Source organism: Staurois parvus, unplaced genomic scaffold (assembly GCF_062004578.1).
Source record: "Staurois parvus isolate SC_StPar_1 unplaced genomic scaffold, SC_StPar_1.0 ptg000088l, whole genome shotgun sequence".
NCBI lineage: Eukaryota > Metazoa > Chordata > Amphibia > Anura > Ranidae > Staurois > Staurois parvus.
Window position 1 is genome coordinate 1,244,787 of NW_028317884.1, and position 144,179 is coordinate 1,388,965.

Here is a 144,179-nt window from a genome sequence, read left to right on the forward strand (position 1 = left end):
TTTTCTGACTCCAATGTATGTGGGAAATGCGTGTTGCCTGGCTGTGCAGGACTATAAGGGGACCCAAATCATCAGCAACTCCTACAAGGGAAGTGCTACACTTGCATTGTCCATTTTTGATTGATGGGTGAAATTTAAGTAGCATTACCCCAGTAGGAGCAGTAGATTAGCATGGGTCCTCTGCTCTTTGCCTCGACCTATCTCAAAAAATCTCAGACCCTCCAACACACCAGTTTGAGCACAAGTGACTAGGTTGTACAAACAGACAATATCACAGGACATCACTGAAGGTAATACTTAGTACCCAGTAGTAGCTCTATATGAAAGAAAACAGGCACCACACCAGGTAGTAAAGGCAAACAATAAATTGGTAATAAGGCAAGCATAAAGTGAATTAAAAATGATAACACAATTTAGCATACAAAGTGATTAACAGTAAGGACTAGGTATAAGATGACATTTTGCATCCAGATCACCATAGACAGTAGCAAGGCCACTTCAAGTGCAGCAGTGAACAGTAGTAAAGTTTAATCTACCGAATTCTGGAACTATAATGCATGAGCAAATTTATGGTGTTGATGTTAGTCCTAGACCGACTGGGTATGCGTTATCCAAAAAAAGGATGGTAGCGGAAGGAGCAGAGGAACAAAGGGACCTGCAGAATAATTATTACAGGAGGGGCATTCCTTTGAGATGTTCTTCTGCCAGCTATCATTGGGTTTCTTTGCTACTCATTGGTGTACTTAAGGACAGTCCAAGTTAACTTGCATGCAGTATAGGTACAGTATAGGTATGGTATAGTCTCAGCACGGGTGCAAAGTAGATGTTGTTCAGATGTATCAAAAGTTCAGTATAATGCAGTATAGGGTTGCTGTAGGTGCAGTCTAGGTTTGGAAATTGTGCAGTATGGGTGTGGTATAGATTGTGTATTTAGTGTCCTGCTCTCAGGGGCTCAGTCCCTGCTAGCAGTATCAGCAATGGGTGAATAGTCCTTTCACCAGTCCACGGGATGAAGAAGGGGAGACCCCCTCAGTTTCTCTCTGAAAGCCTCCAGTGATCAGCGATGAGAAGCAGAAGGTGAGTGGACACTCCAGTCTCTCTGTGGTAGCACAGCAGTGGTGCTGATACTGTGATGTGGGCAGTGCTGTACTGCCCTCGGGTGTCCTCGCTCCCAGTCTCAGCCTCAGATCTCTCCCGGTATGGTCTCCAGCTGGCTGGTGAATTTCCAGACAGAGGTGCTTTCTCTCTTACTAACTCTGTGCCAAGTGGAAGAGCTTTACTGGGCAGTTTAATAAAAATCCTCTCTGCACTCCTACAGCACCACACACGTTTGGGTCTATAGTGTAACCATCATAATGTAACCATTAATATGGCTACCATCTCAAACTACATCTCCCAAGATTCTCAGAGCTCCGCATAGAAGTCTATGGGCTTGCTTGGCTTTAGCTCTCCCCCTGCTGGCCAGAGCAAGATAGTGCAGCATAACATCAGTATCTCAGTAGAGGGAGAAAAGAATTAAGGATGATGTCTCGATTTCCATAGTGCTGTAGCCCAACACCTGGCTACATTTATCATTTATTAAGCATTGAGTGATTTAGTGATTGGGTGACAAACAAAACTAGCTATTAGGTGAGCAGTGTGGCCTACTGCACTAAATTCATACCAGGAAAAGCAGACCCACTCAACAGCCAGGCATTGCAAACTGAGTCACTTTAAATTAAAAACTTTCCTGTTATCTTGGAATTTACCTATAAATATCTTCTGATATTACAAGGAATTCTCAGTCCTCTTATGGTTACCGTGGAAACAGTTTGAAATTTAACATTTATATTTATTGAATTTCTTGTGCTTTTTCTTAACCTCTGCATCTTTTGCCTTCTGTGTCCTCCTAGCATATATCGAAGTGTTGAAAAACTTTATGTCTTATGAAGCAGATAGTTGGGTCATGTACAGAGTCAGCCATATTTAATATTTTACAAAGTACTGAAGTGACCTGTAAAGTAACCTTGTAAAATTTGGTATACAGAAGCATAGCAGGCTTCTCCCAGTTTGTGCTGATATAATTTACCAAAAGTGCACATATGTAAATGGAATAAAAAATCGATAATAACCATAGAAAGGATACAAATTTATTGTGTATGTGTCCCAGAGAACATAAAGATATACAAGTCTTGTATTAGCGTACATGAGTCCTCAGCCAATGGGCTTCAGATGTGTAGAACACTGTAGTCAATCCTATGTCACAAGTAACTGGTAAGGAGGCAAACAAGGAAAGTTCCAATAAGTAGTAGACCATTGTACCTCAAACAGTAAGCAGCCACTTACATGGTCTCCAAACTGCAGCCCTGGGGCTGTATGTAGTCCTTTGCTTGCCTTTATCTGGCCCTCGAGGCACTATTCCTTCCACTGACACCAACAATGGGGCATAATTCTTGCAACTGACACCAATGATGGGGCACTATTTCTCCCAATGACACCAATATGGGGCACTATTCCTTCCACTAACACCAATGATGGGGCACTATTCCTCCCACTGACCCCAACAGTGGGGCACTATTACTCCCACTGACACCAATGATGGGATACTAGTCCTCCCACTGACACCAACTATTTGTCCCCCTAATACCAAAGATAGGGCTTTGCTGACTTCCACTGGGCTCTCCTAAAATGTGAATGACCATAAACTGGCCCTTTTTTTAGAAAGCTTGGAGACTTCTGGTGTAGCGGAAAGAAGACCAAACCTCTCAGCCTGGTGGCCAATCCAGGAGGGGAGGCAAATGCACAGCTAAAGGGGAGCGCTCTCTAGTGCCAGTGCCAGTAGACCAACCACTGCACAGGTGCCGGTGATTGAAGAACCGCCGGAAGTGCATCATCACTAACACCTTACATCACTTATTGGAGACCAGGAGTGTCCCAAAGTCTCCATAGCAACGCATTTCAAAGAAGTAAGAAAGTTAAAGGGGCCTGCACCTACATGGAGGGCACTCTGCTACAATTTTGTATTTAGGATTTTTTTCTATATTGGGATGCTAGCTGATACTGTATGCTAACTAATGCATACCTCCAAACTTTCTGAGATGAAAAGAAGGGCACATCTTTCAGCACAAATCATGTAAGTAAAGGACACACCCCTTCCAGGCCCTCCAAATACGTGAAGCATAAAAAAATAAGATGCAAAAAATGGCTGAGTATACCCACAGGGGCCTTTTCCCCACTTTACCTACATACTGGCTTTTAAAAAACAACAAATGTTATTTGAAATAGAGTACAGCTGAGGAGGAAATAAAGAGTGGGATTTGGTTCCAAAAGAGAAACAGTTCTTTCAAATGAGCAACAGTTGGATGTTAGGCTGACACAAGAGCTCTAGTTAAAGCAGATCTAAACTAGTCACTAAAATCTTAAATGTGTTAACATTTTACTATAACTTCAAAGCTGTTTACAATCTATTAAAATCTGCAGCTTAAAAATAAAAACAGTAAATGGTGATCCTGACATGAAGGTCCTTGTTCCAGTGCTTCCTTTTATAGGATAACAACTGTCTCTCAGCTGTTCTCTTGCATTGTTACCCAGTCACATATGCTGCTGGTGCTGACACAGAATGCACAAGCATGGCCCACCCATGTCACTGTAGCGCCCTCTAGATTTAGCTATATAGGCTTTATTGTTTTTTAGGACAAAGGCTGGGTAGCAGCCTGGGATGAGTCTGCCTGGGGGAGAGTTTACCTCAGGATAGGCTGAGAGGCTCTACAGGTCAGGGCAGCCGAGCCCTCCCACCCTTCTAGAAACAGGAGGAACTTTCTAGAAGAGGGGTAGAGGAGGGAAGAAAGCCTAGATTTGCATGTTTAAGGGAACTTGATGAAGGGCCAGTGCCCACCAGCGCTGTTCAGGCGTAAACTGATGTCCTAGAACAGCCGGCCCTCAAGCCATGGCAGCCCCACCTGGAAGGAGTCTAGCTGTGACGAAATCTTGTCCTTAGGAGAGCCAGCGGGGAGTATCAGTAGTGGAGGGATAGACTCGGATTCGCCCAGACTTCTGGAGGCAGACTATTAGGAATGGTCCCCAGACAGCACAGAAGAGGAGTGGGACTGGCGAGAGACCTCGGAGGACTTAGTCTCACTGACGGGACTGTCAGGAAGTTTCCACACCCCACACTTAGCTGGAAGTTTGAGGAGGACAGAGTCAGTTCAGTTAGATCCTTGGGCTAGGACCAGAGCCAAAATTGCTTCCCTAAAAAGATGGATTCTTAGCTCCCCATGGTCTTGTGTACAGCCTGAACAGGGCAGAAAAAGAGAGCTCCCCAGATTCTCCCATTTGTAAAGGGAGGTACAGAGAAGGGTGGCTCTGGAATGGGAATAGACTATCCATACATCCCATAGGACATTATGGACTTCATCGAGTAATCCAGGTCACGGTGGGCAGATGACCTGGTCTGGGACTATATGTATGTCCCCAGAACTGTAAGGGGGCCTCATGACAAAGAGGCCTGGATCAGGTTCCAGCACATTAAAGAGGAATGGAGCAGGGGCCATCTATAAAGACAGGTGGTGGTCGTTAAAGCTGGACAGCCTAGCTGCAGTTACTCCATAGCTTTCCAGAAGCTTAATGGCACAATGGTCTGGCTGCCTAGCCCCTGGAAGTACTGCTGAAACATGGCTGACGCAGGATTTCAGCCCAGCAGATCCTGTTGTTCTATTTCTTTTTGGACTAGGACAGATTCCTGTGTTCTTTACTTTTTCCCAGTGTGCTGATTGAAGGGGGGGAGTTGGGATGCCGTCTAGCATTACTACTTCATTAGGAGGGGCTGCTCCTTAAGTCCTTTGCTTAAGGACACTGTTTGACAGAAAAGAGACATTATTATTATTGTACAGTATTTATATAGCGCCAACAGTTTGCTCAGCGCTGTACATTATAATGGGAGACAGTACACGAGACAGTACAGTAACAATACAATACAATACTCCTTGGAGCTTACAATCTAGGAGGGAAGGGAGAGTGGTACAGGACGAAATAGCTGTGGGGGATGGAGTGGTGGGAAGAGCGGAGGAGATCAGCAATTAGGTGAGGGCGGGGTAGGCTTCTCTGAAGAGGTGGGTTTTCAGGGTGCGCCTAAAGGTGAGGAGGGTAGGTGACAGTCTGATGGATTGGGGTAGTGAGTTCCAGAGGATGGGGGAAGCCCTGGAGAAGTCCTGGAGACGAGCATGGGAGGAGGAGACCAGGGAACTGGAGAGTAGGAGGTCTTGTGAGGAGCGAAGAGTGCGTTTTGGGTGGTAGATGGATATCAGGTCAGTGATGTAGTTTGGGGCAGTGTTATGAATAGCTTTGTACGTCAATGTTAATATTTTGAATTTTATGCATTGGGCAATCGGAAGCCAGTGGAGGGATTGGCAGAGGGGGGTGGCGGATACGGAGCAGTTGGTAAGGTGGATGACTCTGGCCGCAGAATTCAGGATAGACTGAAGCGGGGATAGCCTGTGTTGGGGTAGGCCGGCAAGGAGGGAGTTGCAGTAGTCAAGTCGTGATATGATAAGGGAGTGAATGAGTTGCTTTGTAGTTTCTGGAGTTAGGAACGTGCGTATTTTGGAGATGTTGCGGAGGTGGAGTCTGCATGAATTTGTCAGCGATTGGATCTGGGGCTGGAAAGACAGATTGGAGTCTAGAATGACACCTAGTACTCCGGCTTGCGGGGTGGGGCAGATGGTGGCGTTGTTGGTCATGATGGAGAGGTCAGGGGGGGGGGGCACAGGCTGGGGGGAAAACTAGGTTTTGGCAAGGTTTAATTTGAGGAAGTGGAGTGACATCCAGTCTGATATGTCGTTCAGAAGGCTAGTAATTCGGGCGGAGACTGAAGGAGTGAGGCGAGGGGTAGAGAGATAGATTTGAGTGTCATCGGCATAGAGATGGTAGTTGAAGCCATGGGAGTGTATCAGTTGACCAAGGGAGGAGGTGTAGATGGAGAAGAGAAGGGGCCCGAGGACAGAACCTTGGGGGACCCCAACAGAGAGGGGGAGTGAGGGGGAGGTGGCAGCGTTATAGGTAACACTGAAGGAGCGTTGAGATAGATAGGAAGAGAGCCAGGATAGAGCCAAGTCTCTGAGACCAAAAGAGTATAGTTTTTTGAGGAGGGGGTGATCGACCGTGTCGAAAGCCGCAGAGAGGTCGAGGAGTAGTAGCACTGAGTAGTGGCCATTGGCTTTTTTGTTTAGCAGGTCGTTGGTGAGTTTGAGTAGGGCGGTTTTGGTGGAGTGTAGGGGACAGAAGCCAGATTGTAGGGGATCAAGGAGGTTGTTGTCGGTGAGGTGGGAGCTTAGGCGATTATAGGCTAAGCGCTCAAGGAGTTTGGATGAAAATGGCAGCAGGGAGATGGGTCTAAGTTTGTTTAGGTCGGTGGGATACAGGGAGGACTTTTTAAGTATGGGAGTGATGTGCGTGTGCTTCAGAGGGGAGGGGAATGTGCCAGTAGAGAGGGAGAGATTAAAGATGTGAGTAAGGAAGCGTAGGATAGAGGAGGAGGGTGATCGTAGGAGTTGTGTGGGGATAGGGTCAAGGGGGCAGGTGGTAAGGCGAGCTTCAGAGAAGACCTTAGTGACCTCTTCAGTGGTAGCAGGGTCGAAGGAGTGGAGTGTTGAGGGGGTTTTAGCGTGAGGAATGTTGGGCGGGGTGGAGGTCTGGACAGTGGTGAGGTCGAAGGAGAGGAGTGTTGAGGGGGTTTTCGTGTGAGGGATGCTAGGTGGGGCGGAAGTCTGAGCAGTGGTGATGTCCATGCGAATTGCGTCGATCTTGCTTTGGAAGTGGTTAGCAATCTCGTGGGCGGTGAGTGGGGTACTGAGTGGAGGCGAGGGCGGAGAGAGCAGAGAGTTGAAGCTGGAGGAGAGGGTATTGATGAGGGTTACAGAGTAGGCTTGCTTGGCAGTGTGGAGGGAGGAAGTGTAGGTGAGGAAGGCGGATTTATATTGGGTGAACGCTTGTTGGGATCTGGTTTTGCGCCATAGTCGCTCTAGCGCGCGACTGCATCGCTTGAGGTTTTTGGTATGGTCATTCTGTCAGGGTTAAATGGGTCGGGGTCTAATGTTTCGTGTGGTTAGGGGTGCTAAGGAGTCAAGAGTGGCTGACAGCGAGTTGTTATAGACAGTAGTGGCCAGGTCAGGGCAGGACAGGGGAAGGATACTGTCGTAAATTTGGTCAGCAGAGTGGAAGGGGGCTGGGTTCAGGTTGCGGAGGTTTCGGCTGGTGATGGTTTGATGTTTGGAGGGGTAGGTGTAAGAGGACGAGGAGACGGAGAAGGTGATGAGGTTGTGGTCAGAGAGGGGAAAAGGGGTGTTTGTGAGGTTGTGGGGGGTGCAGAGGTGAGAGAAAACAAGATCCAGGGTGTTCCCGTCGGAGTGGGTGGTGGACTGTATGCACTGTGCGAGTGCAAAAGAAGAGGTTAGGTGGAGGAGTTGGGATGTGGCCGGGCTATTGATGTTGGTAGGGATTTTGAAATCTCCAAGGATGATGGTGGGCAGCTCGGAGGAGAGAAAGAAGGGTAACCAGGTGGAGAAGTCATCGAGGAAGCGGGATACGGGTCCAGGGGGCCGATAGATTACTGCGATCCTCAGGGGGATTGGAGAGAATAGTCCGATGCAGTGGGCCTCGAAGGAGGAGAAGGATAGAGAGGGAGAGTTTGGGAGGACTTGGAAGATCCATTATTCTGAAGTGCCTATATAGCTAAAACTAGGAATGTGATGTCTCCTTTTCTCTGTTTTTTCTTCCCCTGTTCTGCAGGTATCTGAGGATGGCTGTCTCCCCTGCACAAAAACAAGAAGATTGCTTACTGTTATTAAGGGTTTCCCTTAAGGGGGAGGGCTTCATATTTATTTGAATGCACTTGTACATATATTGCTCTGTGTTTGTTTCCTGCCATTAGCTAAAGGGAGCTGTAGTTAGAGTGTACATATGTTAATATTGAAACTGTAAATATGTAAAGTGTACATATTCTATTTTTTCACTAACATAATTTATTTGTACACATCCCCTTCCAAGTTTGTTCCCTTTTCCCCTCCATTTTTCTATATGGGATGCCCTGCTCCTGTGCACCTGTGCTCTTTCCCAACCATTGAGGATATGGCTGTTTTGTAGTGGGGGGTGGATGTAGCGCCCTCTAGGTTTAGCTAGATAGGCATTGTTGATTTTTTAGACAGAGGCTGGGTAGCAGCCTGGGATGAGTCAGTCTGGGAATGAGGTAGTGAGTTCACCTCAGGACAGGCTGGGAGGCTCTATAGGTCAGGGATTCTGGAGCCCTCCCACCCTTCTAGAAACAGGAGGAACTTTCTTTAAGAGGGGTGGAGGAGGGGAGGAAGCCTAGATTTGCATGTTTAAGGGAACTTGGTAAATCTCCAAGCAGGAGGCCAGGCATGGTGACCAAGGACAACCCCTAAATGTGGCAGATCCTGAGCAGCAGGAGAGGGGAAGATGGACTGAATAAAGGTGCTGGAGTGTGGAGTCTGGGAGGGGGCCCAAGGGAGGGGAGCCTACCTTCAAATTGGTTGCTGAACAGGATGATCTCCACCATGCAAGATCTCTTATGGAGGACATCCTGAGCAGCAAGGTAGGAGCCAGCCCAACTAAAGACCTGAAAGCAGCTACCAACCCACCACTCTGACAGGACAGGACAGTGTGAGTACTCCCCCTGCGAGTATGAGTACACCCCCTGGGCCAGGTAAAGGGAGAAGGCAGTCTGGTGCAAGACCCAACTAGTTCTCATCCAGGACTACTTCATTGTTAGATCTTAAAATCCCTTGCCCAGGGATACCCTCAGTGCAGCTGAGTGAAGAGGAGGATTCATCTGTGGTCTGAGGAGGTACACCAAGGGGATATCATGCTCCTTAACAGAGACAGTTGCTATTTTTTATCCACTTTTTCTTGTACAGTATTATTGCTAAGAAGTTTGTCCTCAAATTTACAGTTCCTTGGGCATCCCATATACCCCTAGACCCCATCCAAGTTGTTAACCCCTTAATAAAAAAAAAACAACTAAAAACCAGCTCAAGGACTGTTTACTGACTCCAAGTGTGCAAGTGTTGCCTGGCCATGCAGAGCTTAGGAGGACCCAAAACAAATCCAGCGGCCATTGAAAGGGTAGTGCTACATCACTTTTAGGTCCCTTTCACACGGTGGGTCAGTTTTTCATGTGGACCTGATCAGATGGTCAATTCTCCCCTATGAAGCAACGAGTGTAAACTAACTTGTGTCCGGTTACCCCCCCCACCCCACCTCCAGTTTGATTTGGTCCGCTAAAAGAAGAGGATCTGTCCTCCTTTGTCTAGGCAGATCAGACTGGAGGACAGTTGGGTGTCAACAGACAGCTGAGTCTACTCCCACCTGCCCGTAGAGCAGAGCGGGCTCTGTCCATGTCCGCTCTGCATAAATTGAGCAGACACGAATGGCGCATCCACTCCCTCTGCTCTGATTAGCAGTGGATCAGTAGACAGATCCCCTGCTGATCTAAACAGAGTCCAACCCTTGTGAAAGCGGCTAATAAAAGTCAGACCAGAGCAAAAAATGTTCAGCTGACGCTGGAAGAAGTGCATGTAGACAAGAAGTGGCTGAATGAAACTGGAGATAAATGCTGGAAAAGATACCAATGGCAGTTGTTTATGATAAATTATGCATCGTTAGGATTTATATCTATTTTAATATAAGATACAGTGTGCATTTTGTGTTTTCTTTTTATGATAGTGAGCTGCAATGGTACTTGCAATAAATATTACAAATCTCTTCTCCGCAGCTGAGAACCAGCCTCTATGAAAAAGAGATGGGGACTAACCGGTGCTCACCGATGGATGAAACTGTATTGTTTGTAATGGCTTGCTTGTTATTTAGATACCAAAGGAGATAATTGTCTAAGTCAGATTGCCTTCTACATTTTGTAAAGTATTCCTGAAATATTTTTTTTCTTTTTTGATAGAAAAGATACAAAAGAATCCTGGCATATAAAGATATAAAGCTTATGAATGAATTTTGTCTTTTCCCTAAAGCTGTTGTCTTTTATCTCTGTTCTGTCGTAACACACTTCATTTCATTTTTCCTCCTGACTCTTCCTCTGGCAGTCCCTCTCTTCCAATCCCTCTAAATAAATGTGACTGCATTTTTACATGACTTTGGAGAGTGTGAAATGAGCTGTGCTGCTTAGGGGGCCCTGAGCAGCCCCTTACTGTGCTCAATCTATAATACGCCTTCCCTCCAAGGCTTCATTGCTTATTCCATTATTTCCACACCTGTCAACCACTGCAAATCTAGAGGGTGACAATGGAGAGAAGTATTTAAATGTGCTCCCTAGAGGATAAAACCCATGGCGTGGTTGTACTGTGTGCTGGCAGCATCACCAGAAAGTCCACCTCCCTCTCAATTATGTTCTCTCTCTCTAAGCATCTATACATGCATTCGTCTGTTGGAGTGCACTTCTGTTGGACAGCTGGAGCCAAAGTATTCTTCACTGTGGTCCAGGGAGACAAGAATGTGAATTTCTACAGGTACCTGTCTGCATCTTTTTTTTTTCTTTCTCATATACTTTTATATAGACAGATCTTTCCAGGAAACTACAACCTCTTGACACAACCACATGGAGTAGGGAAAGGAGATGTTCTTTGATCAGAGAAGATAGTAACCTTCTTATTGTCAGTGATTTGTGTTTTGTAATGTTTTTTTTTCCTTTTTTTCTTTTTTCTTCTTTCTTTTTTCATTTCTTTTTTTTTTTTTTTTTTGTAGCAGAAAAGAGTCATAGGTAGTCTCAGGCTAAATATTCTGATATAAAGTATACATATACATATAGGCTTGCAATTTTGTACAATGTATTTGCAAGTGTTTGATAGTTATTTGATTGGTTGTGTTTTCAAGGATGAGAGTACGATAATGTGAAAACCTTTTTTTTTTTTTTTTTTTAGAAAAGTTGGACATATTCATTCATACTTGTATCTATGTTGTTCAGTTGTAGAAATTCACATTCTGTGGAACATTCAACATGTATTGAAGCAGTGCGTAAAGGATTGTCAATATGTTTAATAGCACATTTCAAAGCGAAGAGGCTGTATATAGATTGCAGTCACCAATAGCAAGCTATCAGCTTTTTCGTAGCTAATCTAAATACTGTAAGCTGTAATATGATTGCTACGGGTTATAGCACTTTATACACTTTTATTACATAAGACAACATTTTTTTATCTGCATCTGCTAAATTAATTAGGAAATGTTTGGTTTCCCTTGTATGGTTGCATTGCTTTCAAATAGTTCCTTCATGTTTTGTGAGTACATATGACAGCATGGTATGGTTTTATTACTGCCTTCAGCCAGACTGAAGAGAACAGGTGATATAGTAAAACTTATGTTGGATGGACGTAAATTATGATTTAATAGCAGAGTTGTTCGTGTCACTGGTGAAAATGCATCATATAAAGCTGTGCCACTCATTTACCTTATGAACGGTTCAGTGGCTTTTGATGGCATAAGTCTTTTATGACATATAATCCACAGTGCAGTTGATTAAAGTGTTACTAAACCGAGGACCCTGCATTCACTAAATCTGGTCTCCCACCTACAATACACAGAGTACGGAAATGCAATTATTTCAGTAAATATAAACTGCTAAATACCTTTTCTCATCAGCAGTTAGAGCAGTCTTGTGATTTCTATCAGTGTCCAGCAGAGCACTGGTTAAAGCTTGTATGAAGAGTTTTCATTCTCTTCTCACTGTCCTATGAGGCTGCACAACCCCTGACCCTCTGTCTGGACAGCGCTGATTGGCCCTGTGCTGATCACACCACATATGGTACACACTACCACATGCAATACACACCAAATTGAGCATGTGCAGCTTGTCCCCAAGGCTCTGTTCTATCAGCAGATGAAATGTGGACAGTAGAAGAATAGGGGGGGGAATCAGAGAAGACAGGGTCAAACAGCATTTTTACTTAATTCAGAATATTAACCCCATAAGTTCCACAATGAGTATAACAAGTATGCTTTACTGCATATACAGATCGATTTTACTGTTTTGGTTTTAGTAACACTTTAACTCTGTGGAATAGAAAGCGTGTGGCTAATGCTCATTTGATTTCCATTGCTGAAGTATTTCTAAGGTTATTGCCCTTGGCTAAAGCTGTCTAGCTGCTAAAGGTAAAGAAGACCTGTCAGTAAATGAACACATATGACGATTAGGAAAGTCACAAGTGCATACTTTTTCCAGATGACCTAAAGCTAAACTCCAGTCAGCCATTAAAATATGTGTTGTGCATCCTCCCACTCCCTTACCCCAGATAGTAGGGGGAAAAACCTTACGTCATCTTAGATAGAGTAAGGTAGGGTATAAAGTATAAGAATGCTTACTTTATTCCCCAACAGTTGGCCATTTTACAAACCCACTGATCTTCTCTGATTATGTGACTGTCCCCTGCCAACATCATCACATACAATGGAGGACCAGCATTGTATGTGAGGACGTTGAGGGCCCACCCAAATTCTGAGTGCTGGATGTCAGGTGAGCAAGGAATAAAGTAAGCTACCTCTATACCTCTACTGCACCCTCCTTAAGGCCCCATTCACACCTCTGCGTAGTGCTCATGCGTGTTTTTCACATTTTTCATGCAACATCATCGGGCAGCTAATTCACTTGAATTGCCTGCCCTATGTGCAACAAAAACACCAGAGAGGCTCTTACACCTTTTGTGGGATGTTTGGCATGGTTATTTTTGCTGCATGTTTTGGTGTGTTTTTAATGCACTGTGTCATGTGACAAAATGTGCATCTGCTAGTCACGTTTGGGGTGCCATTAAGAAATAAATGGCACAGCAAGTGCGATGTGTGTTCTTCACGAGTTCCAGGAATGCAAACAAAAATGCTCGTCTGTGTTTGCATTCCCGGAACTAGGCAAGCATTTTATTCTTACTATCTGGGAAGGGAGGAAGGCACAAGATATCCTTTTTTAAAGGATGGACACAGTTCAGATTTGAAGTACTAAAGCCAATTGCTCAACCTCAGAGCCAGGCAGCTAGCATTTTTAATAGGAGAGGTCTGCAGTGGCAGCTGTATGTTTCTATTCTGACAAACTATAGGCACAAAAGGGAAATGGGACATGACCACCTAGTGACACGTCTATTGGTTGCCTGTCATATATGATTGTACACATAGCTCATTAAAACAGAGGTTTATGTGAGTGAAGTGGGGAGGAGGAGGTAGAAGACAATAGCCTGATACTAGGTCATCTCTGGAGAAATAATAGCATTTGGAGATGTTTTCAAACCTGTCAAATCGATCTTCTTCCCCAGAGTATGGTCAGCCAGGGGACGTCAGTTGTTATCTAATATAGACAGAAATATCCTGATTGAAAAATGATTTCCTTATGTCTATAGCCAGTTTTAGCATGGCAAATCTATGTTGATTTGATTAAAACTTAAGAGCTAAACTACTTGAATGCTTTTGATAGCATGCTACTGAGCTACATAACCTCTAGTTGGCCATGACTTCATTAGCAACACATTGAAATCAGTCACCAAGAAATTAAAGTGGAACTAAGTACAGGAATATTTACCTCTGCTCCAATGGACCAATGTCCATGAGGTCTCTCATCGGCTCTGGAATCTTTTTCCCAGCTTTTTCAAGGTGCCAGTCTTTGTCTGTCTTGATTGACTGGCGCGGGATGACCTCACCCACGTGGAAGAAAAATATATTTGAAATATGTTTTTAAAATATTCTTCCCAAATATTTTGCCATATATTTGAAATGCTACAAATTTGGCCATATTCAATATATTTCAAAATATATTTCAATAAATATATATATATATATATATATATATATATATATACAGGTGAAACTCAAAAAAATTAGAATATTGTGCAAAATTTCATTTATTTCAGTAATGCAACTTAAAAAGTGAAACTAATATATGAGATAGACTCATTACATGCAAAGCAAGATAGTTCAAGCCGTGATTTGTCATAATTATGATGATTATGGCTTACACCTCATGAAAACCCTAAATCCACAATCTCAAAAAATGAGAATATTGTGAAAAGGTGCAATATTCTAGGCTCAAAGCGTCCCACTCTAATCAGCTAATTAAGCCATAACACCTGCAAAGGGTTCCTGAGCCTTTAAATGGTCTCTCAGCCTGGTTCAGTAGGAATCACAATCATGGGAAAGACTGCTGACCTGACAGTTGTGCAGAAAACCATCATCGACACCCTCCATAAGGAGGGAAAGCCTCAAAAGGCAATTGCAAAAGAAGTTAGATGTTCCCAAAGTGCTGTATCAAAGCACATTAATAGAAAGTTATGTGGAAGGGAAAAGTGTGGAAGAAAAAGGTGCACAAGCAGCAGGGATGACCGCAGCCTGGAGAGGATTGTCAGGAAAAGGCCATTCAAAAGTGTTGGGGACTTTCACAAGGAGTGAACTGAGGTTGGAGTCAGTGCATCAAGAGCCACCACACACAGACGGATCCTGGACATGGGCTTCAAATGACAAGCCGCTCCTGAACAACAAACAATGTCAGAAGCTTCTTACCTGGGCTAAAGAAAAACAGACCTGGTCTGTTGCTCAGTGGTCCAAAGTCCTCTTTTCTGATGAGAGCAACTTTTGCATTTGGAAACCAAGGACCCAGAGTATGGAGGAAGAATGGAGAGGCACACACTGCAAGATGCTTGAAGTCCAGTGTGAAGTTTCCACAGTCTGTGTTGATCTGGGGAGCCATGTCATCTGCTGGTGTTGGTCCACTGTGCTTCATTAAGTCCAGGGTCAACGCAGCCGTCTACCAGGAGATTTTGGAGCACTTCATGCTTCCTTCCGCAGACGAGCTTTATGGGGATGCTGACTTCATTTTCCAGCAGGACTTGGCACCTGCCCACACTGCCAAAAGCACCAAAACCTGGTTCAATGACCGTGGGATTACTGTGCTTGATTGGCCAGCAAACTCACCTAACCTGAACCCCATAGAGAATCTATGGGGCATTGCCAAGAGAAAGATGAGAGACATGAGACCGAACAACGCAGAAGAGCTGAAGGCCACTATTGAAGCATCCTGGTCTTCCATAACACCTCAACAGTGCCACAGGCTGATAGCTTCCATGCCACACCGCATTGAGGCAATAATTGCTGCAAAAGGGGCCCAAACCAAGTACTGAGTACATATGCATGCTTATACTTTTCAGAGGTCCGACATTGTTCTATGTACAATCCTTGTTTTATTGATTGCATGTAATATTCTAATTTTCTGAGAGTGTGAATTTGGGGTTTTCATGAGGTGTAAGCCATAATCATCACAATTATGACAAATCACGGCTTGAACTATCTTGCTTTGCATGTAATGAGTCTATCTCATATATTAGTTTCACCTTTTATGTTGCATTACTGAAATAAATGAAATTTTGCACGATATTCTAATTTTTTGAGTTTCACCTGTATATACAGTGAGGAACAGAAGTATCTGAACACCCTGCAATTTTGCAAGTTCTCCCACTTAGAAATCATGGAGGGGTCTGAAATTCACATTGTAGGTGCATTCCCACTCCGAGAGACAGAATTTAAAAAAAAATCAGGAAATTACATTCTATGATTTTTAAAGAATTTATTTGTCTTGCACTGCTGAACATAAGTATTTGAACACCTAAGAAACAGCAAGAATTCTGGCTCTCAAAGACCTGTTACGGTGCCTTTAAAAAGTCCACCTCTACTCCACTCATTAATCTAACATAGTAACACCTGTCTGAGCTCTTTAAAGACACCTGTCCACCCCACAGTCAGTAAGACGCCAACTACTACCATGGGCAAGACCAAAGAGCTGTCAAAAGGCACCGGAAACAAAATTGTGGGCCTCCACAAGGCTGGAAAGGGCTACGGGGCAATTGCCAAGCAGCTTGGTGAAAATAGATCAACTGTTGGAGCAATTGTTAGAAAATGGAAGAGGCTAAAGACAACTGTCAGTCTCCCTCGGACTGGGGCTCCATGCAAGATCTCACGTCGTGGGGTATCACTGATGATAAGAAAGGTGAGGAATCAGCCCAGAACTACAAGGGAGGAGCTGGTCAATGACATGAAGAGAGCTGGGACCACAGTTTAAAAGGTCACTGTCGGTAGAACACTACGCCATCATGGTTTCAAATCATGCATTGCACGGAAGCTTCCCCTGCTCAAGTCATCACATGTCCAGGCCCGTCTGAAGTTTGCCAATGACCATCTGGATGATCCAGAGGAGGCATGGGAGAAAGTCATGTGGTCAGATGAGACCAAAGTAGAACTTTTTGGTCTAAACGTCACTCGTTGTGTTTGGAGGAAAAAGAAGGATGAATTGCATCCCAAGAACACCATCCCTACTGTGAAGCATAGGGGTGGTAACATCATGCTTTGCGGGTGCTTTTCTGCGAAGGGGACAGGACGACTGAAATGTATTAAGGAGAGGATGAATGGGGTCATTTATTGTGAGATTTTGAGCAACAACCTCCTTTCCTCAGTCAGAGCATTGAAGATGGGTCGTGGCTGGGTCTTCCAACATGACAACGACCCGAAGCACACAGCCAGGATAACCAAGGAGTGGCTCTGTAAGAAGCATATCAAGGTTCTAGAGTGGCCTAGCCAGTCTCCAGACCTAAATCCAATAGAACATCTTTGGAGGGAGCTGCAACTCTGTGGTGCTCAGCGACAGCCCTGAAACCTGACAGGTCTAGAGGAGATCTGTGTGGAGTGGGCCAAAATCCCTGTTGCAGTGTGTGCAAACCTGGTCAAGAACTACAGGAAACGTTTGACCTCTGTAATTAGAAACAAAGGCTTCTGTACCAAATATTAACACTGATTTTCTCAGGTGTTCAAATACTTATGTTCAGCAGTGCAAGACAAATAAATTCTTTAAAAATCATACAATGTGATTTCCTGAATTTTTTTTTTAATTCTGTCTCTCAGAGTGGGAATGCACCTACAATGTGAATTTCAGACCCCTCCATGATTTCTAAGTGGGAGAACTTGCAAAATCGCAGGGTGTTCAAATACTTCTGTCCCTCACTGTATTCAGAGTAGGACATGGAGGAGAAAGAAGAAGGAACTCACATAGCGTGTAACCATACAAAATCTTTATTCATCCAAATTCATATAAAAATGCTCGCATTGATAAGTGTCACAGCCAACACTAGCATCTCACGCTTCAAACATCAATGGAAAATGAAACAAACAGGTCTATGTATACTCAGACCGCTTTCCAGTGTGTGGTGGCATCCTTAAGACGTCGGATGACGAGACGCATGGGGCGGGGCCTTGGTAGTGACATCACCACACAAGTGGAAAGATGCTACCATCTATGGACTTTTTATTGCTGTCTGTTTCCTTTTTGCAGATGCTAACAGGGAGTTTAACCTTTCCTTATTCCATCCAGAATTAAAAAAAAAATTTTGGATATCAATACACTTCAACCTTCTTTTTTATGAAGTTGAAGTTGGACTTTAACATTTAAATATAGGCAGAAATAAAGTAACCCCTGTTATGACAATGACATCTGATTCTGAGTGGGGAGAATGGGGATTCATATTGAGTTCAGTGCCATCCTCATTTTTTTCCAAAATCCGCAAGTTAGTGACAAAAAAGTGTTCACACTTAAATCTCTGGACTACGGTAGGTCTTCATAGGATTTAACTCATTTTACAAAAAAATGCATTCAAGTATACAGAACATTTCACAGGACACAGATATCCATCCCTATTCCCATTGCACACGTTCCTGGAAAAGGCTCTAAATACTGGATGTTGCAGCAACCACCAGCTGGAGACTGGATCATGCATGTCAAAGTATAAATATTTGCCAACACACCACGGCTCTTCAGATGTGATGTCTGACGAAGGGGTCCTGCGTGACTCCCAAACATTGCACTCTCTTGTTTATGATGTGATCATACTTCAATAATAAAAAGCTGTTTTGGATGCAATCCAAAGATCCGAAGATGCATGCTGTGCTGTCAAATATTTACACTTTGACAGGACACAAGCCTAGTGTATTTAAACCCCATTAGCAGGGTCCTTAAAGTGGAACTACACCATACCTGAGCACCACAAACCAAAAACGCTATTTAATTAAATTTCAATATTCAAATCAAACTCACCCATCCATCCATGTCTCCATGCTTTATTTTTTTGAGAAATCACTTTGAAAAACACTTCTTTAGCATATCTGGCAATGGCCATCTTATGTAAGAAGGGCAGATGATTCATGTAGCATTTGCTTCCTGGAATCCACCTGAAATTAGCTCAGGCATGTAGACAGGAGGTGGTGCTTAGTTGAGAACCCTTCCTTCTCTCCTGAAGACTCCTGGGATGTATGACAGGATTTGCCTAGGCATGGAAACCAGAAAGTAACTGAACAATTCTAAAAACAAGTTTAAAACAAGTAAATATGATGTACTTTCCTCTCTATTTACTAAAGCTAGCAGCACAGAGGTTAAAAATAGTCAATGTTGATTGAGAGAATGAAGTCCTGCTCTAAAGTATATGTAAACTGTAAAAATAAATTTTTCTTTCTTGCTCCCTTTTGGTCCTTTAAATATACCATTGAAAGTATTTTCTTATAGCTGTCCGACAAAAAAAAAGGACCATTCTGTACTTTCTGCTTCTGAACTGTTATCAGTAGCATTTGTACCTACTATCTCAATGGACTACAAAGCACCTCCTCTTTTATGGAAAAGAGGGAGCCGTGTTTTGTAGTCCTAACACAGTGTTATGTAGTCCTCACACACTCATTGTCCTTGGGTGAGGACATTGACGGCTGTCATCCTAGGACAGGAAGTGAATTAATGGTAGGATTAGCATGGTAAAATAAACAAAAAAATTGCCTGGAAATTAAAAACTAATGCTGTCACCACATTTAAGGACAGGTAAGATATAATTAATACATTTTTTGTTCTATGTTTAGATACAATTTAAGCCTGAGCCTGTTAATAGCCATTGTAAATCTTTATTAAGGCAGTAATCTAATGGAATCAGATCATAAAATGCCTGTATAGTATGTGATTGCACAATACACATCTGTGAGTCTGGTTTTTTGAACCACAGTTAAGCTTCATAAACTTTTCATAATTAGTGCTGTAAAGCAGCTACAATAATAACAAATATTTACACAAATGTACAAGAGAATAAAATAGAATCAGTGTGGAGCAAAACATACCTAGGCTATAATGTCCAGGAGGTAAATTGGTTACATTACATCTCCTAAGGAGAGAAGATCAATATCATGTTTGATGTCTATCAAATCATGATTTCACTCTGTTTATGTTGGTTGTTGCACTGTAAAATGTAGTCATCTGGAAATATTAATATCGTTAGAAAACCTGACACAGAGAGTGTCCGCTGAAATATCATAAACACTTCAGAACCCCTACATAAAACTGCCCAGCTCTCTTGATTAGGCGAGGGTTGACCCAGTAACACCCACTAGAAGGTTCACAAAAACGTCTGCAGTTGGCAGCTGCTCTTTTTCCATCTGAACCATGCCAGAGTGCTAAGAGTAATTTCTGAGTGCCAGTGAGCCTGTCAGTCTTGGCCTTACCTTGAGAGTATTAGACTCTGCACAGGAACTAACAACCAGGCAAGCCTTGTTAAGTACATTTCACTTTTAATCTTGTTTATTTAAAGTTCCACTCACGCTGTCAAGAAATTGCTGTCAAAAAATAAAAGTCAGCAGCTACAAAAACTGTAGCTGCTGACTTTTAAAAAACACACACTCACCTGACCCTCGGTCCCGTGGTGTGTCCCCGGTAGCCCATTTTACTGGCCTACTTCTCTCCCTGGACACTAGCATCTTCAGTGTGGGCACCTGGCTGTGACAGCTTGCGGCTTCACAGCTAGCTACCTACTGCGCATGCACGAGTAGCGCTGCGCTTCCTGAATGGTTCTGTAGTCTTCTGGGACCTGTCACATGTTCCAAAAGACTACGGGGAGGGAAGACACCTTCCACTTCCTGGCGCCTAGGCAATTGGAGCGGAAGTGGGAGCGGAAGTGGGAGCAGATACCTGTCAACTTGGGGTACCCACTCCCCCCCAAAGGTACCAATCCTTAATGGGGAGCAGGAGACTAGTATTTAAAGCAGAACTTTCCCTTTTGGGTGGAGCTCCGCTTTAAGTGCCTGAGTTTGACTTGGTATCAGGCTCTTGGAATCTACTGTACAGTCTGTGCAGCAAAACTCAGAAAGTGGGAGAAAAATTTAGCACAAGGAGCCAGTCAGGTGTGCTTCAATGCAAGGTGTCATACAAATAGGAGGAGAGCAGAGTGACATAGAGATGAGCTTATCAGCCTACTGCTTATCCTTTCACAGTCCAGTCACAGATTGGGGTGGGGATGGAACATGTCAGTGAAAGTAAACCTGAGAAATATTGAGCCCCTTCCTTGCTATACAGGACTCTGCTGTGTCCCCCACTGGCACTCCTGGCTCCCCCCCCACTGGATGCCAAGCAAGCTGCTTGCTCTGGGGGCACTCATGCATGCTCGCTCCTGAGCTGCCTCTGTATGTCCATAAGACTCACAGAACATGGATCAGCCCCGCACCCCGCTCCCTCCTCCAGTCCTTCAGCTTCTGCCTCTAAGCCAGCAGTTCTCAACCTGTGGGTCGCGACCCCTTTGGGGGTCGAACGCCCCTTTCACGGGGGTCGCCTAAGACCATCGGAAAACACATATTTCCGATGGTCTTAGGAACCAAGACACCGCTGTCAAGACACGTGTCAATCACACCTGGGCACGCCCCCATCTCCGTGTAGGGGGATTTAACTCCCTCTGCCTTCGCTGATTGGTAGACCGGTTCGTCCCTGATTGGTCGGGTTTTGTGCCGGAAAGCGCAGCTGTTCGAAGCAGAGGATTAGTGCGGAGATCTCCCGCCGCTCCGATCATTCCGAAGTTTCCCGCCCTGAACGACCCGACCGGCCGACCCCATGAACTGCCTGAACGTGGCCGATGTCATGCCCGGATCACCCAACAAGATCGGGGCAGATCCAGGTTAGTGTCTACCCCATCGTACAGTGGGAGGGGCTCTCATTGTACCCCGCCCCAGATAAATTATTATGGGGGGGCAGATATATAATTTATGGGGGTGATAAATTATTATAGAGGGGGAGAAGGGCAGACAAACTATCATTTGGGGGGGCATTTTTATAGGGATGAGGGGCAGATTATTTGGGGGGGTAATCATCATTATTGGGGGCAGATTTATTTTTATTGAGGTGTTAGGTCATTATAGAGGGGAGTGGAGTATTCATCATTATTGGGGGGCAGATTTATTTTTATGGGGGTGATAGGTCATTATAGAGGGGGGTGGGGTAATCATCATTATTGGGGGGCAGATTTATTTTTATGGGGGTGATAGGTCAGTATAGAGGGGGATGGGTAATCATCATCATTGGGGGCAGATGCATTTTTATGGGGGTGATAGATCATTATAGAGGGGGTGGGGTAATCATCATTATTGGGGGCAGATGTATTTTTATGGGGGTGATAGGTCGTTATGGGGTGGGGTAATCATCATTATTGGGGGCAGATGTATTTTTATGGGGGTGATAGGTCATTATGGGGTGGGGTAATCATCATTATTGGGGGCAGATGTATTTTTATGGGGGTGATAGGTCATTATAGAGGGGGTGGGGTAATCATTATTGGGGGGCAGATGTATTTTTATGGGGGTGATAGGTCTTTATTGAGGGGGTTGGGGTAATTATTAGGGGGCAGATGTATTTTGATGGGGGTGATAGGTCATTATAGAGGGGAGTGGGGTAATCATCATTATTGGAGGCAGATGTATTTTTATGGGGGTGATAAAAATATTTCACAATATATACATATTGTTTTTGTGATTCAATTTGTAACAATGAAAATATATCCTGCATATCAGATATTTACATTACGATTCATAATAATAGCAAAATTACAGTTATGAAGTAGCAACGAAAATAATTTTATGGTTTGGGGTCACCACAACATGAGGAACTGTATTAAAGGGTCGCGGCATTAGGAAGGTTGAGAACCACTGCTCTAAGCCAATGAAATGGAGAAAGCCTAGAGAACCTTGGCTTGCGACCACATTGCAGGATAGTGATAGGGCTCAGTTGAATATAAAGGAGGGCTGGGGGAGTTGGAGCTGTACTCAGAAGGTTTTTTAACCTACGTGCCTAAATTGTATAAACGTAAAAAAAAAACTTCTGCCTTTACAAACACTTTAAGTTTGCTTCAGTTTACTTATTTCAAATCCGCATTATGAAGTATTACATTATTGTAAGATATTTCATCGACATATTTTATTTGAACAAGGGCACATAGCTGCTTTACCTGATAATAAAACCAAACTAATAATCCCCCCCAAAACTTAATGTTTCAAGAAGTGAGCTATGTTTTCATAAATGATTGTTAATAAAATATCTGACCGTGCAACCATTAAATTGAGAATGATTCTTTTTACATGAAATTGTTTGGATTTGTTTACCTTTAATTATAATAGTATTAGTTTGTGTTAGCACAGTAGGACGCATGATTGCATGACTGGACCATGTAAACAAGCTGTGGAGCTGTATATGTCAGACAAGGTAAGCAGTACTGTACACACGCATTGTCTGTGTGACAAGGGGAAATATTAGTGTAGATGTAGACGTACTGACTAGAGTGCAAAGATCAGAGCTGATAGTGATGTTACCCACAGCAGCCAAAAAGCTATTGCTATATTAAAAAAATAATTCTTAATTGAGTTATGACACTTTAAAAATCACAATGCCTGGATAGAAAAATAAGCCTTGAACATTTCGACTTGTAGTCTTTCAGTACTAAATTTTCAGTTTTGACTGGTGCGTACTTTTAAAGGATAAATTGGTACCTCCAGCTCCCACTCAGCCACTACAAAGGTATCACTGTCTTGCAGTTAGCTTTCAAATTTGTGTTTTCATTCCACATTCTAAACACCATTAAAAGAAGTTGTATAATCAGATTGTAAGATCCATTTTCTGTTTTTCAGCACACCCCTGTACACATAACCAGCTCCATAAAGGCATGGTTTCATTAATCTGATGCGGTACTCGAGAGGTCTACATAAAGCTTGGCCTCTAACCTATTCAACACATTTAGGGTGGAATGTAACTATAAAGGAGATTGTACAATCAGATTGTAACCTGTGTGGTGAGCTTAGGACAAATGTACCGTTCCAACCTTGTGGCAACAGTTTGAAGAAGACCCTATTCTCTTCCAGCATGACTGTATCTCTGTACACAAAACAGCTCCACAAAGGCATGGTTTGATGGGTTTGATGTGGAGGAGCTTCTGAGGCTTACATAGAACCTAGACTTCAACCCTATTGGACTCCTTTTGGGGTAAATTGGAATGCCAATTTTTAGCCAGTTCTTTGTTTGATATAAATACCCCACCTCACAAATGCTTTTCTGGCTTCCCACAGATACATTCCAAAATCATATGATAGTAACAAAGGGGAAGGGTAACACCACATGCCCATGGCTTTGGATGTCTAACACGCTCATATACTGTAGGTGTGATGATCAAATGTCTACAGGCTTTTTCAATATAGTATATAGTATGTACACATAGGGCAGTGGTTCTCAAACATTGTTAGCCAAGCCTCCCATTGGAATCAGTTGAATTTTCATTCCCCTCTCTGTCCAACCCATACATATTTTATAACCTAAAAAGTGCAGTTACTCGGCAAGAAGAGAAAGTGTCATTTACTATATAAGCAGTTGCAGTGCACTCAGGGCTGTGGTTAAGGAAGTACCACCTGTCCTCCTGCAAAGGGCCCAATGCGAGCAGGGGGGCCCAGGTAGCTTGGTGAATCAGATGCGGGCGGGGGGATGATCGACAAGGCGTGGGGGGGGGCAATTATTGGAACCGATCCCCTATATGGATCTCTCCTAGTTCTGCTTTAAAGGTAAGAAAAGCATATCCTTCTATAGTGTGCATTTGCCTCAATCCAAAGCACTGAGTGTGATTCCTGTCTGCAGTCTTGTTCCTCTGCTATCTATATGAGTAATTTCTGCCAGGTTATGCTGATTCTAAGGTATGAAAGGGGACAAGGAGGGGGCCTGTAGCACACAGCCTGTGATTGACAGCTTCAGCTGTCCTTGTTTTCCTATATATATTGTATAGAGGGAGGTGTAACCCTTCCCTCAACTCAGGTCTCAAATTACACTCCGCTTCACTCTCTGGGCTGTGCAGTGTGTGACATTAGATCCCTGCCCCCCCCTGCTTCTGGAAGTTTAGAAAAGCTGTATAAATTCTGCACTTTAAATGAATGTAAAAAAAAAGGTTAAAAAGGAGGTTATGATTTATCTCTGTGTATCACCTGGGGCCAGTCACTTCATTGGGTATATGTAAGGGTTTACAACCACTTTAAGAGTGACCATACAAATAGCAATTTATTGGCAAATTTTAATAATTTCTCATTTGCAAAAGCCATTGAACATGTCAAGGAAAGCTACCACCAGTAGTTTCATTTGCTTTGCTGCAATAAAAACTGGTGATGGTAGTTTACTTTGGTCTGTTTGGTCATATTTGTTGAAAGGTGTTTACTTGCCTAAAAAATGTATGTAAGACTAACAAGCTGCTCAAGACATCGGAGGTTAGTCAGAGGTGCAAGCATGTTCCAGCCATCTTCAGGGCAGCAGATTTCTAAAAACCTGCAGATTGCCACATAAACGTCCAAGGGCAGTCAGCATATTTATGTCAATGCAGAGAGAAGGGGAAAGAGGTAAGTGATTTTAGCAAAGGAGCTGAGTGTATGTTCTTATAAAAGGCATCAGGCCATCACCATAGACATCAGATCCTGTTTCATTTGCACCTTATGTCTATGGGATACTTGACAAACCAGATGCAGAAAAGACATTCCGGGTTTTATAGTTAAATTGCTCAGAAAATCTACAAGCATGCTGGTCAATTAATGTTATCACTAAGCCTAAAGAAAGTGTTTGTGTAAGCTGGCAATTCACTGAATCTGTAAAATTATCATTTCACTGCACAGGTGTTTGCAATTGAAAAGAGAGCGCATAGTAAGTGAGATCATTATGTTCAGTTTTTTGTGATCATTTTTGAAGGATTTGCATGTTTTAACTTCTTCTTGTCAACAGTACGCATATATGCGGCCTCTCGGCAGGTGGGCCTTGACACTGAAAAGCTGCATATATGCGTACCAAAATGTAACAAACCTGCGCCAACAGCACACCCTGCATTACTTGCGATCAGGAGCTTTCCGATCATGTGACCACTCTGACAGCCAATCTTGGCAGTCACATGATCAGAAACCCTTAAGGGGTTGACATTAAGAGGTTAACAGTCCATTTCTGTTTTTGACTCCATCAGGTTATGGCACAGAGATCTTCTTGTTATAGGGAGCAGCTTGGAGAACTAAAATGCCTCAATCTAAATCTAATTTGAATGGCACCCAGAGCACAAATACACTATGAGCCAGCCAGTAGTGCAGTGCATCACAACACATGGCATTTTTATTTGGACTTTACAGATTTTCAAAAGGAAAACTAAAAGGAAAACTTTAATTTTTAAACTGATTAAATACATCTATGTTTAAAAAATATTAAATCAAATATTTAAGCACCCATGGTACTTTTTTTTCAAAACATTCTGGGAATTCTAAACAGAGGGAACAGCAATAGCTTTGAGACTGCCTCTCTCTAATTGAAATGCCATCTGCAGTTGCACAGAGTGGGGAGAAGGGGGCGTGCTTCTGTTCATTCAGCTTGTTGAAATGTGGGCCTCATATTACTCTTTTTAACAAATGGGATTTTTTCAGTAATGTAGTTAAGGTTAGCCTGCTGCCCAGCAACTCAACCTGCTGAAAATAGTAAATGTGCTATATTTATATGAAATGTATGGACAAAATATTTTAAGAAAGATCTTTTGTTCTTCCTTTCCTTCAGAGGTCAATGTGCATGAAGCACTTAGTCCGGCTTTGCTGTGCTGTGGATTCTGATCTAGCATGGTGGTTGACACTGGTGTCCGACCATGCTGCTTAGTAGAAGATACAGTGCTTAGCATAAATGAGTATGTCCCTTTTGAAAAGTAAGATTTTAATCAATATCTCCATGAACACAAGAACAGTTTCCAACATTTTGACAAGTGTAATTTTATAGAACATGTGTTTAGCTCATTACATGAAAGTAAGGTTAATAATATAACTTAGATTTCTCAAATTAGTTTATGCAAAAATGAATAAACCCCACAACAAAAACTACTCCATCTAGTATTTTGTATGACCTTCATGATTTGTAAGGACAGCACCAAGTCTTCTAGGCATGGAATGAACAAGTTGACGACATATGGCAACATCTATCTTTTTTCAATCTTCAAGAATGACCTTTTTTTAGAGCCAGGATGCTGGATGGAGAGTGATGCTCAATTTATCTCTTCAGAATTCCCCATAGGTATTCAATTGGGTTCAGATCAGGAGACATACTTGGCCACTGAATCACTTTCACCCTGTTCTTCAGAAATGCAACAATGGCCTTAGATGTGTGTTCTGGATCATTGTCATGTTGGAAAAGTGCACAATGACCAAGGGCATGGAGGGATGGTAGCATCTTCTTTTTCAATATAGAGCAGTACATCTGTGAATTCATGATACCATCAATGAAATGCAGCTCCCCGACACCAGCAGCACTCATGCAGCCCCACAGAAGGACACTGCCACCATCATGTTTCTTTGTAGGCACCATGTATTTTTCTTTGTACTCCTCACCTTTGCGACACCACACAATTTTGAAGCCATCAGTTCCAAAAACATTTATCTTGGTCTCCTCACTCCAGAGTACAGAATCCCAGTAGTCATCTTTTTTTTTAGCATGGGCCTTGGGAAATTCTAGGGGGATTTTTTTGTGCATGGGCTTTATGTAACGTACCTGGTGGTGGAGCCTGATGTGGAGAGAGGGTGTCCTCTTACCACTCCCGTTCGGGACCACTGATAGGGTAGACAGGAAGTAACGAGCTGGGAGGGGCACGGGTGCCTGACGGGTCTGCGGTGACAGCTGGCAGGTGAAGACCCGAAATACCAGGATGCAGGTAGCAGAATGCAGGTGAGCAGGTGCAGCAGAGAGGTGTAGCTGAGATGCAGATGACCGTGTCAGCTGGAAGCCAAGGATAGCCGCAGGCAGTGTAGAATAGTCAGGCAGGCCGGGTCAGGATCGATTGGACGGATCAGGTACGGAGGAGTAGGCAAGCGGATAGTCAAAGGGAGAGCCGGGTCAGTGCAGGTGGAGTTCAATCGTCGTCAGAGTCAGACAGTGGATCACAGGAGTCAAGATACAGGTAACAGGAAGTAGAAGACCAGAAGGCACCATTCTGTTTGTAGCAGGGGTTTAAATAGCCCACCTGTGCACGTCAGCACGTGCACGTGTGCGCAACTGCGACATTCTTCTTCCCTGACACTTTAGGAGAGGCTTCTTTCATAGACGACACCCATGCATGCCATTCCTCTGCAGTGTATGCCATATTGTGCCATGGGAAACAATCACCCTAGTTTGGCTTTCTACTTCTTTAGCTAACTGCAGTGAACTTGCATGGCAATTTTCTTCAACCCTTCTCATCAGAAGACACTCCTGTCTGAGGTGTTATCTTCCGTGAATGGCCTGGATGTCTCTGAGATAGTTGCAGTTCCATCTTTGTTAAATTTTTTTATCACTTTTGCTACAGTATTCTGACTGATAAATAAAGCTTTGTTGATCTTTTTCTAGCCTTCACCTTTCTTGTGTAAAGAAATTATTTTCTTTCCCAGACCTTGTGACATTTCTCTTCCATGTGGTGCCATTGCTCACAGCATGAAATGGGAAAGGGTTCTCTTTGTTAAGTAACACCCTTTTATAATCAACTGTCCGCTGGACACCTGTTTAATGAATAATTAGACTCACCTGTAGTTGAATTCTTGTTAATTAGGATTTTGATGTCTAAAATGTAGCTTTAACCTAAGATTTTCATTTGGGGTGTATTCATTTTTGCAACATGGTTTTTAATGAATTTGTTAGGAAAAATAATTTTTTGTGTGTGCAAATGACCAAATCTTGTTTGCAATCAATGACCCGTATTTGTGGGAGTATTTTGTAGTATAGTGTCACATAGAAAATGTTGATTGAAAGTAAAGTTTTCTGACAAATATGTTGGGGTGTACTTATTTATGCTGAGCGTTGTAAATACATAATTAGTTGTGAGTAGTGAATGACAGACACGCAGAGGAGAGAGAGACTTTCAGCCAATCACAGTGATCACATGACAGGGAAACCCATGTAATGCCTCCTGAGTTACAAAAGCTGAACTCCAGAAATGATTTATACTGCATACTTACACTGGTTCAGTGCATTGTAAGGATGCATATCTTAGTGCTGATGGACTGGTGGAAGAAAATTGGATGAGGTGAAGTTTACGACATTACCAACCCTCCTTTCTGCCTCATTCATTCAGAGAACATGTTTAATTCACCGGAAAAAAAAAATACAACAGCCCCCATAAACAGTCCTCTTTGCAAAGCTGCTTGTGGGGAGCAGTGGTAGTGAACACTCAGAGTCTGGTTGCAGTAAAATGTGAAATTTGCATTGAGCAGCACGCCATTGTTACATTCACCCTAGTGGGAGAGCGCTGCTTAGTGAAATAACTCACAGTCAATGCAGTCAAAGATGTGGCTGAAAAGAGATGCCGACAACACCTGTTTCATAGGGCTAAGCCTGGCCAATGTGGTCCTAAGAGGGGAGGCTCCATTCCAGGATAGCAAGTCCCTAGCCTGTCCCTTCCTGTTCTGGAACCTTTCCTTAGTGCTAGTTACTTTCCATAACAAGCAGGGTCTTTCTCCCTATGCTAGCCACTCACAAAGTGTGCACCAAATCCCAGGGGCAGGGACTTGTTTAGACCTTGCTGACCTATGATGGCCGGCAATGGTCACATGACCGCATTGTAGCCAACCAGAACACTGCTCTATTGACCCAGGAAACCATAAAAAACTGTGTTTCCCCTTGACTTCCTCTCCTGTGGTACCACTCAGGTTGAGCACCACCTACAGTGCAGAAAGCAGACTGCAGCTGCCTACATGCTCTTCTTTGCAATAGTTAAGTAATACAACAAGGTCCTAGGATGTAATTGAGAAGACAAGACTGGGAGAGGCCATGCATGGCCTACAGATATAACATTTAAAAGAATCTCCTTTTTTTAAAATTGGCACAGTGATTTTCAGTCTACCGGGGATGCTTGAATATATGGAAAGGTGAACTTAACCTTTAAGGTAGACCATGCAATAATAATTAAAAATATGTGCTCAATGAAAATGTACTATTTCTTTTAATAGGCATAATGTATGCTAATAAGGGAAGTATAGGTGCTTGCCAGGGGCTCCAGAGTCCATGGGGATTCGGAAAAACTACTCTTTATAGTCAGTCACTTTCAGCTCTGAAAGGCATTTAGCGATGGAAGCCTTTGTGTTCCAGTAAAATCTCATTCACACACGACCTGTTTTCCTGTGCGGGCTTGTGGCCATGCTGTATTGGCTTCAGGGGTTGGCCATAGATGGATAGAAAGTCGAATGAAAAATCGGGTGGGTAGACCAATCACTCAATTTTCATATGGTTAGTGTGTTTACTGCAAAAATCGATTTCTGATTCAAGATTGAAAATAAACAAACACATGTGGTTTTTTTTTTCAAACAACCAATTTTCTATTTCTTTGTAGGTCAGCTGTTTGAAAAAAGAAAAACACGTAAGTGAAATGCAGATGAGAACTAAGGGTAATAGCAGAAATCGGAAAAAAAAATAAGTTTAGTGTTGTAAATGATCGGAAAAATGTTGAAGTTTGCTGGAATTTCTGATACAAGGATTGGGCCATCAAATGTTAGTTCGAAAGAACGTTTTGAAATTTGTTAGAATTTGCATTAGTTTTTCTACTCATCTATGGCCAGCTATACACTTTACCATGCAAGGCACTGTTTTTCCTTTTTTTTTTCCTTTTTTGAAATACTGCAAAGTGACATTTCAATCTTTTCTTAATACCGCAGCTGCTGTGCATAAAACGCGCAGCCAGAGTGAGCGCTCCAGTGCGGTGTGGAAAAATACAGTTATGCTGCATTTTTTCACACCGCATTGCTCTGCACCTGCCTCCTGGGTTCTGATGTGAACAGGGCACATAGAAAACAGTTGTATTCTGAGTGTCAGTGTGGACACCTGCATATTTCTAGTGCAGAAAAATGCAGGTCTTCAAACAAGTGTGGACAAGCACTAAAGGGTTCACAGAAACCAAACATTTATTCACAATGCGTTTGCTCGCTCTTTGCACGTGGAATAGGAAAATGCCTTTGTATACTGAAATTTATGCACGATCCTGTTAAAGTGGCAGAGAGCCTATAAATGGAAAACATTCCAAGGAACAATGAACCATTGCTGGTTACAATATTGATACAGCAACCCCATTCTGGCTGTCCTGCATATGAAACCAAGCCACATTCTACCAATACCTATTATTATACAGGATCTATATAGCGCCAATAGTTTGCACAGCGCTTTACAATATAAGGGAGACAGTACAAATACAATACATTTCAGTACAGAAGGAATAGGAGGGCTCTGCACATGGAACTTCCAATCTTAAGGAAGGGGGAGGTGATACAAAAGGTGATAGCTGCGGGGGATGATCTGGCGGAGGTGATTCAAGTACAGTTCTTAGGTGGAGGTGGGGTAGGCTTCCCTGAAGAAGTGAGTTTTCAAAGATCGCCTAAAGGCAGACAGGGTGGGGGCTGACTGGACATGCTGTGGTAGGGAGTTCCAGAGGATGGGAGAGGCTCTGGAGAAGTCCTGGAAGCGAGCGTGGGAGGAGGTGATGAGGGAGCTAGAGAGGATGATATCATCGATTTGGGCGGTATCTGTGGATGAGGTTGCTGATGTAGCTAGGGGCAGTGTTGTGGATGGCTTTGTAAGTTGTGGTTAGTATGTTGAATTTTATACGTTGAGTTAGTGGAAGCCAGTGAAGAGATCGGCAGAGAGGGGCAACAGTAACAGATCGGTTGGTAAGGTGTATGAGTCTAGCGGCAGCATTCATAATAGACTGAAGGGGGATAGCCTGTGGTAGACCAGTGAGAAGGGAGTTGTAGTAATCGAGGTGGGATATAACTAAGGCGTGGATAAGTTGTTTTGTGGTGTCATTGGTCAGGAGGGGGGGATTTTGGAAATGTTCCTGAAGTCGAGGCGGCAGGATTTAGCCAGTGAGTGGATGTGGGGCCCAAAGGAGAGGTCAGAGTCTAGGATTACGCCTAGCACCCTGGCATGAGGGGAAGGACCAATGGTTGTGCTGTTGATCGTAATGGTAAAGTCGTGAGTGGGGGATCGGGGAGGAGAACATATTACAAGCTCAGTTTTTGAAAGACTGAGTTTAAGGTAGTGATGTGACACAATATTGATAGAGCAACTTCATACTGGCTGTCCTGCGTATGAAACCAAGCCACATTCTACCAATACCTATTATGTCAATTGCATACATTCTCAGCATACAGCATATGTATAATGTACATTCCAGACATTTAATGACATAAATAGTCTGGTGTTATGCCCAGTGCCTCCATAGTATTGATTTCTATAAAGACAGGCCATAGAGGTCACAGTGAAAGGCTTCCAGGTTGTATAATCGCTCCGCTTCAAATGTTGTGTACATCACTTAGCATGACTCAATAAATGGTTATAATGCAATTGTTACAAAAAGAAACAGGTAAATTCAATTTGTTTGCTTAAGACAAGTCATCTTGCATGAGACGGGTCTTTTTTCCTGTGGTAATCCAGTCAGCGGTTCGTCTAATAGGTTGGGGAAGAGAGATGAAGCAGAAAATGGTAATAGCACCCGGGGGCAGGAATAGATGAGGGCTGGATTAACACTCTCCGCTGGAGTGTATGAAATTGTACTCTGAGATTTGTTTGGCTTTGACAGGTGATGTACAGAAGGTGTCCGTCATACTGATGTTATTCCAGCAGACCGTGATAATGCTTGATAATAACTTTTACACCGCACAGGGGTTTTACTGAACAACCGTAAACTGTTAACTTTCTTAACCACTTCATGTCCGGACACTTTCACCCCCTTCCTGTCCAGGCCAATTTTCAGCTTTCAGCACTACCACACTTTGAATTACAATTGCACAGACATGCAACACGGTACCTATATGAATTTTTTAGCATTTTTTTTAGACAGATAAAGCTTTATTATGGTGGTATTTATTCACCACTGAGATTTTTATTTTTTTTGCTATGTAAATGAAAAAGTCCAAATATTTTGAAAAAAAGTGTTTTTCTTATAAAATTTTGCAATAGTATTTCATCATAAATCTTGGCCAAAATTTATTCCGTTATCTTTTTAGTAAAAAAAAAAAAAAAAAAAATTAGTTTATAATCAAAAATTATCATTTTTAAACATTTTTTTTTACATTTTTATTTTTTATATCATTTATTATGTTTTTCCTTTTTTTTTTACATACTGTCACCCTAGCAGTACAGTGTCACCATGGAGATGTGAAATGGGGAAACAGCTTTCATTGTTTGAACACTGATTGAAGTAAATTAAAAACGTTCTGACTGACATTCTGCAGTTTAGCCACAAGATGTCACTGTTTCTAACACAGCCTCAGACTGCATAGCTATTTCTATATTCAATAAAGGGTGGGGTTTTCTCAAGGAGAGTGAACAGGAAGAGAAAAGAGAGGCCATACTGGAGAGCGAGAGAAGGCTGAGTGAGCGGAGAATCCGTTGCCATCCAGCTGTGAAGACTGCCCTCCGTAATCAGAAATCCCATTGAGTAAAGCTGATGGTGTTCAAGACACTAATCCTGTTCAAAGAGGGGTAGATTTGCTGCCAGGAAGCTGATGAGGACAGAGGAGCAAAGCAACATACATTGCTGATAATATCGCATGATTAGTGGAGAGACTTTTGTTCTGTTCAGAGTCATCAGCGGCTGAAATACAGACCCGGGTCGGTAAGAATTGTGCACGCACCTCATTTCAGTGTTGGCGCCTATAAGACTGAGACAGGCCTATAGTTAGTTAGTTAGGGTCTCTGTTTGTGTCAGGCCACAAGTGTTATTACTGATCATTGGAAGGACTCCACAACTTAAAGTGACATTTCACATTGGAGAGCTGATAAAATCCTACAAACTCAAGCCAGACTGGCGTTTTGCTCAGAAGGAATACTCAGGCACGATCTACAGGACCAGTTATGGGAGGGAGAATACTGTAGATTTGTGTAAGATTGTAAACTGTTGTGCTAGCCCATACCATACACCCATACACTGATTCCTGCTCTTTTAGGGTAATAACAGGTAAGGTGTGGCATAAAGGCTGTAAAAGCAATCATTTCTCCTTCTCTCTAGCTGCATTCTTGCAGCCATTGAGAACTACTGTGTGAGCTGTGATTGGTCACAGCTTGTCACATGGTACAAGCCTGTTGTGAATAGCCTTGTACCATGTGACCTCTGTGATCATTTAAATATTTCATACGTAATAAGCAATGATATCACAAGTGACATCTTGCTTACTACTCTGCATGTGATCACTGATTGGCCAATGAGTGATCTCATGAATGGGACCTCGCACAGAGGTCCCGTCCAACGATCGGTGTTCCACTGTGTCCGGAGGACACAGCGGGCACCGGATCACTGTGCTGCATGCTCCCAGGGAGTGCGCACAGCTAGAAAATGCGGGTGCCGTTTATGAACGGCAACCCACCCCTGGAGTGCCACCGTCCTGCCGTTTATAAACAGCAGGCGGACAGCAAGTGGGTTAAAGCTGAATGCCACACAGCTATAAAAGACAGATTAATGCAGCTCTGTATCCATTATCTCATCATTAAATTTTTTTTTTTTTTTAATTTAAGCAGTGTAAGTAACTGAATTTGGCTTGGTATCAGCCTCTTGTATTCCCCGTTACAGCAGTGCTCAAATTGGGAGAGAAAGAAGCCAATCAGCATATGCTGATAAAAGGAGAGAGAGCATAGAGAGAGATCATCAGTGTGCTTTTTCAGCTTTCATTGTCCAGTCACAGGCTGGGGGAGGGACAAGACCTAAAATGTTGCTTAACCACTTGCCCCCTAGACGTTTCACCCCCCTTCCTGACCAGGCCATTTTTTGTGATACGGCAGTGTGTTACTTTAACTGGCAATTGAGCGGTCATGCAACGCTGCACCAATATTAAATTTACATCCTTTTTTCCCACAAATAGAGCTTTCTTTCAGTGGTATTTGATTGCCTGTGCGTTTTTTATTTTTTGCACTATAAACAAAAAAAAAGACTGACAATTTTGATAAAATAAGCTATATGTTTGACTTTTTGCTATTAAACACATCCAGTAAAAATATTTTAAAAAATCTAATTTCGTCATAAATTTAGGCCAAAATGTATTCTGCTACATGTCTTTGCTAAAAAAATCCCAATACATGTAAATTAATTGGTTTACATGAAAGTTATAGCATTTACAAATGGCGGTATATATACTGGATTTTTTTTTTTACTAGTAATGGCGGTGATCAGCGACTTATAGCGGGACTGCATCGGCATTCTGACACTGGGGGGGAACTGACTTGGTGTCACTGACATCCCCAGTGACAACAATACATTGATCAGTGCTGAAAAACACTGTACTAATAGCACTGGGCAGGAAGGGGTTTACATGTGGGGTGATCAAAGTGTTAACTGTGTGCTGTTTTACTATGGGGGCTGTGTGTGTGTTTCACTGTAAGCACACTACTTTGTATGGCTCTGCTATGCAATACAAAGCAGTGTGCAGGAGCTGACAGGGGAGAGATCTGTATTGTTTACATACAGGTCTCTCCCCAGTTGGAATCCAGGTTCTAGCAGGGAATCACTTGCCAGGACCTGGTGATTGACAACCAAGGACGCAAATGGCAGCGTGGGTAGGGTGCACACCCCTCCCACCCGGAACTGCAAAATCACGTATATATATGTGATTTTGCGCACCTGTGCCGCCCTGTAGCAGTATTTCTGCTATAGGGCGGCGTGGAAGTGGTTAAATACAGCAGTGAAAAATCTGGTCTCCTGTCCTGGCAGACAGGACTGCGCTTTGTGACAGAGTTGTGTAGGGCTACATTCACGCTAGCCTGAGCGGTAAAACTCAGTGTTTGACCCTGCAGGCTAGTGCAGTGATAACTCTGGAAGGGAGCCGTGCAATGTGCAATTCAGCACATCACACCACTTGTCTTTTTTCCTATTTCAACTTTATTGGAAGTGTCTCATTGGGGCCAGTTCATTCAAAATGGTGCAATGTGTTTATGTGTGGTGACATAAGGCAGGGGTGTATTTGCTGCAAGGCAAACAAGACATTTGTCTAAGGTGGTAGTTTTCAGGGTAGAAGAGACAAAGTGGCATCTGGTGACTGGGGAGCAGTGGAGGCAGAGGAACAGCAGAAGTTGGGATCCATGAGAGGCAGCTGCAGTGGAGGCAGAGGAACAGCAGGAACTGAGATCGATGTGAGGTGGCTGGATGGTGTCAGACTCTCCTACCTGGTCCTTCTTATGGCTTCAGTGGTGCCCAGCGGATGTCATTCTGTGAGCTGTGCCAGTGAGTGCTGGAACGTAGGAGGACGCCACAGGCTGGGGGCTGCTGGAGGGTATCCGATTGCCCTGCTGGAGGGTGTTCAATTGTCTGGGGGGGCGAAAGCTCTGAGGAAAAGGGCTTGCCTTTAAAACATGTAAGCCAATGTGGATTTACGGACAGCGTTCACCTGGCATGCACACCAATCTGGGTCCTACCCACCATTGGGACTGTGGACTATGAATTTCCATATCATTTTATTTTACCTTGGTTTGTGAATATATATACATTATATATATTTTTAACATTCGTAATGAACTCTCTTGGGGTAATGCACTAGGCCAGTGCGCCTTCTTTTTTCATCCGCCTGCTCTGCTCTGCTCAGCAGGGGATCAGTGGACAGATCCCCTTGTGAGCAAAGCAGATCTACCTCCTGTGAAAGGGGCCTTACATTTCTACTCTGAAAGGGCGGAAATACAACTAACAGCACAAACTCCTGCGTCTGAAAGTGAAAGTTGCAAAGTGGAGATGCAGTTTCATACCTGGTTTTCTGACAGCTCCATTATATATATATATACAGTATCTAGCTTCCCAAGGTAAGGGTCTAAAAAAGATGGAATGGAACGGAATGGGTTAAAGGTGGACAAAAAGGAGGACTTAGTGAAAAAACCTCTTTCCTAACTAAAGAAAGGTTTAGTTGGAGTTGGTTTTAAAGCCACAATCCAGATTCTTGGTCTTCATACAGGATCATTTCCTTTCTTGATATTCTCTAGTGGTGACTGTTCCTCAATGATGCAGAGAAAAGTGCTATTACAATGACTTCAGCACTGCTTTCTGCACCATTGTATGTGAGTGCAGCACACAATGGTAGTGCATCCTTACACTGACTGTACTCATAGGATGTCCTCAGTCCTTGGGCATTATTCAACCTGGAAGACTGAGGACATGTAGTCGCAGAATGAAATTTCTACATGAAGCAGTGCTGGAGCCACAGCTGCTTTTTTATTTAAAGTAAATACTTGGGAACTATTAAATACCCAGAGTTACGCTTTAAGGTCACTTATTCTAGCTCTAATGCTGTTGATCCAGAAAAAGTAAACTCAAAATCCATGAGAGGTAGCAGTCATCCACACATTTCCTGGATGAATACCTTTATGATTTCTTCAGTGGAGGTTGGATTAATCACCTAGATCCTTTATATAGAATAGGGTTTCCATGGAACCCTAGGGTCCCTCTAGAGGTTGCTTGGGGTTCCTTGAGCAATGAGCAATTTCTGCCTCTCAGATAAGTTCCCACTGACACCATCCATCTTTTTAGCTCTCTGTAAGGGGGTAATTCTACCCAATGATCACATATATAAGGAGCATTCTTCCCACCGATCATCAAATTAATGTGTCATGAATTGTAGATATGGTAATTTTTAGCAGGGGTGCCCTGAGACTGGAAAGTTATTTCAAGGGTCGCTTTCTGTTGAAAAGGTTGAGAAAGTCTGATATAGAAACTTTATCATATGGTCCTCTTGTTGGATGAGATCCCTCCACTACCTGAACTGAATGGACAATCGTGTAGCCATAGAAACAGAATCTGTTGTGGACACAAAAATGTATGGGGGAATGTTAAAACAACGAGCAAGTAATAGATTTGTTTGAACAATTTTACGAAATAGTCCTGAGAAACGGTAATCACTAGGCTGGATTGATAACTCACAGGCACCAGAAGAAAACTAATTATAAAGAAAAGAGATCAGCTAGGGCTATTTATCAGAAGGGTCTTGTCTCTGCACTCTACAGGCCAATCATACATCAAACACGTTACTGTTCATTTGTCATGACTTATGAAAGAAAATCAATGAAGTTTATATAGCAGGTCTTGTTCAGCATTCAATATATTTGCCTTTCATTATGGAACCAATTTCCATACTGACTGATAACAATAAATCTGGAGCGATTGCTTAATAATCCTAAACTTAGTCTTAATCTTAATCGACAGGTATATAGAAAGTGACAAGTGACAGTAAGATGATTGCTTGTTTGCAGTAAAGCATCCTGACCCCTTTGATAAAAAGAGATGTTTCTGTTTAAGATGTTGTGATTTTCAGAATAATCATTTCATACCGAAAAACACTTGTTATTGCAGTAAACTGTCACTTGTTTAACAGCACTAATAAAGCTTGATTTTTTGATTATTTAAAAAGAAAGCAAAGAGCTTTGTCAGTGAGCATATATTTGTATAGCAGTGTTTATTTATTATAGGATTTTAACATGTTATGATAAGATTTTACCAAAAGCTTGCTTTTACATGTTTTTGTTATTGTATTTAATGTAGAGATTAGCCACGAGAGGCAGTTCTCTGTACAGTAGCTCAGTGCCGTTACAATGTCGCTGAAAGACAGCCTGGAAATTGTGCCCAAAAAAGCAAGCAGATGACAAAGGACTACTCACCAGTATTGTTTGCAGATGATCTGTTTCCCATTAATGACATACCATGGCTCCAGATTCTGGGGTGGATCCCGACTATGAAGTTGGCATCTTTCCTTCAGTCCGCTGTCAGCTAAATACGGGTCACAGGAGTGCAGAATTAACTGCACTTCTGTGATCCACATGAGAAGTACAGCCAAAAGAGCTTTGGCTGTACTTCTCCTTTAAATAAACCCTGCTGTCCCAAGATGTCTGCCGCAATAGATCCAACCGGAACGTTGCTCCGTTGACTCAAGAAACCATAGGCATGTTTCCCTTAGACTTCCTCAAGGCATTGGTACCACTCGGATTGAGTGCCACCTACAGTGGAGAAAACAGTCCACACTTACCTTCAAGGGTATGGTATACTATTAGGTATGCTGCTTCCTTATAAGATCAACTACACCATAAGTATAGGGAATCTCACTTCATAATCACCTGCACCTCCTTGTTAGTAAAAGTGCATCTTTCTCAATTGCTGACCATTGGTCCAAAAGTGGAGGATGGGGCATCAAGCTCCATATGTGAAATTTTCAGGTAACCTGAGTTCACTCATCACTGATACTTAGATTACCATACATGGGAGAGTGTACTCCCCACTTATACATCCAGACAGGAAAGCCTTTTGGTCAAAAGCCAAACTTGTCAAACTGCCATCCCAGGCCTGGGGGTGATAAATGAAGGATGGATCATTAGAAATAAAAACAAGAATTGCTGGGGGTTGGTATTTTCTAGGTAAAAACTATTCCTTTTGAACAGCAGGAGTTGTACATGTGTGTTTAAAAAAACACAAAGTGCATCTGAAATGTTCTCTGAAATCTCTGTGCTCTGGTATTTGAGTTTAGGGCACCGGGAGGGGGGGAAAATAAATTACACGATCGGTTAATATCTGAGCGTTGTTGACTGCTATGGCAAAACACTGAGGATGATGGACAAGTGGAAAAAGACAAAGGGTGAAAGATCACAGAAATAGTGTCTATTTAAGCGGCAGCTCGTTCGCTGCCTTGTGTAATTGCACTGGCAGAAATGGCCTATTTAGTCAGAGGACAATGGGACTGATGAGGAGAAATTAGCGCTGCTGCTGTCATGTGCAGGTGAGGAGACGGGAACGCAGGCACTGAAAGCAATACAACAGCAGGAGATTATTATGTTTTGTGCTGGGGGGAGAGCCTATATAAGGGAGCTCATTTTCAGTTCTAGTTCTGACACCTCCTCATAATTTAAATATTTCCTCAGCATTCCCCCCACCATAACTATCAGGTATTTTTAGATCACATTGTCAGATATTATTGTAAATACTACCTGAAATTATTTCTTGCCATGGTTTTAACATATTTACTTAAAGAAACCCTGTTGCTGACAAAAAGTCAAAAAGCACCTGTAAAAAAATAGGGTCAATACTTCTTTGATTTAGTGCCCATTCATGGAATCTTCTCTCTTCTATATCACCTGAAGAAGCTTCAAATGCCAAACCCATCAGGGAGGGTTGGATGCCTGCATTCCAAACCTTGCTCTGGATTTTCTCCTGCCGACCCTTACATCTTTCGAGGACAAAGTGACCAGTGAAAGCGGACAAAGGATCTAACCCTTTTGTATCCTATCAAAGCTGAAAAGAAATTTTGGCTGAAGATACACAACCTCCCCAGTGCTAAACCCAATCTCTAGCTACAAAGCGTCCACCACTCACATCTTCAATTTTCCTACCCCTCCTTGCTGTTAACAACCTTTCAATAACAATGAAAATGCCAGGCAACCCCCTTGCCCAACCCTTTGATTACTTCAAAAAGACTTATCTAAGCAATATTTATTTTTTAGGAATCAAAGGGATACTACCTGGCTCCAGCAAGGTTTCTCAGATAAAAAAGGATCCCCATCAACTGGTTCAAAGCGATTGTCTAACAGCTTAAGGAATATACCAGGAGAGCCACCAAAAGATAAACAGTCCAAAATTCTTTAATTGTTTTTTCGCAACACCAAATAAAACATCCAACATGTTTTGGAGGCCGCATACTCCCCCACAGGGGCGGACTGACCATTTGGAAACTCAGGCACTGACCGAGGACCCAGGGTCAGTAGGGGGCCCCATGAGATGCCCCTGGTACCTTTTTCATAGGCTTTTTTGAGTTTGGGCAAGGACACAGGGGCCCCATGATCCCCTATTGCCCGGGGGCCCCATGAGTTGTCAGTCCGCCCCTGCTCCCCCATCACCAGAACTTAAAGATATGAAAACCTTACTAGACTCAAGGACCACCTTTAGAAAAAACATCTGTATTCAGATGTGTATTAGGAATTCAAAATAAACAGTCAGATTATGGGTGGTGCTTAGGTGCCCTAGTGGGGGACACTAAGAACTACACTCCGTTCACACCAATGTGTTTTTTAATGCTTTTTGCAGAAACGCACTACAGTCCATTTAACATGGTTTCCTATAGAACATGTTCACATCTATACTTTTTTGAGCTCCTGCGTTTTTGGAAAAGGTCAGGAACTTTTTTAAAACAAAAAGCAGCGTTTTTGGTACAATAGAGTTCAGTGGTGAAGCTGCTGTAATGCATGGTAGTGCGTTTTTTGTCACATTTTGTATTTTGTATTTTTATTCTGCCTAGCAACAAAAAAAAAACTCTACAAAAAAAAAAAGAGCTGAACAAAATACGGTAAAAACGTGTCAAAAATACATCAAAAACGTGTGTAGGAAAATACAATACGAACTGTGAAAAGCAGTACAAAATGGACAAAAAGAAAACTGCATAAGGTGTGAAAAGAGCCCAATTGCCTAGGTTCCAGGCAGGAGTTTGTTATCATGCAAATTCAACTCCAGACTCAGAGGTGAGCCGCACTGAACACAATTTAACCCTCCAACAACCCAAGGATAACTGTTAATACTAAGCACTCCAGACTCTACTAAAGTTAGGGACACCAACTCCCTCATGTGCAGCATTTATGAAGTGGTACCCCTGAGCCTGTACCGGCATCCACCAACTCATAAATACCTGTCATTAGTGATGAACACTCCCCTGTTCAGTTCTCAGTCGAACATTCGAACGAAAATTAAACTGCGAACATCTGAGTATGCGGTAAGATACCGTACAGCTACTAAAATACCACACAAGTTATATTATTAAGTCATGCAGTATTTTAGTAGTGAAAACATTCTTTAATATTTCAGCTGTCAGCAGGGTTCCCCGCTGACAGCTGAATGTAAAAAGAATTGCCGGCAATTAAAAAATTAGCAAAAAGAAAAAAGACTTGGGGCCCCCCCCCCCCCCATCCATAACAAGCCCTTCAGGTCTGGTACGGATTTTGAGAGGAACCTTCAAGCCACATTTTTTTAAAAATGGCATGGAGATCACCCCCAATATCCAGACCCTTATCCATGCATGCAGCCCGGCAGGTCAGGTCAGGAAAAGAGGGAGGACAAGTAAGCCCCCCACCTCCTGAACCATACCAGGCCACATGGGGGGGTGTTTTGGAGCAGGGGGGCTCCCAAAAGCACCTTGTCCCCTTGTTGATGGGGACAAGGGACTCTTCCCCACAACCGTGGCCAGTTATTGTGGGGGTCTGCATGTAAGGGGCTTATCAAAATCTGGAAGCCCCCTTTAACAAGGGGGCCCTCAGATCCCAGCCCCTCCCATGTGAATGAGTATGGGGTAAATGGTTTCCCTACTCATTCACACAAAAAAAAAGTGTAGTGAAAAAAATGACAAAAAACAGTCTTTGACAAATCATTTATTAAAAAAAAAAAAAAAGAAGAAAATGCCCCGCGAAGTAGATCTAATGTCAATCAAGACGACACTATCGTCACTACTAACTGCTCAGCTCTCGATGCTAGCTTCCGGCCATCTGACATCTGCACCGGTCCAACAGCTCTTAAATATCTAAGGAATGGGACCATCTGGTGATGTCAACTGGGTGGCCCTGCTCCTTGTGATGTCATTATGCGCTGTGATTGGCCAAAGTATTGCACCTGATCTGTGAAAGGCGCCGCTCCAGGCTGTGGATGGAAGGAAAAAGATCACCCCACCAGTAAGTGAGAAGAGAGGAGCATGAATCCGAGTGATTCCAGTGTCAGCCAATACATGTGAGTGGATGGACTCTGCTCAACCAACCCCAGGAGTCCAGTGTTAAGGAATGCTAAGGAATGGCCTCAGCTGCCGTTCTGACCATGCCCTCTGACACATTTCGCCCCAGTGGGCAGGGAGAAACGCATCTGAGGGCTTAGCCATAATGGCGGCTGAGGCCATTCCTTAACATTGGACTCCTGGGGTCGTTTGAGCAGCGTCCATCTCTTCACTTATTTTGGCCATGCACCGTCAGAGTGCAGTGCATTGTGGGGCAGGAGAACAGCCCGCCAAATGCCCTTACTGTTCATATGTTTGCTGAGCACATGAACAGGTGATTTTTTCTTTTTAAGTCCGCAAGCGTGCAACTATAACGAAAAAACCCGTAAGTGTTCACAAAAAAAGTGCAAGTGCAAAACACCACACGAAAAAGTGCACTTAGGGGTGTGCTGTGTCCTACCCCTAAAGGGGCTTAGACCGCTTACCCTGATCCCCCGGGGCACGAAGCTCCTGACGGGGACAAGGTTCCCAATTGGTCCTCCTGGCCAAAAGGCCTGGTGGACCACCGTTCCCTATGCCCAGCCGAAGCCAGACATCCAGTACTAGGCAAGGGGGCTCTCCCGAAGAAAAGCCCCCTAGGGATCAGGGGAGGAAGGAACCAAAAGGCCACACATCCTCCCCCTAGACTTCAGGGTAGGCCCGAGGACCCACACCCTCCATCCGTGAAAAACACACACATAAGAGCAGAAAAAGTGACAAACGTGGGAGTGCATAATAAATAATAGTAAAGAAAAAATAAAAAAGTGGTACCGTGCCGAATTGTGCACAGACCAAGCCCTGAGGCCCGTAGCAAAAATTGCCCTGGACTTAGCCAAAAGACCTGGTCCTTAGGGCGCTGTGCAAAAAGAGGTGAAAAACAGTGGCTATGTGTCATCTTCACACCGTGGGGTCCCACACCCAAGTGTTACTAGTGACACCCCTGAGAGCGTCTTCCCCAGGGGGCACTGAGTTTGCGGACTTTTTGCGTCCCCAGCCCCAGGCCAGACCAAGGTAGATCCGTCCAAATCAGGAGGTACTGGGTCTTTCCAGTCTTCCCAGAGGAATTACTCCCAAGGCCCCAGAACGAATCATGGCGCTTCCTGGTTTCTGTCCCTCCGGTACTAGCCTTCCGGACCCCCATCATACCAGTGAGGGTACTATACAACAACCATCCCCGCAAAGCTAGAATGGTCGGGAGCACCCCCACTGGACACTGATAAGAACAGATACTACACTTGATCTTAGCCAAAAGGCCGAGAAGACATCAAGCCCAACATCACCTGTCATCTCACTTCCAGTGACATGTCCAACTCTTGCTATTGGATGCAGGGAATGCAATTCACTCATAGCTACATGCTTGTTCTCTTCCCAGGAGTCCCTGTACATAACTTTCTCTCCTGTGATCTCAAGATAATTCCCTAAATATGCCATGCTGCAGATCTGCTCCCAGTATGTGGGGAACAGGTTGTTAGTGAAGCGGCCAGGCATAACACCCCTTCACTACCAGAGTAACTGTCACCCTACACCAAATCACCCATTCTCTGGCTGGTTGGTTGCTTTAAGCAATGATACATACATGGTTGTCCCCAGCAATGGCAATATAGCCTACACGAGACAGCAAAGACCTGTTCTTTAGATACACCATGTAATGCACCACTTAGAGGGAGACTTCAAACCAGGCATTTAAAGGAACACAAACTGTCTTTATTGAAGAAATGCAAACATACATGAACAGTTCTTGTAAAGCAATTTCTCAAATAAAGTCCTGTACAGAGGTGTTCTAGTGCCCACTAGGTAATTATACTTGAGTAAAAGCAAAGTCCATAGTCCTTTAGAAGCAAGTGACCATTAAGGCAAATAATCCACATTAGGTAGCAAAGAGCCCATAGAGTCCATGGTTGGCAATAATCCACAGAATGCAATAAGTTCATGACTGGTACCAAGTGTTCAGCAAGAGTCCTCAAGTTTTCAGCTCCTCAGGGAACCTTGACTGGCTCCCTAACTGGGGCTCAGTCCAGCAGCATAACAGCCTATATTTTAGCAGTATATCAGCAACCTTCTCTCTCTCTAAGAAGCCCTGAAGTTTCCACATTTATATCGGATAACCTGCAGGGGGCAATGGATTTCAGAGTTTTGGCGGAAAAACTTGGCCAGCAATATTAACCCCTTCCTCTCAGATCCATCCACCTAACAGGCCATCCTTAGGACACCGTGCACACATAAACATTGTAATATTTTCAGTGGAAAGACAGGAGGCTTGACCTAACTGCCATATATGAGTCAACCCAGAAAAAAACATTAACCATTTGGAAGCACCTGCTTAAAAGATTTTGCCAGTGATAGTGGATAACCTTTCAGTTAGATAGTCTGGGAGAAGTGATAGGCTGATGGGCTCATCCCTCTAATTTCTCCTCCTGTTGGCAAGTTCTTTGTTAGAACATTTGCATGCAGCACCACTGATTGACCCCCAACTACCCCTCTCTCTTTCAGTCCAAGTGCTGCTGTATTGGATTCCAAATAAAATTCAGGTACCTCCACTAGTCCCTTCTAACAATGAAAAGCGTGATTTATTTTTTTAATACCTACCTGGAGCTCAGCTTTCAGCACTCCCAAGAACTGATTAGAATGGAAAGGTTGTATAAATAACACTGTTTGCCTGGAATGGCTCTGCAAGAATCTTAACTTGAACACATTCATAAGCATATCTTAAAATACCTTCAAAAGAACACGGAATGATTTTATAGAGCTTTTAGTTCTCAGTTATGTTTTCTTTGTCCTCTGTAGGATGTGGCAGCTTTACTGGGGTACCAACCAAAAGCATCATTTGTATGTATGACTAAATCAGTGACAGATCGTGTCACCAAACTTGACCTGCAAGTTTGGGTGAGGTGATACAAACTTTAAAATATATCGACTGATTATTTATATGTTAATGTACTGTGCACTCAGCCTCGGGGTAACATTAAATGGATAAAGCTCTGGTCCTGGCAGAAACCAGACGTAAATTAAGGAAATTACAATGCTATTAACAAGTATGCAATTAATAACGCTGAATTTCATAAAGGCAGTGAAAATTCATTCAACGAATTTACTTTATAAATTACATTGACACAAAATATAATGACTTTGCCACAATAAATTATATATTTCTTTTAAATATTTCCCCTTACTTTAGGAATAAAATGTAATGTACATGCATTTTTAATGAGCTGCAGGAAATGTGCGCAATATATTTTGGTGTCAGTGTATTATGGTTTTTTATATAAGTTACATACATTTTCCAAAGAAAAAGACATCTTGTGTCTTAATGTAGTAATTAATATTTTCCAGTACAGTTATCTGCTAGAATGTAAATCCACATTTGCTAAGGAAAAGATATTCTTTTCTAGGTAAGCATGACTGATGGCTTTGTCAGTTTTGTGACTCTTGTTGTCTGACCCCAAATAATGACTAGTACTGTGTGGTATGGGTTTTAACTTGGCCACAGAAGCGCTTTATTCATAATAATTAGCAAATCCATAAATTACTGTCAACAAATAGCCATATCAGAATAAATAATATACACGTTGTAACAACTATTGGCAAGAGCAGGAGGACTTTGGATGTCCCTTTGCCTAAAAGCTTGACTGGCATTGACAGTGTTGACTGTGTTGATGCGCTTTGGAAAAGTGATCACAAGGGAAATTCTAGTGATCAAGAGCCTTTTTCTTGAAGCATATCTAAATCCAAAGCCAAAAGCATATTATATTGTAGTTTACGATTCTGTAGATGAGGTGCCTGTATGCATATGCATATGTAGGTGCTCTTTTCAGGCTAACTTTGTTTTCACCTAGAAATCCTGTGATTTACTCTCTTCTTGACCCTGAATGGCTACATTTACCCCTCCAGTGTTTTTGCAGAACTTTTTGTAGCCACACAAGCTGGACTTTACCTCCTTGGCGCCGAGCACACACAAATATGCAGCCTAACAGAATGGTCCCGATCGCTACTTGCAGTCGGGAGCTTTCCAATCATGTGACTGCTGTGACAGCCAATCAAGGCGGTCATATGACCCTAAACCCAGCCCAGCCTCCCAGCATCACAAACCCCTTAAAGGACCGGGAGGCACCGGCACCAAGGGGTTAAATATATCTGGTTTTGTTTGTCCCCATTGCATAGAGGCTAATGGGGCAACCAAGATAAGCTTGTTTGTGTCCAGCTCACAGGAAGTAACATGGACACTGCATTTCAACAGGTAAATTCTGTATTTTCTGAATATGTTGCAGCCACCACATCTAAGGACTAGTATGCTGTAATATATTAAGTGTTTGGTTTTGGGTTTAGTTACACGTAAAAGTGGTTGTAAAGGCAGAAGGTTTTTTACCTTACTGTATTCTATGCAGTAAGTTTAAAAAAACCTTCTGCATACAGAGTACCCTACAGCCCCCCTTATACTTATCTGAGCCTGATCTTGATCCAGTGATGTGCACGAGAGCCAAGGTTTTCTCGCTCCTCATTGGCTCAGATACAGCATCAGGCACTATTGGCTTCCACTGCTGTCGATCAGAGTAAGTGATGAGGAGCAGGGGGGTGGGGACAAGTCTTATGGACACAGTGAGCAGGGCTGAGGAGCAAGCATGTATGAGTGCCCCCAGAGCAAGCAGCTTGCTATGGGGATCTTGGCAGGGGGTGGAGCCCAGAGCACAGGCAGGGGACTCATGAAGAGGAGGATCGGGGCTGCTCTATGTAAAACCACAACCACACCAGGCAGTATGACATGTATGTTATTTTAATAAAAATGAAAAAAAAAACAAGCTTTATAATCACTTTAAGGGCTCATGCTAATACAGTGTGCTTTTGACATCAGTTTGAGACGCTTCTGAAATCATTCACAATTTATTGAAAGAACTGCATCAGACCTGCAGTTGACCTTCTTCTGATCTGAATTTCACCTGCTTTTACATCCCCATAAACATGTATGAAGAGAGAAGCAGTTCTGCGCAAAGAAAAGCCTGTTGACACAGGCACTATAAGATGTAGGTGGAACAACTTTTCTCTCCCTTGACCCTACAGGAATGACTTTCCTAGCATATCACAATTCCCATATCTGTGGCTCATCTCTACCATTGGACTGTCAGTTGCCATAAACATTCATCGCTATTAACAGATCAACACTTTCTGGGCCTATTCCCAGTCCCCACATGCACTATATTGCCAAACGTATTGGAACACCCCTCCAAATCATTGAATTCAGGTATTACAATCACCTCCATTGCCACAATTGCATAAAATTAAGCACCTAAGCATGCAGACTACTTTTCCAAACATTTGCGAAAGAATGTGGTATCGTGATAGGTTGCCACCTGTCCAATAAGTCCATCCATGAAATTTCATTGCTACTAAATATTCCACGGTCAACTGTTAGTGGTATTATAATAAAGTGGAAGCAACTGGGAACAACAGCAACTCAGCCACAAAGTGGTAGGCCATGTCACATCACAGAGCGGGGTCAGCGCATGACCAAGCATCCAAGCCTTACATCACCAAGTGCAATGCAAAGCGTCGGATTCAGTGGTGTAAAGAATGCTGCCACTGGATTCTAGAGCAGTGAAGATGCGTTCTCTGGAGTGACCAATCATGCTTCTCTGTCTTGCAATCCCATGGACGTGTCTGGGTTTGGCAGTTGCCAGGAGAATGGTATTTGCCTGACTGCATTGTGCCAAGTGTAAAGTTTGGCAGAGGGGGGATTATGGTGTGGGGTTGTTTTTCAGGGGTTGGGCTTGGCCCCTTAGTTCCAGTGAAGGGAACTCTTAAGGTGTCAGCATACCAAGACATGTTGGACAATTTCATGCTTCCAACTTTGTGGGAAAAGTTTGGAGATGGCTCCTTCCGGTTCCAACATGACTGCGTACCAGTGAAAACAGCAAGGTCCATAAAGACATGAATAAATGAGTTTGGGGTGGGAGCGGAGACTGCAAGCCAGGTCTTCTTGTCCGACATCAGTGCCTGACCTCATAAATGCGCTCCTGGAAGAATGGTCAAACATTCCCATAGACACACTCCTAAACCTTGTGGACAGCCTTCCTAGAAGAGTTGAAGCTGTTATAGCTGCAAAGGGTGGGCCAACTCAGTATTGAACCCTATGGACTAAGACTGGGATGCCATTAAAGTTCATGTGCATGTAAAGGCAGGCGTTCCAATACTTTTGGCCATATAGTGTATTTTCTATTCATTTAGCTTCACCAACTATTTTCAGGTTTATATCTTTCTCTATTCCAGTCAAACTGCTGTGTTTTTTACCATATGCTTTTTTTTAATTATTTGTAAATTGGAGAGTCAGTTTTTGGTTTAATTATTTGTACAATGTTGTAAAGGGAAAAACTGCATCCCTTAAGAATTAAATAAGTCTTGGCATCTTACCATAGATAAAATTCATATTGCAGGGATATCTGTATCTCAGTTCAGATGTCTGCAAAAGAAGTGAGCCAATAAGACAAGTAGGATATTAAATTAATATGGACATTTTCTAGACCAACTGTCATGTGCTTATGTGAGTGTGTCTATGGGCAAATGCAGCTTGCTTTCAGCTATTACTTTGGAAAATATGTTTGTACTTCTTTTCCTTGCCTCACTGTATTAGTTATTACAGATACAAGATCTCTGTGTTTGTCAAGTAATAAGCAGCAATTGCAAGAGGTGTCGAAAAAAACACCTGCCTCTGGGTTACTCCAAGCAGCCAACATTGCTGCTGAGAAATGTGTCTAAATACTGAACAGATACCCAATACAATCAACTAGGCTCATATTTTGACAAAGAAACATTATTTATTTATTTATTAAGTTTATTTAATGATTGATTGATTCAATTATTCATGGACTAGCACCACATAAACATGACAATGCATTATGAGGCGTTATCTTATATCATTAGGTTAAGTATAAAATCCTTTTTTTGCAAGACAATGTATAACATGCTATACATTCTGACCTGATTCATTTAGATTAAAACAAAAGATTTTAAGGATACTCTTCCCTCTTTGTGGGTGATTCTCTCTGTTCATTCCCACAAATATCTTGCTGAAGCCCTGCAGAAGCTGGTGCATCTGGGTATAAGGAAGCTTAGGATTCTTCTCTTCTCACATGTTGCAGAACTCATCAACAGGTCCATTCATAGGAAGTGAACTTCAAGAGAACCTGAACATAAAGGCTTTACCCAAACAAGGCAGTGAGAGGGCAAAGAACTAGTCACCAGTATTGCTTGTAAGCTTCTTTCAGCCAGCCATTGCTCTACTACTGTCAATGCCTTATTTTGTACTTTGCCGTTGTGTGGAGGCAGCCATCATGATAGAGGCAGGGATTTGCATGCTTAAAGGGGATTTAAGCGGCTTTGAACAAGGCATGGTTGTTGGTGCCAGATGGGCTGGTCTGAGTATTTAAAAAACTGCTGATCTACCGGGATTTTCATGCACAACAATTTCTAGGGTTTACAGAGAATGGTCCAAAAAAGAGAAAATATCCAGTGATTCCATGCCCCTCCTGTCAACTTACTAGGCTCTCCTGTCCAAGAGCTCCCTAGATTGAAGGATCAGATGCTGTACAAGCTGGTAACGGCTTGTCAAGAAACAGACAGAAACTGGAAGTGACAAAATCCTTGTCACTTCTGGTTTCTGACATCACAGAATAGGGGTGGGAAATTCTGATCCTTCCACTCTTCCTAGGGAATGCAACCAAACCAGTTGCGTCATTACTGGGCTCCCTGATCAGAAGGGAGACCCTGGTAAAGGCAGCTGTGGCGGGGGGGGGGGGGGACACCTCTTTCACCACTTCTACATTACAGAGACTGGTCAGCTGAAACTTTTGGCAATATTGCGGTCAGGGCTGCTGACAGAAGCCACGGGGTCCCATACAGCAAACCTGACAGGGCCCCACCCGCCCCCCCCAAAAAAAACACAGTTTACTATGCTTCAGCTATGAATGAACACAGTGAGTGATCAGCACTGATTGCTCATTGTGTTTATTCAGGAAAGGAAGGGTCAATTATTAGAACTGATCCCCTGTATGACTCTCTCTACAGCAGCTGAAAGCCAGTGGGAGGGAGTGGAGAAGAAGCCAGCTTTCAGCTACTGCAGAGAGAGCCATACAGGGGATCAGTTCCAGTAACTGCCCCCCCACACTGTGCAGATCACCTTCCTTGCCCATATCCGATTTATATAGCTGCCTGGGCCCCCTGCTGTCCTGGGCCCCGTACAGGAGGACTGGTGGTACCCCCTTATCTACAGCCCTGATTGCAGTATAACCACTAAAACTCTTGGATGTCATCTGACCTCCTGTGGGTGGCAAGTGGTAAAAAAATAAAAAATTACATTTAAAAAAATAAAATGAACCTGTCTGCAAGAAATATGTACCAAAACAACCTCCTGCTGCATAACTTACCTCCAGCGCCCTGCCTGCTGTGCCAAACCCTGAGAAATATCAGGTACATCCATGTATGGGGCTCACATATACAGGTGAAACTCAAAAAATTAGAATATCGTGCAAAAGTTCATTTATTTCAGTAATGCAACTCAAAAGGTAAAACTAATTGTCACGGGCCTCTGCTGTCCCTTCACCCCTCCCTCCCTCCTTGCAGATTCCTCGCATCCTGACAGCCTACATCAAAGGGCTGTGCAGGACGGGAGGAAACGCCCCCTGTGGTGCGGTTAGCAACTTTCCTGCAAAGGGCCGCCAAGGTGTCTCCGTGCACCCCCCGCGGGCATGGCGCGGGCGCAAGGCTTTCCCGCGTTCTGCACCCACCGGAGACAAAGGCCGCACTTCCTCAGCATGGCCCGAGTGAGGGAGGGCGTGCCTCGTTGCCCTGGCAACCCGACCCTAGGCCGGCCGTTGCGGGGAAACCCGGAATCATCCCGCGCTGCTTTTAAAAGGCCGGCACGAGACCAGGCCGCGCTCTCTCTCTCCGTCCTGTTCATCCGCCGCAGCTGTTCCATTGGGAGGTCCGGGTGGGGACCGGGCCTCTGCAGCTATCCCCGCTGAGCACTCTGCATGAGACTCCCCCAAAGGTCAGAACCATCCCAGGCACAGACCCCGCATAGCCAAGACCCTGCCGAGCCCCTGCAAGCCTGCTGTGTCCCTACCTGCTGAAGCCCGCTGTGCCCCTATCGGCTGATCGCTGGGTCCCTGGGAAGCCGCCCCTATCTGCTGATTGCTGGGCATCTGGGAAGCCGCCCTGTCTGCTGATCGCTGGGCCCCTGGGAAGCCATCCTGTCTGCTGATCTCTGGGGCCCTGGGAAGCCGCCCTGTCTGCTGATTACTGGGGCTCAGGGAAGCCGCCCTGTCTGCTGACCACTTTGTACCTGGAAGCTGCCGCTGCTGAACGTCCGCAAGCCACCTACCGCTCTAGAAGCCACCTGCTACTGAACGTCCACAAGTCGCCTACCTCCCTGTAAGCCGCCTGTTGCTGAGCATCAGCAAGTCGCCTACCCCCCCCCAGAAGCCACCTGCTGCTGAGCATCTGCAAGATGCCTAACGTGAGTGTACCAAGAAGCCATGAACTGTCCCTAGTGTGCGCACAGACCACCCTTGTCCTAAACTGTCCCTAGTGTGCGCACGGACCACCCTTGTCCTGAACTGTTCCTAGTGTGCGCTCAGACCACGCGTGTCATGAACTGTCTCTATTGTGCGCACAGAAAACCCTTGTCCTGAACTGTCGCTATTGTGCGCACAGACCACCCGTGTCATGAACTGTCCCTATTGTGCGCTCATACCACTCGTGTCATGAACTGTCCCTATTATGTGCTCAGACCACCCTTGTCATGAGCTGCCCCTATTGCATGCCCAGACTAACCTTACTTGAACAGCCCCATGGCGTGCCCGGAGTATAGCTACCTGGGATGCCCCTGAGTGCTTGAGCCATCGCTACCTGCTGAGTCCCCGTGAGCCTGATGTCCCTAGTACGCTGTGTGGGAGCTGTGTTGATGCCAGACTCCACAACCAAAGTCCCGTTGAGTCCCCATGAGCCTGATGTTGTCCCTAGTACGCTGTGTGGGAGCTGTGTTGAGGCCAGACTCCACAGCCATAGTCCCGTTGAGTCCCTGTGAGCCTGATGTTGTCCCTAGTAAGCTGTGTGGGAGCTGTGTTGAGGCTAGACTCCACAGCCAAGGTCCCATTGAGTCCCCGTGAGCCCGACGTTGTCCCTAGTACGCTGTGTGGGAGCTGTGTTGAGGCCAGACTCCACAGCTAAAGTCCCGTTGAGTCCCCGTGAGCCTGATGTTGTCCCTAGTAAGCTGTGTGGGAGCTGTGTTGAGGCCAGACTCCACAGCTAAAGTCCCGTTGAGTCCCCGTGAGCCAGATGTTGTCCCTAGTAAGCTGTGTGGGAGCTGTGTTGAGGCCAGACTCCACAGCTAAAGTCCCGTTGAGTCCCCGTGAGCCTGATGTTGTCCCTAGTAAGCTGTGTGGGAGCTGTGTTGAGGCCAGACTCCACAGCTAAAGTCCCGTTGAGTCCCCGTGAGCCTGATGTTGTCCCTAGCACACTGTGTGGGAGCTGTGTTGAGGCCAGACTCCACAGCCAAAGTCCCGTTGAGTCACCGTCAGCCGATGTTGTCCCTAGAAAGCTGTGTGGGGGTTGTGCTGAGGTCAGACTCCATCGTCAAGGCCCCGTTGAGTCCCCATGAGCCCGCTTACCGTGGGTGTCCCTTCAAGCCGCATGTCGCAGAGTGCCATGAACTGTCCTAATTGAGTGTCTTTCATAGTTCAATAAAGCTTTGTGTGTTTCCCATCTTCTTTGTGTGTTCTGTCCTACCTACGCTTCCGTCACACTAATATATGAGATAGACTCATTACATGCAAAGCAAGATAGTTCAAGCCTTGCATGTAATGGGTCTATCTCATATATTAGTTTCACCTTTTAAGTTGCATTATTGAAATAAATGAACTTTTGTACGATATTCTAATTTTTCGAGTTTCACCTGTATGGAACTTGGTGGCAATTGCAAGTATCTGTGCTGCATTTTATGCCTGACAGAAGCTTTTTTTTTTATGTGATTTAAAGTCACTTTATGTCTTTGAGCGTGGCTGTTTTGTTAAAACATGAACAGTAGGTAGCTGTGTATGAGCATAAGCATGCACACAAACACACCTACATATTCTTCCACTATAGTCTTTGAGGCTTAGCGTATGCCTTGTTAGTGATTGATGTAGCAATTGTTTTCCCCTGCCTGCTGTAATCAGTGAGCGGAAAAAGAGGCTGTCATGGGAAACGCAGAAAATTCTGTTTAGACTATTTAACCAGCCAGGCCAGCCTGCATGGCCCCATAATCCTTCAAGTAAATATTTACATGGTGACAATTATCAGTCGCATAATATGGTTGAAGGAGCTTAACTTCCTTCTCTGCTAAGAGCGCAGTTTTAAAAACAAATTTTTAATCTCTAAGCACTACTCTGATTATTAGTAGCTTGCAGAGTAAATTGATCACTTACATCATTTCCAGCAACGTTGAGCGCTGCACTGTCCATAGTCTATACAATCCTTGCAAGCCAGGCAACCAGGTTTACATGACAATTCCAGCTAGAGAAAGGTAGCAGAGGCAGATGCCAAGGGTGCAGTGAAGATAAGGAGAATATTGGGATAAAAAGTATCTAAATGTGCATTTGATGAAAAGAAATCTGGTTTTTACAAAGCTTACCAGAGTCGTTGGAAAAATCGAAAGCAAAGACAGAAATTGTAATTAAAAAGTAAATAGATGATGTGGTTACTCACAGAAAAATATAATAATGCTTTTAAACACAGACATGATACAATTAAATACTATATATCTGGAAAAAAATGTTCTTTTCTTTCTTACACATATACTGTACATGTGATGATGTATACAGCCTTGTATATGACTTACTTATACAAACTCTCCATACAAAAAAGACTCGTATTAGATTTTTCAGTAAGTGGGCCAAAGTGCGAAGACCTCTTATTATTATAATCATTATTACATCGAGTTTATATAGCGCCAAAGGGTTTGCTCAGTGCTGTACAATAGAGGGGGGGGGGGGCAATACATGAAACAGTACAGCAACAACAAACAGCACACAAGGGGTTAGAGGGCCCTACTCTTTCGAGCTTACAATCTAGGAGATACATATATATATATATAGAGAGAGAGAGAGAGAGAGAGAGCGCTCCTCCCGTATGAGCCACAGGAATACTATCCAGATTTTCTCACAAACTTCGCCCTGCAGTCAGACACACAGGTTCATTCACACGCTTCTTTAATGGTTAGTCTAGGGTGTTGTCACGATCGCGGCGTCAGACCCCAGACCTTCTCACCAAACTCGTGACCAAAGGACTAGCCGATCTAAAACTGCAATGTCACGTGCGTAACAATGCCACACCCAGCTGCACCCTGCACAACGATTTTCCAGCTAATTGGACCACAATCAATGTACCGGCAGCCTGAGCGATGGTTACTGGGTCAGGTTAATTACGCAATTAACCCTTCACACTGCCACCACCTCCTTTTTGTACAGAGAAAGAGGAAACTCGGCGATATCAGCTAAAACACTACAATGGTTGAGATAATCGTCTGCATAATACGGTCACCGCAGGCCGATTATGCAGAGGGTTAAACAAACACAGTAGCGTTCTCTTTATAGGCAGGAATTCGTAAATTGCAATAAGCGCTATAGAAACAGTTCAACACTTTCAGAAGGAAAGATTTATTACTAAAAGGTCAAACGGGTGCAATAACAATATTTACAGAAAAAGATGTAACTAACATATATATATAAATATACAGAGACCAACAGCACAGCAAAGAGATATCAGAGAGAAGTGAAAGGGTTAAAGTACTTGCCAAAGTCCTGGGTTAGCAGATCTAAGTTTCAGAGCGAAAGGGCATGAGTCTCCCCAGGTGGTACTGATGTTAAAATGGGAAAAGTCTTCAACTTACTCTTCTTAGGCTTGACAGCCTAATTTGTAGTTCCCCAGCAGGGGGTGTCTCTAAAGTCAAGGACCAATACCCCGTTTAGGGCATGGAGGTCTGGGCGTGGACATAAACTAGAGCCAAAATCTCGTGTAGTTCATATTTTGGCTCAGAACTTTTCCTATGCACAAGTGACATTCCACCCGCGGGTAGATGATTATGCAGACACGTCTGAGGATTGATTAGATATGAATTATGAAATTATACACTGAATACGAGATCTATTTTTCGGCTTTCCTATGTATTCGAGACAAGGCGAGTGACCCATCAAATTGTTCATCTTGTCTTACCCAATCTGACGATATGTCCGATTTTTATGTAAGTCTCTCATATTCCAAGATATGGGACATAGGGGAAAAATGGATTTTGAAAAGTGTTTATCTGATTCGTGGTTCTTTGGAATGCCTTGAACTCCTGGGAAAGCTCCGTTATCTTTATACGAGGTGTTAAATGGCACAGGTTGCTCAGACAGCCAGGCACCTTGCTTAGAGAGGTGTTCTATAGCTCTGGGCTCCCTGCCGTGCTCTAGCCTGCCTGTGACCCTTCCAACACACATATGTCCCTGTGGATTAACAGAGAGGAAAGGGGGAAAAATGAGGGACAACATGGAGACTCTTAACAAAATGGAGGACTGCGTCAGTCTCTGGTGCGCACGTTTGCGACAGGTGTTGCTTTGTGTTTTGTTTTTTTGGAGAACTTGTAGAGGGTTGAGGAAATTAGGTGGGGTACTCCAAAGACAAGAACTACATACACTTGACAACATAGGTAAGGTATTCTTCAAGACAAGCTATAATGAAGTATGTGCTTGTAGCAAACAGTAGAATTCATCTTTAAAGTAGTAGTAATAGTTAACTATAACTTCCTTCCTTATAATCACGAGAGTAGAATTCCATTAATTAAAATATTATGTGGACAAAGCTCTTCAGGACACAAGCCAATGTCCCCTTTAACTAGATCTACAACTGACTCTCTAGCACCAGAGGGGTGGCAAAAGCACAAAGTTCCCCAAGATCTTTCAGAAGTGTCTGTACTCACACAAGGTCCAAGGACAGCTGGTTGCCTCCAACCAACTTCCAACCAGATCATCAGCGGACAACCCTCTTCCCCCTCGGTCAGTTCTCTTTAGTTCCAGGACCTCAGCATCCAGGCCCTCAGGTCGCCTACCTGAGGCCTCACGACAGCATAGAAGCATTGCCTGGAAGGGCAGCGTGCCCCTTTCAGGCTGGATTAGTCCTTTCCAAGAAGCTACCCCAAGCTCACTGAGCTCATTGAATATATACAGTCCCCCAGCATGCCATCAGAGCTGGACTCTATGGGATACGCCTGGGGTGTATCAATATTCATACTGCCATCTGCATATTTCCACAACATCCAGAAACTTCTCAAGCTCTCTGGGTGTAGAGGGAGCTATCAGACCAGCATCAACTGAACGCACTGAAAAGACCTGACTAGCAGAAAGCAGCTTCACTGAGTACAGTGAGCAAACTGATTCTACTTAATAAACAATCACAGCCACACTCACTACAGTATGGTAACTAACTTTACCTATCAAAACACATAATAATTCTATCTGTCTAAACAGAGCAGTGTGCTTTACAGTGAAGCAGACCCCCGTATCCTAGTAAAACATTCCCAGAACACAGTTAACACTTTGATCAGCCCCAAATGTTAACCCCTTCCTGCCCAGTACCATTAATACAGTGTCAGTGCTTATCACTGTATTGGTGTCACTGGGGATGTCAGTGACACCAAGTCTGTCCCCCCCCCAGTGTCAGAATGTCTTCCGCAGTCCTGCTATATTATTATTATTATATTAATATATATATATAAGATATATTATTATATAAGTCGCTGATCGCCGTGACCACCATTTTAAATGCTATAACTTTCATGTAAACCAATTCATTTACACATATTGGGATTTTTTTTTTAGCAAAGACATGTCGCAGAATATATTTTGGCCTAAATTTATGATGAAATTAGTTTTTTTTTAATTTTTTTTTACTGGACATGTTGAACTTCTTCCGCACCGCCCTATAGTGGAAATACTGCTACAGGGCAGCACGGGTGCGCAAAATATATATATATACGTGATTTGTGCTCCCGCTGTTTTTGCGCTCCTCCCAGATAGCGTCAGATTGCCCGTCAGTACACCAGTAATCACATTTAACCCCTTGATTGCCAGGAACACGCTCACATACACAATAAACCTCCATTGTTAGTATAGTGTCCACACGGATTAATATGTTTGATCAGATCAGCACTATACCAGCGTTCACATTAGTATAGTGTCCCCAAATTGCAGTATTAGCGGGATAAGCCCCGGCACCTGCCAGAACCTGCGTTTAGCCCCTACGCTTATCCCACCTTCTCCCTCAGCAAAAGCAGTGGCAGTAGATCACTGTCACTTGACACATTGCACACAAAACCGCAGTGTCTGCAGAATCAGGCCTGCTAGCACTTGCCGGTAAATTGTTTTGTAGCGATTCAAGCAGTCCCTGACAGATAGCTCAGACGAAGAGGTCTATGCTAAGGCATACCCAGCCCCATTCCCAGGTTGCTGAGATGTTCCAAATGCATGATGACTCTCATATGCAGCAGAGTGCCAGTACTAGTGCCGCATTACCTTTTGGTGAACTGGCGAGTACCAGCAGCCTAGCACATCCTGGTCTTTCACATACCAGCACTGCAGTATCACTTGGTGACGTGGCAAGTTCCATAAGTGCAGTACAAGCTAGTGTGGTGGCGAGCACAAGTAGTGTCCAGCAGCCACCCAGAATTCACACACAGGCCGTAGAGCCCATAGTGTCCTTCTGGATGTGCTTGCAAATCTTGATTGGTAGCCCACAAATTCTTCAGCACCAGTATTTCCCCCATTCACTTCCCAACCCAGAATTCAAGTGGAAACAGCATATTTAACTCCTCCCCTTGATTTTTTTGAGCTGTTTTTCACAGAAGATCTGTATGCATTGATTGTGGATCACAGCAATTTATATGCACAACAATTTATCGCCACCAACCCAAATTCAAACCTTGCCAGACCATTCACATGGAAACCCATTACGGTTTCCGAATTTAAATTTTTTTGGGGGCCTAACCCTCAACATGGGCATTACTAAGAAAAATGAATTGTGGTTGTATTGGTCCACAGACTCGATTCATCATATGCTGTGTTCTCTGCTGTCATGGCCAGGCATAGATATGAGAGTATAATGCGTTTTATGAATTTAAATGACAACACACTCTGTCGTCCTCGGTGTGACCCTAAATTTGACCGCCTCTACAAAATTCGGCCCCTCGTAAATCACCTTAACCAAAAATTTGCAGATGTCTATACTCCCCAGCAAAACACCTGAATTGATGAGTCCCTCATTAATTTTTCTGGCCTCCTTGCATTCAAACAATTTCTTTCCAGCAAGCGTGCCAGATATGGGGTCAAGATGTAGAAGACCTGTGAGAGGGCAATAGGCTATACATATAAGTTTCGAATTTAACAGGGAAAAGATAGTCACGTGAAGCCCCCCGGATGCCCAGACTATATGGGGAGCAGTGGCAAGATAGTGACTTTTTTTATTCAAGCGTGCTACTATTTAGATATTTGTACAATCTTGGACCAGCGACATGCTGGTACATCCGTGGACTTTGAATGGTTATACTAGGATGATGACTGCAGCAGCAGGCATCATCCTGGTATTGTTTTTTTCAGCCGGCGATCAGCTTTTATGTAAAAGCAATCATAGTGGCTGGCTAATTAGCTGCAGGATTGCTTTTACAAGCAGCGGGAGAAGATGACCCCCTCCCCCGCTGCCTTCCACGGCCTTCTCAGGCAGTCCCGTGCCATCTGAACCTGAGAATGCAGCCAGTGTTTCTGCCAGCTGACCATAGAGCTGATTGGAGACTAGAATGGTGCCAATCATCTCTATAGTTTAAGAAATAGGAAGCTATGAGCATTTCATCACTTCAGTTTTGCAGGATATAAACAGCGCCATTTGTAAATTGGGAAAGCATCTGATCACATCGATCTTGGTGAGATTAGATAATGTAAGGGCAGAGGAGTGATCTAGAGTCTGATAGACCCCAAATTTCTCAAAAAAGAATATACTGTATGACAATGCCCATTGAAGTTATAGAGGATATTTTTATTCCCTGTGATAGCACTAAAAGTGATTAAAAATAAATACATTTATGATGAAATTTTAGTTTTGGGATTTTTTTTTGTTTATAGCGCGAAAAATTAAAACCGCACAGGTGATCAAATACCACCCAAAAGAAAGCTCTATTTTTGTGAAAAAAGGACATCAATTTAATTTATGTACCGTATTGCATGACCGCGCAATTGTCAGTTAAACTAGTGCAACGCTGTATAGCAAAAAAATGACGTAAATTGCAATATGTATACCATAGTTTGTAGACGCTGTAACTTTCACACAAAGCAATCAATACACATTTATTGGGATTTTTTTTACCAAAAACATGTAGCAGAATACATGTTGGTCTAAATTTATGACTAACTTTGAGTTTACTATATATTTTTTATAGTCGAAACTAAAAAATTAATGTTTTTTTTTTCAAAATTTTTGGTCTTTTTTTGTTTATAGCGCAAAAAAAAGTGCACAGGTGATCAAATACCACCAAAAGTAAGCTCTATTTGTGTGAAAAAAGGACGTAAATTTTGTTTGGGTACAACATTGCATGACTGCGCAATTACCAGTTGAAATATTGCAGTGCCAAATAGCAAAAAGAGGCCTCGTCAGGAAGGGGGGGGGGGTAAATCCTCTGGATGGCAAGTTGTTAAAGAACCCCTGAGAGTGTTTTTTTTTCCTAACCCATCAAATATTATTTTTCCTGAACAGATAGGTCTCCGTGTAAAGGTGAAAAAAGATGTAGAAATTTGAAATAGAAAGGAAACTCATATACTATTATTAGAATAAACCCACACAGTTTTCAGACATAGCACATTTTTAATAGCTGCTTCAGTTCAAAACTCTGTATTCACAATGCTAAATAAGTCTTATGCTGATGGTTTTAAAAGATCCACAACAATCTGTCTATTCTAGCTCTGAGTGAAAGCATCAGTTGATATATTTCGGCCAACTGGAAATCCATCAAAACATAGGTAGAACCACCTCCATGCATGTATAGGTGTTCTGAAATTCAAAATAAATCAGGGCTTAGTGCTGAAAATTAAAGAGTATGTAAACCTTATTTAGTCTTCCTTGGGCTTTTATATGTGCACTTGAAAGTTTTTTTGTAATATCTATTTAAAAGCTTCTGTAGCACCCTTCTAGTTAGTCAGGGGGAGCTAGCTAGTTTTCTTAGAGAGAAAGGATGGATAGCAGCCTGGGCATGAATCAGCCTGGGTGTGAGTCAGCCAGGGCATCTTAAGTCAGGGATGAGGGCTCTGCAGATCAGCAACCTGATACCTCCTCCTGCTCTAGAGACTTGAGAAGTTTCTAGAAGGCAGTAGGTGGTAGTGATAAGGGGCTGATCTGCACACTTAAAGTGTTACTAAACCCAGGTACCTGCATTCACTATATCTGGTCTCCAACAGTACACAGAACATGGAAATGTAATTATTTTATTAAATATAAACTGCTAAATACCTTTTCTGATCAGCAGTTAGAGCAGTCTTGTGACTTCTATCAGTGTTCAGCAGAGCACTGGTTAAAGCTTGTAGGAGGGGTTTTCTCTAGGAGTTTGCAGAACCCCTGACCTCTGTCTGGGCAGTGCTGATTGGCTCTGTGCTGTCACATACACTATCCCAAGATAAAAAAAACCTCTCTAGCAATATACACCAAATTGAGCATTTGCAGTGTCTCCACACAATATGTCTTATCAGGAGATAAGAGGGGAGCACTGGAAGAAGGGGAGGATCAGAGAAGTCTGGATCAAACAGCCTTTTTACACAATGCAGAGGATTAACCCCTTAGGTTCCACAGTGAGTATAACAAGCATGCTTTACTGCATATACAGACTGATTTTACTGTTAACACTTTAAGGGACTCTGGCTAATCCCCAAGCAGGAAGTTTGGCATGGGGCCGGGGCAGCCCTTAAGTGTGACTGAGCCTGCTTAGCAGCAGGAGAGTTTGAGTGGAAGATGGAATTCCTAGTTAACCATGAGCTCTATCTATGTTGTGGAGAAGAGGACAGGAAAAGCCCTCAGTAAATCTGCCCTAGAATGACAAGCATGGCTTCCTTCATAGATACAGTGGGATGAATCAGTATTGTCAGCCTAGGAAGGGAGGTGAGTTACTGGCATAATCATTAGCTGAATAAAAAGGAACAATGTCTAAAATGAAATGACTACAGCCACAATACTGACAGGCTGATGAGATGCAAAATATTACTTTTTTGGGTTTACATACACTTTAACAATGTTAGAACGTGAAACAATATACAGTATACGTATATATTTTATATACACAAATATGTAACAGGTACTATTATAGGCAGCAGTAAACTATGCATGACACAGGGACATGAAGAAACAGTCTAAGCAGGTTGTCCCTGCATTTTATTCAGCAAGGTGGCAAACAAACATAGTTTCAATGACGGGTCTTTGTACAAGCCCATAGCATAAAACAAACAAAACACCTACAGCTTCTAACTAAACAGTTCCTAACTGTTACCTAAAACAAACAAGCAGCACTTGAACCTTTTTAGAGTTCTCTCTGCACTCTTTTCATCCAAAAGTGGGTTCTCACAGCAGAGATAGACGGAGGACCCTAATCATCAGTCAGTTCACATATATAAAGGCCTGTAGCTGGCTGAGACTAATTACAAGGTCTGGTCACCAGATAAAGACAGACCTAGGAATGAAGGCCTATTTCCACCCAAAACTCTATGAAACCTCCAGACTCCAGGACTTAGAACATGACTTATTAGCATTCTAAAAAAACAATATGCAAAATGTGTGTTTTCACCATATAAGTCAAAAACCCTGGAGTCCCTCGCCATATGTAGGTGAGAAACCTCGGTGACATATACAACATCCACAATCCTGCCAGCCAGTGCCTCACAATATGTATGAGGATATTCCGTTTGGTGTACATTATTAAAATACATGCATATATCATTAGAAAAATAGAGGTATCCATCACTTACTTAGAAACACATATATACTAAAATGATTTTACTAAACCTCCTAGCATGGACTCATGTATGTTTGTATGTTCACAATACTATTTCCACTATGTTGTTCTAATATTTTTTATATAAACCTCATTCTTTACATTTAATTATGCATTGCAACACCTCATATATATTAGGATCTCTTCTAATTAATATTGTTTCATTCACTACCACATAGAGGAACATTATTGATGGCCACTTCAACACTATTTGCACAATCCCAATGTCTATTTTCACAATGAGCATTTCAAATCAGTAGTCCGGTCATATTTCTGATGAATGATGATTTTTTTTGATAAAATAGAATTATTCTACCAAAACACTCAAGCACGCTGGTTCAGTTCTTGTTTATCCTTGTACAATGTGTTATATAGTCTTCCAAGAAACTTTAGGAGTCTATTTCGTAAATAATCAGATGGAAGACTGGGTGTAAAAATAAGCACATATATGTAATAATTCCACAGGGAGTGTGGTATAGACATTATGTGCAAACAAGATAGCCATTTCCAATATGCACGCAATCACTCCTATATGCTATAAACATTCATATGGTCCATTGTAAATTCCACCATACCATCATTAACAGGTCATTTCCCTGGAGTGTGACACTTAGGTATAGGTACTGTGTGCATCTAAGATAAACACTTCAAGGATGCACAAAATAACTCCTATATGGAGTAAACGTTCAGGTGGTCTATTGTTATTACTACAACTCCGTTATACACAGGCCACTTCCCTGGAGTAGTGGTATAGGTATTGTGTGCATCCAAGATAAACACTTCAAGCAAGCACACAGTAACTCCTACATGGCGTAAATAATGAAGTGGTTCTTTGTTATTACTATTACTACCACATCATCATACACAGGCCGTTTCCCTAGGGTCGGACACCTCACTACAACATTCTTCAAGTATAAGCAATCCAATTCAGATCAGATCAGGTGCTATCGGCAAAAAAGGGAAACTATGACAGACTGTATGTTGGCACCAAACACTACAGCTACACACCTGCTGGTAGTTGTAGCCCTTCACCATCTTGTGCCAAATCCTTTGCCATAGGCCTGCTTATGACATCCCTGGCCATAGGCCTTAATAATTAAGAATAAAGAAATGTTCACACAAAAAATATATTTCAGCACCTTACTGTAGCTTTTCAAAGATTGCTGTGGCTTCTAACATTACATTGACATACTGACAGAACTATTTGGCACTGAACATCATACACGGGAGCAAAGATTCTGTAGCTGTAATTTGAGTGCCAAACACCAGCACCTATTTTGTAAGCCATCTTGCCTTTGCACCTCCTCTTTTCTTGTGAGCACCACAGAGTTGGGACCACTTCCCCACATATATCAAGTTCATAGCACTCAGCTTCCATTACTGAGTAGGAATCAAGGTGCACCCATTACTAAACCAGTCTCTCCCACTGTCCCATTCTATAGCTCCACTCAGCCAGGCGGATGATACTCTCACTCCCAGGTATACTAATACTCACTTTACAGGACTCTAAGCCTGACTTAAAAGGCCTTTTGCATCCTTCTCACAGCCCACAGCAGACTGTAAAAGAGTCGGGGTGACTACAGCTGGTTCTTCTGGGTGTTGAACTACCTCATCTGGCATTGCAGTCCTGTTCAGGACCTTAGGCAGTAGCTGACCACACCTAAATTACTCTGGAGTGTTTGGCTCCCATGCCCCATCTCTGTAGGCCCCTCCCATCCAGGAATGTATATAGACACTAACTCCATCCACTAGAGCAGCGGTTCTCAACCTGGGGGTCGCGACCCCTTTGGGGGTCGAACGACCATTTCCCAGGGGTCGCCTAAGACCATCGGAAAACACATATTTCCGATGGTCTTAGGAACCGAGACACCGCTCCTCTGACTCAGTCGATGTGTGGGCGGGATGACACGCTGCCCTGTCACCTGGCCACACCTCCGGGATCCCTCAACAACTCCGCCTCCTCGCTGCTGATTGGCCACCGGAACTGTAGCTCAGGAGAGGCACACAGGCGGCCAATCACCGGCGAGGAGGTGGAGCTTGGAGAGGAGGAGCCGAGCGGCAGCGCGCGTAGATCTAAGAAGATCGAGGGAACTGCCGGAGTAAGTGAAGAGGAGAGCGGCCAGAGAAGGAAGACAGCTGACAGGTAAGAGAGAGAGCGAGCCCAGGCTGGAGCAGGGGTCAGCAAGGTAAGTATCATTGGTGTCAGTGGGAGGAATAGTGCCCCATCATTTGTGTGACTAATACCAACAATGGGGCACTATTTCTCCCACTGACACCAATGATGGGGCACTATTTCCTCCCCCCCCCGCACTGACACCAATGATGGGGCACTATTCCTCCCCCCCACTGACACCAACGATGGGGCACTATTCCTCCCCCCCACTGACACCAACGATGGGGCACTATTCCTCCCCCCCACTGACACCAACGATGGGGCACTATTCCTCCCCCCACTGACACCAAGAATGGGGCACTATTCCTCCCCCCACTGACACCAACGATGGGGCACTATTTCCCCCCCTGACCCCAAAGATGGGGCACTATTTCCCCCTCCACCACACTGACATCAATGATGGGGCACTATTCCTCCCACTGACACCAATGATGGGGCACTATTCCTCCCACTGACACCAATGATGGGGCACTATTCCCCCCACTGACACCAATGATGGGGCACTATTCCCCCCACTGACACCAATGATGGGGCACTATTCCCCCCACTGACATCAATGATGGGGCACTATTCCTCCCCCCACCGACACCAACGATGGGGCACTATTCCCCCCCCTGACCCCAAAGATGGGGCACTATTTCCCCCTCCACCACACTGACATCAATGATGGGGCACTATTCCTCCCACTGACACCAATGATGGGGCACTATTCCTCCCACTGACACCAATGATGGGGCACTATTCCTCCCACTGACACCAATGATGGGGCACTATTCCCCCCACTGACACCAATGATGGGGCACTATTCCCCCCACTGACACCAATGATGGGGCACTATTCCCCCCACTGACACCAGTGATGGGGCACTATTCCCCCCACTGACACCAACGATGGGGCACTATTCCCCCCACTGACACCAACGATGGGGCACTATTCCCCCCACTGACACCAACGATGGGGCACTATTCCCCCCACTGACACCAACGATGGGGCACTATTCCCCCACTGACACCAACGATGGGGCACTATTCCCCCCACTGACACCAACGATGGGGCACTATTCCCCCCACTGACACCAACGATGGGGCACTATTCCCCCCACTGACACCAACGATGGGGCACTATTCCCCCCACTGACACCAACGATGGGGCACTATTCCCCCCACTGACACCAACGATGGGGCACTATTCCCCCCACTGACACCAACGATAGGGCACTATTCCCCCCACTGACACCAACGATGGGGCACTATTCCCCCCACTGACACCAACGATGGGGCACTATTCCCCCCACTGACACCAACGATGGGGCACTATTCCTCCCACTGACACCAACGATGGGGCACTATTCCTCCCACTGACACCAACGATGGGGCACTATTCATCCCACTGACATCAGTGATGGGGCACTACTCCTTCCACTGACACCAATGATGTGGCACTAGTCCTCCCACTGCAAAATTACAGTTATGAAGTAGCAACGAAAATAATTTTATGGTTGGGGGTCACCACAACATGAGGAACTGTATTAAGGGGTCGCGGCATTAGAAAGGTTGAGAACCACTGCACTAGAGAAAGGTTTACTCTAAAAGCGCCTAACACCCAATTACATAATTTGTTTTATCACACAGCACCACCTAGTGGCAGCCAAGCTAACTGCACCTGCAAGCATTCCGTGATAAATTAATGCAGCAAATAGCAATGCTGATAGATAATGGTGTGACATGGAACATTTCTTCCAGTACAATGAGATCACTCTCACATTCACAGGTTCATCTGATCTGAACCCTTTTAGGAGTTCTCTCTGCACTCTTTGCAACCAGTAGTGGGTTCTCACAACAGAGATAGACAGAGGACCCTAATCATCAGTCAGTTCACATATATAAAGGCCTGTAGGTGGCTGAGACTAATTACAAGGTCTGGTCACCAGATAAAGACAGACCTAAGAATGAAGGCCTATTTCCACCCAAAACTCTATGAAACCTCCAGACTCCAGGACTTAGAACATAAACTTATTGGCATTCTAAAAAAACAATATGCAAAATGTGTGCTTTCACTATGTAAGTCATTATTTATTTAGGTCACCAGTCATTGTGTTTGTATCCACTGGATGCCAATGTCATAGGTCCAACATAATTATCCCGATATGAGGGGCCCACAAAGATATTCAGGTAGCAACGGGATCTTCAAATGCCATGCATTACCCTAATGTGTTTCTTCTTTTTACAGGACTTCGTCATAGGGTCATGGCTGTCTTGCAAAGCAGATGAAACACATTGGGTTAATACAAGGAATCTCAGGCTTTCCTTGCTGCATGAACATATTGTTAATGGGGTACCACACCCCAGGGAAATGGCCTGTGCATGATGCTTTTGTGCATATTGGAGTTGGCTATCTTGGTGGAAAATAATACCTAGAACCAATTCCATGTGGAATTAAAGTTGAACTTATAAAAGATATTAATATAATAAAATATAATATAATATATAGGCATTTGTGGGATGTGAATTGTGGTTTATTAATAAGTTATCTCTGTCGCTCTGCATGAGTCTTGACCCCCTACAACTAAAACACAAAATAACTTAAAAATCAATGTATTATTCTGCCACTCACCATCTCCTGCTATGCCTGGCTTCCGCTTAGAAGGCAAGTGACATAAGGATTTACAACGATACTATTGACATTCGTTAGTGTCTAACAGTTAGACAAGCTAAAAATGTTAGCATTATAATGCCAATATATCAACTAAAGGACAGAATGGTTCTGCAGATGTTTTATTTAGTGCAGCAAACCATGCATCTATAATCTTTAAACTGAACAGTAGGAAATAAGATGCAGTGATTTATTACTGAAGTTTAAGCATACAATCTATATTTTTCCTTCCCTAACTTTTCTATTATGCAAAAGAAAGTTATATATATATATATATATATATGCAGTATATATATATATAAATCTAAACATGGATTGGCATACTAATGTAACACTGATAAATGTTACTGATTTGTCCACAAGATATTATTTAGCCTAGTGAACTGTGACTGATTATAAGTCACCAGGAGCAGTCTGGGTGAAGTAGTTTTGCAAAGGGACTCTGCACACAACTGTTCATGGGCTGCAACTACAAGGTCTATAGGCACCTGAGAGTGGAAGGGACCATATGATAGTAAAAGCCCATAAAGGAGCCTAACAGATGGGGGAACAGCGCCAACCGAGAGACAGAGGGAGCCAATCTATGCTGGGCCAAACCAGGCTGTGTCCAGCAGTACTGTGCCAAGCCATGCTCTGACGAACTGCACCATACCAGAGAGAGAGTGGGTGTGCTGGATATACCAGGAGGCCAAACGTAGTGTGAACACCTGCTTCTAGAGTCGCTGTCCAGGCCATCTCCGCATTTGCTGCAGTCTACTGTATCACTGTATAAAGGGACACTGCCATCATACAAAACACTTGCTGCCATTAGAGAACTACAGGAGGATCGGATGAGAAGGTCTCCGGCTCGTGTTAAAGCTGTAACCACCAGTTAACTCTTTGTGTTAATCCAGTTTGGTCAAAAGGCCATGCTCCATATTGACATTCCCCCTCTTTGCCTTCAAATACTTATTCCACTGGCTGTTGCCTCCACCACTGAGCAGCACCCACCCAAGTCAATTCTAAAACACAATGTCACAAATATTTTGGAATGATGACTTTATTCTGATTTTCATCTGCTTGCTATTGCTTCTTAGTGTTTGTATCCATATACCTCCAACTACCTTCACTTTCTTTACTACCTCAGGGAGTTTACACCTTTGCTGATCCCAAGTTTACCCTAAACTGCTGCTGAGTACCATTGGCTGAGACATCTTTTCGATCCTGCACATCAATGAGAAAAAAAGGGCCCTGACCTAGCCTGCAGAAGCTCAGACTTACTGTTATCGAGTCATTTTATTCCTGGGGGGAAGAACTGTGTTGCAGTCTTTGAACTCAAATTTAAGCCCTAAGCCTAGCCCCTTTGTTTGAGAGCCCTCAAGAGACCTAGTCTGCTACATCTGTATATATACTTTATTGCCAAAAGTATTGGGACACGCCTCCAAATCATTGGATTCAGGTGTTCCAATCACCTCCATGGACACAGGTGTATAAAAGCAAGCACCTAGGCATGTAGACTGCTTCTACAAACATTTGTGAAAGAATGGGTCGCTCTCAGGAGCTCAGTGAATTTAAACATGGTACCGTGATAGGTTGCCACCTGTGCAATAAGTCCATCTGTGAAATTTCCTTACTAATAAATATTCCACGGTCAACTGTTAGTGGTATTATAACAAAGTGGAAGCAACTGGGAACAACAGAAACTCAGCCACGAAGTGGTAGGCCACGTAAAATGACAGAGCAGGGTCAGCACATGGTGTCAACATACCAAGACATTTTGGACAATTTCATGCTCCCAACTTTGTGGGAACAGTTTGGGGATGGCCCCTTCCTGTTCCAACATGCCTGCACACCAGTGAAAAAAGCAAGATCCATAAAGACATGGATGAATGAGTTTGGGGTGGAGGAACTTGACTGGCCTGCTTAGAGTCCTGATCTGAACCTGACAAAACACCTTTGGGATGAATTAGAGCAGAGACTGCGAGCCAGGCCTTCTTTTTTTTTTTTAAATTTAAATATTTATTAATTTTTCAAAGTAATTACAAACACTTTCATCATATTCACGATAAATACACATAACTATTTCTTATTACCTTTCTTTTCCCTCTTAAAACATTTCCATCTTCCCCCCATTACCCCCCCCAAACCACCCACTCTGCATTCTTTCCCAACCTCTCATATAAAACAAGAATATCCTATCCTTCCACCCTCTCTATATCCTTCTACATTTCACTTTTTCACGTTTACTCCAGAGTTTTTAAATTTTTCCCATTTCACATGGTATATCTCCATCTTATCTTCCTGCAGATAGTAGAGCTTCAACATCTTACTAATCCAGTTTATTCTTTCTATCCAACCCTTCTCTTTCGGTACTTCTGTTTTTCTCCAATACTTAGGGATCAGACTTTTTGCGGCATTTAAATAATACTCTAAACCTAAATTCTTATATTTGCTAACTGATATCTCTGAGCTATGTAGCAAACAAATCTCTGGGTCTAACCCAATATTTATCTCAGTTATGATCTCAATTAAATGTACTATTGTTTTCCAGAATACTTGAATTTTTGGACATTCCCACCAGATGTGATACACTGTCCCTAACTCTCCACACCCCCTCCAACACCATGGTGATTTTTCCCCACATATCCTATTTTCAACACTGAGCCAGGCCTTCTCGTCTGACATCAGTGCCTTACCTCACAAATACGCTTCTTGAAGAATGCTCAAACATTCCCATAGACACACTCCTAAAGCTTGTGGACAGTCTTCCCAGATGAGTTGAAGCTGTTATAGCTGCAAAGGGGGGCCAACTCAATATTGAACCCTACGGACTAACACTAGGATGCCATTAAAGTTCATGTGTGTGTAAAGGCAGGCGTCCCAATACTTTTGGCAATATAGTGTACTTTTCTTTAGTCACTTGAGTCGTAACAGTCTCATATGGATCACTATTGTTTATGCTCCAAATATGATAGAGTGGGTTTAACCCCAAGGCTCTCACAATTTGAATAAACTCTGAAGGTTACTATTGTGCTCATGTGCAGTGGTATTGAGGTATCTATCTGCTCCGTTCTATGTGAGTTTATACTGCCAATACAGTCCGCCTGTCTTATCAAAGGGCAATTTTTGTGCATGTGCAGAGAGCTCTTCAACAAGTTATTCTGGCGGTGTCAGTGAAGGTGAGGCCTTGCCTAATGTTAGGAAAAGAAGAGGACCCAAAATTACTAGTGGCTCCTGCGGGGGTAGAGCTATACTAAAAAGAAGGAAATATTTAAATGTATGTCATAAAGATAGAAAATAAAGGCATTTTATTTATAATGATGATAAAAAATATCTATCTCTCTACACTATTTATGCATTTAATTTAGATATCTTTAAAAATGAATTATAGTCAGCAATTGGGCATACTTTGGATATAAGCTGACATATTCAGTTCAAATACATACATATGTAAACCCAGTATTTATCTATAGATCTATCTATCTATCTATCTATCTATCTATCTATCTATCTATCTATCTATAGATCTATCTATCTATCTATCTATCTATCTATCTATCTATCTATCTATCTATCTATCTGTCTGTCTTTAAAATAAACACTCTAATCAGTAATCAGCAACTGCGCAGACTGTAACTGTGGATATAAGCTAACAAATTATGTTTAGGTAATTGTAAACCCAATCTCTAAGGTCTAATTTACACATACAGTCAGGAGGGGGAGGGGCAGTAAAAATAAGTAGCTGAGACAAAGTTTTATGGCCCCCACCTCCCGCTTTAAATTGCTATGGCAGACAAATTGGGATTTACATATGCCATGACCCATTTAAGTGAACGGAGCCGTGCTGCAATTACACAGCAACCACTCTGTAACAAATGCTGTTGTGAGGTGATGGTGCAGGCTTACAATTTAAAAGAGGCAGTGAGGAGACAACATAAACTTGCATTGCCACAATGGACTGCTCTTAGGAGTGTGGCATGAACGTAAAGAGCCGTAAAATTTCATATACAACATATTAACATGTCCTCTGTGGTCATCTGGGCCTCCAATAGAAACTACAACTGGCCATTTTAAAACACATTACAAAAAAGATTAAAAAAGAACAAAAAAACAGTGCTTTCGAAAAAAAAATGGCATTTTGCACATACATTTAAATGTTAGCTAGTTCAAAGAAATAATAACCCTCGTATAAAAATATGAAAGCTCATCAAAAATGAATTTAAGCTAAACAAGGAAAAAAATAACTGAAAATAGGTGCACCGGAGATACACTATATATTTCTTTCAGTTGTTAGCCATTTACTGCATTCAAATCATTAAAAGATGATTTCTAAATGGTTTTACAGGTTGACTTTGGAATACTTTGCAAATTAATAATTGCTTCATTTTGAAAAGAGCTTTCAGGATACTCTACAATTATAGCCCCAGCAACAAATAATGATATCCTATCATGTGGATTAGCAATACTGTTTTCAGTCAGGTGGGTTAGATATTTCCATTAGGAGATGTCAAAATGAGCAATGCTCAGGTCTCCAGTGTCAACTGCTATATTGCTGACCTCAGAAAGATCATTTATCTGACAACTCAGTTTTACAAATCTCTGCAAAGAAAAGGTATTGCCAACCATTGAGAGGGAAGCTATATGTAATGGAGCCCCACATCACTATTGCAGGGCTTGGCACTCCATCCTCCGGGATTTTAAGCATACTAGACACCGCTCACAGCATTCCATCACAGCAGAATTCACTGTACGCAACACATTGGACACAGCACACAGTAGTATGCACCATACCGAGCATACTGGACACAGCACACATCAGCATGCACTATACCCAGCACATTGTACACAGCAACATGCACTATACCTAGCACACTGGACACAGCACACAGTAGTATGCACTATACCCAGCACATTGTACACAGCAACATGCACTATACCTAGCACACTGGACACAGCACACAGCAGCATGCACTATACCTAGCACACTGGACACAGCACACAGCAGCATGCACTACACCCAGCACACCGGACACAGCACACAGCAACATGCGCTACACCCAGCACACCGGACACAGCACACAGCAGCATGCGCTACACCCAGCACACCGGACACAGCACACAGCAGCATGCGCTACACCCAGCACACCGGACACAGCACACAGCAGCATGCGCTACACCCAGCACACCGGACACAGCACACAACAGCATGCGCTACACCCAGCACACCGGACACAGCACACAGCAGCATGCGCTACACCCAGCACACCGGACACAGCACACAACAGCATGCGCTACACCCAGCACACCGGACACAGCACACAGCAGCATGCGCTACACCCAGCACACCGGATAAAGCACACAGCAGCATGCGCTACACCCAGCACACCGGACACAGCACACAGCAGCATGCGCTACACCCAGCACACCAGACACAGCTCACAACAGCATGCGCTACACCCAGCACACCGGACACAGCACACAGCAGCATGCGCTACACCCAGCACACCAGACACAGCTCACAACAGCATGCGCTACACCCAGCACACCGGACACAGCACACGGCAGCATGCGCTACACCCAGCACACCGGACACAGCACACGGCAGCATGCGCTACACCCAGCACACCAGACACAGCACACGGCAGCATGCGCTACACCCAGCACACCGGACACAGCACACGGCAGCATGCGCTACACCCAGCACACCGGACACAGCACACAGCAGCATGCGCTACACCCAGCACACCGGACACAGCACACAGCAGCATGCGCTACACCCAGCACACCGGACACAGCAAACAGCAGCATGCGCTACACCCAGCACACCGGACACAGCAGCATGCGGTACACCCAGCACACCAGATACAGCACACAGCAGCATGCACTACACCCAGCACACAGGACACAGCACACAGCAGCATGCGCTACAACCAGCACACCAGACACAGCACACAGCAGCATGCACTACACCCAGCACATTGTACACAGAAGCATGCACAATACAGTTGTGACCATCAAAGAAGATATCAATAGGACTATGAAAATCTATTTCCTGAGCATGTTCACTGGACTTCTGAAAATGTTCTTTGCACCATTAAAATATCCCTACACCAGTCACACATTCTTGATTGGCTCTGCATGGACAGGCTTGTGCAGTCTTAATGCTTTACCATTTCAGGCACACTGAACAGCCCATTTCGTGTCACAGCGAATATTCACTGGACTTTTGTGAATGGTAAAATATGTCAGCTAGAATCACAAATTGGTCATTAGCTCTGAATAGATTGTCAGGTGATGTCTGTATTATTTCGCACACACAAGAACTGGAAGAGAATAATATGAATGACCTTTCTCAAGATTTGCGTCAGATTGTAAGCATAAGGTGCAATTCAGTCTTTATATTAATAATAATAATATATTATTATATTAAAATCCCAACTGAACTTTTTGTTTAAATCAAATAAATATATTCCAGGTGCATGAAAACAAAAAGTGTGCAAAGTCTTAGGGCTCATGTACACTGCAGCTGATAAGCTCACGTTTAGGAGCTGTTCAGCGTTTTTTTCAGCAGCCCCTGAACTCATTCTAATGTTTTCCTATGTGTCCATAGGAAAACATGCATGCAAATCATTTTCAAGGTACTCAAATTGACAAAACACTGAACACAGGATGTTCCTACCAAGCTTGTCACACATTGTAATGACCAATTCACACCTCAGACCTCTCCCACCCTTGAAAACAAAAGATATGTTAATTACCATTCACACCTCAAATTCCTCATGAAGACCCCCTGCCAGGTGGCCTTAATGACTCACTCCAGCAGACACCTTTCCCACCCTTGGAAACAAAAGAAATGTTAAGGAGCAACTCACACCTAAGCTAATATCACATACTGCTGTCTCTGCTTCTACTCTCTGTATTTCTCTGAAACAGTCTGAAACAAATAGTTTACCACTTTCCAGTGCATTCTGGGCATTTGGGAGGTTCTCCTGTGCTTATCTTTAAAAACGCTTCTAAATGCAAACGCATCAAAACTGACGGTTTTTAACCTGCGTTTACCTGCTGTCAATTTCCAGCGTTCAAACGTGAGTTTATCAGCTGCAGTGTACATGAGCCCTTATAGTTCGTTCTTCTTAGAAAGCAGCCACAGCCTAGTAGAAAGGCCTATTTTTTGATAGCATGCTGAGCAGAGGGACCGTTGCTGCTTCTTTGTGGAAGCAGTGGTCTGTCTACAGAAGTCTGAAATGCCTTCTGTTGAGTCAGAACTAGAACTCTCCATTCGATATTGAGCAAGATTGCACAGCCTTGATCTGGGTTCACATCTGTGCGATGTGCCAGTGCACATGCCTTGCTGGGTGCTTCTCACACACTACTCCATGCATTGCAGAAGGTCAGCCTATTTATTTGAATGGGCTGTCTACCACATCTAAATAGCACTAAAGAAATGAGGAATCCTTTTTTTTATTGTGCCATACCAAAATACATGGTACACTATTATTAAGCATTTTGGCAATTTTTCACACATTTTAGAATGAATAGCATTGCAACGTGCCTGTAAAAAAAATGCATTGAGCACTACTAGAATGCATGCAATTTTGCTTGCGTTCCTGAATTGCAAAAGTTTAAGCGGAGCCCTAATTTTTTTTTTTTTTAAATTAATGAATAACTAGACTAAAGCTTTACCTGTATTATTATACATCGATAGAAGGTTCAGACTTAGATGAAGAGGTCAGGGGCCTTTTATTTCCTAGCTAGGCAGCTACAGAACACAGCAAAATGATGTCGGTATGGTTCAGTGACTAAGCCTAGAAAACCATTGAACTGACTGAAGTAGTGGATATGTTGTTAACATTTTCCTTTCCTGTTCTCACAGTTAGAAAATCTCTTTCTGAGATATTGACAGCCTCTAATGGTTGGAAGCACTTGTTCCGTAGGAAAACACTAAATATCCCTATCCTCACTCAAGCCTTGGCTCCAAGAGGTGGAATTTGACTACAGTATGGTGGTAAAAGTGTAACTAAGGCCAGTCTATTTACACTCAAGTATTTATATATTCTTCACAAGCAGTCAATTAGCCTTAAATAAGCTCTCACTGAACTCTGTAGGTGCAGGCACTATGGAGTGATTAATCCTTAACCGCTTGCCTACCATTATTTGTTTATAAAGGACAAAGTGATAGGCATCTATTTCTGGAGTTCTGTACACAGAACTGCAGAAATCTTCTTTTGGCAGCCAGTGTGTCTACTATTGGCTGTGAACCAAGCCATCATTGGACGGCTTAGCTCAAAAACACAATGTATAGAGCTGAGCCCAGCTGATCCAAGCAGCTCTGTATCTTGTGATTGCTGTAATGACCTGTAGGCAGGTGCATTTTGCTGCTTTTCCACTAGGTAGCTCTGTGCCAGTAGGTAGTTTTTAGGTAGAACCCCCCACAGTGATGTCAGGGGTGTGTCATCACCCATATATAAGCCAGGTGGGGAGGAATAGACACACTTGGCATTGGAGCTAACACCCGACATCTGTGTGGGTGTAGCCAGCACACGTAGGCCCTGGACAGGGCAGGAGTCTTGGTGGAGTGGACCTGTACATAGGAGGAGTCGGCTATAGCCATTCAGTCCCTTATAAAGGTGGGGGTTAGGGCGAATTGTAAAAGGCCTTTTATGCTAGGCTGGAGATCCCTGTGTGAGGCTGATTCTATGGAATTCCAAGGAGGTGACTACAGAGACCACAGTTCTGTGAGTACTAATGACCCCAAGTGGAGGAGAGGCTGAAAGGGAGATGGCTGCTAAAGTGCTGCATATGCTTTCATTTGTAACAACTGCGGATCCTCCACTAAATATGAGTGACTGTGTAATATCAATGTCAAGGTCCTACCTTTCTTCAGAGCTTGTGCATCTCCATGAGCTGGCATCCATCTTGGTTTTCTGCAAAGCATGGTGGGAACCTTTATGCCTTCAGGCTTCTGCGGCTCCTCCTCAGAAGGGTGTGGTTGAGCACATTTAAACCTGCTGTCTGCAAGTGTGCTCTGCACTTGTGTCCTGTATGTTGCCCTGTTGCAAGCTCTTGTGTTGTTCCCATTGCTCTCCTGGTAACCGACTCGGCTTTGACAAGACTATTCTCTGTGTTAACCCTATACCTGACCTCCCGTTGCTGAACCCGGCCCGTGACCTGAGTATTCTTTGCCTACCGTCTAGTACTGTCTGCTCCGTTGTTATTGACCCGGCTTGTCTGACTACTCTACTCGTGTTCCCATCTAGCTCCCACCAGCTGTACGCCATTGGCGGCAGTCGTTATCGCAGCTGGGGTCACTCGGGGGCCGCGACCTGGTCTCAGGCTGCGTCAAGTCCATCCCCACCATCAGGGGCCCTGGTGAAGGGTAGCCTGGGGCTTAGACTCCGCGCCCTGAGGGACTCCGGTCTGTGGGTAGTGGCTATCGTCAGTCGCAGCGTGACCGTACCATAGGCCTGCCTGCCCGTTCCAGCATTCCTGCACTGACAATCAAATGACTCCAGAATGTATTTCCTTGTGAGGTGACTGTAATGCTGTTTCCTGAACAACAGCAGTACAGCAAACTATTTCTTGTATGGACATTTCTTCCTTGGGGATGTAAAGATCTTTGGCCAGGAATGTTGTGTGGAGGTCTTTGGCAAGGAGCAGGACATAAGATAGTGGACATCTTGGCCTGAACTGGAGTGACAGTGTTCTAGCAGGGCTGGCATGGGGGTAGGGACTTGTGCTTTGGTGCCAAAACCAGCCAACCATAAAGCCCCTCTTACAAACCAATCACAGCTATCACAAATGTAAACAGTGTACTGTGTACATTGGGGAGTCACCATTCCTCTTACAACAGAGGAAGGGGAGGAAGAAGGAACTAATCAGTGTCGATCAGTGGCAACAGATATCCAAGGTTTCACCTCCCCTTCTCTTACTGTACATCTGAACTCCATGCCTCTATGTGACCTGTGTATTAACCCTTCCACTTTAGTTATCCTGCACATCTGTATATCAACCCCCTCATCTTCATCCTTCCATTGTATGTGACCTGTATATTAACTCCTTCACCTCCGTCTCCCTCTGTGTATGACCAATATATTTATTGTATTTAGTGCACCATTACTAAGTTCCATGTTTTAACCACATCAATACCAGAATGCTTTTTCATTTACAAAAATTGTGGAGAAACTTAGATCACCTTGGGGTGTCCACTTTCCAAAAAGGGATCATTTTGGGGCTGTTTGTATGTCCTTGCATTTTTGTTTTATACATTTTTTATAATAAAAAGCATAGGAAAGTTTTTCAAGATCTTTTTTGTATGGTAGAAATTTTTAATAAACCCAGCAGGTATTAAATTGCAAAAGAAAGCTCCACCTGTTTGCAGTCATACTGCCCACACGGTTTGGGTCCACTGCTCATTTTGTTAGGAGCGAGGAAAAAGCTTATACTTACCCGATCCTTCATTCCACCAGAAAACGACGCTCCCCCACTGTCCAGCAGTGGATTGTTCCTGATCTATGAAGCCTGCTCTGGGCTTGATGATGTCAGGAAGAGTCTACCACACAAGGCTGCTAGATTGTGGGTGGAGGGGTTAGAAGGAGCTGCAAGGACCGGCCTTGTGCTGGGAGGATCAGAGGATTAGGTAAGTATATCTCCTTTCTCCTCTCCCCTAGACAAAAACAAGCAGTTGACCTGTGCAGTGCGGTTACAGCCCCACTGCATGTTCTTTAGTGATGTGTTTCACAGAAATGTCGGTTGCCAAGCAGACTTCCAGGAAAGGTTTCTCATCAAAGGAGCTGAAAGCAGGAGAGATAAGTATTTATGGTTTTCTTTTGCAGGAATATTAGTGTTACTCAAATGCCACGCATTGTACATACAAACATCTAAGAAAACATTGTGTCAGACTTTACTGGCATGACAAAGAGCACACAATATATAACATAAAAAATGTATTTTATTTCAAATATTAGTACATTAAAACCTATTAATGAGTGCCGCACTTCACCAACCTATGTGCCTTGTATTTAACCTCCCTAGCGGTATGATTATGTCCATATTTCTGTGCTGAAAACTGTAAATTTTTTTGCATGGAAATATGTAGTTTTTTTATTGTAGGCCTGTAATTTTTAGGAATAACTCACTGAAATCTGTCCCAACAGGAGTCTAGTAAACATCCCAGGTATGATAAAATTTGAAACACGAAATCATAAATTATAATATAATAAATAATCATAAAAAATAATAATATAATAATAAATTTAATTCAATAATATAATCAAACCAAGAACACTAAAATTTGAAATATAGCGCCAAGTTCGCACATGACTGAGCTTAGTCGCAAAATCGTTTTCAGTGTCTGATGACGAATTTCCCCACAAATCATTATCACTAAATTCTGTAAGTGCTTCTGATTTGCTATCACTGTATTCTAGCTGGTCTAAAACCGCTTTTGACCTAAAGGAACGCTTTGTGGACGCCATGGACTTCTCAGTTTCCAGGCAGAAAGAAAGGTAAAAATGCAGGCAGGGCACAGGACAAAGCACTAGGGACAAAATGTATGTGAAATGCTTTGAAACAGTAATGTTTTACTATGTGATTTTAGTGTATTAGTGAATGTCACTTTTTAAAATTTTTTAATTTCCGTCCGGTTCCGGCCCCTGTACGTCCCGATGCTCGCAGGGACCAAAACCCGGAAGACGAATGCCGGCATCGGCCAGAGGAGTTGGCCGGGGACGCTGCAGGGGACACATCGTGGGAGCGCAGGACAAGGTAAGTGCAAGAGGGAATCCCAGAGCAATGCTGCAGGGTAATCCCGAGTGTAGCTCGAGGTTACCGCTTTTGGCACTGATAATTAACCCAGAGCTACACTCGGGAATACCGCCAGGGAGGTTAAATTCAATTTACCAAAATTATACATATGAAACAAGTAATACTGAAATTACACCATAAAATTATAATGTGTGTACAAAAAAAGTTCCATCAACAGTCCAAAAAGCCACTTGAAAACTTTTTCCTATACAAAATATTCTTCAACTATGTTATCTATTATTCCCACACCTCTTGTGCCCAAAAATGATATCCTAATGTAGTGACAGATCCCCTCCACCAGATATGCTCTCACCTGGTTTACTATTATTATACAGTATTTATATAGCACCAAAAGGTTTGCTCAGCGCTGTACATTATAGTGGGGGACAGTACATGAGACAATACAGTAACAATACAATACACGAGGGGTTCGAGGGCCCTGCTCTTTCGAGCTTACATTCTAGGAGGGAGAGGATAGTGGTACAGGAGGAAGTGACTGTGGGGAATGGAGTGGTAGGAGGAGTGGAGGAGATCGGCTGTTAGGTGAGGGCGGGGTAGGCTTCCCTGAAGAGATGGGTTTTCAGGGTGCGCCTAAAAGGTGAGGAGGGTAGGTGACAGTCTGATGGATTGGGGTAGTGAGTTCCAGAGGATGGGGGAAGTCCTGGAGAAGTCCTGCAGTCCGGCGTGGGAGGAGGAGACCAGGGAGCTAGAAAGTCGGAGGTCTTGTGAGGACCAAAGAGTACGGGTTGGGTGGTATTTGGGTATCAGGTCGGTGAGGTAGTTTGCAGCAGCGTTATGAATGGCTTTGTATGTGAATGTTAGTAGTTTGAATTTAATGCATTGGGCAATCGGAAGCCAGTGGAGGGAATGACAGAGGGGGGTGGTAGAAGCGGAGCGGTTGGTAAGGTGGAGGAGTCTGGCTGCTGAGTTCAGGATAGACTGAAGCGGGGATAGCCTGTGTTGAGGTAGGCCGGTGAGAAGGGAGTTGCAGTAGTCCAGACGTGAGATAATAAGGGAGTGTACGAGTTGTTTAGTAGAGTCTGGGGTTAGGAATGTACGTATTTTGGAGATGTTGCGGAGGTGGAGCCTGCATGAGTTTGCCAGCGATTGGACATGGGGTTGGAAGGACAGATTTGAGTCTAGAGTGACACCTAGGACTTTGGCTTGCAGGGTGGGACTGATGGTTTATATGACCAAATCGCTAGGTGAGGTCATATATCACTTGTGTCCCTCAGTTAGGACTGATGCTAGTGTCTGTTTTGGATCAGTCTGCACTCCTAAATAGTTCCACCTTTTCACCTTCTCCTTATCGATCCTCCTCAGGCATTCATGTATATGGGAAAAGATCACCAAAACATAGTGCTTATCCTTTTAAAATAATTTCCAGTTTTCCACTCACATTTATAAGGTGTCTAAGCACACCACATTATAGGCCTCGTTTAGTATTAGAAGATACACATCCATCAAAACAGTCTGCAGCTAGCTGTCGTATTACCACATCCAAACACTCTTGAACATTGTGACGTCAAAGCCCTCCCCCCTACGCGTTACGCCACAGGGTCACGTGGCTTCATCAGGGGGAATGATTGGACGACACAGTGCTCCCTCTTATGTAACAGCAAGCACCATTTTCTTGTTGCTCTTTGTTAAGCACTCACCGCCATTTTTCCTTGGCCCGTTACTATACCAAGCACTTACGTCCAATTCTCTCTCACAGATATATATGTGCATACATCGTGAGCGATCCCAACATATAGTGAATACCCATAATACAGGAACATCTATGCATCTAAAAACACTGAACCACTTCCTAGGTCAATAAGAACAATGTTGTGCTCCTTGCATGACTTTGAGAGCAGCTGCACCAAGTATGTGTTTACAATTAGTTCAGGTACATATCTGATTGCCTTGTTCAATAATGTAAACATGGGTCAATGCAGTAGGCTGGCAAACTCATTGTGATAAGGGACCAAAAATCATCAGCTAAAGTCAGTAAATGAGTTTGCCAGTCTGCTGCGTACATCCACTCTCAATAGCCCCATGTACATTACTTCATGTGGTGTTACTAGCTAGTATGACAATCTCCTGTAATGATAATATGCATTTTATAGATATATATATATATATATTTTAGTCTATTTTCCATATGGCTTCTCCCATCTGGTCCTTCTTGATATCCCAGGGCCCGCGCAGGGAGTTTTGTATGTGCCTACTGTTCACAAATACACAAGGTGTGAATAACATACGATTGCTGCAAATACATTTTTGTATGATAAGTAAAACATATTGTAATTAATGTTGTTCTGTTGTACATAGTGACCACTGCTATTTCCTTCATGAATCCTGAAGAAGCAGAAATGAGAAACGCGTTGACCCATGAGAACCCATTTTCACATTATTGAACAAGGCATTACTGACCTAATTGCAAACATATATGTGGTGCAGTTGGTCTCAAATCAGTACAAGAAGCACAAAACTGTTATTATTAACCTATGAAGTAGTTCAGTGTTTTTAACCACTTGCTGCCCATCCACTACTTTTACTGCGGTACTGTGGTAGTTCCAGGTTAGGCGACATACTAGTACAGCGCTCAGCACATGCGCACTGGCGCGCACCCTGATGCAGTCAGTGGCACAACTCCATGACCACTGTGTCCACCAGATCACGGAGCTCGGTACCTGGCCTCTGTGAGCAGCCGGGGTACCATGTGAGCAATATGACTAATCACAGTGATCACATGATTACATGTAAGCAAAACTGTCATGAATGTCTTCCATTCATGACAGCTTGCTTTTTATTGTGATGTTGTGATTGGCCCCACAGCTATCACATGGTACCTGGCATCCTGTACCATGTGATTAGCCGTTCATGACAGTTAAAACTATTGCTTTTAACAATGATCTTCACTATTATAAGTAATAACAGTGTAAGAAAAGAAAATCCCTGATCCCCCCCAGGGTAGCACAGTGTCCATATGGTGTCACTGTATTGCTCTGATGAGTCAAAAACATCAAAAAACTCTCCATGCCTCTTACTAAATGCCTTGGCCTGTCTAATTTCCAAATAAGGGTATTCTGGGAGTATTTGCAATGTCCTAACATTTTAGGGCATCAGGAAATTAGATAGACCATCAGTATATCAGGATTGATCAATTTTCAAATATACTGTATAGTATACTGTATATATACAATTTATTGCCAAAAGTATTGGGACGCTTGCCTTGACAGTTCTTCCAGAAGCTCATTTGTAAGGTCAGGCACTGATGTCGGATTAGAAGGCCTGGATTGCAGTCTCTACTTTAATTCATCCCAAAGCTGTTTTATCAGGTTGAGGTGCAGGCCAGTCAAAGCCCTCCACCCCAAACTCGCTCATTCATGTCTATATGGACCTTGCTTTCTGCACTGGTGCGCAGTCATGTTGGAACAAGAAGGGGCCATCCCCAAACTGTTCCCACAAAGTTGGGAGCATAAAATTGTCCAAAATGTCTTGTTATGATGACTCCTTAAGAGCTCCCTTCACTGGAATTAAAGGGCCAAGCCCAACCCCTGAAAAACAACCCCACACCATAATCCCTCTTCCACCAAACTTTACACTTAGCACAATGCAGTCAGCATTTAGCCACTGTGCTGCCCCATGCATTTGAATTGAATTTTCATGACAAGGTCCATTTAAGTCTGTTTTTCGACCTTGCCTGTATGGGGAACAGTTAATGGTAAGAGTCCATATAATATGAGAACTCTGATTTTTGTCTTTGTGAGGTGTGATCATTTTCCCCAATCATACATCGTACTCTAGAAAAATAGGGTATGTTTACCATCAGTGAAGGACATTGCATTATTGTGTGTACATCCTAACCATTTCAGAACTCAAAAACTGAGCAACATGAAAAGGAGAAAGTCATAGGTTCTTCAGTTTGTACATACTGTAAATGAATAGACTAGTGTTTTTAAGTTGCTGTAGCTTTAACATCATTGGATTTGGTGCGACAAATCGCCACCAGAAAATGTTTTTATGACAGTAGCAAAACTGATGCTCTACTGATAATGATTCAATCAGTAGAGCAAACAGGAACATGAGCTTGTGTTTGCCTATGTCATTTGCATATGCTTCAATAAAAGGGTCTTGCAGAAGCAATGACTGCTCATTCTTTTGGACCATCTCATGTAGTATGCCACAATATTGAATATGGCACATCTCAGAAACAATATCCTAATAAATGATAAAGCACTTTCATGAGTAAAATCAACAGCAAAAACATTGAAAAATGTAGAGAAAATTGCAGCATTAAAGTATATTTGTAAAATATTCAGATATTTCTGTTTTGTGGCTGGAAAGTCAGTCATGGTTTTAAGCCTTAGTTGCATGAAGACCCTTTTTCCATTTCCCCTCCATAATTAAAGATCTTGGCGATAACACTAGTTAAACAAAAGCCTATTGGTGGCAGATAATAACCTAGTTATTTCTGCCATTGAAAATGACCTGCAGTTCAGCATGTTGTATAGAGACTGCTTAGTGCAGAGCAAAATCATTAATCCTAAGCAGCTGAAATGTGGATTTCTTTTAGAATAGGGGAGGATAAAAGATCCTTAAGGATAGTACAATGTTGATTTATGAGTTGTGCTATTTTTACAATGCGATACAGTATATGGAATTCCAAAGTACATTGTCAAGAGATTATAAGAACAATAAAGTTCCAGTCCACTCAAAACCAATATTTAAATTCTGGTGAATAGTGATAAATTCAATCACTCAATAGTTCGCTATGCTGGCTTGGGACTACAGCTGCCAGAGAACCATCTAGAGTTACACATATTGGTAAGGAATTAAAGAGGTTGGCTGTAAGAATGCTGCAAGGCATCAGCAGCTGTGTATTAGAATGTAAATCTGTAAAAAAAACCACCACAATTTAGAGTTGGCAGGTGGGAAAATGGCTGGGTGTGAACCAGCGTTTGGTTCACAGCACAGGTCAGGTTTCTTCATTTTCCATCTTGTCTCAGAAGTATAGGTACCGCTAAGAACCTGAGTCAGCCACTCCCACCCCCTCCCCAGCCCCGTGTTTCAGTGAGCGCTGGAGGGGCAGAGCTCAGAGTCAGCAACTGCCAGTTACTGATCTGTGCTCAGAAAGGAACGAAGAACTGAGTGATCAGCGGTCTTTGATTGCTCAGTTCTCAATGTAGAGCCAACGGGGGACAGCTGCAGCATCAGCTCGATGCTGCAACCATCTAGGTGAGTATGTATCTTTGTTATTTTCATTCTCGCACTTCTCTTTTAAGCTTTGACCTTTGTACAGGGAGTCTCTGCTTTTGCTGCCCCTGTTTGTTCGTCAATGAAATTTGAATCTGGCTAGCTCTTCAGTTCAGAAACCACCTCTTTAAACAAATTAGAGACATTCCCTTCATACTCTCACCAACAAGACGGTGTCACAATTTTTGTTTTTGCTTCCCTTGAAAAAAAAAACCACAAACAAAATGGCTTGTTTTTTTTTTTGGGGGGGGGGGTATTTTGTGTTTTGGGAGTTTATTGTTATTATTTTATGTTGGTAAGGCCTTGATTTCAGGTTATTCTGATTTTGTTTACAGCAAGGCTTCAATTTAGAAAACCTGGGCTGTTGTTTCAACCTTGGTATTTCTGGCTTTTCATTTCTTTGTAGGGTTTTTGGGTATTTATTTCATGGTTTTAGGACATTTTTTTAATTTTGGGTGCTCAAATTGCATCATTCACCTAATACTGGTTATCTATTTTTTTGGACCAGCCTTTTGTTTGCTGTACACTGCTGCTTTGTTTGATGAAAGTAACTGAGGTGGCAGCCTTATTATGCAAGAAAAGGGACAAAGTGCTGATGAGACCGAAGGGTGTGGACCAGTTGATTCTCAACACTTTCAAAGATCAGGTTTTTTCCTTTTCTGTTTTTCTTCAGAGACTGTTGGGAGTCTCACTCATTGATTAAGACATAATTTGTGTCTCTCTGCACTTTAAAATATCTTTGGGGTGATTTGGAAATTTTTTTCTTTTTTACCTCCCTCCAACAGCTCCTACTTAAGCTGCAATGCCAGAGGAGAGGGGTATACACATGTCTCATCTGCAACACTTTGCACCATGGCATTGGCAATACATAATATACAGTAATATGAAAATCTTCCCCCAAAAGCAACATATAGATGTCTGAGAGGGGCAAAAGAGAAGTCACACTTTTTACACAAAAACTCAAAAGTGGATAGGTCTATACATGACCTAAATAGTTACCCCAGCTGTGGTGAAAATTAAGCAGTTTGGTATATTTCCAAGAGTTTATAGGTGAAGGGCCCTATTCCCAGTGCAGTGAGCTAAAGAAAAGGGAAACCCTCGTCAAACTGTGAACACTTAACTCCACTGTGTTCCCTCATCCTTTAAAAAGGGTAAATATTCCCCAGGAGCAAATGTCAAGAACCCCCTTAGAGGTATCAAAAGAGATGGAAATGCTGCCTAGGATCCATCCTTTTCATTTGATCCCAAACCTGTACGTGGCAATAAGGGCAAGGCATATTCAAAAAGAACCTGAGATGCCTGCTAGCATTTTCTTGAAAGGGATCTAGAACTTATCAGTGAGGCCTAAACCTCCAGCAGTAGTAAAGAAGATAGTCTAGGTCCCACCCCTGCCCCACCATAAAAACATAATAAACATAATGCAGATCTTAAAAAAGTACATCTTGGGGATAGAAACTGGAATATAAAAGTGCAGCCATTTTAAGGATATCGATCCTTTTTAACTAGGTTAAAGGTCCTGGTTCCAATCCTCCACACCTTTCTGAACCCTTCGAAGAAGGGTAGGAAAGTTTACTGAGTATAAATCTTCCATCTTAGCTGTTAAAGAAATACCCAAATAAGTGATAAAGTAAGGCTGCCACTGAAAGGGGAAAGAGCTCTCCAGATTCCTTCTATCTGCATCAGGAATCACAGTGGGCAGAATCTCTGATTTGCCTAGATTTATCTTGAAATTAGGAGTTCCTGGAGTCTATCCAGTTCTGCCATGATATTGGGCAAGGAGATAAATGGCTAAGTGATAAAGAAAAAAGGGGACACCCCTATTTGATGCCATTAGTAATCTCCATTACCACTGAAAGACAATTTTTGGTTCTACCCAGGCAGATGGGTTGCTATATAAATCGGATATCCAGGCAAGTATATCGTCACCTAATCCCAGGTACTTAGGGACTTCATCCTCAAAGATCAAATACCTTCCTGGCATCAATTTAACAGGACTTTCATTTAATTTCCTACTCTGTGTCCACACAAGTAGAGCCAAACTGCTAGAAGAGTAAGGCAACAGGTTGTCATACTCTTCTAAAATGGTGTCCTGACAGAAAAATGGATGAACTGTTGCTTTCCAATTACAAGTCCACCACAACATTTGATGTTTTCTTTGTGCCAGCAAAATGAGATAAGAGGGAAGTGACACTAGATCAGGGGTGGGCAAACTTTTTGACTTGAGGGCCGCAATGGGTTCATATATTGGACCCGGGGGCCGGACCAAGAGTAGATGAATTATGTGTATGTGTTATCCATAGTAAGTATAGTAATATTCCCCCATAGTAAGCATAGTAATTAATCCCCCATATAGTAATTCATCCCCCATATAGTAATTCATCCCCATATAGTAATTCATCCCCCATATAGTAATTCATCCCCATATAGTAATTCATCCCCCATAGTAATTCATCCCCCATATAGTAATTCATCCCCCATATAGTAATTCATCCCCCATAGTAATTCATCCCCCATATAGTAATTCATCCCCCATAGTAATTCATCCCCCATAGTAATTCATCCCCCCTATAGTAATTCATCCCCCATAGTAATTCATCCCCCATATAGTAATTCATCCCCCATAGTAATTCATCCCCCATATAGTAATTCATCCCCCCTATAGTAATTCATTCCCCATATGAATTCATCCCCCCATAGTAATTCATTCCCCATATTAATTCATCCCCCATATTAAGTCCCCAAGTCCCACCTGTGTCAATTCACTTACCTTTGCTCCGCGCGTTCCTCTCGCCGTTTCGGTGTAGCATGAAAACCTGTCTCCTATGAGGATCTGTCCCCCTCGACGTATCTGCGCATGTGCCAGTTTCAGGCATTAGCAGCCGATCGGCGATCTCCGGCACATGCGCAGATGCGTCGAGGGGGGGACAGATCCTCATAGGAGACAGATTTTCATGCTTCACCGGTCTTCAGGGCGGACTGTGAGAGGAGCCTAGCTCCGCGGGCCGGATTAAAAGGTCCGCCGGGCCGTATACGGCCCGCGGGCCGTAGTTTGCCCATTGCTGCACTAGATAGTTGAACACTAGCAACTACTATCACCTTTGCAGATATCCTTGATATCTAATAAAATATGACATATCCATTAATACAACACCGACATCCATGGCTGAATTCCTGTGTTCCTTCTGATATAATGGTTTCCAGGACTAATTTAAAAATGATGACAGATAGATTCACAAATTTAGATGTCATTGTTAAAAATAATTATTTACATTAGTAGCATATCTATATTTTGTGTGTTACATTAAATGTGCATGCCATATTTCTTTTAAATTGGATCTTATTTTTTTTATATTTATTAATTGGATTTTATATTTATTTAATCATTTTGCCCATGTAAATATTTTAAAATTGTTAAACTGCTATATGTCTTTGAAGAAAGCATGAAAAGAATGCAATTTTATGCATACTAAGCCAGAAGGCTGGAGTTCCAATATTCCCATGAGATACTTGGGTGATTCAGCTACAACTGTTCTCTCTTAATTGCTCATAGTAGGTGTTGTTTGCTAAAATAGCACGTAGGTAACAATTCTATTGAAAGTGAAAATGAGAGTGAAATGCAGGAAAACCTATAACAGCTCTAGAAATGTATCTCGCACCTACTAATATTAAATTGGATCTGAAAAAGTGAAGATTTGTTGTATTATTGGGAACATCTAGAAATGTCAATTGAACTTAAACCTGGCCATGCATAGTTTTTTTTTTTTTGTTCAGCCAGCAAACTGAACTAAAAAAGACGAACAGTCTCCACCATTGACACAAACAACGTGGACGGAGGAATCCTTCTGCCAGGACATCATATTCTGATAGAGGCACCAGATGTCAGAATACACTGATCAGTAGCTGCACTGATTGGGATGTAGCCACTGCTTGAGCAAAAGTTTCCAACATATTCCTTCAACAGAAGTCAATCAAATGAGTGGAATAGCTCACACACTGACTAAAACTTGTCTGGTTTCTACTAAACCAGCCAAATTTTTATCAGTGTATGGCCAAGTATTATTCTGAAAATCTGCTAATGTTTCTTGTATTCCCCATGAAAAAGAGCAGTCTACAGCTTTATAGCTGTATAGCTGCAGTGTGAGATTACCTAGGGCACTGTTGCTTGTAATTGTTAGTCTCAGGAGATTTTAAGTAAGATTTGGTGATGTCACTAGTACTATTGTGTGGATTTGTGGAGAGGAATTTGCTTTGTGTACATGTTCCTGCTTCTCCTTTATCCAATCAATGGATCCATGCTTTGTCACCGCTGTGCTCCACCCTGTTCACAATATTATGTCATTAGATGTCTGTATACCTGCTGGTGATGTCAGTACACCTGCCAAGAAAGCGGAGCATTTTCTGTGTTATGTTGCATGAATCTTTTTGTGAGTACCAATATTTCTTGCAAAAAATGATGTCCATAATACTACATTATGGAGTTTTGTTCTGTGTTTCCTCCTGAATATTACTTTTGGAAACCTATATTAGCATCTTGAAAATGGAAATAGTCTAATCTAGCCATCAATTCAGAATTTATGCTAAAGCTTTGTATGTCCTCTGTGAAGATGAGTTTTTTTGCTGTAATAAGCGGTTTTGTGTGCAGATGGAGAAGCACTGGATGGATTATTTTGTATTGAGATATCACACACCCGAAGCATGTTTTTTACATGTGGATAGACTCTGTTTTATCACTGATGAATACTGAGCACTGTGGTTCATACTGATTAGATATTACTATGTGTTTGATATAGTAGATGGATTGTTACACAATAACTGTGATTTTATGTATATTTGTTGAATTTATACTTTATAGAGACAATGGAACATGTTTTTGCTGCTATCAAAAGCATCATCAATGTAACAATGCCTGGCTAAGGCTACATTGGAATAGAATTAACTTATGGTCCATGAAGGCCCTTGCAAAGGATGGGGCAAATTTGGATCCCTTTCCCACCCCCTGCACTGCAAGTAGAACACATTCTGTCATACGAAGTAGTTGTTCTTGTGTAAAATGTTCACTAGCCCTCATAAGATAAAGGACTGCATAAAAAAAAGGGACAATATATATGGACTTCATAGGCACATATGCGACATGAAAATAGGCTACAAATTATATAATTTATTTAGAATATCATAAAAACATTCATACATAATACAAAAACCAAAAACCAATACGTCTGTAGAATCACAGATAATGGTGTGTTGGGTTTGAATCAACCCCATCACAGTGGATGTGTACAATAATCTGTAGTGGGAAGGGCATAACAACTCTAGACCATGGCACAGCCTTCCAACTATCGGGGTGCTCCTATTCACCAGAGATTCAGTGCTCTACATGTTTTGCGACCAACTGTCGCTTCTTCAGGAGATATTGTCTACATGAAGGCATAGTAAGCATAGTGAGAAACATGTATACAACTGACAGTTTTGCCATCGGTATAAACATAGAGGTATACATGACTTACTGCAAACTTAAGTGAAAGCTCAAAGCAACATATTTGAACAAAGGAAACCCTAGGATCGGTGACCAGGCAGGTCGATGTGTGGATCTGGGGGCACATAAGGAGCTGAAGCAGGGAGAGGATGGGAGAATTTGATAAGAATATGAGGAACAAAATAACAAATTGTAAGGACCTGGTTGATATAATAAAATATACTAAGGAACGTTATAGAAAACAGAAAAAAATGTGATGTTAGATACAGTATATTAAAAACCTATGTTGGATTGCTGGGAAGCTAGCCTCAATAGAAGAATATTGTAGTGGTGGGTCAGGCGACGCAGATTATTCGGTGGATACCGACCAAGTTCGTCCAACACCTTCCCAGGGAAAACAATTAAATAATGAAGATAATCCAAGGACAAATACCCTAATTTAAACGGGAATTCAATGGAAACAAATTATCATATTACGATTATAATTATTATATAATTATATATTTAGGGATCCTAGATCATTTCTGTTTATTAATAAAAGAGGATTTTACCTGTCGTCTGATATCACACAAAAGAGCAGGCCACACCCCTTATCTTCCATGAAAAATATTCTCCCATATGTATCCATACTGCTATTTATCTGCTCAACCCAGCAGTGTAACTTATGGCCGTAAGTTTCACAATATTGTATAAATAGCAAAAAATAAAAGTTAGAAACGTCTATATATTGGAAGCTGGAGCCTCTGCAAAGGTCCCATTATGGAATATTTACCAGTAAACTTTTCTGCCATATGTGAATGTGCTGTCATGGGGGTCGTCCCAATATCATTTCATCCCAAGCACTCTCCACCGCCACTAGATGGCATGTGAAGTCACTCGGCTTGGCCGTGTCAAAGTGTAAAATGCAAGAACCATTATCTGTGATTCTACAGAAGTATTGGTTTTTGGATTATGTATGAATGTTTTTATAATATTCTAAATAAATTATATAATTTGCAACCTATTTTCATGTCACATATGTGCCTACAAAGCCCATGTATATTTTCCTTTTTTCGTGTCTACAACTTGTTAGGACATGGCACAAATTTCACTACAAGTACCCATGGCTGCCACTCGGTGGTTACAAAACATAGTATATAAAGGACTGCACAGATGTCTTTTTTGTGTTTAATGGGTGTGTATAGACTATTAATGTCCCAGGTTACCAATAATCTCTTTTCAGCAATGTCTGTAACTGTATCAATTGACATAAAAAAATCACCAGTATCTTTGATGTATGCTGTAGTAGTAAGAACTAGGGGAGCTAGTAAACAGTTCAAAAAGAGTAGCAAAAGGGATGAATATCAATACCAAAAATCAGTCCCAATAAGATAGGACAACTCAATTAATGAACCGGGTCCTTGTGGACGGTAAATAAAACACATACAGTGCAGGAACCCGAAGGGTGAAAACCTTGTAGAGGTGGCCATAGGCAGGTTTTTCTTTTTTGCTCAGCCAACAGATTCCTCCATCCTGACAAATAAGTTGGGTGGAGGAATTCCCCAATTGGGACATTGAATTCTGACAGCAGTCTTATTCAACAGAAGTCGATCAAACAATCAACTTCTGTCGACCAGGGACACACTCAATGAAATTTAACTAGTCCCTGCTAAACTAATCCTTACAGATATTTCCTACCAAAAGGGTCTTCAATAGAACTTCCTTTATCTTAGTTTTGTATTTCAATGGTTTTTATTAATTTAGTAAACATTTCAACAAGACTTGAGCAACAAGACACGCCTAGGCAGAGGCTATCAATGGCACATTAAAAAGTAAAGAAACAGTGCTCTAACACCAACAGAGCAAAAGGTGAGCCCACGCAGGTGCTATCAATGGCAAATAAATTACAAAAACAGTGATATAACATGAACAGTAGTTCAAACCAAAGGCAGCTATCCACTGCCTCATAAAAGACCAACAAAAATAGAAAGGAAAGAGGAGTAGAAAAGGAAGAAGCAGACAAGACCATGAGCTGGGGTCCGGGAACGCCAATATCGAACAACATCACAAACCCAGACAAGCCGGGGGGAGCGTAGGAAAAGCATATGTCAACCACAGCTCCCATATTTTAAAAAATGTCTGTTGGGAGTTGTTACAGATACTAGACATGTATTCATTAAGCATCAGAGTGGTCATACGGTCCTGCACATTCTGAAGAGGGACACACGGGTTCTTCCATGCCTGAGCAATTGTTCTCCTTTATCTTAGTTTTAATACCGCAGGTCAGGTCAGGTCACTAGGCAATTACCTATAAACTCGGGAGATCAAGATATGTGTTAATTTTGGATTTTTATGCTGCTGGATCCCAGTTAATTTGCTCAGTTAATTAAAATGGCTCATTCCTGGGTCAATAAATTATGTGGTTATAAAAATCACAACTTTCAAAACAGAGATGGATTTGCTGAAAAACGTAATGTATCAATATTTCTGCAGCAGCATAACTGTATATATGTATATGTGCAGAAATACTATACATTCCCTTTAAAATTCTAGTCTTGAGAAGTCATTATGGAGAAAGCAACAGGATTATTAGGACATAAAAGGAAAAGCCGCACACTAAGGACATTACACTCCATTCACTCAACAGAGCTCATTCCTGCCTGGAGACCATCCCTCTCTATAGGCAACCCCCCCCCCCCTTTCTCAGTGACCAATTATGTCACCTGGCCCTATTCATTTAATGGCCAGGAGTCCCCAGCCATTAAAATAAAAGGGCAGGGGTGGTGTGACATTGGCAGAAATAAATGCCCTATGCAAACTCAAGGAGACTGAATGATATTACTGCAGGTGAATGCCATATGGTAGATTCTTCTGTTGGTCTATGGGAGAATTTTGACACTAATATGGTTATGTATTGTGCTTTATCCATGTAGGTTACAGCCTGTTTCCTCCTGAGACCCCACATTGGGGAGATCTTTTAGCTTGATGTCATGACATATGGCATATGCAATAGAATGTGTGTTCCAGTGGGGGGATATTGGCAACAATAACATTTGATTTACTGACATTGTGTTATCATAAATATAAGTTTTATATTGTATTATTCCGTATAGCACTCCTGAGTTCCTGACTGAACAAAGCTAAATTTACATGGCTATGGAATTTAAAAAATATTATCAGGGCTCCCGGTAAGACCAGAGATGCGTGAACTGACACAGGGAAACGCAGGCTCAAGTATGGTGTAACAATATAATTTATTAAGGGTTATACACAAATATAACACACAAAATAACAAAACAAAACCTCCAACTGATAACGGAATATACACAGATAAGAGCAGTCAGGGCTGGTGAGGTGGAGTGGTCAGGCAGGCCGGGTCAGGAACCATCGGGCAGACAAGACACAAAGGAGTAGGCAGAGCATAGTCAGACGGGCCGGGTCAGGAACAATCATGCAGACAAGGTACCAAAGGAGCAGGCTGGAGAGTGGTCAGGAATAGCCGAGGTCAGGACAGGCGGAGTTCATTTAGGGTCAGGATCAAGCAGAATCAGGAATCAGGCAGGAAGCAGACAGGATGCAGGTACAGGGGCTCATGGGAAACATACACCAAGGCACTGACCTCAGGTCTGGCCATTCCTTAAATACACCTCCTGCAATCAGCCTCAGGTGATGGCTGACTGCAGGAGTGAGCTTCTGGTTGCTGAGAGCACCCGCTGGCCAGCCCTGGTACTGCAGCCCACAAGGCAGGTGAGTCTCACCATCATTGGCAAGTCCATTCCTGACAAATATACTGTATATGTGATGAATAATCTGAATTTATGGAAATAATAGTGGATTTATAGGCAATAGATATGCCTATATTGTCCTAAGCAGGACAATAGCAGATTTGGCTTATCAGAGGTCCTCATATAACATATATTGTTCTATATATGGATGGACATGGAATTATGTGACATCATTTATGGTGATTTTTGATGAAATGTTGTATATTAAACTTGTTAAACTGTTAGCAAAAAAATTAGTATTCAGTGTTGCTAGTTTATAGTGGAGCCAAGAAAGTTACAAAGTATTTTTTCTGTTGGTTTTCAAAGGCATTCAGCTTTAATATCCCTATTTCTTTTGTGATAATTGTGATTATACTTTGCATGTATTTGAAAACATTTATAATGATAATTTTGAAGTAATTTGTGATTTTTTTACAAGCTGTGCCAGTGAATTAATTTAACATATTTCTATTAAACATCTTGGCGTGTTCCCTGTAGATGTCTTTTAATTTTCATTAAAAGTAGATCTCAGTTCACACATTATAGTAAAATATTTATATGTTTTGCTAATAAAGCTAAAAGAGATCTTACTTAATAGGTTGATACGGCTACTCTTGTAGGCATTTTCTGTTACACAATAAAGGAAATGTCCATCCAAAACTAAGCTTTGAATTAAGAGCTTTAAGTAGGGCTTAAAATTAAATTTGGACTTGTGAATATGATTTTAAATATTAATTAGAAATTATTACACATATATTCTAGTGAGCCAAATATTTTCAGTTCTCATTCTGATTTGCAAATCATTTCCTCATCCATCCTTAAAAAATGTAGCAAACTAAATAATGCATTTTAGCAAATACGATTGAATTACGTTGTTATTGTTAGTATTAATTACTCTGTCACTTAAAAAAACAAGAAAACTGCAGAAAATTATCAAGTGCACACACCCAAATGCCAGGCCATTCTGATCAGGCAGCTTGCCTGCTCCGTTCAACCTTCATACACTTATTTTGACTTATCACCGTGATTGGCTACCTCAATGCCTGGAAAGTGAGAGTGGGTGGGAAAATGCTGAAGTCAATTTGAATGGCCCAGTATTTGGGCACAGCAAGTCAATAAGTAGAAGGCTAACTAAAACAAATCTTTTAGCGTGGAGAAGGGTAGAACTTCTGTCACAATTTTATCAGGACTTTTACTTTTAGCTGCTGGAACCTGCTTTTGGTCTTTAGATTTTAAATGTTATAACTTTTAACTTATTCATTCCTGAAACCATACAAAATTTCCACTTTGGGTTATCCTTTTGACATTTTACAACAAGATAACATCTTTAACAACCAGTCTTCTGCACCAGTCAAATTCTATGAACCCTCTAGAGCTCCCTTCATGCCTGTGAGATGCCTACCAGAGCCCTTGTACTTTTCATTATAGTTTATACTCATGTTGTGGGATTAAGTCACCCTTGGATTCAGTGCCTTCTATCTTCATTTTTCAGGTTTTTACCACTGTCTGTGTCCCCACTTGTCGCAAACGTGTGCAACACACAGTGAAGGACGCAGACTCCATTTTGTTAAGAGTATCCATTTCTCCCTTATTCTTCCCTCCCCCTCCCTCTCTGAGAGGAGACATTTGGCCAGCATGTGTGTGTGTGCTGGTTGTGGGTCACTGGCACGCCAAGGTATCTCTGAGCTAGGTGCCTAGCTGTCTGGACGAGCTGTCCCATATCACACCTCGGAAGAGATAAGGCAAGCTTTCTCAGGAGTTGAGAGAGATTCCAACTTAATAAAACCTAACTCAGCTTAGGTGACAGAATCAGATAACCTCTGTTAAAACCATTTTCCCCTATGTCTCATATCTTGGAATATGAGAGACGTACATAAAAACCGAGCATATAGTCAGATGGACGATGAGCAGGCGAACAGTTTGATGGGTCACTCGCCTTGTCTCGGACACACAGGAAAGCAGAAAAATAGATCTCGCAAAACCGTTTAGCATACACTTTCATAATTCATATCTAATCAATCCTCAGACTTGTCTGCATAATAAATCTACCTGCGGGTGGGATGTCACTTGTGCATAGGAAAAGTTATAGGCCAAATATGAGTTACGGGAGATTTTTGCTCTAGTTGAGGCATCCACCCATCTCTCCACGCCCTAAGCGGAGATTGGTCCTTAACTGCAGAGCCTCCCCCTGCTGGGGACTATAAAACAGGCTGTCAGGCCTAAGATAAGTTAAGTTGAAGATGTCTCCCATTTTAACATCAATACCACCTGGGAAGACCCCTGCCTTTTGCTCTGAAACTTGGATCTGCTAACCCAGGACTTTGGCAAGTACCTTAACCCTTTCACCTCTCTCTGATATCTCTTTTCTGTGCTGTTATTCTCTGTATATTTATATATATATCTTAGTTACATCTTTTTTCTGTAAATATTTTTATTGCACCCGTTTGACCTTTTAGTAATAAATCTTTCTTTCTGAAAGTGTTGAACTGTTTTGCAATTTACGAATCCCTGCCTCTAAAGAGAACGCTACTGTTTGTTTAACCCTCTGTATAACAGGCCTGTGTTATGACCATGTTATGCAGTTGATTATTTCAATCATTATAGTGTTATAGCTGATAATGCCGAGTTTCCTCTTTCCCTGTACAAAAAGGAGGTGGTGGCAGTGTGAAGGGTTAATTGCGTAATTAACCTGACCCAGTAACAATTGCTCAGGCTGCCGGTACATCGATTGTGGTCCGTTAGCTGGAAAATCATTGTGCAGGGTGCAGCTGGGTGTGGCATTGTTACGCACGTCACATTGCGGTTTTAGATCGGCTGGTCCTTCGGTCACGAGTTTGGGTGAGAAGGTCTGGGGTCTGACACCACAATCCTTACATATTGGTGGCAGCGACCGTGGGATCGTGACACCACTGGAAAGATTTTTCCTCACTTCCTATGGATTCTCAAGGTCATAAAATATTAGAAATAGAAAAAAGAGTTTTAGCCCTACATAATGTGATCATGGTGGTCATATAGGATGTAATCTGCTCATAATTGTCAGAAAGAATCAACTGTTCTACTGTGTTGGTGTTCAGAAAAATAAAGTCAAACAGTGACCAGATATGTTACCATATGTGATCATAGTGCAAAAAATTCTACACCATGCTCCATCATCATAATAAAGCCATTAGCCATGGTGTCAAATATTGAATGTTACATTTATAACCATACTTTTGTGCCAAATTCAATAAACATTTTGCTGTCGTAGTAGGGACAAAGGGCAATACAATGTTTTCTTTCCATAATCTGTTTAATGATCGCTATTTTTTCATTCAGTTCTAGGTGAAACCAAGGGATGTTTTTGGCAAAAATGGGAACATTAAAGCAAACCAACATGACACAGGTACTTGGCTCAAAGGGGTGGCATTCAAAGAATACGGTTAACCCCATACAGTCTTTCCATGGGACCAGCATCATGATGGACAGCACCAATATTCTGGGAGTTCAGGTGATTCTCATTATGGCATATTCCTTAATTATCCTCTTGGGCCTTGTTGGAAATTCCTTGGTCATTTACATGATTGTAAAATATAAAAACATGAGGACAGTAACAAACTATTTCATAGCCAATTTGGCAGTGGCAGATCTCATGGTAGACAGTCTGTGCCTGCCTTTTACCCTGGTCTACACACTACTGGATGAGTGGAAATTTGGCTTAGTACTTTGTCATCTGTTTCCTTATGCCCAGGCTATGAGTGTGAATGTCTCCACTCTCACTTTGATTGTCATAGCTTTAGATAGATACTGGTGCATCGTTTTCCACCTCAGTAGTCGGATCTCCAAGAAGTTTAGTTTCTTGATTATCACCATCACATGGGTGGCAGCTTCCATCTTTGCTATTCCCCTTGCTATCTTCCGAGAGTATAGATATGAGGATTTACCAACCATCAATCTCACAATAACTGTATGTACAGAGAAGTGGCCCTCAAATAATAATAGGGATGCAGCCATCTACAGTGTGTCAATGCTTCTTCTGCAATACATTCTGCCTTTGGTGGTAATCTGCTACTGCTATATCAGGATCTGGCTGAAGCTAAAGAATCATATAAGCCCTACACCCAGAAGTGAAACACACCAACGAAGAAAAAACACAACTAAGATGTTGGTGATGATGGTGGTTGTATTTGCAGTCTGCTGGCTTCCCTTCCATGTTTTTCAGGTGGCTATAGACCTGGACTGTGGCCTTGTTTTTCAAGAGTACAAGCTTCTCTATTCCATATTTCATGTTATTGCCATGTGCTCTACCTTTGCCAACCCCCTCCTTTATGGATGGATGAATAAGAACTACAGAAATGGATTTCTCTTGTTTTTTGGCTGTAAAGACAAACTGCAAACCAGCCAACCGGATGGGTCGCTGCGAGGCCACTCATATACCTTTCGTGCTACCACTTATCATGGAAGTTTTCGTCATGGTGGAGAAAATGGGCAGCCACCAACACATGTTTAAGTGGTCCATGTTGAAATGTGCTGCATCCAAAAGGCCCTTCCCACATTTAAATATTACACAGTATTTGTATATATAACATATTTTATGGAAAACTGGAACTAAAAGAAACAAAAAGGATAAGTTTTTTTTAACCAAATATTGGCAAATAGGGACACAGTATTTGAAATGTAAATATAATATGATTTCCCTATAATTTAGGTATACTGATATCAAAATGTCACTAGAAGATATTTTGGAAATGTAAAAAATTAAATAAATCTTTATTATTTGTCTCAGCAAAAAAAATTGTAAGAGGCATATTTATAAGGCACTGAATGTGAAATTCACTAAATATTCACTGTGGAATCAGGTACTATAATATTAAAACCCATTCACGAGGAACAGTCACCTGCAAATTCAGATTTATTTCTTCTTTTAAAATAGATCAAGTTGTGTCCAACACAGAATCATGTAAATGCAGATACCTCCAGTACAATATGACAGAAGGTAACTAACTCTGCCTGCAAGAATACATACAAACTCTTAGAATTTAGTTGAAAAATGTGTGCTTTTATAATTAAAATACGGCCATTGAAAAAAAAGAAAAGCACCCTCATACTACATCTAATCTGGTGAATCTCCCCAGTGAATGTGTTTTGTAAATGCAGTAAATGATTTCACTAGTAAATATATGGTGATTGTTCAGTGAATGTCACATTTACTGCTTTATAGGGTTTCAAAGGGATAGGTTTCCATCACTGGAGCCTGTGGGTACTCAAAGTAACACCCTTTAGCTAAGGTCACTTCTTCCACACAGAATAATTTCTTGTTTTACTGGTTCTAGCCTGGTGTATAACGTTGTAGTAAATAGTAAATAAGCTTATATAAAATGATTGCATTTGTTCTGATAGTGGGACAATAATTCTCAGCCAGTTACTAAACAGGGACAAGCTTCCTATTTATCTCTGTTGCCTATATGGATATGCATACTGCATCTAAAGGAAAAACTAATACTGCTTTTAAACTCTATTTAAATAGCAAAAATGTATTGCTGTTCTTTCCATTGGGTCAAAGAGGTATACCTACAGTACTGTATGTGGTTATCTGCGGTGGATTTCATGTTTGCATTGTATAGTTACACCTATTCAGGTCTTAAGTCTTAAAGTGATTAAGCGTTAATTTAAAAAAAATGGTATACTTACCTGCTCTGTGAAATGGGTTTGCACAGAACAGCTGGGATCCTCTTCTTCTGGGTTCCCACACTGGTGCTCCTTGCCCCCCTGCCAAAGGTTCCCATAGTAAGCAGCTTGCTATGAGAGCACCTGTGTGTTCTCGATTCCGAGCCAGGATCTGTGTGTCTATAGACATACAGCACGTGGCATGACCCCACCCCCTGCTCTCTCCCCACTGGCTGTGATTCACAGCAACAGGAGCTAATTGCTCCCACTGCTGCCTTCATGTCAAGTAAAGAGAGAGAGAGAATAGCACCTCTGCTTTTGCTACCAGCAATGGAACAAGATCCGGCTCAGGTAAGTATTTAGGGGAGCTGGGGAGATCCTGTTCAGAGAAGGTTTTTTACCTTAAAGCAGCATAAAACCCAAAAACAAACATTTACTACATTGCAGTTTACCAATTCTTAGATGCAATGGCTGTATGAATTTCATTTTTTGGCTTTCTTCTATTTTCATCTGGCAATTCAGCCAGCAACTCTGCTGTTTTTAGAAATTCGAGTTCCCCAGAAGAATATATCAGCTAACGGATGAGACAATCCATTTACCACTGGCAGGGTTGATTTAAATGATCAGCTTTTATTTATTCATGTAAAACCTTTATCCCAAAAGGAAAAAAAATATTTGCTGTCACTGATTATAACATGAGAGCTGGAGTTTGGCTTCAATGTGTTATTTGTATTCAAATCTGCTAATACATTTAACACTACCATCCCTCCCAAACTGAAAATGCTGCTGTCTGCTGTATCTTGTGCTCATTCATCCAAAGTGGTGTTTCACTAATACAAGAAGTGTGTTACTGGCCAGATCATAAGGTGAAAACAGAGGGAAAAAAGCCAAAGAAAAGATAACTGGTGCAGCCACCAAATCTAATGATTGTAAGCTACAATATAATACATTTTTGGTTTAGGGTTTAATATTGCTTTCAACGTATTATGGCTCTGCTTTATTTGCCTTCAAGAGCTTATAGAAAAAATACTTTTAAAACACTTCAAGTAGAAGTCCAGGCCAAAACTATGCTTAAATCCTCTCACCCCCTTTCTAACTCCTATACTAACTACCCTGTAAAAGGAAGATGCTTATTCTTGGAGGGCTCCAGTCTGGTCATGTGATCTCCCCAGTGGTTGGCTTCCAACCAGTGTTTGGAAAGGAGAGAGCTCTGACAATGGATAGAATGCATAGACTTACTATGGGGCATCCACTGTCAATTGTCCTCCCTCTCCCCTGAAGCCAACTGCTGGGAGAGTGGACTGGAACACCCTGAGAATAAGTATAAGCATAGGAGTTAGAAGTGGGGTGGGAGAAGTTTTAGCTTAGTTAGTTCAAGCCTGGACTTCTACTTTAATGCTCTACCACTGTTGTGAAAAAAATATTTCTATCTATCTATCTATCTATCTATCTATCTATCTATCTATCTATCTAAAATTCTTAACTAATTTTTTAATTAAGAACACAGTAACAATGGTTCAGCACCTACTAAGTAATACTATGCAATATGAATGCAGAAGTGAGTGTACAATGCATAATGTTCAAAAAATAGAAATAAAATATATAGAAAATTGTATTAATTCATACCACAAAATTGAAAATTGTATTAATTCATTGCACAAAAACACTTACAAAAAAGAACCTCGTTAAAAAAAAATTACTCTACATAAGCAGGACCTTATTTTGTTGGTAAGTAGACCAAGCTGTCACAAATATCTGAGACCTATGTATCACAAAACTATCATGTATCAAACAAACACAGATGTATACATACTACCCATCAATTGATGATTAACACTTATTACGAAATCATCCAAAACTATATCACTTAGGCTGGGTTCACATATATGCAGGACTGTGTGTAAATTGAATGCTTTCCCACACCCGCAGCAAAAACTCACTGCTTTTAGCAGATGCGTGGGGTGCCATTAATTCTTCATAGCACCCATGCACCAGAAACTGCAAGGCGTTTTCCTGTGGTGGGAAACTGAGACATATCTTGTAACAATACTGTATATCCATGCAGCACAAGCAAAAAAAAAAAATTAACCACATTACAAGGAGCATCAAAGCTCATCAAAGAAGATCAAAGCAGTATGCACAGAATGTTGAACATTGTTGAGCAAAGTGGTTGCAGCATATGACACAGCATGGACTATAAGCATGTCAATCAACACAGCCAGGCTTAGGCTGGCCATACATTATACAATTATCTTCCAATTTTCTGCCCAATTTCCTTTACATTTACCTTCAACTGTGTAGTGCAATGGCCTGCCTAATTGGATACAACTGAAAGTGTTGTTTAGGTTTGTCCTCCTATTATATGGTTTTTGGTAAATCTAAACCAAAAATCTCCAGATAATTGTATAATGTATGGCCAGCCTTATTGTGCAGTGTAGTATATGCTGTCAGGTGGTGTAGCATGCCCAAAGATTGCATTAGCAAAGCTATCAGCAGGTGCCATGACTGAGACACATCTTGCAGTAATTCTTCAACCTAACCCAGGTAGAAGAACACCTTGCAAAAAGCCAAACCTCGGAGATCAAAAAAGGGGGCATGAAAAGTTCAAGAAAGGCAGTTGAAACATATAGTAAGATGTAATATAAAGAATATCAATCAGCACAACCAGATATGTCATATGTCATACATCTGGTGTCAGACAGTGTAATATACCCAAATGTTCCGTTCATTTCAGTATAAGTAGAATAGCATATACACTATATTGCCAAAAGTATTGGGACGCCTGCCTTTGCATGAACTTTAATGGCACCCCAGTCTTAGTCCATAGGGTTCAATAATGACCCTTTGCAGCTATAACAGCTTCAGCTCTTCTGTGAAGACTGTCCACATGGTTTAGGAGTGTGTCTATGGGAATGTTTGACCATTCTTCCAGAAGTGCATTTGTGATGTCAGGGACTGATGTCAGACGAGAAGGCCTGGCTCGCAGTCACTGTTCTTATTCATCCCAAAGGTGTTCTATCGGGTTGAGGTCAGGATTCTGTGCAGACCAGTCAAGTTCCTCCACCCCAAACCATGTTTTTATGGACCTTGGTTTGTGCACTAGTGCACTAGTGCACAATCGTGTTGGAACAGGAAGGGGCCATCCTCAAACTGTTCCCACAAAGTTGGGAGCATGAAATTGTCCAAAATGTCTTGGTATGGTGATGCCTTAAAAGTTCCCTTCTCTGGAACTAAAGGGCCATAATCCCCCCTTCACCAAACCGTACACTTTGCACAATGCAGTCAGGCAAGTACCGTTCTCTTGACATCCGCCAAACCCAGACATGTCCATCGGATTGCCAGACAGAGAAGCGTTATTCGTCACTCCAGAAAACACATCTCCACTGCTCTAGAGTCTAGTGGCAGTGTGTTTTACCACTGTATCCAACTCTTTGCATTGCACTTGGTGATGTAAGGCTTGGCAGCAGCTGCTCAGACATAGAAACCCATTCCATGAAGCTCTCTACACATCGTTGTTGTGCTAATCTTAAGGCCACACCAAGTTTGGAGGTCTTTAGCTATTGACTCTGCAGACAGTTGGTGACTCCTGCACACTGTGCACTTTAGCTTGCGTTGACCCCACTCTGTCATTTTACGTAGCCTACCCCTTGGTGGCTGAGTTGCTGTTGTTCCCAGTTGCTTCCACCTTGTTATAATACCACTAACAGTTGACCGTGGAATATTTAGTAGCAAGGAAATGTCATGGATGGACTTATTACACAGGTGGCAACCTATCACGGTACCACGCTTGAATTCACTGAGCTCCTGAGAGCAACCCATTCTTTCACAAATGTTTGTTGAAGCAGTCTGCATGCCTAGATGCTTGATTTTATACACCTGTGGCCATGGAGGTGATCGGAACACCTAAATCCAATGATTTGGAGGGGTGGTCCAATACTTTTGGCAATATAGTGTATCTTAGCCATCCATAAGATGAGTAAATGAAGCTGACTCAATACCAGATATAAAGTACTTGTTTCTAGTGGAAGATCTTTTGTTGTGCATTAAACAGCATTCAAACCCCATAGAATGTGGCCATGTATCCTTGTGAATAAAGGCAACACCTTACATTTTTGGACACGCGACAAAAGCTGTCCAATCAGGCCATAGGAAGGCTTTCCACTACCGCCACTATGATCTGTATGTGGCTTTGTTGGTTATGCTACAGATTTGCATAGGCAATAGGCACACTGCACTGTGGACTGCATACGGCTTTGTTTCATATACTGTATATCAGATCCATAGGCAAATGGTACACTGCTGAAAGTGAAAACTCAGCCCTTCCCTCCTCCTTTTTTTTTTAACCCCTGCTTACCTAGGGTTGTCTTTTACACAAATTAAATACTCAGCCATCCAGTGGATCCAGTGTTTTCCCACTGAGATTTTTCTTTGCCTCTGCTCATCCTCTTGCCGCTATGTTCAGGTAGGATGTCATTGGTAGGCACCGGATTTTCAGGGTTCAGCTGGTCAGCCTACCAATGACTGGCTGCTTGACCCCCCCCTTTATTGAATGGTGAGACAATGCCTCCTAGGATATGTGACGTGCATATCCCAGGAGATAAAAGGCGCACAGTGCACGTCATTTGCCTAAACGGCAAGGGTGGCGGCCCAAACAATATTTTTTTAAACGGTAAAGAAAAAGCAACAAAAAAAAACACTATCTAAGAATAGGAAGGGGAGGAGAGAAGATTGCCAAAAGGGTGAAGAGTCACTTTAATGCATTTCACTGAACATGGCTGCTTCCCTTGAAGGGCATGTCTAATTCCATACCTACTTGTTCTGTGACAGGACAGGATGTCTGTGCAGCCAATACCAAGCTCCAGCTCTGTCATAAGAGAGGAAAAGAAGTAAGTCATGTGTTTTCCTTACCAAAAATACTGGACATATCTGTTCACCACAAAAAGGTCAAACATAGCAGAAGGGAAATTAAAGAATGAGTATGTGCTGCTGTAAAAGATGGGCAGTTAAGTTAACCGGTTGCTTTGCACTCCATGGGCACTTTAAAGTAAACCTTTCATAAAAAATACTGAGGTTACCAACTCTAACTTCTCTCTTAAAATGTATGTTAAAGCACTTTTTTAGCCTTGGATAGAGTCGAAAAGGTTAGACTCTCTGTTTTTATTGCTGTGTCCCTGCTGGAGAGATTCACTCTCTCTGTTTGTCCCTTTGGCTGTTATCACGGAAACAGAATATGAGGGAAAATCCAAAAGTTTAGAGCTGTCAACAGAGCCATAATAAATACTCCAATGGTGACAATTGGTCCTGTGACAACTCTTCAACATTGGAATTCCATTGACTTTGGGGAGATCTTCTCTCACTCCATTTTACTCCTTCAGTCCAGGATCTGAAGGTTAAATTACGTAGTGGAAAACAGACAGCGAAAATCATCCTGAAGGGGTTTTAACGTTTCCCTACACTATCTAAAACAACACAAAAAATGTGGCTTTACATACAATTTATCCTACATTTTCTTCCAGTTTCTTTGTAATCTGTGCTCTGAACTGATATCACAATTATTTTCTGTGAGCTACAAAACTCCTCTTCACCATGTAATGGATATGAGGAGGTATTTGGAGCCTAAATAAGGAGATCAACCTAGGGTGGCAAGGGGTTCCCCCATAGTAGTGTTTCGCTGGCAATCGGGTGAAAATAAAAAAAAAATTAAGCCTAAAAAAAGAAAAGCAACGGACTAGTAAGCTTCAATACATACATTTTTTGGATTTAGATATAGTTTAATATTTGAGTTCAGTAATCATCATTTTTTCAGTAAAATAGATTATATTAGACACAGATCGGATGCAAAGTGGATATATGTTTAATACCAGTGAAAGATTTTCCCAAGTACAAGCTTTTCTCATACTTAGGGTGCATAATACAAGGTGTGGTGGAAGCTGTGACATTGCAAGGAACATTTGGTAGCCTATTGCCAGCTCAGGTTCTAAGGCTTGGAATAGCCAAGGGTCTGACAATTGCAATTGAACAAATGCCTGACAGTGCACCAGGGATGGGAACTAGAGACAAGAGAGGGAAGACAGAAAAGGAGGTAGAGGGTATGTTATTGGGGATAACAAACACCCTATTTTTGCAATGGTATGCTTGCAATCCAATAACACTGCAATATAAGGTGTGCCTTGGGTCTTTTAAGAACCTAGCAAAGCCCTTGCTAAGCTAAATAAATTTAACAGCTCCACAAAACAATTTTCAATTAATTTAGTGTTTTTTCAACAAATTGCCAGTAAAATGAAATTGCTTCATTTCCTTGTTTGCCTTGCTCAACCACAAGATTTATTGTGACAATGTACAGCTATGCACAGATAAACAGACATCAAAGAAGAAACCTTGACGCTTTTTGCACAAAGTGCTTAATCAAAAAGATAAGGATAAATCTTATGGTCAAGCAAGACAAACAAGGGAATAAAGTGGTTCATTTTATTAGAACTTTTTTGACTTCACCAATACCAGGAAAGGTCTAAAAGATGTGATTTCTAACACATGGGTTATGTAAAGCTGACTCCCTTGTGACAGAAAAGTGTCTGTCTAACTGAGTATTTACAAAACTAAAAATTACAGGCTTAATTCACGAAGCTAAAACAAAAACATAAAACTTATTTTCACAAAAGTGACAGTTGTTTTCAGCTGTGTCCAATGGGATTTTAAAATTACAGTAAGACGTTCCCATTATTGACCTACCATGCCTTGTTCTGCATTTTGTCACTGTGCGGAGGTGGCCATCTTGGTAGAGGTTGAACTTTGCTTCCTCATGTCAGAGCCTACAGCAAAGACCACAGTAAGCAACAAAGTAGTGCATCACCAAATTTCACAATGATTCTCCTGGGACTAATGCCTTAGATCACTGGTGCCAAAACTCAATTCTTAAAAAACCCCAAACAGGTCATGTTTTAGGAATTTCCCTTAAGCTGGCCATAGATGGATTGAATTTAGAGCAGGAGGGACTTGGGTACAACCATCCTGTTAGATTTTTACCATGCGATTATTGCTGTAGCTATAGCCACTAACAGAAAACTGTGTTCTTCTGGCCGGGAAGGCTCCCTGCGCCCCCCCACTGGCAGAACACAATAGCTCTGCAGAAGGCATTCCCCCATCAACACAGTCAGTGGAGGATTGAGCAATTTTCTTCCATTCCATCTGTGGTGGAAGGAAAAAAAATTGATTAATTGATGGCTTGCCTTAGACATAAAAGCTGTCATAAATTCCAAACCATTGACATTGATTTAAACCTCTGCAATTTGAAGGATACCAAAAAGCATGAACAGGTGAGGGTACTTGAAGACTTTGGTTGGGAAGCACTGGCCTAGGTGGTCTTATACTGCAGATGTACAACTGCTATTTTTCAGGAGGAATTCCAAAAAAAGGTATGTGTTCATTTTTTTTTTATACTATGATATAATGGCAGTGATCAGCGACTTATAGCAGGGCTGTGGGACTGCGGGCATTCTGACTCTGGGTGGGAACTAACTGCCACTGACATCCCCAGTGACACTAAGGCAGTGATCAGTGTTAATAAAAAGCACTGGTACTGTACTAATGACACAGGGAAGGAAGGGGTTAACATCTGGGGCCATCAAAGGGTTAACAGTGTGCTGTGTGTGTTTAACATTGTGTGCTGTGTGCTTTTTTACTTGGGAGACATGCTGCTTTGTATCTCTCTTCTGTGCAGAGAGATATAAAGCAGCATGTCCATGCTGACAGGAGAGAGACCTGTGTTATTTACCAGGGGCAGACTGACCATTTGGAAACTCGGGCAGTGCCCGAGGGCCCGGGGTCAGTAGGGGGCCCCATAAGATGCCCCTGGTACCTTTTTCATAGGCTTTTTTGAGTTTGGGCAAGGACACAGGGGCCCCATGATCCCCTATTGCCCGGGGGCCCCATGAGTTGTCAGCCCACACCTGTTATTTACACACAGGTCTCTCCCGTGCCAGGTTTGCCAATGATCACCGGCTAATTGACATCCCCAGCAGCCAACAGCAGCATGGGTAGGGCGGCACACTCGTGTGCGTCCCCTACCTGGAAATGCAAATCATGAATATATAAGGGATATTGCACAGCCATGCCACCCTGTAGCAGTACATCTGCTATAGGGCAGTGGGCAACCAGTTAACTTTGGATATTATAGAGATATTGTCATTTTCTGTGTGACTATAATGCAATTTCCTCTTCATTGAAAACCTGAAACGTAGAAGCAACTCTTGCTTTCCCTCAGAAAGAGAAAGGGTAGATCCTTTTTTTCTGTATCCTCAAAAGTATACTTAACAGAATCCAGCTCCTGAACTGGCAGATGACTGCACAGAGACCCATACGGATTTTGCGCACAAGTGCAAATAGTTCATAGACCTTGGCTTAAAAAATAGTTGTGGGCCACAGTCATGGGATGCAGGCAAGTATACATCTGAGGCATAGGAAGGTGAGCTGTTTTTGAGTGGGTGCAGTTTGAGGTAAGGTCACATGTGAGGACTGGGCTATTTTAAATTAAGGAGCATTTTGTGTAAAACTGCACTTATCCTTTACATACTATCTGCATCTATGAACCACAACAAGTAGGCAGCCATTTATATAAGCATGATGTCAGAAATCCCTCTGAAACATGCCATTTGACCCCCAAGAAATGCTAGTTACTCAGGCATGGGGGGGTCCTCTGGGCACACATATGAACCTTTTTGCATTTTTTTTTGCACACATTTAGAAAATCATTTTGGGCCTAAATATTAATTTAAACCTCCAAACATGATATATTTTCTGTAAGCAGAGACCCTAGAGAATAAAATTGTTTAAGTTACACAGTATTTGCGTAACTTTGTAAGTGCAAAGTTTCAGTAGAAAATACATTTAGTAAATTTAAGGGCACAACAATGGGCCACACAATACCTTGCTCAATTTTTTTTGTAACAAATAAAACATGAGTTTGTGCATATTAAATGGATACCCAACATGTCCACCATACATTTGTACCAGCAAAACATCAAACTTTTGTACTCTATAAGATCATTCATTTAGTGTTAACCATGAATGGGGGCCATAAAATTTTTGCTCTCACTCTAGCATGTGCGGCAATATGTAACATATGTATCACAAGAGACGCCCCTGACGGCTGTGCTTGAGTGTAATTCTGTTTTTCCTTTTTTTTTTTCCTTTTACTAAAACTTTATTTATATCACATAAGGGACAAAAATTCCCTATGTCATACAATATTTTTAAGACAGGCTCTCTTTAATGAGACATTAGGGGTCTTTTAGACCCCAGATATCTCAACAACCTTCCATTGAAACAAATAGAGCACAGATGGCACTCCATTAACTTCTTCCCTGGCTGCAAGGCTCATTGCAGCAATCCTGGCCCAGCAGAGCCTTGGAAACATGGTGGGGGGGGGGCACTTTGGGGGTTTAGCAGCTTTAAAGCTTTAAAGCTGCTGGGTTACTTTTATTAGAAAGCTGACAGTAGTCATGAGGAGTGTGTGTAGAACCCCTTGCTGCTATTGTCCTAAGACTTACAACAGTGGCAGTAAAAGGGTTGACGAGCTGGCAGGATTCCATGATGATCACTTTGGACCCAAGACAAATGTAATCTATTTTAACTGAAGAAAAATGAAGTGGTCTAAAAAGAGTAATGTCACATTATGATGACAAAATAAATATTAGATGGATTAAAAAGTAGATAAAATATATAACATTCAAAAACTGTATAATGCATAGAATGTATCTTTTCCATATTACAAAGAATAGCTGGAGCACTCAGTAGAAGACATGGGGCAAATGCCCTGGGTGCCATGGTCCAGCAATGTCCATATCCAGACATCATGCAGATCATCTTGCTTCCATGCTTTAAAGTGGTAGTAGAGCCTAACTGTATTTTTAAAAATGTTTCCTTCCCCCTCCTCCTACCTTTCGTACATATCTTGTATTGTAAAAAATCTGTAAACGTACCTATTTTTGATCCACCCTTTTCATGTGATGTAGCAGCTCCAGCTTTTCTGTGTAGGGAGTGCTCCATGACAGCTGTGAACTTTAGGAGCCGTGACATCACCCATAGGCTCCTATGGCCTAGCCGTTGTTGGCTCTCCCTCCTCTCCCCTGCATCAGCTGCTTGCTGAGAGCTGGAGCTTCTGGATCACATGATTTGACCGGATTAAAAATAGGTAAGTACACAGATCATTTTTATACAGGGTGTGCAAGATAGGTAGAAGGAGGGGGAGGAACTTTGTTAGGAATAGTTAGGTTTGGTTTTCACTGCTGCAATCCAATTTTGATTTGATTTTCAGTGCAAATATGCAGTCTGATTTGGTTGTGTTTTGGATGTGGTCCAAAATCACGCTGGAATCGCACCAAAGTAGTACAGGACCCTTTTCCAAAATTGCGCTGTGCTGTGTTGCGTTGATATGAACTGGCACCACTGAAAACAATGTGATTTTCATTGCAATGCAATTTTGTGCAGTTCAAATTGCATCTGAAATCACATTAGTGTGAAATAGGCCTTAGGCTTTTCTTCCACTTTAAGTTGTAGCCATGGAACAAGTATTCAGATAAGGACTTGTTCCAGATCAGTGACTGAGAAAATATCAAAGTCAGACGGTTTGCATAATACCCAGGTAACTAGCATTTTTAGAAGAAGATCAGCATTATCAACCAAAGTATTTGTCTCATGGCAGGTTTCTTCCTAATCTACATGCAAATATTCAAGCAAATTAAAAAGGTATTATTTGAGAAAAAATTGCAGAATTTGCAGTCTTGTCATCTCTACATTTGATGTATAAAATAATTATTTAGAAATATTAAATTATGTATTATGTATACAGTATAATATGTGATAGTTGTCTTTGGCAACAAAGCACTGGGCACATGTAAATTTTAATAAAGCTGACTTTTGCTGACTATTTTTAAGTCTGTATTACTAAATCAAAAAAGCATGGGTCCAAAAAACAACCAGTGGCACAAAGTGAGATATTCTGACAAGAAAAAAAAAGTTGCAACTTGTGACAAATTACCTATTATGTCATAGCTTATAAGAAGTCCTGCCCCACCTATTGCTTGGAACTGGTTAGTACGCAAATGCCCCCCCAGCCCAGTCTTCTCCCACTCTGATCAGTGTCTTTATGGTGAAGTATGTGAATATAGGGTTATCAGCCCGACATTTCTCATTAATGACAAATGCCCCCCAGTCCAGTCTTCTGGCACTCAGTGTCTGAATGGTGAAGTATCTTCACTCTGGGTCATCGGCCTAACATAGCTTGATAGAAAGGCAAATTGCCCCTTGCCTAGTCTTCTCCCAATCCGATCAGTGTCTGAATGTTGAATTATCTCTACTAAGGGCAATTGGACCAACATATCTTATTTGAACTGCAAATGCTTCCCAGCCCAGTCTTCTCCCATTTTGATCAGTGCTTCAGTAGTGAAGTATCTCCACTAAGGGGCATTGTACCAACATATCTTGTTAGAACTGCAAATGCCCCCCAACCCAGTCTTCTCCCACTCTGATCAGTGTCTCAGTAGTGCAGTATCTCCACTTAGGCCCCACAGACAAAAATATCTTGTTAAACCTGCAAATGCTATCCAGCCCAGTTTTCTTCCACTCTAACCAGTGTCTCAATGGTGAATTATCTGCTTAGAGTCATCAGCACAACATATTCTATTTGAACTGCAAATGCTCCCCAGCCCAGTCTTCTTCCACTCTGATCAGTGTCTGAATGGTGAAGTATGTTCACTCAGGGTCATCAGCCCAAACTATATCATTAGAACAGCAAATGCCCCCTAGCCCAGTCTTATTCTGATGCAGGGGAGATATAGCTTATCTCCATCCTGGAGCTGAATATGTCATTAGCACTCACAAGTATGCAAAGGAGCTGTGTGGAGACTGTAATTACGGTGTTCTTTTAGTTTGTCCTTCAATTTCCATTGACAGGTTCACTTTAATAGTGTTGCTACATGGTAAGTCTACCTTGTATATATACCACATATGAACATTCTGAGAGGTCTGATTCCTGGAATGAACCCATACAATATACCTACATCTTTCCTCAACTTGCTAACAGTGTCTGCATGGGGAAGTATGTCCACCCAGGGTCATTGGTGCAACATATCTGATTAGAATGGCAAATGCCCCACATTCCAATCTTCCCCCACTCTGATCAGTGTCAGAATGGTGAAGTATCTCCACTCAGGGCCACCAGACAAACTTATTTTGTTATAAATGCAAATGCCCTCCAGCCCAGTCTTCTTCCACTCTAATCTGTGCCTCAATAGTGAAGTATCCTTGCTTAAGGCCATTGACCTAACATATCTTATTTGAACTGCAAATGCCACCCAGCGCAGTCTTCTCCCACCCTGATCAGTGTCTGAATGGTGAAGTATCTTCACTCAGAGCCAACAACCCAGCATATCCTATTAGAACTGCAAATGCCCACTTGAGCAGTCTTATTCTGATGCATGGGGAGGTATAACTTATCTCCATCCTGGAACTGAATATGTCATTAGTACTCACACGTATGCACAGGAGCTGTGTGGAGCCTGTAATTACTGTGTTCTATTAGTTTGTCCTTCAATTTTCAGTGACAGGTTCACTTTAACAGTGTCGCTAATGTATATATATATATATATGCCACATATGAACATTTTGAAAGGTCTGATTCCTGGAAATGAACCCACACACTACACCTATTCCCTAGACAGATAAGAGGTACAAGTGCACTATCTACAGACAACACCTTTCCTCATCCCGCTGAGCTTAATTATCCACATAGCTGCTGCATGTGGAGAACGCACATAGATTGGCCATGGCTTTTAATACATTGGATAAACAGCTTTGCTGCTCTATTGCACAGCTGTAATCAAAATTTGGCAGTAAAGAAAGAAAATATAAACAGATTTAAAATTACAGTAATTTGCACTACAGGCCATACTTTTAAGAATTATTTTCTTAATGCGCAGTTTAAAGTATATTCAAACCCAATTACTAATTTCTCATTCCAGTTTTAATGTGTTAAAGTAATTTCAAAGTCAAGATTTTTAAATCTGCAGGCTTTATTAAAATAATACCTGGTGATCTTGACATAGAGGTCCTTGGAATGGTGCTGCCCCTATCTCCAATCTGTTCTTCTGCCTTGTCACACTGTCATAAAGGCTTTTGATGGAGAGTGCAAGTGGTCATTTCAGAACACATTACGCAAGCATTATCCACTGTTGTCACCATCAGAAAATATCCAGGCATTGACATGTAGAGATCACTTGAATGCATGTAGATAGAAAGTAGCTGAAAAGAGACTGCAATAGATCAGCATCACTGAGATGCAACAAAGCATTGAAAAAAGGCAAAAAAGTAATTTAAAAAAGTTTATACACAGTACTTTTGGGAACTAAATCCCAGTTAGGGTTTATACTTACTTAACTAACATAATTAGTTATGTATTATGATATATCATCAGGGGCGGACTGACCATTTGGAAACTTGGGCACTACTCGAGGGCCCGGGGTCAGTAGGGGGCCCCAAGAGATGCCCCTTGTACCTTTTTCATAGGCTTTTTTGAGTTTGGGCAAGGACACAGAGGCCCCATGATCCCCTATTGCCCGGGGGCCCCATGAGTTGTCAATCCGCCCCGTATATCATTAACCTTTTCAAAAATATTTTTTTCTTCACAGAGAAATTTCTCTCTTTATTGCTACATACTTTCCAGTTTAAGAAGATTTATTTTTAACTTTTATATAGTCCTTATAAATTGGAGTCATTTTTACTTTCCTGCTTTGACAAGTGTTATTTTTAAAACAAATAATGTTATTATAGATAAAAAGTAATTCAAAAGTTATGTTTCTGGTACACAGCAGGGACAGTTTATTAAATGAATAATTAAAAATAGTTTTTTTTCCATTTTTTTTAAAGCAATGCTAAAAAAAACAAAGAAGAACATACATTTGCGTAAAATAAAATCAGAAAAAAAGAGACTATTCTATATGCCCAAAGGTTTGTGGACAACTGACCATTACACATTTATCTGAGCATCCCATTTCAAAGCCACAGGCAGTTACATGGAGTTGTACACTGTAAATCCCTCTGTTGCAATGGAGCAAAGAAAATCTGACAATGTCTTGTTGGGAACAGAGGATTAATGCCTGCCTGTACAAATCTTTGAATGGGGGAGGCAGATCTTTTACCCAGCTGTCCTCCATTTATACGAGGGGTGTTCAAGTCAAATTGGGACTTTTGAGTTTATATAATAAAAGAACAAATTTCAAGGAGTGGAAACTGCATTTATTTTTCAACATACTCCCCTGCTACATTTATACACTTATCCCAGCGTTTAACTAATGCCTGGAAAGCTTCAGCATAGAAAGATTTGTCAGTACACCTGAACCATCCTAGGACATTCATGAATTGTGTTCACCATTCTCACTGAAAAATGAGTCTCTTGTGCAATTTCACAACAGGTTATGCGTCAATTATCCAGGATCAGGTGTTCCATGCACTGATTGTTCACAAGAATGACTGCTGTGGGCTGGGAACCACCACGGCCAGGATCGTCACTGATGGACATCTTCGAAACATTTATACGTCTTACTGCGGCTGAGCATCTCATCACCCTACTGTGCTAGAAGTCTTCAGTAGATATCTGCGGGTTTTACGCCTTCCTTCACAAGAAACTTTATCACCACACGGTGTTCCATGCATGCACTAACATTGTTGTCTGCCATCTTGAAAAAAAGTCTCTGGACTGGCCTGTGACATATGCGCCTACCAGTAATAGAACACACTTGTCACTTCCTATTGTATGTAGTACTGCCACGCTAGCATCCCATTTTATACCTGTAAAATTTAAAGTCCCTGTTTGACTTGACCGCCCCTCGTGGATCATGTTTCATTCATATATTCTATGAATTGAGGAGCTGGGTGGAAGGAGTGGGCATAGTCACGCACACTTAATGAGTGGCTTTGACAGCTCCTCAGTTATATTACCCCCTGCTGCACTGGACAATTACGGTGATGAGAAAAGGGGGCATCAGAGAAGAAAGATTTCTGATGAACTAAAAGCACAAGGGTCACATCACACTAAAGGTAAATAATGTTTCCTGAGCTTTGTTTGTATTCTTTTTTAGGAATTAAAATGTATGATTGAAACATATCAGTAGCAGCAAATGCAAGGTGAGTGGTTGCAATTAAAGGAGGAGTGTAGATTTTGAAAAAAAACAAGCACACGTACTCACTTCACTCACACCAATGCTGAAGCTGTCCCATGTGGGCTCTAAGAGCGAGAATTGATTGATCACATGACCACTGATCGCTCAGCTCTCAGCCTCCTGGGACCAGAAAGCATTGACTGTCAGTCACTGTTCTCTACTCTTCCAGTGTTCACTGGAGTGCCACACTTCTTTTTTGGGAGCATTTTTTTTAACTATTTCACCCTTTTCTTTCTCCTGTACATCTTAGGTATATGCTGTGTGACCTATTATTAACCATTTTATCTCCCTCCTCTCACTGTATGTGATCTGTAAATAACTGCTTCACCTCCTCCTCCCTCTGTGTCTGACCTGTAATGATACGCTTTATCTAGAGCACTTTCACAAAGCTCCATGTTCTAACCACTTCAATACCAGCATGTTTCTTTAATTCAAAAAAAATGGGAAAAAAATGACATCACATTTGGGTGTATACTTTCCAAAACAATGATAATTTGGGGCAGGGCATCATACTGTTCTGGCAAATGGCCTGGTAATAGAATGGTATTACAGATTATTCAAGTGGATAACAACAAGATACACCTCTATCGAACAACAGGATATGGCTCTAAATTTGGGTTTGATAAAATTCGACTAAGATTCAGCAAATTTTCCCATCACTGTTGGGAATTTCAGTTTAGATTTTGGAGCTATTATTTACACCCATGTGTATACTGTATACAGTATATCAGGCTCCTTGACACTACACAGTACATATGCAACATGACCTTGTCAATGAGAAGTATCATAATATGATTCTGTTACAGTCTGTACAGATACAGGGCACTACGCCTGTAATATGACCAGATAATACTAAGATAATAGCACAGTTCTCTTAAACCTGGCTTTAGACATGTTCGAACGCAACATCATCAACATGGCTTTACCATTATTAGAATTTAGAATTTTAAAAAGCCTGTTGGGAGGATGTATCATACATGCTTAACCAATATTTATCACAAGGCAAAGAATTTAGTACTCTAGAGTAATAGAATTTCTTTATGAGCCACATCCAGCACAAGTCCAAGGACAGGCCTCAAAGACAGTCGCACCTTTATCCGTGAGCACTACTCGACAGATATTCTGTTGGTACAGCTACAAAACAGGTTAACCTCGTCTTTGATCTCCTTTGTAACTTGTGTGCTCAAAGGCAGTGTAGTCTGTTTAAGCTGCCCACCACCTGCCTATTATTGTCTGCTGTTCTTAGGAAAACTTCCCTTTAATTCCTCTCCCAGTAACAGATAAAGAAATGAGGAAATCTCTCCAAAGTGAAGGGAAATCCCTTCTTAGACAGTTGCCACCAGAATAGGTGTCCCCATTGGACAGTTTGGGATTTATTTACTAAAGCTGGAGAGTCCAAAAACAGACTCCCTTCTGCATAGAAACCAATCAGCTTCCAGGTTTCATTGCCAAAGCTTAATTGAACAAGCTGAGGTTAGAAGCTGATTGGTTTCTAGGCAGAAGGGAGTCTGATTTTGGACTCTCCAGCTTTAGTAAATAAACCCCTTTGTGTCATGTTTCACATGACTGTCATGCCTTTAAGTGTTTCTATATTTTGTTTCTGCTGCTCCCTTTCCTTTGGTTTAGTTAATGATGTATAGATAGCCCTCCCCTTTTGCAGAAATATATTGCAGCTCTAGCCTCATGTCATGAACTAGATCACATTATGATCTTTTGACCTATCTAATTTCATTGTAAGATTCTCTCAGTTTATGGAATAAACTTCACAAGATCTACAAGATGTCTTATCGATTGAGTCACTGACTGTGGTATCCAACTGAGGTTGAAGTTATTGCTATCTCATCACTACTGTAAGTTCCAGAGATCACACTATCAATGCTTAGATTGGAGAGACAGAACAGACAGGACAGAAGATCTGTGGAATGCTTCATATGATCCTGGCTAGTCAAAAGATCAGTGAAATGTCTTCATAAGAATCCTTGCTAGCTAGAATACGCAGTGAGATGTTATATGGATACTGGATATAACAGCTATAGAGAGTGCAGCCACCTCTACACAAGTCTGTACATGTCTCCAAGTATATCTCGGCATAACACTCATCAGTGTCAAGACAAATTATTTATCTGAATGTTTTACAACTGCAAGTTTATTCACTGCATCTGTATGCATTACCACATGGCTTGCCTGTGAACTTACAAGAAAGAAAAAGAAAACCTTTCTACAATCATTTTGTTGGAAACCTGAACTCACCCACAGGAAAAGTGATACATTTCTCTGTAAAGTTTCTATCAACCCCTCTCCTTGTTAACATGATGTTCAGGAAAGTAATATACAGTCTGGGGAAACTAATATACTACCACAATCAGAGCTTCATCCAGAGCAGGACTTAGATAAAAGAGAAAAAGGGTTAAGAAATCCAACCTGGAAAGTGCAAGAAAATCTTAATGCTGACAAGTTAGAATTGCTGTCTAATATTAATGACTTATGGTCTAATACTGTTAAATGCATGTCTGCTCTCTCCCAACAATCTCATGAGCCAATACAACTACAGGGCGCTATCCAGCAATTGAATGTTGCTTATGAGAATTATCAAAGACTGTGTGTTAAATATATTGCTCTGTTAAAGCGGTACAACACTCAAAGGTCATTGGAAGAATTAATTAGTTTTGAGGAGCTCAATCTTGAAAGAGACAATTTAGTGGTGCAAAGACAAAGGCAGAAGTGAGAATAAACACAGCTCCATGAATCCAGATCTTATCGCTCTGCGTCTACTAGACGCTCCTCAAGATCTTCCAAATCCCTACAATCAAGGTCTTCTACACTCAGTCAACAACTAATAAAAGCCCGTGCTGATGCTGAAGCTTCTAAAATTCAGGCAGCTTTCGCCCAAAAGAAAGCAGAAATGGAGGCTCAGGCTGCAGAAATGGAGGCTCAGGTCGCACTTAAAAAAGGAGAAATGGAGGCTAAGACAACAGAAATGAAGGCTCAGCCCGCAGAAATGGAGGCTCAGGCCACAGAAATGAAAGCTCAGACCGCACATCAGAAATCAGAGAAAGAAGCTGAAGCCACACGCCAAAAGGCAAAAATTTAAGTTTTGGAAAAACAATGTGAGCATGCCACAGCCATTGCAAGGTTAAGGGTCTTAGAACAAGCCACTAGTGAAAACGAAAGAGACAATTCCAGACACTCAGTTGTATCTTATGCCTCAAATTCTTCACACACCTCTCCAGAATGTCAACTCCCTGTCACAGCAGCAAAACAACTCAATCAAAGTCTCTTCTCTGCACCTACTAAACCTCAAGACGATTTTTCCTTATATCCTCCAATACATCAGACTGCAGCATCTCAGATAGCCGCAGACACTGGTGTGTATTCAATAGACCATCCATCATACTTTGGCACCAACAGAGTACCTCCTAGCAAGCTCACTACTCTACAAACCAACATGCCAATGGACTTTAAGCCAGCTCTGGCATTGAATGCCTTAGCAGCAACATACGTTCCTAAGTCACTCCACGTAAGTCCACCAACCGTCACAACCAACTCTGTTCCACCTGCAGTCATGCACCCAAAATCAGAAAACACGGAAATGTCGCAGTTTGATAAATACATACTTCGCAGAGAACTTCTTAAGACAGGCCTCACCAAGTTTTATGACAAGCCTGAGAATTACAGAGGCTGGAAATCCACTTTTAAGGTCACAATGAGTGACCTAGGCATCAATGCCACAGAGGAAATAGATCTACTCATCAGATGGCTAGGTCCCCAGTCTACTGAATGCATCAAGAGGCTCAAAGCAGTTCATATTGACAACCCTGCTGCAGGCCTTAATGCTGCTTGGGGCAGACTTGAACATACCTTTGGCAGCCCAGAGCCCATTGAAGATGCAAAGATGCAAGGTTGCAAAGCTTCCCAAGGATTTCTGCTAGCAACAATCTAAAGTTTCAAGAACTCAGCGATGTTCTATTAGAGCTTCAACTTGCTAAGGCTGACATCAACTTACCTGGTCTCAGTTACCTTGACACTTCTCATGGCATCAAATCTATTGTTCTCAAGCTACCATATGGAATTCAAGAAAGATGGGCAGCGTTTGGATCAAAGTATAAGGAAGAACATAGAGTTGCCTTTCCTCCTTTTTCCTACTTCTGCGAGTTCATCAAAAATATTGCAGACACTAAGAATGACCCAAGTTTCTCATATGGGGACTGTAACCATCTCAGTACACTCTCTCCAAGACCTACAAACACACGTATGTCACACAGAAACCATAGAGGTCCAGCGTTAGTGAAAAGGGCTAATGTTCTACCTGCGCCTGCTACAGTTCTTGAAAAGACTGATCAAAACAAGAAAATTGAGGACCCAAATCTCCAATGTCCAATACATAACAAACCACATCCACTTATCTGCTTCAGAAAGAAAACCCTCCAAGAATGTAAGAAACTTTTGAAGAAATTTGGGATTTGCTAGAAATGCTGTGCCTCCACAGAACACTTTGCAAAGGACTGTAAAGCGATCATCAAATGTATAGAGTGTGACAGTGATGACCATGTGCAAGCTCTTCATTAGTATTCGCACAACTCTACTACGTTCACAAACAATCTTCCTGAGGCAAAGCAAGGTGGGGAGCACCCAGATCAAGCAGCACCTACCACCCCAGTGTTCTCTACATGTACAGAGGTCTGTGGAGAAGGATTCTGCGACAAATCCTGTGCAAAGATATGCTTGGTCCGTGTATACCCCAAAGGTCAACCTGAAAAGGCCATAAGACTGTATACTATTCTGGATGATCAGAGTAACAAATCTCTTGCAAGAACACAGTTTTTTGAACTATTTAACATAACTGGAGATGCTTTGCCTTTTACTCTAACCACTTGTTCCGGCACTACAGAAGTCTTAGGCAGGAGAGCCAGTGGTCTTGTAGTTGCTCCTCTGAATGACAATGTGGAAATATCTTTGCCCACCATCACTGAGTGCAACCAGATTCCAAGCATCGAAGAGGAGATCCCTACTCCTGAATCTGCTTTTCACCATTCTCACTTAAAGCACATAGCCAACCAAATACCAGCCCTCCATGAAAGTGCCGATATCCTGCTGTTACTTGGTCAAGAAATCCTAAGGGTGCACAAAGTTTGTCATCAAATCAACAGTCCACACAATGCACCATATGCTCAGCATCTGGATCTAGGATGGGTCATCAAAGGCAATGTCTGCCTAGACAAAGACAGGAGGTCTTTCTCAGTCTCTTCCTTTAAAACACATTTCCTGTCACATGGGAGAACAACTTGTTCTGCACAAAGACCACATAAATATATTGTGAAAGAAAGACTGAAAAAGGTGCACAACAGCACATCATACAAGACAATAAGAAAGCTCTTAATCTCTGGGATGACAACATCGGCAACACAGTGTTCGAGGTAACCACAAAAGATAACGAGTTGACAGCTACCATAGAAGACAAAGAATTCTTGAAAACCATGAGTAAAGAGTTCTACCAAGATGATTCCAACAGTTGGGTAGCACCTCTACCATTTTGTACCCAAAGAAAGAGACTACCAAACAACAGGGTACATGCAGAATCACGGTTTGTTTCTTTAAATCGCAGTTTAAACCAGAAGCCTGAGATGAAAAAGCACTTTGTGGACTTTATGCAGAAGGTGTTTGAGAGAGATCATGCTGAGCCTGCACCTCCTCTTATGGAAGGAGAAGAATGTTGGTACCTACCATGCTTTGGCATCTACCATTCTCACAAGCCTGATCAGATTAGGATGGTCTTTGACTCAAGTGCTCGTCATGAAGGTGTCTCCCTCAATGACAATCTTCTCACTGGGCCTAATCTGAACAACAATCTCATAGGAGTTTTACTTCGCTTCAGACAAGAGACAATTGCTGTTATGGCTGACATTCAGCACATGTTCCACTGTTTCATCGTCTGTGAAGACTACAGAAACTTCCCCAGGTTCTGATGGTACCGCAATAATGATGTCAACGATGAAGTCATAGACTATTAAATGAAGGTACATGTTTTCGGTAACAGTCCTTCTCCTGCAGTAGCAATTTATGGAATGAGGAAAACAGCTCAAGAGGGTGAGAAAGAATTTGGATCTGATGCAAGACAGTTTGTCGAAAGGAATTTCTATGTAGACGACTGACTCAAATTTTTGCCCAATGAAGAAGAAGCTATTGACCTTCTTACTAGAACCCAGAACATGCTTGCCACTGCAAATCTCAGACTTCACAAAATCATCTCTAACATCGACAAGGTCATGACAGCCTTTCCTTCTGATGACCATGCTGACCATGCATGTGTGAAGAAATTCCAACTAGGATCTGACCTTTCTGTTACACAACGCAGTCTTATATTGCTTTGGAATGTTAAACAAGACACATTCACATTTCAAGCATCAGCCTGTGGCAAGCCCTTCACAAAGCGAGGAGTATTGTCTACAGTGAACAGCATTTATGATCCATTAGGTTTCATTACACCTCTCACCATTCAGGGTAAGATACTGCTTCTGAAAGCTCAGACTGGAATACCCCCTTACCCAAGGAGAAACAACAAAGGTGGGAATCCTGGAAACAGTCTCTAAAAGCATTAGAACAACTCCAGATACCACGCTCTTACATCCAAGCATCCTTAAAGAATGCCACCACAAGAGAGATTCATGTCTTCTCTACGCCTGAACAATGGCACTATGTTCCCACTAGCCTCAACCCTACTGACTGTGGCAGTCGTGAAGTACCTACTTCTGCATTTTGGGACACATCTTGGCTATATCCACCATGAAAGAAGGTTCTGCACACCTTTACTGCAGGCCTATAAAGGAACTAGTACTTCTTTTGCCCAAAGAGGAAGACAAGTCATCAACCTGATTTAAAGGGAGGTAAGAAGGAATCATGCATGTTGCTGCCTTCCCCTCTGAATATGGATTTCCATGTCTCAGCCTGGACTTTCGAGACCAACATCTGCAAGTATTATGCTAAATGTTTGCATTGTTTTCCCTTGTTCTTCCCTTCCCTCTTGTTTTGCAGATGTTTCTGGAAAGAATCTTCATTATTTATATTGGACTTGAACTAAAGCTTATTATAATAGAAATCATAGATTTTGACGGGGAGTGTCATGTTTCACATGACTGTCATATTGACTGTCATATGCCTTTAAGTGTTTCTATATTTTGTTTCTGCTCCTCCCTTTCCTTTGGTTTAGTTAATGCTGTATAGATAGCCCTCCCCTTTCTCAGAAATGCATTGCAGCTCTAGCCTCATGTCATGAAGTAGATCACATTATGATCGTTTGACCTATCAAATGTTCCTTGTTGTAAGATTCTCTCAGTTTATGGAATAAGATTCACAAGATCTACAAGATGTTATTCTCATTGAGTCACTGACTGTGGTAGCCAACTGAGGTTGAAGTTATCGCTATCTCATCACAACTGTAAGTTACAGAGATCACACTATCAATGCTTAGATTGGAGAGACAGAACAGTTAGGACTTTGCATATACTTTAATTTAAATGTTTTCCACAGTTCAATGACAGTATGGCATATATTATGATTTGGATTTATTTTTTAATCTGTTCTTGTACAGTTTGTAGCTACCATAATTGTGCAAAATTCATTCATTAATTGCTTTCTCGGTAAACAAGTATTTTGCAAATGACCATTAAAAGTAAGCTCGAAAGAGTAGGGCCCTCTTACCCCTTGTGTACTGTTTGATGTTACTGTTCTGTTTCATGTATTGTCCCCCCCTCTATTGTACAGCGCTGAGCAAACCCTTTGGCGCTATATAAACTCGATAAATAAATAAATAAATAATAAAAGTAAAAGAAAATTATTGTAATCTCCAGGTGTCATATTTTAAACAATTATGCATTTGGTGTTTGAATATTTTTTTTTAAATGATGTTATATTGTACAAAGATCAAGGTCTTGTTAGAGGTGTGGCATTATATGCGTGTACAAAGTGCAATAAAGTTGTTTAATGGCAGTGTTCAGCTATCAGGTCATGCTGGCAAGAGTAGTATTCTATCACTGGGCAAAGTGAAATAGAATTGCATTATCCATTATAATCATATCCTGCAGCCATACATTTTAACTCAGCTTTTATTCTTGTAATAAAAATATGATCCATGAGATATGTTTTCCTGGTTAATGACAACATGGGGTGTCAATGTGATATACTGTAATTAGAAAATTAGTAGTGTTTGTTGGTTTGGGGGGGGGGCATGTTCATTTGGTAGAGTATAAGTATACGTAGTAATTAATAAAAGTGGTATTGATAGCTACAGGGTCTGACACAACGTAATACAGTAAAATTGAATAAAAGGGAAATTGCTGACTGTTTTTTTGTTCTTTTAATAACTATGGCAGCAACTTCTCTGTCTGGGCTACCTGCTCATAAATATATTGTATTTGATGTGGGAGAAATTTTCGAGTCACTTCTCCTTGCTTTAAGTAAACCTGTGCTTTGTCCATGCACTAACGCCACTTTATTTCCAGCCACTGCAGTTATTTTTTTAATTTTAATTACAATAGGTACTTACATAGTGCAGCGCTTTATACATATATTGTACATTTACATCTGTCCCTGACCTCAAGGAGCTTACAATCTAAGATCCCTAATTCACATTCATACATATACATACTAGGGCCAACAGGAGTCAACCGTTGCCTATACTTACCATTTTTGTGCTTCCCAGTTGCCCCATTTGGTCACTGGGAGCAAAGAGAGGAAACCTTGTGTAAGCTTCAGGTCATGACTTAGAGCTTACACACGAGTGAGGATTCTGTTCCCTCCCCCATGTGACAGCACTTGGTGACTGAATAGTCAATTGCCAAATTTCCAACCTGTCAAGGAGAAAAGGAGTGAGGCACATGCTTGCCCATTTCTGGAATTAATAGGTATTTTGCTGCAGCTAAAGAGAATGGTGTAGTGAAAGGTTAGTAAAAGATTCTAGAGGGGATAAAAATAAAATAAAAGTGTTATTTTTCCTATTCTTAATACAGTGAGACATATTATAGACTTCCTTTGCCCTTTCAGTAAACTCTTCCCACATGGAAGAAAAATATATTTGAAATATATTTTTAAAATATTGTACTCAAATATATTACCATATATTTGAAATACTAAAATTTTGGCCATATTCAATATATATATATATATATATATATATATATATATATATATATATATATATACTGCATGTTGAAATGCGTTTTTATTACAAAATATATGAAAAATATTTTTAAAAATGCATTTCAAATATACTGTATGTCTTTAAAAACACAAATCTACATTTTTGGAATGCATTTACAAATATATGTTAAAATGACTTTTTGTATGTTAAAAAAAAATCTGAAGAATATATTTAAAAAAAATATGTTTTTAAAAATATATATTTTTTAAAATATATTCTTCAGATTTTTTTTAACATAAAAAAGTAATTTTAGCATATATTTTTACATATATTTGTAAATGCATTCCAAAAATGTAGATTTGTATGTTTAAAGACATAAAGTATATTTGAAATGTATTTTTAAAATATTTTTTAATAAAAACACATTTCAACATGCAGTATATATATATATATATATATATATTCAATTCATTAAAATATATTTTGAAATATATTGAATATGGCCGAAATTGTAGTATTTCTAATATATGGCAATATATTTGGGAAGAATATTTTTAAAATATATTTCAAATATATTTTTCTTCCATATGGGTTTCATTTTATAACCTTCACCAAGTCTTCCACTTCCAATAAAAGACTCATGAGTGGTGCACTATAGGACAGACACGATAATTGCATTGAATATGTCCCAGACAATGTGAGATGCTGTTCAACCCCAACTGTTTTCTCAGAAAGATAAAATTATCTCAGATAAGCTGGATGAAGATAAAAGCATAACAGACAACATAGTTTACTTGAATTTCTCACCTTATATAGTAAGAATGAATCCTGAGTTAGGTTAGAAATCAATCATCAAGTCTAGCCAGCAAATAACATGTTCTGAGTTAAGCAATTTATTGATCACAGTTAAAAAAAACAATGTTTCAGAGCACATAGCCCTTCATTAGACAAACAGTGGTCACTTAATACATCAATTGGTTCCTACAGCGCAACTGAAGAAAAGAATTTGCAGCAGCTAAACTGAAATATCCAAATAAGAATGTACCTACATAAATCATAATGTCACCACTTGCCTGATAAGGGGCTATATTCTCTGCTTAGTCTCTTTTATACTGTGGTCAATAAATAGCTCTACTCTGAGTGTACAGTGAGCTGGTGAGCAGAGCTATCCATTGTACATCAAGACAGCACTCAATGTTAATGCAAGACAAAGATGTGTTTATTAACAGCTGACAGCTAACATCAAAAGTAACCAGTCCAATACCTATGAAAAATGTTAAATGCAGATTTTCCTGGAACACTGCTTCCAGCAGACTCACCGCTCTGTGATCCAGTGCCAATCCTTTTCTGGGCTGAATGATGCCTGATGCCATGTAGAAAATCTCCTGTGAACCTAGGTCATCATCATCACCCCCCTTCCCCAGGGGTGTGCCTTTAAGCCAGCTTGTGCTTAGAGTATTCCCGACCAAAATGGAGCTTAAATATTATTATGTGGATCCTGCTCTGTCCAGGAGTAAAGACCACAGCTGATGCCAGAGGAGAAGAGAAAGGACCTGTGAGGTCGTGTGACTGGTCAGAAGACTGTTGGATTTAAACAACATCTAAAACCTGTGGTTGGGCTTTAAAGTGAATGTAAAGTCATATCAAATATGCCTCCAGGATGTAATACTAGGTATCTAAAGTGTCTGCACATCACTTCTGCTCCTTTATGAGCCCCTAATTCCAGGGAGCTCTGTCTTGCTAAATTTTACTAGTTCCCACGGTCAACGGCCATTGGGCGAATAATGTGGCCAATTGGTGGTAGGTGGCCGGGCCAGCCTTATTATCACTGAAAGCTGGTTGAAATTAGCCAGATCAATTGACCGAAATCAAATTTATGGCAAACTGATAGGCAAGTACCGAAAGGAATATCTATTACATACCAGTGAAGATCTACCAGGTTTAGTATGACCTCAAGTTCATGTTAAAATTTTGTTAGCTAATTATATCAGTCAGCGAGTGTCACTTCTGCCACAACATGCATGCATAGCAGGGAACCCCTCTGTTCACCCTCTTTTTAGTATTTTGGTCAGGATTGCTTTAACACTATGTGAATTTCTTTGAAATAGGGCTTCATTCAAATCAGGTTTTTCTGCTGTGTTTGGCTGATAGGTCAACCAACAGCACCACTGAAGCTGCCATTCATATAGTGAGCAGTTTCAGAAATAGAACAATCATTATGGAGTCTATCAAGGGCTTAACAGGCTTCAGTGAACAGTAATTTGAACAAGCTGCTGAAATGGACCTTTCACACCAGTGATTTCAGTATACGAGATATCACTTTAGGAATGTGGTTTACCATAATGTTTTACTACAACAATGTCCGAGAATTTGAGTGTCACAGCTGTCAACGTACATCACAATGATGAAGGCATCATTCAGAAAGCAGCATGCTCAGTTGTCTGAGCTTTAGATTATAACTCTGCCTAGTCTAAAGACAACTATTAAAGTTTTGGATGAACACTGCTAGGATCTGTTATGATTATGTAGACCTCAAGCTATAAAATCAAATGAAAGAGCAACTCCAAATAGAAAATACATTTAACCAGTGAAATGCCAGTGTCATTGTGGAAACACTGTAAAGGAAAAATAAGTTCACTTGGTTTATCCTAAAGTATACCTGAAAGCATTTTTTTATTTTGGATAGAGTAAGATAGAATTTTTCTGCCACTAGGAAGATTTCCTTCCACTTCCTGTCCTGTGTACTCAACAGGAAGTGAGAGGTTATCTTTCCAATGTGAGGGAAATTCCCTCTTAGACAAGTGTTCTCATTGGAAGATTTCCCCTCTATTCCTGTTCTGGTGGCAACTCAAAATTTTGGGTTTACCCTAATTTTCATTCCTGGCAACCAAAAATTAACAAAGGTCAGATAGATAGGGAATCGTTTACTAAAAAAGCAACAAAATTCAATATTGTAGGGAATATCCAACAAAACTGAGAGGGATTGGGAGGGGATAGGGGTAGGGGGAGGCAGGATAGCAAAACATATCCTAAATAGAAGGTCTCACCAAAATATCCTTTCCTTTGCACCCAGAGTTCCAGAGGTCAATCACATTACAAGATTAAATTGTATACTTTTTTTAGTAAATGATTCCCTCCAGACACATAGAATGGTTTGACAATAGGATATAGACAATTCCCTAGCCCTCTTAGCTTTGTTTTAAATATTACTGGAGGTATCTTCTGATTGATATGACCTTCTAATTAGGTAATTAGCATGTTTCATCTATACTGAAAATATTAGAGATACTCAGCAGACAAGCTATTTCCCCTGGGTAAGTTAAACACAATTTTTTCATGTTTTACTGAATAGTACCTCTGACAAAAAATTTCAGCATTAGTTTTTATCAAACATAGGCAATTAACGATTACTGTAAGCCACTTAGGTTCGCACAATCCATGCAGGCGAGCAGTGAAACATTTCAGACCACACGTGAATGTGCTTAATGGTGCGTATATAGAGAAAATAACCCCATAAAAAGAAATTAGTACTCTGCTATCATAACAATGACAATTGGCTTGAACTGGAATAGATGCTCAATGTAATATAAAAAAAATAATTCCCTCGAGGAGTAGAAGAATTGTTTCCCATGTAGATTCAATCTTTTCATATGGAGCCAGGAGGTATAGAGAGCATGGATTTATGTCCACTGATTAACAATTTTTTACAAATGTTACAATTATTGTTAATTAGCTGTATCGTCATCCGTTTTAAAGAGCAATTCCAAACAATAAGAGGAACCAATCAGTGACTTATTAAACAGAAAAACTGCGGATGCACTAAAATAAGTGCATCTTTGCAGTTTACTGCATGTACTTCCTAAAACATGTGTCATGTACCATTCACATTCAATTTTGTCTGGAGCAGTGGCATACAGAGATTTGGTGATGCCTGAGGTCAACTCCTTGACTGTATGCACCTAAGGGTTGGTTCACACTGGAACGCACGTGTTCTCATAAGATTCCAGCACATTTCCCTGCATTGTGTTTGACAGACTATTCATTTGAATAGGCTACAAAATGCATTCGACTGAAGGGGGGAAAGCCTATGTAAAGGTAATTCAATGATGAGAGAGTTGCAGTAGTCTAAGCGAGAGATAACGTGACTTAGAATATTTGTGGGGGGGGGGGGCGTGGCGACCACCTAAGAACATGACTGCTTAGATACAGAGCTCCCTTCTGACTTGGGGAATCACTGCCACTCACCAGCTCCAGGACCATTATCTGCACCTGCCAACCTCCTCCCCAGCATCCTAGCCACCGCAGGCTTCTAGCAGGATGCGGAGATGCTGCCAGGGCCTGCCTCAAGTATCCAGTTTCTTCCCTCCAATGTCCCGCGGGCTCCAACAATCTCCACCGCCGACCGATGGCCCTCTAGTGGCAGCACCCACGGCTCACTCAGAAGAGGCCGAGGAGATTGCAGGCACCGCTGCTGGCTACAGAGACTCTACACCTTCAGGGTCCAATTCCTCCTCACCCATAATCAGAAGCCCAGTTAAAACTAGGGCAAGAAGAGACTCTGGAGAAGCCACACTTAGCATGGAAGTGAGTGATCCTCATCAAAAGCACTCTCATCCAGAGGCACAACCATACCCTATTGCCAACTTCCCTACTACAGGGCAACCTATATCAAATGTAACATTGAAGGATATGCTCATGTCCCTGAGATCCTCTTTGCAAACAGACATGATCACGTGTATTCAGCAATGCAGAGCTGAGGTGCATGAACTGGGGGATAGAATCCACCAGGTGGAGACAAAGATGAGTGAATGCACATCTTCCTTCAACACCTTGGTTGATTCCCACACTTCACAAGAAGAAGTTATATTCAAAATGCAAGCAAAAATAGCAGACCTTGAGGACCGCTCACATCAAAATAACCTAAAAATCTGCAGGGTCCCAGAATCAGTTCTGCCTCACCAACTGAACACTACGCCCGAGACCTTTTTAAGGCGGTCATCCCGTCCTTGACCTCGGCTGATTTTACTATCGTCAGGATCCGTAGGGTACCCAAGCCATCCTTTCTTCCACAAGAAGTACCACGTGATGTGCTGCTGAGAGTTCACTTTTTCTTAGTAAAAGAAAAAATTCTCAAAGCATTCTGACCCTCAGACAATCTGACGGATATAGCAACCAAATTACAGATTCTATTATTCCATCCACGCAGGACCACAACACCACTAGCGCACAGCAGTCAGCCCCTATTCACATGCAAAAGACTGGAAAATAAGGCCGCAACATAAACATCCACCAAAAAAATCCTGAGACTCAAAATCTCACTTTTCACTACTTCAATAGGATTCCTTGAACACCAGAGGTACCCTTCACCGTACCAAGTCCCCTCCTGTACCGGCAGCATACACTGCCTAGTCCATATTGGACCCTTTTCTTAACACTCCGTTGTTGTTATAGACCACAATCTGGTCTTTGGATCTCAGGACACGTTTGTCCTCACTTTACACCAGCAGTTCTTCAGTTATCTCTCTCTACTGTAGTAAAGGTGTGTACAAAACAACCACATGTTCCCCACAATGACAGGCTTGTCATTCCCTTTAACCTCCTATCAATCACCTCTGAAAGTCACCTGGACATATCTCAGCGACACGACGCCTGCTCTACCTCAAATATACCAATCTAACACAACGACTACCACGATCAACTGAGAACCGAGTCAAGGGTATTAAAATCCTTTCCCTCAACACAAGAGGACTTAACCATCCCGCTAAAAGAAGATCCATGTGGCATGAAGCAACCATCCAGAAGGCAGACATTCTTACAGTGCAAGAAATCCACTTCCATAAGACTGCATCCCCCAAATGCTCTCATAATAACTATATTCATATCTTCACAGCCTCCACTTCAGCAAAGAAAAGAAGAGTTCTTATAGCCATAAGAGACTCGGTTTCTTTTACTCTGACATCCTCTATTGTTGACCCAGAAGGTCGGTACATTATTTTGGTCTGTATTATTAATAATCTTCCTGTCACGGAGTGCCCGTGCCTTCCCCACCCCCCTTTGCCTGCTGTTCCTCGGCCATATCCCTCCACCCCTCCCTCCCCCCTTGCACATTCCTCTGTCCTTGTAGCTTTCATGAATGGTGCTGGGCCGGCTGTTGCCGGCTTTTAAAAAGACTGGCACAGGAAGCAGCACTCTCTCTTTGTTTTTGTGTACGCTGCTGGAATCATCTGTCTCCCTGGAAGCCGCTGGGAGGCTCGGGTGGGGGGGGGACTGAGCCTCCGCAGCCATCCCTGCTGCGCACACTGCAGACCCCCAAAGGTCAGGACTGTAGCCCTCTGCAATACTCCAGGGTTGGGAGTATCCGCTGCCCTCCGCTGAATGTCCCAGGGTGGGAGTCTCTGCAGCTCTGCATAAGCCCCATCCTCAAAGGTCAGACCCCATACCTGAGACCCCCCAAGCTAAGGGGAGACCGCCTGACCCTACCTGAGACCCTCCAGCTGAGGGGTGAGTTGCCTGCCTGTTGCCCGAGACCCCTGTCCAGGGGTAAGTTGCCCGCCTGCTGCCTGAGACCCCTGTCCAGGGGTAGGTTGCCTGCCTGTTGCCCGAGACCCCAGCCCAGGGGTAGATTACCGCCTGTTGCCCGAGACCCCTGTCCAGGGGTAAGTTGCCCGCCTTTTGCCCGAGACCCCTGCCCAGGGGTAGGTTGCCTGCCTGTTGCTCGAGACCCCTGTCCAGGGGTAGATTGCCGCCTGTTGCCCGAGACCCCTGTCCAGGGGTAGGTTGCCCGCCTGTTGCCTGAAGCCCCGGTCCGCTGTGCAGTCACCGTGGGAGCCCAGCTGAGGTGGGACCCTCGTGACAAACGCCTGCCTGTTGCCCGAGACCCCAATCCAGGGGTAGGTTGCCGCCTGTTGCCCGAGACCCCTGTCCAGGGGTAGGTTTCCCGCCTGTTGCCTGAAGCCCCGGTCCGCTGTACAGTCACGAAGGGAGCATAGCTGAGGCAGGACCCTCATGACGAACGCCTGCCTGTCGCCGAAGACCTCAGCCTAGAGGGGAGATTGTTCACCTGCTGCTGAAGACCCCAGTCCAAAGGGGGAGAAGACCGCACAAGCCAGCCTGCCTGAGACCCCTCGCCTGTCCCGGACCTCCAACAGGTATCTGTGTCTTACTTTCTTATCCCTGGGGGACCAGACACCCTGTTGGATCCGTGGGCACATGCTTTTCCCTGTTTTACCTGAACTGCTTCTGAGTCAATCCCCGTTTTACCAAGACTGTTCCTGTGATGACCCTTGCCCCTTGTGGGATTACCATCCGCCACAGAGACTCTTCCTTCACCCTTGGTGCCGAACTAAAAGTATCTTAGCCCCTCCTTGCTGTCACCCCCCTGTTGGCCAGACCACCCGTGCCAGGACTCGTCCCTAGTTTGCGCACAGATCACCCTTCCTGCCATTTCCCCATTGAGTGACTGTCATTTTGTTGTCTCAATAAAGCTTTGTGTGTTCTCCATCCTCTTTGTGTGTTCTGTCCTGCCTACGCTTCCGTCACACTTCCAATTACACGAACCGCTGTCTATGCTTCCAACACTCACCAACCGAGATTTCTTAGCAAAATTTTCAAAAAGATCTCACAGGTGTGTTCTGGGAATCTAATACTCTGTGGGGACTTTAACACTATTGTAGATCAGAATATGTATACTTCTTCCCCACTTTGGATCCGACCCTCTTCTTTAAGAGACCTTCTGAAGGGGGAGGAACTATATGATTATTATTATTATTATTATACAGTATTTATAAAGCGCCAATAGTTCACTCAGCGCTGTACATTACAAAGGGGGACAGAACATGTGACAGAACAATACCAATACAATGCAAAACATGAGGGGATCGAGGGCCCTGCTCTTTCGAGCTTACAATCTAGAAGGGATGGGATAGTGGTACAGGAGGAGATAGCTGTGGGGGATGGAGTGGTAGGAAGAGTGGAGGAGGTCAGCAAGTTAGCAGGGGGTGAGGTAGGCTTCCCTGAAGAGATGGGTTTTCAGGGTGCGCCTAAAGGAGAGGAGAGTAGGTGATAATCTGATGGGTTGGGGAAGGGAGTTCCAGAGGATGGGTGACACCCTGGAGAAGTCCTGGAGGTGGGCATGGGAGGAGGAGACAAGGGAACTAGAGAGAAGGAGGTCTTGTGAGGAGCGGAGTATGCGTGCTGGGCGGTACTTGGATATTAGGTCAGTGATGTAGTTCGGGGCAGTATGGTGGACAGCTTTGTACGTCAGTGTTAGGATTTTAAATTTGATCCGTTGCGCAATCGGAAGCCAGTGGAGGGATTGGCAGAGGGGGGTGGCGGAAATGGAGCTGTTGGAAAGGTGAATGAGTCTGGCAGCCGTATTCAGGATCGACTGAAGCGGGGATAGCCAGCGGTGAGGCAGGCCAGTGAGGAGGGAGTTGCAGTAGTCGAGTCGTGATATGATGAGGGAGTGGATGAGCTGTTTAGTGGTTTCTGGGGTTAGGAACGTGCGGATTTTGGCGATGTTGCGGAGGTGGAGTCTGCACGAGTTTGTTAAAGATTGGACTTGGGGCTGGAAGGATAGGTTGGAGTCCAGAATGACACCAAGTACTCTGGCCTGCAGAGCGGGTTTGATATTGGCGTTGTTGGATGTGATGTAGAAGTCAATGGGGGGTGGGGTTCGGGCTGGGGGGAAGACAAGGAGCTCGGTTTTGGAGAGATTCAGTTTAAGGAAGTGGAGCGACATCCAATCTGATATGTCGCTCAGTAGGTGTGTGATTTGGGCAGAGACCGAGGGGGTGAGGTGGGGGGTTGAGAGATAGATTTGTGTGTCGTCGGCATAGAGATGGTAGTTGAAGCCGTGAGAGTGTATGAGTTGGCCAAGGGAGGAGGTGTAGATGGAGAAGAGAAGGGGCCCAAGGACAGAGCCTTGAGGGACCCCAACAGAGAGGGGGAGTGAGGGGGAGGTGGTAGCATTATAGGTAACGCTGAAAGAGCGTTGTGACAGGTAGGATGCGAGCCAGGAGAGAGCAGAATCTCTGAGGCCGAGGGAGTGTAGTATTTTGAGGAGGAGGGGGTGGTCAACTGTGTCGAAGGCCGCAGAGAGGTCAAGGAGTAGGAGCACTGAATAGTGGCCATTAGCTTTGGCGGTTAGAAGGTCGTTGGAGAGTTTGAGTAAGGTGGTTTCGGTGGAGTGTAGGGGGCAGAAGCCAGACTGTAGGGGATCGAGGAGGTTGTTGTCGTTGAGGTGAGAGCATAGGCGGGTGTAGACGAGGCGCTCGAGGAGTTTAGATGTAAGTGGGAGCAGGGAGATGGGTCTGAGGTTGTTCGGGTCATTGGGGTCCAGGGAGGGCTTTTTAAGTATGGGGGTGATGTGTGCATGCTTCAGTGGGGAGGGGAAAGTGCCGGAGGAGAGGGAGAGATTAAAGATGTGGGTGAGGGAGCGTAGGATGGAGGGGGAGGGAGGTCGTAGGAATTGTGAGGGGATAGGGTCGAGGGGGCAGGTGGTGAGGCGGGCATCAGAGAGGATCTTGGAGACTTCCTTGATGGTAGTAAGGTCAAAGGTGTGGAGTGTTGGGGGAGCTTCAGTATGAGGAATGTAGGGTGGGGTGGGAGTGGAGGTCAGAGCAGTGGTGGGGCCGTGGGAGAGGGGTGATGAGGGGGTAGCTGAGTGAGGGGGAACGGGGTTGGAGGGAGTTTGAGCAGTGACGAAGTCCCTGCGGGTAATGTCGAGGGGGAGGGGGGATGAGGGGGTAGCTTTGTGAGAGGGGACGGGTTGAGAGGGCGCGTGAGTTGCGGCAATGTCCTTGCGAATTGTGTCAATCTTGTTTTTGAAGTGATTGGCAATCTCAAGGGCGGTGAGTGAGGTGCTGGGTGGAGGTGAGGGTGGAGAGAGTAGAGAGTTGAAGGTGGAGAAGAGTCGGCGAGGATTGGAGGAGAGGGCCTTGATGAGGGTCAGGAAGTAGGCTTGTTTGGCTGCGTGGAGGGAGGGATGTAAGGAGATGCCAACACACTAATGAGAAAACCTTTTGATGCTACTCCGCCAGGCACAACTCATACTCTTGCATAGACTTATTTTTAATTGATAAATTTCTGTTGCAGAGAATTTCTAATAACTCAAGATATTACATGGTCTGATCACGCTCCTATTACATTACAGATGAAGGTAATCAATATGTGGCATCGCGCTTATAGAGATGCAATGATTTAGTAAAACAAAATCTGGACACTCAATTAGAAATCTCTATACATCTCAGTTTAATGATCCAAAAACTACAGGTCCCTTCACTAATTGGAATGCCCATAAAGCCTTGCAAGAGGCATTCTTATCAAATTAAACTCCAACTTAAAGAAACTCCACAATGCCAAATTGGACTCCCTTTTATCTGAAATTCATACACTAGACTCCCAAAACCAAACCTCACCCTCCACTACTCTCGCCACAAAACTTTTTAAACTTCAACATAACCTTAGAGAACTCCTGTGTACTCAGCTTTACCTAAGAAAACTCAAGCTACATTACTATGCCAAAATAATAAAGCAAGAATCTTTGTGGTGTTGTTGATTCAGAAAGAGTGTATTTTGAAGATGTTGCAGAGGTTGAGGTGGCAAGATCTAGACCTCGATTGGATGTGGGGCCAAAAGGAGAAATCAGAGTCCAGGGTTACGCCTAGCACCTTGAAATGTGGGGACGGACCAATAGTTGTGCCATCAACCTCAACAGTGAAATTGGGGGAAGGGAAACATGGAGGAGGAGATATTACGAGCTAAGTTTTGGATAGATTGGGTTTGAGGATATGGTGTAACATCCATGTTGATATGTCCATTATGTAAATTAGTGATGCATGAGGAGACTGATGGATTTGGGTGTAATCAGCATAGAAATGGTATTGGAAGCTGTGGGAGTTCATGCAATTACAATTCTTTATTTATGTCTATGTTCCTATTGCAGATTTTTTCTCACTTCGTATGTGGTAAAACCATTTTTATGCTGTCTGTTATTGTTGTTATTATTATTATTGTTATTACTTAACCACTTGCCATCCAGAGGATTTACCCCCTTAATGACCAGGCTTCTTTTTGTTATTCGACACTGCACTATTTGAACTGATAATTGCACGGTCATGCAATGCTGTACCCAAACAAAATTTATGTCCTTTTTTTTCACACAAATAGAGCTCTCTTTCGGTGGTATTTGATCACCTGTGCACTTTTTATTTTTTGCACTATAAACAAAAAAAATTTTGAAAAAAAAACAATATTTTTTTACTTTCGGCTATAAAAAATATATAGTAAACTCAAAGTTAGTCATAAATTTAGGCCAAAATGTATTCTGCTGCATGTTTTTGGTAAACAAAATCCCACTAAGTGTATATTTATTGCTTTGTGTGAAAGTTATTGCGTCTGCAAACTATGGTATAGATACTACGATTTACGCCATTTTTTTGCTATACAGCGCTATACAGCACTAGTTTAACTGAGAATTGCGCGGTCATGCAATATGGTACATAAATAGAATTTATGTCCTTTTTTCACACAAACAGAGCTTTCATTCAGTGGTATTTGATCACCTGTGCAATTTTTATTTTTGCAGTTACAAACAAAAATTAAAAAAAAAAAATTATATATTCTCATTTCTGTCATAAAAAATATCCAAAAATTTTGTCATAAATTTAGGTCCAAATGTATTCTGCTGCATGTTTTTGGTTAAAAAACCCAATAAGTGTATATTGATTTATTAGATGTAGTTACTTATATTACGTTTTAGTAATAATGTTTGTTAATTTTTAATATATGAATTCCTTTTAAAAGTAATTATAGTATTTGTATGGGGTATGTATATTTTTTATATTAGATTCTAATAAAGTTAGCTTAATTTTTAGATACTTATGTTGTGGGTTTGATAATGTAAAGGAAGGTAGTATTTAGTGTAGATAATTGTTATGGATGGTATTATTTATTGTAGATAATTGTTACCCCTTAGAAACAATAGATTAATTATAAGAGTTCGATTTAGATTCCAATAAAATGGCCACTGTCAAGAGATATATTATTAAGTTAGATTATTAGATTATCCCCACTGGAGTATTAATAATAAGTCCGGCTCATATGGTATATATTAGTTGATTAATAATCTGGTGTCATTTATAGCTGTAGTTTCAATATAATTGCCGCCGAGGCTCTGTCTGGGGAGGAAGAGTAGTATATGAGTCTGTCCACACCATCGGACCTCAGTAAAATGGCCGTCGAAGGTCCGCCTCCGAGCTGTGATTGACAGCCAGCTTCCTTATATAAAGCCGAATGTCACCAATTACGTTACCCTGATGAAGTCACGTGATAACGGGACGTAACACATAGGAACATGGTGACGTATTTCCGGCGCAGACCCATCTTGCTACACTAAACCCATGCACCCATACACCCATAGCATGAGGTTTTACTGCTTGTGTTTTTTTAATGACAAGTAAGTGGGCAATTGGCTATACGTGTATTTTTTACTATATTAAATGGTTTTACACTATGGAAAATCTCTTTTATGTCTTCACTTTGATCTCCATGTGAGTGGGCTATATCACATTTATACATGCCTGGAGGGGACCGTGCTGCCTAAACGCATAACAGTGAAGAGGATATCACTGCTTTTGGAAGGATATCATACGGAGTGGGGAATCCTACCATGGAGGATCCTTTTGTGATCCTAAAAGCGTTTTGGCTCCTTTAGGTCACTACAAGGAGGTGAGGTGGCAATTCAGCCATTTAAGGATTATTTCCCATTGGTTGTTATGCACATCCACCCTATCACCTGCACGTTTGAAAAATCACTGGATCACTTGGTGTTTTTGCGCCTTTGAACTTTTTATATATGTGTTTATTCATTTTTTTTATATATTTGATGTGTACGTTTTTTTATATATGGTTCATTTATTAATTTATTTGAATTTTGTGTATATTTTGCACCACCATCTGAAATTGAAGAATGGTGACATTTTATATTGTCACCAGAATTTCTGATGATATATAGCACACACAGAGGAGTTTTATCCCTTTATAGGGATTCGCAAATTTGCCACTTTGTTTTTATTTCTGACTTTTAATTTTTTTTATTTTTTCATTTTTTTATTACTTGGCATTTCCAAACACTGTATATTGGTTGCTTTAGGTGTGATATTGGTCACACATGAGGGTTTTGTGAAATATCATTCATTTGGTTTTTTTCACAATTTTTTTAGTCTCATTTGGACTATTTTTGTTCACCATTATGTTTTATTAAGTCACCATGTCTAATCACTTTTTTGGCTGTCACTATAGATCCCTGAGTGGATCAGTTCTCTTTGTTCACTAATATTCCAGGCTTCTGAATTGATTTATTTTATTTAATTTGATTGTCACTATAGATCCCTGAGTGGATCAGTTCACTTTGTTCACTAATAATCCAGGCTTCTGGATTGATTTATTTTATTTCATTTGGTTGTCACTATAGATCCCTGAGTGGATCAATTCACTTTGTTCACTAATAATCCATGCTTCTGGATTGATTGATTGATTGATTTAATTTCATTTGGTTGTCACGATAGATCCCTGAGTGGATCAGTTCACTTTGTTCACTAATAATCCATGCTTCTGGGCTGATTATTTAATTTCATTTGGTTGTCACTATAGATCCCTGAGTGGATCAGTTCAAGTTGTTCACTAATAATCCAGGCTTCTGGATTGATTTATTTTATTTCATTTGGTTGTCACCATAGATCCCTGAGTGGATCAATTCACTTTGTTCACTAATAATCCATGCTCCTGGATTGATTGATTTAATTTCATTTGGTTGTCACTATAGATCCCTGAGTGCATCAGTTCACTTTGTTCACTAATAATCCATGCTTCTGGACTGATTATTTAATTTCATTTGGTTGTCACTATAGATCCCTGAGTGGATCAGTTCAAGTTGTTCACTAATAATCCAGGCTTCTGGATTGATTTATTTTATTTTATTTCATTTGGTTGTCACTATAGATCCCTGAGTGGATCAATTCACTTTGTTCACTAATAATCCATGCTTCTGGATTGATTGATTGATTTAATTTCATTTGGTTGTCACTATAGATCCCTGAGTGGATCAGTTCACTTTGTTCACTAATAATCCATGCTTCTGGACTGATTATTTAATTTCATTTGGTTGTCACTATAGATCCCTGAGTGGATAAGTTCAAATTGTTCACTAATAATCCAGGCTTCTGGATTGATTTATTTTATTTCATTTGGTTGTCACTATAGATCCCTGAGTGGATCAGTTCACTTTGTTCACTAATCATCCACGCTTCTGGATTGATTGATTGATTGATTTAATTTCATTTGGTTGTCACTATAGATCCCTGAGTGGATCAGTTCACTTTGTTCACTAATAATCCATGCTTCTGGACTGATTATTTAATTTCATTTGGTTGTCACTATAGATCCCTGAGTGGATCAGTTCACTTTGTTCACTAATAATCCAGGCTTCTGGATTGATTTATTTTATTTCATTTGGTTGTCACTATAGATCCCTGAGTGGATCAATTCACTTTGTTCACTAATAATCCATGCTTCTGGATTGATTGATTGATTGATTGATTTAATTTCATTTGGTTGTCACGATAGATCCCTGAGTGGATCAGTTTACTTTGTTCACTAATAATCCATGCTTCTGGGCTGATTATTTAATTTCATTTGGTTCTCACTATAGATCCCTGAGTGGATCAGTTCAAGTTGTTCACTAATAATCCAGGCTTCTGGATTGATTTATTTTATTTCATTTGGTTGTCACCATAGATCCCTGAGTGGATCCATTCACTTTGTTCACTAATAATCCATGCTCCTGGATTGATTGATTTAATTTCATTTGGTTGTCACTATAGATCCCTGAGTGCATCAGTTCACTTTGTTCACTAATAATCCATGCTTCTGGACTGATTATTTAATTTCATTTGGTTGTCACTATAGATCCCTGAGTGGATCAGTTCAAGTTGTTCACTAATAATCCAGGCTTCTGGATTGATTTATTTTATTTTATTTCATTTGGTTGTCACTATAGATCCCTGAGTGGATCAATTCACTTTGTTCACTAATAATCCATGCTTCTGGATTGATTGATTGATTTAATTTCATTTGGTTGTCACTATAGATCCCTGAGTGGATCAGTTCACTTTGTTCACTAATAATCCATGCTTCTGGACTGATTATTTAATTTCATTTGGTTGTCACTATAGATCCCTGAGTGGATAAGTTCAAATTGTTCACTAATAATCCAGGCTTCTGGATTGATTTATTTTATTTCATTTGGTTGTCACTATAGATCCCTGAGTGGATCAGTTCACTTTGTTCACTAATCATCCACGCTTCTGGATTGATTGATTGATTGATTGATTTAATTTCATTTGGTTGTCACTATAGATCCCTGAGTGGATCAGTTCACTTTGTTCACTAATAATCCATGCTTCTGGACTGATTATTTAATTTCATTTGGTTGTCACTATAGATCCCTGAGTGGATCAGTTCACTTTGTTCACTAATAATCCAGGCTTCTGGATTGATTTATTTTATTTCATTTGGTTGTCACTATAGATCCCTGAGTGGATCTGTTCACTTTGTTTACTAATATTCCAGGCTTCTGGATTGTTTTTTTTTATATATTTCATTTGGTTTATACCATTTTGTTCAATCACCTGTTTTTGGTACATAATAGATCCCAGAGAGGATCAGTTCACTTTTTATTCACAGGTAATTGTCACCTATGCAATATATTTTTATATAATATAGTTAATTTAAATTAAGCGCTGCACCAGTTTATTTAATATAGGATTAATATGCAAATTCTTGCATGTATCTAGTTGTGACTGGTCCTCTATAGAACGTGCATCTTGACACATACCTATACAAATCTAAAACTGTTTGTTGCAGATGCACATCCTGCCCTCCCTTGCTTGAAACATGTCAAACCTGCTGTAAGCAAATTAATCCAGAGAAAGTACAGATATGAATGTGTTACTTAGATCAAGTAGGAACACATGGCAGCTCCACATTTCATGAGAGGTGTCATCCTATAATCATGGCATGCTTTTGAATGCACTGCTGTGCCAAGTTATCTCCTACATGGATGAGATTCACAGCTTTGTTATTGATTCCAGCAGTGCGTGAAGGGTCTCATTTTATGCTGATCCATCTGATAATTTCGTCTGCAGATAAGCTTTCCCCAAGAAGTGGCAGTAGATATGAAGATCTTTTCCTGGCCAATAACTGACATGATTGACATATCTTAGCTCAGGAATGTGTTCCTTCAAGCCTGATGTCTGTGAACTCACTGTAACACATTATTTTATGTGAATGATCAGCTAATGAATCTGCATTGGACTTAGTTTGTATTTGAGTGGACATTAGAGTTTCTTCTGGGCAAACTGCTTGCTAGGAAAATTGACTGATTTAACTGTTTCCTACCTGCTGTTCTAGAGCACAGACACTCCGTAGCTGAGACATTGCACATCGTATTCAATAGAGGGAGCCTGTTGCCCTAGGAGGCATTCTGCACATGCTTTGTTTAGTGTGTATTACTAGATAGGTTTTTTTTTCTTTGGGAGGGTACATGTGATCAGCACAGGGCCAATCAGCACTGTCCAGCCAGAGCGTCAGGGGTTATGCAGCCTCATAAGACAATCAGGGGAGAATGAAAACTCTTCCTGCAAGCTTTAACCAGTGCCCAGCCGGACACTGTTAGAAGTCACAAGACTGTTCTGTACTACTGATGAGCAAAGGTATTTAGCAGTTTATATTTACTTAAAAAATTGTATTTCCTTGTTGTGTGTACTGTGGGAGGGCAGATATAGTGAATGCAGGGTCCTGGGTTTAGTAACACTTTAATCTCAATGCTTGGGTTTTTCATTTGTTGATGTACTGCACCAGTGCACCTGTTTAGCCAGATGTTTCTTGGCCCAGTAAAAATGCAGGCTAATTGTTCTTGACCTGACCCTTTGTAGTCCAAGCAATAAAGGCTGTACACCACCCAGTTATGAGTTTAAAGAATGCCAGTCCCAGCCAAAGTAGGGTGCTTAATATGGTTTCTTTGCGTTAGGTCAGCCACTCAACCAGGGTTCCATGCAGTGCTTTTTTTCATCAGGAACGTGGGGGAACGCAGTTCCGGCACCTCCAGCACTGAATATATGTAATTGCAAAGGGGGTTGGGGAGTGCTGTAAGGCCTATTGATGCTGGCTGCTGGGGGATCTATTGTCACTGGAGGGGATCTGTTTTTGCAAGGTGGGTTATTGTTGCTGGCGGGGATCTATTGTTGCTGGGGGATCCACTGTTGCTGGACGGGATCTACTGTTGAGAGAGGATCTATTGTTGGTGGTGGGGTCAGTTGCTACTGGATCTGATGTTGAGTGAGTGTTTTTGGCTGCTGGAAGATCTGTTGTTGCTGCTGGAGATCTATTGTTGTTGGCACCACCAAAATGATACTTGGTTCTGTATTATCTAAAAGGGGTGGTACTGGGAGGTGGGTAAGGGGTGGAACCAAGGGACAGTACTCGGAGGTGGGTAGGAGCAGAGACAGGAAGTGACTCAGAAGGGGGAGTTTCTGCACCTATTCTCAGAGAAAAAAAACCCTGGTTCCATGGACCCAAGGGTTCCTCCAGAGATCTGATAGCACCTGCATAATTCTAGGGCCTACATAACTCTGGGTCGGTTGCAAGGCACCAATTATCTTTTTATCTATCATAAAGGTGGCTCTCTGACCATCACTGTAAGATGGACTTTTTTTTTACCACAGACCATCAATATAAGGGAAAGTTTTCTCACTGAACTGGTTTTATCAGGAATTCAACAAGAGCTAAAAAATATTTCAAGGGTTCCTCTGGGATAAAAAGGTTGAGAAAGCCTGTGTTAGGTAACATTTATAGTAAGGTAAATCAAATGCTCATTACAACTTTAGCACAATGAAAATCCTGTATTTCTTAAAGTTTATGTACAGCCAAACCCTTTTTTAGTTTTGGATAGATTAGGAAAGGGTTCAAAACCCCTGTCAGTTTATTTTTTGCCTTCTGTGTATTATTGGAAAAATTCCCCTTTATTTCCCAACACCGAGATGCAACAGTAAGTGAGGTGAATTTCATTCTGAAAGCCAGACACTCTCAGAGGGGGACAGAGCAGAGATCGGTGACTGACAGTCACCACTCTCTGCTCACAGCAACAGTGAGAACTCAGCAAGCCTACGGGAGCAGATTCAGCATTGGAACAATGCTGCATCCACCTAGGTAAGTATAATTTTGGGGGGAAAAAACCCACACTTCTCTTTTATCATGAAGACTAGCCCTTCCTCATTCTATCTAAAACAAACAGAAAAATAGTTTTGCCTAGAAATTCAATTTAAATAGGAAAAACAGTTCATTTATTGAGTGTCAAATATTGTCTCAAAACTCACTGTAAATAACATTAGGCAGGCTTGGGTAGCACTTACCAGATTCTAAGTTATCTTACACATGCAACTTACTGTTTCATTTTAGAACCACCAGCTTATCAGTCAAGGTTTGGAGCAGTGTTTAAAGTGTTTTGGGGTGAAAGAGGAGGTAGATCTACCTGATTAGTTCCAGGTTGGAGTGGAGTTTTGGGCATTCATGTTAAATTTGCAAATTGGGTATTTTTTGTTTCCTATACCTTAGGCTCCATTCACAATAGAGCATTTCAAACCACCGGTGGATTCGTCGCTATTCTGCCCGCAATTGGAAAACGTGCATTTGCGTGTTTAGGTGGCATTTATTTGAAAATGTGGGGTATTTTTTCCGTGATCGCAGATGTTTTTCTGCGCACCAAATGTGCTGTGATCACACAAAATTGCTTGACGCACAATGGAACCCTTTTTGGGTACAGTGCGTCCCGCAATTTTGTTTGCTAGAAAGAGGCGGGTTTGTCATGTGGAACAACTGCCACGATTGCAGCAAAAACGCCCTGTGTTTTTAGGTGTCATTGAAATCAATAGCACCTGAACACGTGAATGCATGTTTTCACATTTTCACAGCACGATTCTGGCAGCGATTGAAATGCCCTAATGTGAATGGAGCCTCAGAGAAATGTGTCACTTCTTTCTGCTCTAGGGAAGACATGAAGTTCCCACACCTTGACTCCTGGTTTTCTCCTACCAGAATGTAGACTGAGAATTATACAGTGGATTTGTGTAGCGCTACCCCCAAAGGAGATGCTTGCCAATTTTGGGCTCACTGTTCTGCGCCTCGACTCCAAGAACACCTTCAGCCACACGTAGTTGAATAAACTAATTACCTCGCTGTAGGACTTAGGCAATAAACAAACACACACCTGCTTAATGGTAGACACTATTAAACTATAATTAAGGACTTGCATAAATGACAGGTTAAGTGCAGCCTGTTAAACAAAGGCAAACTGCTCTCTGATAATAAAGGTAAGGCAAATATATCTCTATGCAAGCAGCTCTATATCAATAGCAGGAAAATCAATGCATGCATGGGTAGGTCATTAAGAAATAAGCACTACTGTACTCTAAAATATATCTAAAGGGATAGCAGCTCCCTAGAAATTTTGAGTGCACTAAAAGGCTTGAGAGATGGTAAAGTACCATTGAAAGTACCAACAGCTGGGCCTTAGTGCAAGTATGGTTTGGGGGGGGGGCAGTCTTTAGTTCTAGATATTCACCAGATAGTTTGATGGAGCTTGTTGAAACCGTGAATAGAGTCTGTAGGCAGTATTAGCGCTAAAGTATGGCAGAGCGGCAGTTCCTAAAGTCTCAGTCCCTAGGAACAGTATGGACAATGACCAAAAGACCCTCTCACCAGATTCAGCGAAACGGCAGTGGGGATCCCACCAGCATGGATGAACGTTCACACTTGGTTACTCTGGTTCACGGTGTAGCTTGTCTGTAGCTTGGTGGTGACTCGGTCTATGCTCTCTCTTTATGGTGGCTTTTTGGGCAGCATTGCCCTCTCTCTACTCAGGTGCACAGTAAAAGAGGACTCCAGGGGCTTGGTTCCTGGCCCTGATGGTGTTCCCATGCACAGCCTTTCTTCTCCCTCTCTCTGGTAGTGCTGGGGGGGGGGGAAGCATGGTTCTCTTCCACTCTCCCTGGTCATATGGCAACCAGGCTCTCTTGCTCTCATGGGTCTCTCTCCTCTCCTGTCACTTGCCAGCCCCTCCTTTTCTTTTTTCCTGGGCTCCCAGCCCTCTCCTCCTCTTCTGCTGGGGTATGCTGGGGGCTGTAGTCCATGCCTCATTAAATCCAATAGATGGCATTTCTTCTGGGACTACATGATCCTCCCTTGCTCTTCTGTGATTGCCCCCCTGCTGTGGCCAACATAGAGGGGACAGAGCAGGCAGTGATCCTAGTAAGCGCTGCTCTGTTCCCCTGCATGACAGGCAGCTCTCTCTCCCTCTGTGTGGTTGGCTGCAGCTTGGGCAGGGGGGGAGCCCCGATGCTGTCAAGCGGAGGACAGGCGGAGGCGGCAGACGCTACACTTGCACTGAAAAGAAAAAGGAGCTGTCATTGCTGAACTGAATCTGAAAATCATGTTTGCCTGGCTGTTATATGATGATCCTCTTGGATTGTGTCCAAAAGAGCCAAAGAGTATCTTACTGTATGTTCATATTATTATCCTCTATAGTGCACTTTGCTCAATTACATAAACAAACAAAAAACTAATTTCATTTATAGGTACATAAGACTCAACTCACAAAAAGTTAACATAGGCCTAAGAGCGAATTCACACTGTAAGCCAAAGCCACTGTAGATTCATTCATCCCTGCTAAACAATCATGGGTGGAGGAATCTGCACTGCTAGCTAGCGGGTGCTGCAGCTGAATACCCGAACAGTAGCTGCATGCAGTCACTGTTCAGCCAACAATTTTCCACCTGGTTCCTTCAAATTTTTTGTTGAAATTTATTGAGGTGGGTGGCACTGACAAGGTTACCCATGATCAAAATT

At 42.2% G+C, this 144,179-nt stretch overlaps 1 protein-coding gene and 1 pseudogene across 1 annotated transcript; one reads left to right on the forward strand and one right to left on the reverse strand.

The window, feature by feature from the left end:
• Positions 1–10,267: 10,267 nt before the first annotated feature.
• LOC149468363 (neuropeptide Y receptor type 2-like) lies at positions 10,268–100,324 on the forward strand. The gene is made up of 2 exons (XM_089670246.1): positions 10,268–10,508; positions 96,546–100,324. The coding sequence occupies exon 2, from the start codon at positions 96,565–96,567 to the stop codon at positions 97,714–97,716; it is 1,152 nt and encodes a 383-aa protein (XP_089526372.1). The 5' UTR covers positions 10,268–10,508; positions 96,546–96,564; the 3' UTR covers positions 97,717–100,324.
• On the reverse strand, positions 43,237–43,352 carry LOC149468364 (U2 spliceosomal RNA; annotated as a pseudogene).
• Positions 100,325–144,179: the final 43,855 nt, after the last annotated feature.

What these genes read in the sequence shown, in the direction of transcription:
- LOC149468363 (XM_089670246.1), top strand. Translation starts at nt 96,565, where the DNA reads ATGTTTTTGGCAAAAATGGGAACATTAAAGCAAACCAACATGACACAG.